This window comes from Lissotriton vulgaris, chromosome 10 (genome assembly GCF_964263255.1).
Source record: "Lissotriton vulgaris chromosome 10, aLisVul1.2, whole genome shotgun sequence".
Classification (NCBI taxonomy): domain Eukaryota; kingdom Metazoa; phylum Chordata; class Amphibia; order Caudata; family Salamandridae; genus Lissotriton; species Lissotriton vulgaris.
This window is the reverse complement of record NC_141698.1, coordinates 52,229,941-52,374,119: the sequence shown is the minus strand read 5'-3', so window position 1 is coordinate 52,374,119 and position 144,179 is coordinate 52,229,941.

Genomic DNA, 144,179 nt, shown 5'->3' with positions numbered 1-144,179 from the left:
CGTTCCCCTCCCCTAATGGACTTGCCTCCATACTTATATATTGTTTCCCGCTTTTCCTCCCCTCCCATGAACTTGCTACTGCTTTACCATGTGTTTGTTCTTGTTGTTTGTTAAACTTCGACAAAAATATAAAATTGAACCTTCAGTATCCTCTAATTGCTGTTTTATGCACTACACCATAATGATGTGCTAAGCGGCCTTTTCCGCAGTATAATGTGAGGTCCTTTTTGCTCTTTTTGTCATAGCGGCCGGCCCGACGGGGTTGTAGGCAGACGCTGTGTACTGTGCATTTGATTAATAAAGGTTTTAAAAAAAAAAAAGCATGTGATTGCATGTACAAATATCCAAAACTCATGTAGATCAAGTAACTGCTTAACCCCTTCCATGCTGATGACGGTCGGGAGCCGTCATGGCACACAGTGCTCGTGTGCTGATGACGACTATCGGCCGTCATGACCGCACCCGCGATCGGAATGTGCCGCACAGGCGCAGAATAGCAGCCGCGCCCAAGGGGTTAAGAGAGTGCTGGGTGTGGTTCCATCATATGTAGCAACCAAATCAATAGTGCTAATTTGACCTATTTCACAAGGGTGAAAGGTTCAATGAACGCTCTGGAATTTCTGAAGAGTTTGCATTTGTCCACTGAGCCACCAACCCAATCTTCAGAAGGGCCTGGTAACTATTGTTACGAGGCACATCCGAGATTGCGGGCAGCTCGTAATGAGGGCCCACATGTGCTCTCTGAGATGCTTTACTGATCATCTATTGTATGGTGTTCAACCCCAAATATTTTGCCTTCACTGCTCTATTTTAGCTGAACCCATTTTTGTTTGCATTAGGACTCTGTACACTTTACACCTGTTAACCGGTGGTAAAGTGCTTGTGCACTCCCTTTAGACCATGGAAAAATAAATATACACCTAATTGGCATATTCGATTTTCTCAAAAGTCCCTAGTAAATGGCACTGCTTGTACCAACGGCCTGTAATTTAAATGCCACATGTGGGTTGCACCTGCTAAAGTGGCCCTGTAAAACATGTCCCAGGCTGCCATTTACCAGGCCCAAAACCAGCTTCTTCATAATATTAAGTCACCCCTAAGGTAAACCTAACAACTCATAGGGCAGAGTGTATGGAATGTATGAAGTAGAACATGGCTTGATTACCATCTTTGTTGTAAATCATCTATTTATGATATCTGAAAAGGACTCTAACACACCGACCGCTTCTACAACATATTTGGATTGATTACCACTCTTAACTGCATACCATCCATTTATGCCCTGAAGAAGTCCATGTGAATGGACGAAACGCGTTGGTTGATCAAACACGTCAAGACTGTTGTTTTAACTCAGTTTGAATAAAAAAGATTGCTTGAAGAATACACTTTTGGAATTGGATTGATTTTGTGGTGCACCTATGCTTTTGTTTCAGTTAACCTGAAGGCTGTATCCAGCCCCTTTCTGGTTTTGAAGATGCCTGCTCTGTCACTAGCAGAAAAAGTAGCCCACACCAGGGCCTACCTATGGCCTACCTATTTTTTGTTTCCCTGGACAGAGTGCAGCTCAACCCAGAGAAAAAGGAAGAAATGACCACAACTAGTTTATGGTTAGACAACGGGGGCGTCCCCGACAAACAGGCTGACACTGGTTATAACAGTGTCACCCTCTGAAGTTCTCATCCGAATGTTTCTGGACCTCTGGTGACTCAGAAGAAGGAGTGCCTAACTCACTGTAGCCCGAAGAAAAACTGGATCAGCTTGCCTTGACCCAGGATCCCTGAAGTGACTTTTATGATCATTTGGCTGACCTCCTGTTTGAGCTAAAGGGATACAACATGCTTTCTGGGGACTTTCCTGCATCTGCCCTGCTGACCAGTACCAACTGGTCTTACCTGAGCCCTGTTGCTGGCCTCTGCTGGAGAGGTGTCCCTCCAGGTCAGGGACCATTGGTTGGTGTTAGAGCGTACTCCTCCAACTCTAAAAGTACAGTAACTGGACTCCTGGTGAAAAAGAAGAGACTCTGGGCTTTTCTTGCTAAAAAGAACTGACATTTCAGCAACTCTCTTTCAAAGAGCCCCTCTCCGGATCAAGATTGCAGCAAAGCCATCAATGACTTTGTCAACAAGTGTCTCTCAAGTGAAAACTTCACAAAGTTCAAAGGTAAACTTTACCAGTGGAGTAAACATGGCCCTGTATCTGAGCCACACTCCATTGCAGCCAACCTGAACTTTTGACTTAGACCAGATCCAGCGTGACCAGATGACCACCATAGGCACTTTGTGATTCTTGAAAAAGATGAATGGTGGCTACTGGCACTCCGTTTAGGTTTATCTTATGCACTTCTTCGTGTCAAGTTTTATTCAAAAATGTTCTACTATAGCGTGCTGTTCGGTATCAAAGGGATGCCTGTCCCTAAGTTGGTAATAGTTTTATGAGCATATGGTTAGTGATGATATATCACAACCCTACCGAGCGCACAGCAACACAATGTTTTGACTTGAGTTCTTGTTTGAAAAACCAACTTCTACAACTTTGGGGTATGGTTCAACGTGATTTACTCATTTGTTTCAAGTTATTCCATTTTAATTAATTTCAATTTGTATTCAATTTGAACTATAAATCATTACAGCCAATCATTGTTTTCCAAAATTACAATTGATCATACATTGTATTATAATTCATACAAGTATCATTTGCATTTTACGGCGATTGATGCGGTGGTTGGCCCGATGCATTTCGGGACCAGTGTCCCTTCTTCAGGGACCTCTGTAAAAAAATTGATGAACATTACTATGTTTGAACAACACATCATACTTGTATTTATGCTTATACTTATATGTGTGTAAGCCACTTTAAGGTTTTGAGTGCACCACCTTTGTTGCTTCATTTCTAAATGCACTACTACATACGTTCAATTCTACTGTGACTACAAATACAAAACAACTAAATGCGTTCAAATTTATCGTAGCTACAGGTTCGCATTTGCACTGTTTAATTTTTGTAACATGATTTGTTAGTATACAGTAAGCCTGTGCTCTGTCAAAAACTTTGTCTAGATGTCCTGACCGGGATGAACTAGGATAGCTGGGGATACACTGTAACTCACGATTTTGCAACATTAAACGAGAAAAAAATCATATTCACTTGTGCCTTATCTAAGGCTGTAAAAGTGGGCACATATTTTCCGAGGCTTTTTACTAGCCCTTCTTCGAATAACAAACCTTTGGCATCCTCGCTAAGTTCTTTCAGAGCCATGTCCCCTAACGTGGGACTCATTTTCATCAGGATTGCCTTCTTCCTATCCGCCATCAATTCAGCATTGGAATTTCCCAACATAACCACAGCTGTCTGACTCCATCCCCTGAGTAATTCCAAATACACTGGTGCCTCAGTAACATGAGCCTCTTCGGCCATATCTAAATCCTGGCCAAAGGACTCAAAACTCCTAACATTTATACTGACACATTTTTAGTGATTGTTTCAAATCTTTTGTTGGGTTTCTGCCCTAATGAAACAAAAAAAAATCAATTCCGGGTCTAAATTAGGTGTACTACACACCTTCTCATCAATGACTGGTCTGGAGCATTCTGCTCTCATCACTCATCTTACCCCCTTATCTAAAGGTTCACAAAACCATTGTTTTATCAATATACTCACGTTCTCCTTGGGCCCCCTATCACCACTTCTCAAATGTTTAATACTAAATGGAAAAACATCTCCTATACTAAAGGATCTCTGAGCACCCCTGTGGAACATACACCCTTAATATTCACACATCGGCCATTGAATTTTTGAGTCTGTTGCATGTCAAAAACATATTCATCATACCCCTTGCCATCCTCTGTCAGGAAGACTTGAACCATGTCTACTTCAAAGCATTCACCCTCCTGCATGCCACCAAGGACACCTTTTAATAGAATGTCGCTAAGACACCCTTTCTCTGTGTGCCGCTAATGACACATTTCCTTTAGATGGTATTCAACCCTTCCTTCCCTCTTTTTGACATAGATATGTTGTTCAAATGTTTAGTCTTTCTAACTTTTTTACCTCCTTTTTTATCTTGTCTTCCTTCCTCCTCTGACAAGGAATAAAACTCCGCTCCTGACTCCAAATCCTTTCTTTTTTTAATTTTTAAAATACTATCCAATTCTTCTTGTACTTGGTTTTTCATTTCATGCTGATTTAACACACTTCCAATCATTGCACCAGTCACCTCTAAACTACTTCCTTGCACTAATTCCATATCAACTACTGCTAAAATATACCAACCACTCTAACAATGCTAATTAATATACTATATCTAATCTATACTCTACTAAACAACTCTAACACATCTAAACTTAGAACCTGTTCCTATACCTTTGAAAATTGTCTGTCAAATTCTCTTTATAATAACCCAGATGCTTTTCTCCTTTTCCAACCACTTGTTGTTATTGTGAAATGTTCATTTCTTCTAAACGAACCAATACATTCCGTCCCTTCACGATTGTGCTTCATCAGTATTTTAATGTTGATGGACCCGATTCACAGAACTAACTTAAGACAAAATCCTAAACTTACTACTTTTGTTATTCACAGAAGTTAGGATTTTGTCTTAAGACAGACTTAACACAGACTTAAGACAGACTTAAGACACAATCCTAACTTAAGTCTGTCTTAAAACAAAATCCTCACTTCTGTGAATATCAAAAGTAGTAAGTTTAGGATTTTGTCTTACGTTAGTTCTGTGAATCGGGCCCGTATGCCCAACTGAAGATGGTGCCAAATACATGCAAGTTCACTTGCGAGATGTTATTCATTTCAACTTGTGTCACAAGCATGTGACACCTTACAGGGAGCTTGCATCTCTATGCTGAAAGTGCACAAGTGACGACGCAACCTACATGTTAACCCAGCGCGTGTCTCTCTTCCAATCGCTCATTCTGCGACTCATTTCACTCAAACGACGGCGACACAGGTGACACCTGGCAACACTCAATAAACTAACTGCCGACAACATAGCAATGCATTACATAATATTCTTTCCGCAGAGTAGTTCTCAAAAATAAAAATGATCCCTTTTACAAAATTCTTTAAAAGGCTCGTGTTTATAAATAATCCATTGTACTTAACATTACAAACTCTATTAACTAAAGTGAAAATTAATTAGAACGCTCTTCAATAAATTAGAAGCTTTGGTTCTATACACAAACAGCTAACAGGGCTTATTTAACTAGCTCAAGAACTTACAATGCGTGTACAATATTAGCTAACAATATAGCTGATTTATAAAGGTAATTATCTCTCCAAGAGCAGCATTGAAACGAGGATGAGTGTTCTGAGAAGAGACTACTTGTGGACTACAGTCTTCTAGTTCTAATTGATGTTATTGTTTGGAAGTTCTTTGAAGGTGCTGCAGGAGTGGCATTAAAAGATGTAATGCATAATGGTAGCCTCCGGTCTTGAAATGAAAGTCATCGGCAGAATGCCACATTCCATCCTACTGCCTCTGGCAGAGGAAATTCAGTCAGCAGAGTCATAAACCTGCCGATGAAGAACTACCGACTTCTCCCAAAATTTGGAGGATTTACTGTTACCACCCAAATCTAAAGGCTTGAGTTAGATGTGGGAGGAAATTTAGGGACTTTCAACCCCCACTATGATAACATAGGGGCTGATTCACAGAACTAACTTAAGACAAAATCCTAAACTTATTACTTTTGGTATTCACAGAAGTTAGGATTTTGTCTTAAGTTTGTCTTAAGACAGACTTAAGACAAAATTCGAACTTCAGTCTGTCTTAAGTCTGTCTTAAGTTTGTCTTAAGACAAAATCCTAACTTCGGTGCATATCAAAAGTAGTAAGTTTAGGATTTTGTCTTAAGTTAGTTCTGTGAATCGGGCCCACAGTAGGGATAGCATAGTAGAGTAATTTATATCAATGGGTTTTCTGGATTTAGTATTTCCTCTGGATATCGGAGGATTTTCCATTGCTAGCTATCTGGAAATGAAACACAAATCATAGAGTTTGGTGGAGCAGGAGTATCCCCATAAATCAGCGTTGTGCTCCTGCCTTAACAAAGCTGTGGTTCCCCCACTCTAGTTAGAGTTGGGGGAAGCACAGAGTTTACAGTGTTGGTGGCTCCACTGGCTCTGTTTGGAAATCATCCTCCAATGGCCATCAGGTCGCAGTGACAGCCACTCTGCCCTATTTAGGTTGCGGGGTCCATCACAGGCGTTTCCAACCTGGATCGACATACAAGGCATGGTTTTACCACACAGGGAAAGTGCCCAGAGGCCACCATTTTGTTTAATTATGTCTCAAGCATAAACACCCATTTTGTGACTGTTCGTGAAAAACAAATCAGCATTGCACCCACTCAGCAAATCCTAACTCCTTTCAATGGATCCTCTGCAAATCTGGCAGCTGTCAGACCATCCACCATTCTGTTAAAGTCCCCCTAAAAGAGGCCATGAGTCTCCACCAGACGTCTTAATCCATAGTTCTTTTTTTGTGTCATTTTACATTTTAAACAGATTATACATCCTGCCAATCACATCAGCTGTGGCAAAAACGAAACCCAGCACAACCCTGATCAGTCATGAACATAGCTTGAATAACAGGCACCTCTTTCTGGTAGTCAGCTGCTACAGGCACCACTGCAACCTTGTGAAGCAAAACTTTTTTTCTCCCCTCTGACTGAGATGTAACTGATATTACCATGTGACTGATCATCAACATTGTTATGAAAATGATTATTACACAGGAGATAGCTGACTACCCCTTGAAAATTAGACTAATTTATATGACCTGAAGAAGTTCTATTATTTGAAGGAATGAAACGTGTTGGCTGCTTATGCTTGAACTGGTGAATAGTTGATCAAATAAACAAGGACTTTTAAAAGGACATTTGAACTCTTGTCTGTTCCATGGTACTCGGAATGTGCTCACTTATAAATGCGGAAGTATATATTATGGATCCTTGCAAATTTACAATGTATTTGGTCTGAAATGAAAATGTATGAAATGGGACACTGAATGGAAGAGTAATTGCAAAGAGGTGTAGAATGGACAGTTTGGGAAGTGCCAGCATGAATCATGTAATACAGACTACCAGTTGGAGCGACAGAAGACCTTTGAGGATGGGCATGATGTAGATTAACAGTCATGCACTTCTGGGGCTGGATTATATAAAGTGCTCCAGGGGTGACACAAACATGTGCAGTCCCTTCTGTAATATGGATTGCACTGGCATAAAACAGGCACCAGCAAGATCTCAAGGGGCATTTGCTCATTTGGATGGATTTGGATTAACACAAGGTCATCCTTCCATTTACTCCTGTACCATGTTATAGATGCAGGTATCCAGGCAAAGAGGCAACCATCAGGCACACTGCCTGCATGCCACAAATAGGTGGGATATTCAAACACGAAAGAGGGGCGAGGGTCAAATCAGTTTATACTCTACCACCCCAGACCCCCAAGAACCTCAAATATACGCACATGAGGGGTGTATAGAGTGGGTAACATAAATGAAATATACAAACAGAGAGGGCCCCAATAGGGCAAATCACTCTATTTGAGGAAACTGCCCTCACTCACATACCAAGGTATGTGACATGCTTCATCATCTGGCCTGCTTACAATCCGCCCTGGTGTATCCCCACACAGGGCGGAGCATGAGGGAGGGGAAAAAAATAATACATTTCTCTTAACACGACATATAGTCAGGACAAGTGGACATAGACAACACGTAACACATACATTGGTGAAAGTCTTGCAAACACCAAGTGATCACAACCGAGAAGTGCGACGAAAGGTGCAGTATGAGGAGTGATTAAAACTGATTAAAGGTGTCAACCAGAACACAACCTTTATTAAACTTTTCTTGACAGGATTAAAAAATGAAAGAGGATGGGAAAAAGCCTCAAAGAGATAATTAGGAACCTCAAGGCTTCCCTCCTACCACTGCCAGAGTCAACATGTTTCGACCGCTCTGTGTGTGCCTGTAAGGTCACTCCGGTCTTCTTCAGGACCTTCGCATTCAGTGCCACTCTGGGTTTCTCCGTACTTCGGATAATGGTACCCCAAGGGGGAGGTAGGTCTAATCGATCCGTACCTCTCCTGTATTGTGTGTGGAGATTGTCCCCTCAAATGCGGGAGAACATTCACTATAGCAAGAAGAGAAGATAGTGCAGCCCCTTATTAGTATACGCATACTCTTTATTTCATTCTCTTCATGTCATATCTCTTCTATACCCATTAGAACTCATTGTCTAATGTTGAGCCAAAACCCCGGTGACATATTATGCCCAGAATCCTGCTCATGCTTTACTTGTCACTTGCCCATATATAACCAGATATATACAAGAGACAATTCCTTGCATTTCCTTATAATAGCGTAATCACTCGTACCTAGTACCTAGCCCCCCTCCATGTATGAGGGACCATCATTGTACTACAACCTACATCTCTTACTATCTAGGTGTCCCCGCTCAAGGTGGTATATATTGTGAAGTTCACTTACCGAGTTTATATATATTACAAACTCGAACTGGTGTCCGGTGAGAAGGACGCCAAAGAACACAATCTGAAATTAAATAAAATAAATGCGGGTGGAGATGTTACCTTGAAAGTCTCCGCCTCCCGATGTACACCTTCTGTTTAGAAATGTCGAGACTGCTTATAGCATTATGGTGCCTTCATCGGGTCTTTGCAATCACATGCGCTTAAAGCGCTCACCCCCTAGAGCCCTCTCCTTACCGTTCCGAAGGCACGTCCTGGCTTAATCACCTGCAAACCGTGACACCGCGCAGATGGTACGCGCCGTGTTACTCTGTCCTATGAATGTTAGAACCCGGCTAGAGCGTCCCACGTGACCGCGCCGGTGACGTCGTCACGTTGTGCGCTCTCCCTCCCACTTGTACTTGGACCCATGGGAAATGTAGTTTTGTTCAAGTGCACTGCTTCGCGTTCAGAGTTCAAGACTCCTGTGGCGCTGCATAATTTCAAAAAAACACATTTCACATTTTACCCGTAGCAAACCCTGATATAACAATGATGGTTAGTCCATGACACCAGAGCCCAATCCCGTATGAATTCCTCATCATCCAGGAAGATTAGAGGCTCATTGGTCACAAGTAAGCCCCTGGGGGTAGCATTTACCAGCAAGTATTTCGTGAGGATTGCCCAATGCAGGATGGTTTTGACTTGTTTTTTTTTTAGCTCCAATAGGGTGTCCCAACCCTCTCCTTGGGCTAACATTGCCGTAACTGTGCTATCACTCAAAAGAGATGGTCCTGCCAGTATATCGGAGACAATATCACCCCCAAAGGATAAACCGGGAATGAGAGCCATTATACACGTTTATCTGATAAGTCAGGGGGTGAGAGAAAGCCCAAGAGGGTATCTAACGGCCCGAGTCAATGAAAGATAACTTTCCCGTTGACGCATGAAAGGGGAGTGGAGATGGACAACTATGTGTAAGAGTAGGTGTAGGAAAGGAAAGATACTAAAGTGTCTACCCTAATAGACTAGAAATATGGGGTGACAAGCTAGTTACCCCTGCGGCTAGGCTGCCGCTCTCACAATATTCAAACACGAAAGAGGGGCGAGGGTCAAATCGGTTAATACTCTACCACCCCAGACCCCCAAGAACCTCAAATATACCCACATGAGGGGTGTATAGAGTGGGTAACATAAATGAAATATACAAACAGAGAGGGCCCCAATAGGGCAAATCACTCTATTTGAGGAAACTGCCCTCACTCACATACTAAGGTATGTGACATGCTTCATCATCGGGCCTGCTTACAATATGCCCTGGTGTATCCCCACACAGGGCCGAGCATGAGGGAGGGGAAAAAAATATTACATTTCTCTTAACACGACATATAGTTAGGACAAGTGGACATAGACAACACGTAACACATAAATTGGTGAAAGTCGTGCAAACACCATGTGATCACAACCGAGAAGTGCCAGTGAGGGCAGTTTTCTCAAATAGAGTGATTTGCACTTTGGGAGGGAGGACTGGATTCTAATGGACTCCAAGGCATCTCCCTAGATTCTGGTGCCGTCACTCAGTGCACCCGTCTGCAGAGGGATCCTTGCCCATCTTTAAAAGTGGGCCAGTTCTGCTCTGTGAGCTGAGAGGTGGACATACAATCTGCCTTAAATAATGAGCTTGCATTTGCTGTAATAGTGTGCATTGTCCCGTACTGTACCTGGCCCACTCACTATAGGGGGTGCCCACGCAGAGTGGCACAATGCACACCATCTGTAATGAAGCCCCCTGGTGAGTCGTGCTTCTGAGTGCCAGCCTCCTATCACAGATGACCCTGCGGTCTGTGATAGGTCCACCAGAACGTCATTGAACCGTGCAGCAAATTACTGATGCCTTACAACCAAATTCTTACACCCCTGCCAATCAGTTTTATTATCCCGTTGCTTTGAGTCTGACTCAGATACCTGCTCAATAAATTATTTTCAGCAGATTTGATTGATTCAAGTTTTATCAATAAATAAAATATAAAAGTGGAGTCCAGCACCACAATTGCAATTAGTGTGAGCCAGGAGGAGAACAGGGAAAAAGAAGAATGCAACGTAAATAAAGAGGCTTATCTAACAGATCAGTGTTTTGGTCTTCTCAGGCACCACACAAAAAAGCACCAGAATGCATTGCTGTAGTCTCTGGGTGCTGTCCATTCAGTTTGTGGACAATACAAGTGGGGAAAGTAGGCAGTGTCATGAAAACTGTGGCCAGCGGGCTCCTAAAAACACTTTGGCCACCTGTACTTAATATATATATATATTTCTTTTTACAAATTAAGCACTGCTAGCTACAGTGCAATGTGACATAGGAGGTAGCACGTTACATGTATGCCAACTGTTGTTGATCCCACCCTTTTAAAACATGAGTGGAGTAAAGAATTGCGTTAAGGGTAATGGGGATGCCAACAGTCAGTGGCAAAAATTCATCAGGCGCCCTGTACTGATCTTCCACACTTACTGGGGTTGAGGAAATTGGCCAAACATGACTTTGCATGATCACACAAAATGTTGGCACAGTTGCACGTAATTGCGCGAAATGGAAGTCCATCACTCTGCACTATCTTTTAGCATAACGCTAAATTCCCCAAAATTCGCAAATTACACCGGCGTGATTTTAATTTCGCTCAGGCCTAAAACTGACCACAGTTAGAGTAGAGAGCACAGCGCAGAGCAGCGAAAGGAGAAAAAAAAGGTATTGAGCCACTGTTATTGTCATTTTATATATTAATAAATACAAAAGGGCTTCTGTAGCAAAGTATTTCCCCATTGGTAGCAAATTGGTAAAAACTCTTTGGCCTAGATGTATCAAGATACCCTTTAGCGATTCTCAAATAGCGATTTTTAAGGAATCGCTATTTGAGAATTGCTAAATGGTATGTATCCAGAAATTCGCTATATTTTAGCGATTTCTTAAAATTCCTTAATTGCGATTAGCAAATTGCTAATCGCAATTAAGGAATAATTTCCCATTCATTTCAATGGGCCAGGAGGCCCATAAGAATGAATGGACAGTTATTCTCAATTTGCGATTTGCAATTTGCTAATCGCAAATTGAGAATAAATTCAAGGGTGCAAGGGTGTCTTCAGGACACCCTGCTGCACCCCTGAAATTGACATGTGTGCGTATATGGTGCACATACATGCCCTAAGGGCATGTATGAGCATCACATGGCACCTTTAGAAATTTCAAAAAGTGCTTTTTTAAAAGAATTCACAAATTACCGCCAACTACGAGTTGGTGGTAATTTGCGATTTCTTAGCCTAAATTCGCAAAGCTTAAATGCTACATACATAGCATTTAAGGAATCGCAATTTGCGATTCCTTAAATGCTGACACAAACTTAAGGAATCGCAAATTTTGCGATTCTTTACATTTGCGATGCGATTTTTTCATGCGTCGCATTTCCAGTTTTTTTTTGTCGCAAACGCTGCTCTTTTGCGATTCGCAGCGTTTGCGACAAAAAAAAGCTTGATACATCTAGCCCCTGATCTTTTAGGGCCAAAGTCTCTTGTTTATTGGTATGGCAAACTTCAGCATGAGCCGCCCCTCTAAAATTACGAGTTACAAGACAGAAGCATGCACTGCAACCAGATTTTTTTTGTTTTTGCAAACTGTAATGTGAATGCATTCCATCACCTTAAAGTGAATTCACATACAAAGCAACACAAAATGTGCCTTAAGATGGTCAATGATCTTATACTACACTTAGGGGCATATTCACAAGCCCCTATCGCCACCACAACGTCACTTTCAGCGATAGGGGCTTCGCCTTAGTCACAAGGCAGCGTTAAGTCAATTAACGGAGTTTAACGCTTCCTGGTGAATAGGCCCCAATTTACGCTGTGTTTAGCGTGAAAGTGGCATGCAGTGGGTGTTGTGGTGGGCGTTCCTATTGATATTTACACTGCCCCCTATTCACAAGGGCAGCGTAAATAGGATCCAACACCAAACCTAAGACCAGGAAAACCCTGGTCTTAAGTTGGCAATAGCGGGAGAAATGCTTTATTTCTCCTCGTTTTTGTACTTTTCATGTGTGCTGCCTTGTGCAGCACACATGGAAAATGCAAAATGCCATGGTTTGTTTATGTACAGGAAGGTGTCCCTTCCTGTATATAAACAAACCTTTTTTATAAAATGCTGTTTTGTAACACATGTAAGTTACAAACTGGCATTTTAGGTTTGTTTATGTGCAAGAAGGGACAACTTCCTGTACATAAACAAACCTCCACTGCACGCAGCCCCCTTTGCACTCTGGTGCAAGGGGGGCTGCGTTGGCGCTATGTTGTGAAACTTAGCACCATCTCAGGGGGAAAAGCAAGGCTGCACAAGTCCTTGTGAATATGGTGCAGCCTTGCTTTTCCGAAGTGGCCGAGAGAGGCGTTAAGCCAAGAAGGCTAACACCTCTCACCGCCACTTCCTTGTGAATATCCACCTGAGACTCTCATGATGGTTTTCTGCAAATTAATGCACAAATTATGCACCAGGTAAATATTGCTATCCTTGGGATGGTATTTACCTGGTGCATCTTTCGGATTTTGGAATAGAGGATATTGTAAAGTTGTAGCAGATTGAAACTATGTTTTGTAGAAAGTAAAAATTATAATATTTCTTAACATTAAACATTTGTGTTTATAGTGCCACACATAAAAAAGGTTATAGATTCATCTCTGAAAACAAACGTTTAAAAGAGGAACATTATAGATAAAATGAACCTGAATATTCTGTTTGGAACCTGGATAGAAGCAGTGTGATAATCTCACGAAAAGCGTCCCTTCCGTGATGTATGTACTAGGAAGTATGTAAGTCTATTAACTGTACGATTATTCAACATCTGTACATGCTTCCAGTTACCTATCACAAAGAATTAGGAGTGGGAACACACTAGAGCCAGCATTGTGTCTCCACAATGTCAGAACTCAACAAGCAATCATGTTAGATTACACTAATTGTCATCAGGACCTACACCATTAGCGTCACCATCCGCCACACTCAATGACCCAAGCAGGGGGACCAGCCTCCATGTGACGTGATGGAGGATGTGTCATCCATCGCGTTTACTCCCTGGTGCTCAGGGAACCCCCTCTATATCTAGCACGAAGAGTGAGCGTCTGATTTTCCATGGCTTGATTCATCAACACACTGACATCCTAAACAGAGCCATCCTTCTCCCCTATGCAATATATCATCTTAGCAGACAGTCGCGCGATAGCGCTGTGGGCATCGATCCCTGACAAGGAGATTGAGGAATCCCAAAAGGCGCTTCGTGATTGATAGATCAATCAAGGCATCCAATACCCTATTGGAAATGTCCACAATTGAATTAATCCATAAGGCAGAGCTCTCGTGTGCAGAGAGGCCACGCTAACTGCATCTCCTGGACATTTGTCATCGCTTCATCCGCTTTTGGGATTCAGCAGGAGATGAAGGGGCCCATTGGTCACGTGCAGCAGAGGCTTCTGAGCTATCCACACCTAGGCAGAATAAAGCAAGCATTTAGGCAACCTGTGCAGCTTGTGAGGCCAACAGAGAAGGACTGGTGTCTAAAGCTGTCGGAGAAGGTGTACCCTCTATAGGGAATCTAACCCACCAATGTACTATTACAAAGGTGCTGGTACTTCCAAATTGTCTATACAGAGAATACCATTAGTGCGAGGATCACTAATGAGAATACCATTATTGCAAGTAGTGCATATAGTTACTAATGAAAATCTAACCCACCAATGTTCTATAGCATAGATGCTGGTACTTCCTAATTGTATTTACTGAGAATACCATTAGTGCGAGGATCACTAATGAGAATCCCACTAGTGCAAATCGTGCATATAGTTACTACTGAGAATCTATTCCACCAATGTACTATAGGATAGATGCTGCTACATCCAAATTGTCTATACTGAGAATACCATTAGTGCGAGGATCACTAATGAGAATCCCACTAGTGCAAATCGTGCATATAGTTACTACTGAGAATCTATTCCACCAATGTACTATAGGATAGATGCTGCTACATCCAAATTGTCTATACTGAGAATACCATTAGTGCGAGGATTACTAATGAGAATACCACTAGTGCAAATAGTGCATATAATTACTACTGATAATCTAACCCACCAATGTACTATAACATAGATGATACTACGGCCAAATTGTCTATACTGAAAATACCATTATGCAAGGATCACTAATGAGAATACCGCTAGTGTGAATAGTGCATATAGTTACTACTGACAATCTAACCCACTAATGTCCTATTACATAGATGCTGCTATGTCCAAATTTTCTATACTGAGAATTACTGCTAATGTGAATAGTGCATATAGTTACTACTGAGAATACCACTAGTGCGAGGATCACTAATGAGAATACCACTAGTGCAAATAGTGCAGATAGTTACTACTGAGAATCTAACCCTCCTTACCTGCTATAACATAGATGCTGCTATGTCCATATTGTCAATACTGAGAATACCACTAGTGCAAGGATCACTAATGAGAATACTGCTAGTCAACTAGTGCATATAGTTACTACTGTGAATACCACTAGTGCAAATAGTGAATATAGTTACTACTGAGAATACCACTTGTGTGAGGATCCCTAATGTGAATACTAGTAGTACAAATAGTTTATATAATTACTACAGAGAACACCACTAGTGCAAAAATCACTACTGCAGATACTGCTAGTGCATGTATCACTACTGAGAATACCACTAGTGCCAATAATGGAAATATCACTATTAGGATTAGCACTACATCCAGTAGAGTAAATGCAAATGCACAGGTATTGGTTAGGGTAACAGTGACCGGTTTGGGGTTATGGGTGGGGTTACAACTTGGGTTACATTTGGGTAGAGGTTAGAGGTAGTCTGTGCTTTAGGATGAGGTTAGGATACAGAATGAGTTAGGGATAAGTGTAGGGTTTTTGCTTAGGCTTTGGGTATGGAATAGGTTTAGCCTCGTGCTCAAAATTAGGCTTGATGTTGCAGTAAGATGTAGGGTTAGGCATAGTGGTAAGGCTAGGGATAGCATAAAGTTTGGGTCAGTGATTAGACTTGGGATTCAATTTAGGGTTAGGGTAAGTTTAAATAGTAGGATACAGGAGTAAGTTTAGGAGTCGGACACTTGATTCAGCTTAATCAATGTAGTTGCATTCATAATGGTAATTTAAATGTAGATTTTTGTTGATGGGTACCTCAAGTTGTTCCATCCTACTTCGTGATTTACACCTTCCAGAGTAGCAGGATTTGCAAAAGACAAATTACTTGATGACACCACTCTGTTGGAAGCATTGCTCCTATAAACCACAAACTATCTTAATTCTAAAGACAAAAATAACTTTTAAATCATGCAACAAATACAATCATGCAAGGATGGCGGTTCCTGTCAATGCTTGTATTTGACATAGAGGTCCCCAAAACCATATTTTAAAATGTCCGTGCGGCCAGCAGGAATTTTAAAATTTGGTTGCTGTAACCTCTGCCAGGACAACAGAGTAATTTACTATGTCTTGCTAGTGGAGATTGACTTGACTGCCAAATTTTCAATCGGATCCTAAGGGGCTGATTATGATGTCGTTCGGAAAGCCTACGAATCAGATTTGGCTTTTCCGGATCCGATTTGTAGCCCTGGTTTCCAACTGAGTCGTACATAGGTCCCAACGACCAAGTATGATGCAAAGATCGCAAACGTGTCGACCGAATCGTTTCTGAACCCGATCCTCTCCGTACGACTCGTTCATAGCTGAATCGAACCGCGCAAAGGAGACGGATTCCGGCCGAGTGGGTAGGATGCACAATTCAGACAGCTGCATCGACTCATCTCTGTGAGACAAAACGGCTGTCGGAGGCGTACTTTGGGTGGGCCATACTAGGCCCCCTTCACCCAGGGCCCTACGAATCTGTCATTGGGGTGTGCCCATGGGCCCCCCAATACAGGCATGCACAGTGTGGCGGGCACCATGGGGTGCCCGCCACAGAGTGTACACTTTTCCCCACCCGTTTTTGGAAAAGGTGATGGACAGAGTTTCTGAATGATGCAGAATACTCCTACCCAGTCAAGAGATCAGGGCTTGATCCATCACCGTTTTTTAGCTCACTGCACCGTCCCAGCTCAGAACCTGGATATGTGCAAATTAGTCTGTTCCTGTCCCAGTGCATGATGGGAACAGGGCAAACCAAACTACCAAGCCAATTTTTATACTGGGAAGGAAACAAGCTTCCGAGGACCGGTTTCTGGCATTTCAGCCGTCGTCGGTCCGGCTTGCTTGAATCCTGATGGTGCAATGAGCAAGGGACTCACGTCTGAGTATACCCTCCCACACATAGTGTGGACAAAATCGATTATGGAAAAGGTGATGGACAGAGTTTCTGAATGATGCAGAATACTCCTACCCAGTAAAGAAATCAGGGCTTGATCCATCACCGTTTTATCATGCACTGGGACAGGAACAGACTAATTTGCATATAGCCAGGTTCTGAGCTGGGATGGTTCAGTGAGCTAAAAAACGGTGATGGATCAAGCCCTGATCTCTTGACTGGGTAAGAGTATTCTGCATCATTCAGAAACTCTGTCCATCACCACCCCCTTTTCCAAAATCGGTTTGTCCACACTATGTGTGGGAGGGTATACTCAGACGTGAGTCCCTTGCTCATTGCACCATCAGGATTCAAGCAAGCCGGGCCGACGACGGCTGAAATGCCAGAAACCGGTCCCCGGAAGCTTGTTTCCTTCCCAGTACAAGAATTGGCTTGGTAGTTTGGTTTGCCCTGTTCCCATCATGCACTGGGACAGGAACAGACTAATTTGCATATAGCCAGGTTCTGAGCTGGGATGGTGCAGTGAGCTAAAAAACGGTGATGGATCAAGCCCTGATCTCTTGACTGGGTTAGAGTATTCTGCATCATTCAGAAACTCTGTCCATCACCTCCCCCTTTTCCAAAATCGGTTTGTCCACACTATGTGTGGGAGGGTATACTCAGACGTGAGTCCCTTGCTCATTGCACCATCAGGATTCAAGCAAGCCGGGCCGACGATGGCTGAAATGCCAGAAACCGGTCCCCGGAAGCTTGTTTCCTTCCCAGTACAAGAATTGGCTTGGTAGTTTGGTTTGCCCTGTTCCCATCATGCACTAGGACAGGAACAGACTAATTTGCATATAGCCAGGTTCTGAGCTGGGATGGTGCAGTGAGCTAAAAACGGTGATGGATCAAGCCCTGATCTCTTGACTGGGTAAGAGTATTCTGCATCATTCAGAAACTCTGTCCCCCCCGCACTCTCCGGTCCTCCCATATGGCCCTCTTATCTGTCCCCAGATTCAAGCGGAAGAAACACGGTGGCCTTAGGTTCTCCTTCCTAGCCCCGTCCTTTTGGAATTCTTTACCTCTCCCGCTCAGGCTACTCTCCCTTTATTCTAGTTTCAGATCCTCCCTTAAAACTCACCTCTTCACTGAAGCCTACAATTAAATTCTTATCTATTGTTATGTTAGCTCTGTCTCTCTCTGCTCTCTCCAATCAGCGCCAAGGAACCTAACGGTGTTAGCGCGCTCTACAAATTAATTTAACATAACATAACATCTGTCCATCACCACCTCCTTTTCCAAAATCGGTTTGTCCACACTATGTGTGGGAGGGTATACTCAGACGTGAGTCCCTTGCTCATTGCACCATCAGGATTCAAGCAAGCCGGGCCGACGACGGCTGAAATGCCAGAAACCGGTCCCCGGAAGCTTGTTTCCTTCCCAGTACAAGAATTGGCTTGGTAGTTTGGTTTGCCCTGTTCCCATCATGCACTGGGGCAGGAACAGACTAATTTGCATATAGCCAGGTTCTGAGCTGGGATGGTGCAGTGAGCTAAAAAACGGTGATGGATCAAGCCCTGATCTCTTGACTGGGTAAGAGTATTCTGCATCATTCAGAAACTCTGTCCATCACCACCCCCTTTTCCAAAATCGGTTTGTCCACACTATGTGTGGGAGGGTATACTCAGACGTGAGTTCCTTGCTCATTGAACCATCAGGATTCAAGCAAGCCGGGCCGACGACGGCTGAAATGCCAGAAACCGGTCCCCGGAAGCTTGTTTCCTTCCCAGTACAAGAATTGGCTTGGTAGTTTGGTTTGCCCTGTTCCCATCATGCACTGGGACAGGAACAGACTAATTTGCATATAGCCAGGTTCTGAGCTGGGATGGTGCAGTGAGCTAAAAAACGGTGATGGATCAAGCCCTGATCTCTTGACTGGGTAAGAGTATTCTGCATCATTCAGAAACTCTGTCCATCACCACCCCCTTTTCCAAAATCACTTTTCCCCACCCACCACTTTTCTGCTATTTGAACCTGTGTACGCATCTCTACACGGGCTCCCATAGAGTTCAATGGGAGTCTGAGCAAACCGAGTCCATAAGCCTACGGCAGCATCGTACTCATTCGTCCAGACTCCCGGCGCAAGTTTCTATCGGAAAGCCCTCCGCATCTGAGTCGTACAGAGAGCTTTCCGAGGGAGCTCAGAATTGAGCCCTAAGTCTTTAGGTATCTAGGAGTTCTTAGGGGATTTCCACCATGTTCTTTTTAGCTAGAGTTCCCTATTTCTCCTATAAGTAACCTCTCGACGTTTTCATGTAGGCAGTTTTTATTTTTTTAAACAAATGCTTCTATCCCTGTAATGTAACATACAGCTGTTACCAAATCCGTAGAACTCTCATGTGAACTATCCAATTAAATTGCTTCTTGGAGGAAGTTAGGTTAATGGTTGAGGGAGGAGAAACCCTACTCAAGCAGCAACCACAATTCTTGTTGAGGTGAAACACAATGCAAAACCCAAATTAACCTGTGCTCAACTCTCTGATAGCTTGGCATAAAAGCACCCTGGCCTAAATTAGAGGCAATGTAAAAAGTATATTTTAATAAATTATTTGAGACCCAAACAACAAAAATCCAATTAGTAGAACCAGAGATATGCAAATTCAAAGATTTCAGTAGAAATAGTGCATAACAGCATAACCAGTTAACTGTGTTTAAACTGTCATGCCAGATGTCACAAGTTCAGGCTGACCGCAACAAAGTGATGGCCTGCAACAAGGACTCGGTATGGCCTGCTGAACAAAGTTCCTTAAACCGTTGTGTGAAGTCAGTGTGGCATTGCTTTGCAAGGCTTCACATTATCTGCGTCAGTTCTGACGGGATGCGAGGTCTGTTGTGCGAGATTCTGCGTTGAGTTGCATCGCACTGCATAGGTTCTGATAAAGCTATGGGGTGAGGCTTTGTAAGGCTTCATGTTGAGTCGCGTCAGTACTGAGGAAGCTCCCAGCTGAGCAGTGATGCATGGCGAGGCTTTGCGTCACTTTGAGTCTATTCCGATAAAGCTTGTAGCTATGCAGTGCTTTGCATGGCTACATGCCGGATTTAGTGAAGACCACAGTTGGGTTGGCAATCCATGTTCCGGCCCACTTCCAAGGGTAGAGGATTTGAGTGGCACCACTAAGAGGGAAGGACTCATAGCAGGCAGAGTCCAGTTGCAAACCTCTAGGTGTTGGAGCCTTTTCTGTCCCTGAGGCTCTGATCAGGAGGCCAGCCAACTAGTTCTTTGGAATCAGACTCTGGTGGTCCTGGGTTCAAGATGCAGGTCACTCAGGCAGCGGGGAAGCAGGGCAGCAGAGTAACAGGGCAGAAGATAAGCAGTCCTTCTTGCAGCAAAGCAGCACAGCAGTCCTTCTGAGTAGTCCACAGGTCCAGAGGTGTACTGAATACCTGGGTCTGAGAGTCCACTGTTTATCCTTGGTACCAACTTTGAAGTAGAATAATTTTCTAGAGGTTTCCACTCGGAGAGGTGTCTGGAATTTCCTGGTTCCCCCCTGACCCAAGCTTGTCTGGTGAAACAAAAGACTAATGTCAAATCTCTTGTGAGTGTGCTGTGGCAGAGGCTTTGTGATGTGCACATGTGGTAGGTGTTATCTCCACCCATATGAAGTCAGGAATAGCATATCCTGCCAACATCATTCCTTTTATGTCTAACTGTCTGGGAGCAATACACAAAGACGAATTACCAGCTACCTCTAGTCATTTGACCCGGGATACAGGCTTAAGGCACCAAATGGTTAGGACAAGAAAATGCACATTTTCCACAAGTGACTTAACATCCCACTTTCCAATTAAGAAGGCTTTTAAATTATAGTTCTTCAGGGTACCAAACTTGACTTTCTTACATGCTCCAAATTGAACGTTATTATTTAATAAATCTAAGAAGGTAACCCAATGTTGTCCTGTGGGAGGGGTAGGCTTTACAGTAGTGTAAAATGAATGTAAGATTGTTTTCACTAACAGGACATGTAAAACTTGCAAGTACATGTCCAACTTTATAAATGCACTACACCCTGCCCTCTGCGGGTGTTTAGGGCCTACCCTAGGGGTGACATATATATTATTGGGAAGGTTTAGGCCTGGCAAAAGGTACATGGCAGATACAAACTGCACACAGGCTGCAATGGTAGGTATGAGACATATTTAAAACAGCTAATTAAATGGGTTACAGAGTAAGTGCTGAAGGCCCGCTAGGAACATTTCATTTACTATCCTGGGTCAATTTTTTTTACTACTTTACTATGGACCTATAAGTAAATGAAATGTGCCAATTGAGTATAAGCCATTTTGCCGTGAATAAAGGAGACAGCACAAGCACTCACTTTTGCACTGGTTAGCAGTGGAAAATTGCACAGAGGCCAAAAAGCCTACAAAACCGTGTTTAGAAAAAAGAAGGGTAAAGGAAAAAAAATATGGGAATGACCCTGAAAAAAGGGCTAAGTTTAACACTTCAGAGTGTGCCATTGCATCCCATCTGCTCAGTGATATTGTCTTCAGAGTTCTGATTCGGCAATAACAAGTAACCTAGAACAACAGATATTCCCAACCAGTAAATATAACTTTGGTGTTCTTCAAAATGTCTTTAATGGCAATGTCCATACTTTCGGTGATAGGAGAGCCAGATGTTGTATTGACTGATTGCAAAATAATGGTCACATTTTGCAAACATTATTTTGGCAACCAGTAAATATGTTTTTGAGCTGCTCTTTGTTTCATTAGGTCAGTTCTTAAAAAAAAAGAATTGGACTGAGTTGCAAACTCACCTAAGTAATTAATATTCATCAGAGAGGTCACAAATTGCTATTCAATCTGATTGGCCATAATCACAGAGATGGTGGCCTGCAAAGGTCAGCATGCCACCATGTTGGTGGTTGGTTTTCCATAAATTATGCGTTTAAAAAAAAAAAAAAAGAAACAGGACTGCATTTACAAAAAGATGAATTTTGTTTATTTATTTATTTATTTATTTATTTAAACATTTATAGAGCGCGAACGACGGCCCTTAGGCATCTCGGCGCTGAAGTTACTGCATTGTTTTGGGCCTCAAAGAGCAAAAATTCATTGGTTGAAAAGCCAAGTTTTTAGTTGCTTGCGGAACATCCAGAGGGAAGGGCTGGTTCTAATCGATTCTGGTAAAGTATTCCACAGTTTAGGTGCGGCTACCATGAATCTTCTGTCCCCCCATGAGACAGATTTGGTACGGGGTACCACTAAATCATGCTGATAGGATGATCGTAGCGTTCTTGGAGGGCGGTAAGGGATAAGGTTTTGGACAAAGAAGGCGGGTCCAACATTTTTCAGAGCCTTGTAAACCAGGCAGAGGGATTTAAACATGATTCTTTTCCTCACTGGCAGCCAGTGCAGCTGTCTTATAGTGAGTGCGGCCGAATGGTGTTTAGGAATGCGCCCTAAGAGCCTGGCGGCAGCATTCTGAATGGCCTGCATTTTGCAAAGAACTCTCTCCTGGGCACCTAGAAACAGAGCGTTGCAATAATCTAGGGTCGACAGGACAAGGGAACTCACCAGTGTTTTGCCGGCACTCTCAGGTAGGAAAGGCAGGATTTTTCTAATAAGCCGCAGTTTATGGAAGGCTGAGGAAGCAATTTGATTGGCATGTGGCATGAAATTTAGATGGTCGTCAAAAATGACTCCCAAGTTCCTCACTTTGTTGGTTGGGTCCGGAGGTTGGCCCATCGACGATGGCCACCAGGTGGGGGACCATTGTGGGGATAGAGTGCCAAAAATTACCACCTCTGACTTATCAGAGTTAAGTTTTAGGCAATTTTGAGCCATCCAGCTTCCGATGGCGAACATGCCATGATTGAAGGTATTAGCTTTTTTGGGACCGTCATTTTTGACTGCTAGGACCAGTTGCGTGTCATCTGCATAGGACGTGAGGCTCATCCCGTATGCCCTGATGATATTGGCAAGGTCCGACACATAGATGTTGAATAGTGTCGGACTTAGGGATGAGCCTTGGGGAACTCCACATGGCAGAGACAGGGGAGAGGATTTAAAAGGTCCGACAGTAACAACCTGGGATCTATTTGCCAGGAAGGAGGCAAGGAGACTCCTAGCCTTGCCTTGGATGCCGATACTCTCGACACGGTCGACCAAGGTGGTATGGTCGACCGTGTCAAAGGCGGCCGATAGGTCCAGCAGGATGAGAACAGCTGTACCCCCGGCATCCCGGATAGATCTTATATCATCTGCCGCTTTAATTAGAGCGGTCTCTGTGCCGTGGAATTGACGGAACCCGAATTGAGATTCGTCCAAGAGTTTATGTTCCTCAATAAAGGACGAAAGTTGGGAGTTCATTATTTTCTCCACTATTTTGGCCATCAGGGGGAGACTGGCGATAGGACGGTAGTTTTTCAGCTCATCCTTATCGAGGGTGGGTTTCTTTAGGAGAGGTTTTATTAAGGTCTTTTTCAGTGTCTCTGGGAAGATGCCTGTGCCAAACATGGAGTTACAAATTTTAGTTATGGCGGGAGTGACTGTTTCCATAATTGGTCGTAGCACCTTCAGGGGACAAGGGTCCAGGGCTGATCCAGATTTGATGGATGACACTGTATTCTGTACCTGTAAACAGGTAACCTCATTGAACTGGGAAAACGTGTGGGCCTGGTGGTGGGTAGAGGGTACCGGTGTGGTAGAGGAGGTATTGGTGAAGATCTTATAAATGTCATCCACTTTACTAAAGAAAAAGTTTGACAGTGCATCACAAAGAGTTTGGGAAGGGGGAGGAGTAAGGTCGGTGGACAGACCGGCTAACTGTTTCGTTGTCTCGTAGAGAGTTTTGTTGGAATTTTTGGCTGTTTCTATCCTGTCACAGTAGTATTTTTTCTTTGCCTCGGCAATCATGATTTTATATGTGGCGACTGATTCCTTATAGCTAAGTTTGGCTTCATCAGTGTAGTTTTTTCGCCAAAGTCTCTCTTTATGCCTACTTAATTGCTTTTGAGTTCGGAGTGCTTCAGAGTACCATGGGGCAGATGGAGTTTGGCGGTTACGAGAACGTTGTTTCGTTTGGACCAGAGCTGTAGCTGCCGAGCTGACCCATTGATGGAATTGAAGAGTAGCAGAGTTTGGGTCGGTGGACAGATTGGGAGAGGTATTGTCCAACAGGATTTGTAACCTCGTTGCATCTATATCATCCCATGCCAAATAGGGTTGAGGAGATATGGTGCTAGTTTTGTTGAGCAATGAGTCCTGTGCTGACAGGGTGGCTAGAATAAAATGGTGATCGGACCAAGTAAGGGGAAGGATTTGGGTGATTTGAAGTCCCGGGGCATTAGAGAAAATGCCGTCTAGTATATGACCCCTGTCATGTGTAGAAGCATGTACCAGGGGGCTGAGGCCAAATGTAGACATGTCATCTAGGAGAGTGGTGGAATCAGGGTTATCTGTTTTATCGAAGTGAAAATTAAAATCACCCAATATGGTGATGGGGTTGTCAAGGGCGGAAGCTTCCAGCGTGGTCCTGAGATCCACAATAAATTCGTTCCTGGAGCCAGGAGGACGATATAAAAGAATCCCTTTAAAGGTGTAAGATGGGGATAGTTTAATTGCGAATTCTAAAGCCTCACAAGAGGTTAGAGGGATAATTTTTGTTCTTACCGCATAGGTATCACGGGCAATGATACCGATGCCGCCGCCTTTTTTCTTTAATTGCCTGTCAAGTCTATGTATACTAAACCCAGTGGGAACGGCAATAGCTACGTCTGGATCAGATGCCTGATCCAACCATGTTTCGGTCATAAATAGGAGATCTAGTTTATGGTCCATAATCAGCTCGTGAATATCTTGGCTGTGTTTGCCCAATGAGCGGACATTCGTGAGTCCGATGGCATAAGTTTTATTTATTAGAGGATTCTTGCCGGTTCGCGGTTGGAGGAAGGGTATCAGGGCCATGCACTCTGAGCAGTGCGCAATAGGGTTCGTAGGCAGGGAATGGGGGTTACATGTGAGGCAGGCCTGTTGGGTCGAGGGACGTAAAAGCTGGAGTTCAGCGGAGGTGTAGCATAGGCGTTGGGCTGGTGGAGATGCACCAGGGGGGATGGCCCTAGGCCCGGTCCCGGCGCGGACGGGCGCAGACGGGCCCGCCTTTGGCGCGCCCGCTGCGCCCGCCCGCTGCGCGGACGGGCAAGTCCCTTGTTAAAGTTTTAAAGTTTTTTAATGTGTTGGCAGTAGTCTCCTCCTACTCTTCAATAAACTTTTTTTTACATTCACATAAGAGAGTTGCCAAGGCCAGAGGAAAAAATATTTTAAGGGTTGCAAGCACCTAATTGGAGCATTGGCAACCGTTAAAATGTGTTTTTCCTCAGACCGATGGTCCTTCAGAATCTCGGGTATTTAGGGCCCCATTGGATGGCGGGCCGACCGACGTAAAACGGGACCGCCCGCCATAAGGGCGGTGATCCCGTGGAGGCCATTAGGATACGCCCAGCCATCCTGCATTTTTAACATTGCGGCGGGCGGTGCTGAATGCTAAAAATGCACAGTGCGCACTAAAATGCACAACGTGACAGGCACCGTCGGGTGCCTGCTACTTTTCACAGTGGAGTGCAGGGGGGTACCATAGGTACCCCCATGTGCACCCCCCACCTTCCGGAGTCCCTGGGGGCCCGCAACGGGCCCCCACAAGACATTCCCGCATGCCTTTCCAACGCCGCCACGTAAAAGCATGTTCCGGCCCCCACCCTAATATGGATGGCGATGTCTAACAGACACCGCCACCATATGAAACCCTTTTCTGCCCAGTCAACTCGTTGACCGGGCGGAAAAGCGGTGGACGGTCTTTCCGTGCGCCGCGGTCCCCCCCGCCATAGTAATATGCCGGGGGAAATGGGTGGCGGGCGGGGAAGGATGTCAGGCGGATCGCCACCGCCCGCATGGCGGTGGCGACCCGCCCGACATCCTAATGGGGCCCTTAGTGTCACTTTCCTCTCATGTAAGTCGCTAACTGACAAGCACTTGCACATTAACATTTTGGATTCATGTCTGGGATAACTTATTTTTCTTCTCAGATTCGGCAGATCTGCAAGCAATGCTGAACAAGACTCCTGGAAGCAGTCCAGTGCTGAAACTGTTCAGCTGCGAGCCAAAGACGGCTGGGAGCTAAAGAATACTGGGAGCTGTCCAGTGCTGAAACTGGTCAGCTGGGAGGCGATGACTGATGGGAGAAGTCCAGTGCTGAACCTGTTTATCTGTGAGGCGAAGGATGCTGGGAGTTGTCCAGTGCTAAATGGGTTCAACTGGGAGGCGAAGGCTGCTGGGAGCTGCCCGGTGCCGAACCTGTTAATCTGGCAAACGAAGACTGTTGGGAGATGTTCAGTGCTGAACCTGTTCTTCTGGGAGGCGAAGGCTGCTGGGAGCTGTCCAGTGCTAAACCGGTTCAACTGAGAGGCGAAGGCTGATGGCTGCTGCCCAGTGCCGAACCTGTTCAACTGGCAAACGAAGACTGCTGGGAGCTGTCCAGTGCTGAACGTGTTCAGCTGGGAAGCAAAGACAGCTGGGAGCTGTCCAGTGCTGAACCTGTTCATCTGGGAGACAAAGACTGCTGGGAGCTGTCCAGTGCTGAACGTGTTCAGCTGGGTCCATAAGGCTACTGGGTGCTGTCCATTGCTGAACGTGTTCAACTGGGAGGCAAAGACGGCTGGGTGCTGTCCAGTGCTGAACGTGTACAGCTGGGAGGCGAAGTCTGCTGGGAGGTGTCCAGTGGTAAACGTGTTCAGCTGAGAGGTATAACCTGCTGGGAGCTGTCCAGTGCTGAACCTGTTCTTGTTGGTGAAGTCCGCAAGGAGCTGTTTCAAAATGATTCTTCCTGTACTGTCCAGGAGACCTCAGATAAAAGACTGAAAAACAAGCACCTTCCACAGTGCGCGTGATTTAAATAGCATCCCACTGGTGCACGATGTAAATAAATATGCACATCATCCTAAAGGTTGGGCATGCTGGCTGCAACCATACTTTTCTATTTTCTCCTATATCCAAAGGTCTTGGGAGGCATACTACAATGGGAATGCACTCCTAAATGAACCCAACCTGAATGCTTAAATCTTGGGGAGAGAAGCTGGCCTATCGCTAGGGCAGTCGTCCTCAAATCTGGGGAACTGGGTTCGAGTCTCGGCAATGAGGCTGAAACATCCTGTGATTCTGGGCAAATCACTAATCTCTCCGTGCCTACCCAAAAATTAATAAGTCTCTGGGGAATTTCCAACGGCTGCCTAGTTTTGTTCCCTCTTTTTCCAACCACCTTCTCTTTCCTGCCTGACCTGGTCTGTGCTGTAGATGGCCTGAATAGAGACCCTCTTGAGCCTCGGAGTGAGACCCCTGTTACCTTTACTGTGAGTTTAGTTTGTTTGGGAGACGCTCTCTGGACAAAGTGTTATTAGATATGAGTTGGACCACAGGACCGTGGTTCACTGCATCACTTTGACTTCATGACACCAAAACTATCACTGAGGAAGCTATTGACCCGAATCTGATTATAAACAGCCTCGAGGATTTGAAGTTACATGCCTGTTACAGTGGATTTGCTCTTTTTGCTTTGCAGAAAACTTTTTGAGAATACCAGTGGATCGAGTTTATTGCGCGGTGGAGGCCTTTGTAAGGTGGAATGCGTTTGCTGCACTGTTTGTATTCTGGATGAGAAATTTAAATAAAGGAAAAACTGCACTTACAGCAAAGATCTATGAGCTTTGTCTTGTGCTGATTGTTAGTGCACACAAATGTGTTTGTGGCCTCTCTGTTTTATGAAAAAAAATGTTTATCTATAGCCAAAGAGCAGCTGGCCATTTGAGGTGGGCAATGGGGATATGTGGATACAGTGATCCTACAGATGGTGCAGCATTGGGTTCCCTGGGTGCCATTTGTTTGTCCAGACTTTAAATGTTGCCTTACCCTAACTTGAACTCCTGCAGTATTCATTCGGCTCATGCTGTCCATGACTTCACGTTGGGTCTATCTATGATGTATAAGGCCTTGTTTCCATTCTTGACATTTGAGGCAAGACATTTCTAATCAGCTTGTTCAACGGCAAGAGTTTTCATTTCTTTATTAAACGAACTCTTTAACTTTATATTGTGCTTTTGCTTGTGCAGCTTATGCTCATCTGGGATGCTTAGGGATGCCTCGCTTTCCATTTCTGTATTCACAGAACTTGGGACCGATTTTTCTTTTGCCAATAAATCTTTTCAGACTTTGCATTGCTGCTTGGACATATTTTCCTTCACACCTTTATTGTGTTTTTTAACAGTGCCCATGCACCTTTGTTCAAGGAGTTGCAAGACTTTTCTGTATTTTCTGCTCTCCTGCACTCCACGCCCCAGGTTTACTAAGGGCTGGCATGGTCCTTACGTCACGCAAGGTGACAGAATGCAACACAAGTCCATAAATCAGATTTACTAAGCCAAGCAACGCCACCTTGCATGGCTTGGTGTATTTACAGTAATGCAAGGCAATGGCAGTCACTGCCTTGCATCTCCCTGCATTGGAAAGAGGTTCCAAGGGTGCAGTAAGGGCTTTCCCCCTGCAGCCAGCCAAGGACTTCGGCACATACCCAGATTTACAAAGAATAGTAAACCTGGTAATGAGCCACAATTGTATGCCTTTCAACAGAGGGGTAACAAGGGTTAATTTCCTCTTTCGATGTGTACTGCATTTTGCAGCACACTTCGAAAAAGGAAAATGCCTCTTACGATTGTTGTAGTGCAGGAAGGTGTCCCCTCCTACACAGAAACAATCTGCCTGTAACACAGGCATCTTTGCACCAAGGTACAGGGGTGCACCAGCGCATTAGTAGATATGCCACATTCCTGCTCTTTCCCTGTCACGCAGCTCAGCCTTGCAAGTTGTCTTGCTGTGTTGCTTTACGTGACTTTTGTAACTCTTGGCCCAAGGGTAGATTGCCATGCATGCCTCATTATTGTCAACATCTGTCCAAGATTCCTGCTCACAAGGGAATTCTTTTGAAACATGAAAAAGAGCACAATATAGATTTTCTCACTGAGATTAGAGAACATTTAAATATCCAATGACAGATACAAGGAATTTTAACATGAAGTGAATATTATTATCTTAAGTAGCAAAGACGTTGTAAGAGCTTCTGTTCACTTTTCTGTGAGCCCCAGAGTACGAGGCGTCAGTATCTGTTGAAGGCTCATGGTTGCAAATGTCTTAACCTATTGTGTGTTGTGGATTCCTTTTTTTTTTTACTGTTGGCTTCTTTTGGGAAGGACTCTCTACATCCCTTGCAGAGTCAACCCATCTTCTCCTGCCTGCAGAGAGCATATCTGCCTGTAAAATGATGATGCATTTAGTAATGCCTAGTTGGATGTGTAGGGACAGACAGGTAACCACTACTTGTTGTGGTCAATGTTTGAGGTACAATCATTGTTCGGTCTCCAGCTTTCTTGTAGCTGCACCGACTTGTGGTAGATGGGTTTATGTGAAGGTACGTGTGTGTATGTGATCTGTCTTGTCCCATACACTTACAGCTTCGTGGCCTGTGTCACGTGCCCCCCCCCATATTCCTCTTTCCATGACACTCACCACACCCTGCTGAAAATGTATCGCCTCAGTTTTTGTGATGACCCCGCCTTTACCTTCTGCATTCTTGCATGTCCCAGCACCATTCTCCTTCATGTTTTTTTTGGCATAAGACAACTTTTCCACTTCCCTCGAGTTGCTCAAATTTTGTATGTCACTCGGAGCTGGGGACTAATTACCTAGTAGATCTGGTAAGGACTCACCCACTCTAGCTGTGGCACAAAATATGGACCTCAGAAAATATGGACTTAAATCGTGCCATAGTTAAATATTAAATATATTTAGGGCCTCATTTATGAGGCCGTGCGTCACTTTTACGCCACTGATGCGTCACTTTCCATAAATGAGGTCCTTAGTACATTTATAGGAGTATTTTCCGACCCATAGGGCAGGTGTGTAATAATCGCATTATCTTCACGCATTCTTCCAGGCACAGGTGCCCCTTTCAATATGATGAAGGAGGCCTCTCACTCCACCGAGCCATGTTTTCACTAATACTAAGTCTGTGTGTGCATTTTGTTACACTGTCTTAAGCTTGATAGTTTCACACCATGCGAAACCTGCACATTTTTCACCGTTTTACCTGTTCCCATTAGACATGAATTAAAATGTGTATTTTTTTCCTGTGGGAAACTGGTTCAAGTATAAAATGTTTCGCCGAAAGATATTTTCGCCTTAAATGAGTTATATTGTCAAACCAGTAGCCTACTGGTACCTCGAGTGACTTTTCTCTTCAAAGTGTACCGTCAAATAAAAAAAGTTAATAGCAACAAAAGGCAAATGCCCACATGCATCAAGCATTTTTGGAATCGCAAACGGTGCGATTCCTTAAATTCGGCCGTTTGCGATTCCAAAAATGCTTTTTGGGATGCATCATTGCTTTTTGAAGAAAATCGCTAATTTTGCGATTTTCAAAAATGCAATTGCATTTAAGGAATCGCAATTTTGCGATTCCTTAAATGCAATGCATCATTCTTTGAAAAAATTGCGATCTTGAAGATTGCAAGTGCAAATTACCACGAGGGTGAACCTCGTGGTAATTTGCGAAAAATGTTTAAAATGCTCAAATTAGCATTTTAAACACTTTCATGTTACAGACACACATGTCCTTAGGACATGTGTGTGTGAAACATCCTTTTTGAAATACATTTCAGGGGTGCAGGGGGGGTCCTTTGGACTCCCCCCCTGCACCCATGGAATGCATCAACATTTTTGCGAATTCGAATTTGCGAATTCGCAATTACCATTGATTCCTATGGGCCTTTTGGCCCATAGGAATCAATGGGAATTGCGAAATCGCACATTTGAATTCGCATAATATTTGCGATTCGGTAAAAATTGCGATTTTTACCGAATGGCAAATATTAACCACTTTCAATAATGCATCCCGTTTTGCGAATCCATATTTGCGATTCGGTAAAAATCGCAAATTTGGAATCGCAAAACGGGAGTTTGATGCATGTGGGGGAAAGTGCGTTTTGTGTAATTGCCACTGCACACCATTTTTGTAGAATTTATGGACGAAACAAACAACATTTTCAACAGAATACAAGAAAACAACTGTCAAAAGTGCAAATAAACGGAACAAGGTTTGGCACGTAACTTACAGCAGTGTGATTGGAGCCATGAAGCCGTGGGTGGGTATTATAAATTAAATTACAAGAAATTCATACCGAATACAGCGGTAGCCAGGGGATAATGGGCAGGAAAATTGGGTGAGAAGGGATCTCCCTATACAAGACCGTAGTGAAGGTATTGCAGGCAGTGTACTAACTCTGTGGAGGCACGTGCAAGGACCAAGCAGAGCAGGTGTTTCACGCTGTAGTCACCAAGCTGCAGAGGAAACTCTGTCCCCACTGATGACGTCAACAACACATGACCTCATATTCTACTGTCCTTCACTTGCCTTGTCCAGGAGTCAGTGCTCTGCAGGCTTGTCCTTCTCGAGCATAGGGAGGATGCTGCAGGGTGTGGTGTCATTGGGCTTAAGGCCTGGGGTAGAATCGGGTATTAATGGAAAAACAGCAATTTTCAGAAGTGCTAAATCCAGAAAACAATCCAAAAGTAAAACAAGGCCCTAATTTAGAGGTAGGTGGTAATATAAAATCCTCTGATTCCTGTAGGGCAGTGCTGAAGCCGGTAGGGTTATCAACCAGCTCAGGTATCTCCCCTTGCTACCCCTGGTGTGGGAGACATTTCAGGACATATTTAGAAGGGGTTATCGCCACCAGAGCTTCACTTTTTTTGATGTTCTGGTTGCATTAACCCCTTCGCCTTATTTACAAGTCTACGTTAAGCCACTTAACATGGCTTTGCACCGCCTTGTAAATAATGCCCCTTTTCACACAGCATTTAGCGTGGAAGGGGCGTGCAATGGGTGTTGCAGTGTGCGTTCTGCTGCAACACCCAATGCTTTTTGACCCTGCGCCCTATTAACAAGGCTGGCATAAATATGGGGCAGCCCCAAAAATAAGGCCAGGAAAACCTGGTCTTAAACTGGCACAACAAGTAGAAATGATTCATTTCTCCTTGTTTTTGCTGTTTTTGTGTGTGGCTGATTCTGCAGCAAACGTAGAGGTAACAAATCACCATTAGTGATTGTTCATGTGCAGGAAGGTGTCCCTTCCTGCACCTAAGCAGTCATTAAATAATGATGAGGTGCAACTTCTATATGTGCGGCATATTGAAGCACACGCAGGAATAACAAATCACTATTAGTGATTGTTTATGTGCAGGAAAGGACACCTTCCTGCACATGAACAATCATTCCCTGCAACGCGGGCACCCTTGCACTATGTTGCAACGGGGGCCTGCATTGGCCTGCATTAGCGCCAGCGCTAGGGGAAATGCAGGGGTGCACTGCTTTCTTGTGAATATGGGACATCCCTGCATTTTCAGAGTGGAGCGCAGCATTACCAATTTTGGCGTAACACATGCGCTCCTCCATTCTGGTATGAATATGCCCCTAAGTGACTAAACTTGGTTCACAAATATTAATTATATGGAGCATTTGTACCGTTCATGTAAAAAAACGTACTATACCTTGTGGTGCTGATTGAAGATGGGCTGTCTTGCAAACTAAACAACCTGTGTTAAACATTATGTACTTTCTATTTATATTTTAACCCCTTTCCTGCACCACGAATTCCGCCATGGGCAAGGGGGCTAGAGGGTGGGCGCGGCGCTTCGGCGCTCATGATGGTTTCACCCCATCATGAGTCATGGGCAGCGTGTGCTCATGACGGCGCGATGCCGTCATGACCCCGCCTGCTCATTAATTAACCCGCACAGGTAGGAAATTAGTGCCGCGTGGGAGAAGCAGCAGCAGCATGACGGCTCCCCTCCGTCATGAGCATACGCCTATCGTGACTCATGAGCCATCATGAGCATGGAAGGGGTTAAGAAAATGTGGAATCCCCCTATGTAAACTTTCCAAGATGCTTCTGTGAAAACATGTGGAAATAAAAATGATGATGAGAACAACAATGAGAAAAACAACAATGTAGTGTAATATCCACAGAAGTATTGTTATTATAAAAAGACACGGCCCGTGTAGGGAGTCCGTGGGGCAGAAAGGCGGGGTGATGGGTGCTAAACACCGGAATATGGATAATTGGAGGTAAGTAAGCAATTTAATTAATAGAACGAATTTCGTAGCGTGCCCTGCATCGCATAATGCGATGCAGGGCGTGCTCCCAAATTCATTTTATTTAATAACTCCCTTTACGGACCGCGGCTGATTACAAAGCAGTGCCGTCAAAGCCAGTGGTTTCAATGCTATCAATTACAGCGGGTAGGTTCAATTGACACTGGTATGATTCAAACCTGTTACATGCAGGTTGTTTTCACATCTCTGCAGCAACTGCATAACCAACTGAGCTATTTATCACTGAGGGTCACATATGTGGTAAATGAGGAACACCACTCCACAGCAATATACGTTTTAGCCCGATTCCTGATTTAGAAAACAGTAAATTAGTCAATTAAATTTGTGAATTTGCTGTAGCTATGCATTGTGAGTGATTTACACAGCCAAAGTAAATCAGCATAGTGTCATTCGCACATTACACAAAACTGTGTTGACTTTACTATATCTACAGCAAATTGTACAGTGGATGTCCTTCTTTTCATCTTTTACAACCATTGAATCCCATATTCCTTCACCTTTGAATGTGCGTTAAATAGTTTTTATTCCGAAGCAAATGTCGCCTGTTTCTGTCACTTGTACCCTTTGCTGAACACTTTACTGAAGGCCCTGGGGGTTCCTTCTTGTTCGGTTGATTGAGCGTTCCTAACATTGTTAATAAAGTGCTTAGAAGACCACCGATGGTTCATGTTTTATTAGCAAAAGGTGTTACTGCTTTCATCTCAAAATCCATAATATAGTCAGCGCAGTTGGGCTTTAAAATCGATGCCCATAATTATTACCCAAGATGCCGATGTTCCCATTTTCGTGGAAAGTGTTTCGGCCATTAATCACTCGAGGGTTTAGGGTCATCAATAAAGTTTGACAGGCAATTGGGGATGAGCTGGCAGTCCTGCGCTCTCTGGCAGGGAATGTGTTCCTTCAGTAAGTGTCAGACGGTGCCTTGCATTGGAAATCAGTGCAGAGACTCGACCAGGTGACAGTGAGAGCCTGGCTGGGAGCATCTTCGGTGCACAGTGTCGGAAGAGGCCTGGGCGGGGTCAGCAGGCCTCATATCTTTGCCCTTTGGCACCGTATTGCATTGCATCACAGGTTCGACCATTCATATGTCTGGCCCTGTTTTGTCAGTTCTTGCAGTGCTCTGCTGTCTATGCAAGACATTCGGGGGTATATTTACGAGGGCACTGTGCCACTGGTACGCCACTTTTTCCAGCATTCTGGTGGCGTAATGCCCTGCTCCATATTTACAAAGTGATGTAAAGCCACTTTACTTGGCTTAATGTCACTTTGTAAATACCACAGCCTTTCATGGTCTATGTGTGAAAGAGGCCTGCAATGGGTGTTGCTATGGGCGTTCCACCACAACAGCCATTGCTTTTTGATGCTGCTCCAGGTTTACAAGGATGTGTAAATCTGAACCAGTGCCCAAAACTAATGCCACTGATGAGTAGGATGCAATGAGGAGAAATACTTTTATTTCTCCTTGTTTTTGCTCTTTCTATGAGTGCTGCATTCTGCAGCACGCCTAGATGGAGCAAACTGCCTTTAAAGAGTGTTTATGTGCAGGAAGGTGTCTCTTACCGCACATAAACAATCATCCCTGCAACACAGACACCTTTGCACTTTGGCGCAAGGGTTAATGTGTTGGTGCTACAACACTTTTTTTTAGCACCAGCAAAGTGAAAACACAGGGATGTGCTGTATTCTTGTAAATATGGCACATCCCTGCATTTTTCAAAGGGCACGGTGCTGCTAAATTGCATGCAGCGATGTGATGTGCTGTGCCATTTCCTTGTAAATATCCCCCTCAGTGGGCCAGAACCAGCACGGGGCCAAGACCGGCAGCGGCAGTACTGACAACCTCTGGAGCAGGTCGGTAACTATGGGCACATGGTATTGCTCTTGTAGAACACTACACCTAACATTTAATTCAATTGCATTTTAATAGGGGCTCTATTGAAGGATTGACTCATATCCTTTATTCATTGCAGAAGGTGGTGAACATATGTCCGCACACAGGCAAATACTTCTATAGACTACTTTCTGCCTGTTCGCAATGGGCGAAGGCAGAGTTCACCCCTTGTACCTGTAATGATGCTTTGCTCTTAGACAGCACTGACCTCTCAAAGCACAGGTTTAATGGCATATATACAACAAACTGATGCAATTCAGCACTGCAAGCCAGCTTCCTATGACACGCTGTGCCATAAGAAAAGTGCAGGGATGCATCATATTTACAACAATATGATGCATTCTTGTCCTTTTGTTTATGCTAGCACACAATTGGCTGCCTGATGCCAAAGCAGGCACCCTTACACTTTGGTGCAAGTGTGTCTGCATTGAAGGAATGATTGTTTTTGTGCAGAATTGGACACCTGTCTGCACAAAAACAATGAATGGAGGGATTTTCCTCCTTCTATGTGTGCTGCATAGAATAAATATATTTCTCCTTGTTTCGCCTACCTTGGGTATGTGTATGCTTTTGTCTCATTCACAGGTTTGCAAGTCTCAGTATGCGTCAAAATCCATGGGTGTTGCGGCAGAACACCCTCTGCAAAGCCCATAAGATGCCTTTTTAATGCAAAGTGAGGCATCAGAGGAAACTCTGTTGATCTGCTGGATGAAAGATAAGTTGTTTTGTAAAAGTCAAGAACACCTGAGCTTTTTGTTGGTGCAACAAGGGAGGGTCATTTCTGAACTTGAGAGGCCTCCATTCATAGGAACAGATGTATAGTGAGCCTTCCACTATTATGACCTTCAGACAGTTGGACTGCATTCAAGAAGCGACTGCAGAAAACGGGTCGGATTTTTGTTTTCTTGGGCACACCTACACATGGGCACTCACAAACATCTTCCCAGGGGCCAAAAAGTTTGGTTTGTGATGTGCCTGAGGCCTGCATTGATGCCAGCAGGGTGGCAGTAGAGAGAGGGCGCTGGGGGATTGGTGGTAGAGTCGGTGTAGGCGAAGCAAAGAATATACATCTAGTGGCGGGAAACAACCTTTACAACACAACTTTTACAAAGCACTACCATTACAACGCAGTCATTACAACGCAACATCCCTTACAACGCATGCCATTACAACGCAACCATTACCACGCATGACACTACAATGCATACAATTACAACTCATGTCATTACAACGCACTCATTACAACGCATACCATTACAACGCATAGTACCCTGACACTATCCAACACTTACCCTATTATTGCACCCTCTGGAGTTGGAATAGTAATTTTTACCCCTACACAATCCAACACTTACCCTATTGTTGCACCCCCTGGAGTTAGAATAGTAATTTTTACCCCTACACTATCCAACACTTACCCTACTGTTGCACCCCCTGGAGTTAGAATAGTCATTTTTCCCCCTACACTATCCAATACTTACCATACAGGCAATGCAATGGTATGCGTTGTAATGGTATGCGTTGTAAAGGTAGTATACGTTGTAATGGAATGCGTTGTAAAGGTAGTTTTCAGAAAATTCGTTGTAATGGCATGCATTGTGATGGAATGCGTTGTAAAGGATGTTGCATTGTAAAAAATGTGTTGTAAAGGTATGCGTTGTAAAAGTATGCATTGTAACGTCATACATCCCTAATGGCTGAATTGAACAATGTGAAACCAGAATGCCCATTATTAATCCATGCTTCCCCACTTTACCAAATTGTGTGAACCTAGGCAATCATTTAATTTCACATTCTCTCCTTTTTCTTTTTTATCACATATAAGAGGACCTCGAAATAAATGAATTGAGGGTGTACGCTGTACACAATGTTCTCTTGTGTTTGATTTAATAAACTATAATGTTGTTCATGTATAATAGGAACACAGGCCACCCAAAGAGTGCTCATGACAACTCACTTGCCGCTTTAGTCCACTATTGGCATCGTTGTCAGGGTGGGGGAAGAAATAATATTTCTAAATTCATGTTTGAAAACTTTCACTTTTAAATTAATATTTCTCAATGCACTTTTATAAAGTATTGTACTTTTTTAATTTAGAAGAGACTGTCATGTTTTTACACTTTTGCTGCAAGATGTGTTTAAAAATGATGGCGTTCCTAAAGTTAAGAGACGCAGGACTCCTTAGTTACATCCTTTTTTTAACACCCAGTAACCTTGAAATAAATTCTTACCTGTCTATTTAACATCTTTTTATTCTTAGTGCTAAGTCCAGTACACAGCAGCCCAGGTCTCCTGTTGACAAAGGAACCACATGTAAAGGTCAAGGGGTCAATATGCAGCCTCCGGGCCGTACTTTGCATATCAACAACCTATATTATCTATAAAATATGGTATGATCTGGCTGTAATTGGCATAAGAGGAAGCCAGAATGAAAAGGCAAGCCTCTAATAAAGGCGGCCAAAGGGTAATATAGTTGATAGGACCAAGTTTTGAACAGATTAGTTGGTAAAATTGAGTTGTGATAGAGCATTGTAGAAGTACTTAACGCCATCTGTCTACTCAGTGCGAACATTGATTGGCTGTTGAGACTGATAGGTATTTTCCATCAGATTTATTTAGAAAATCCATTGAAACCCTTACACTATATTTGGTCAAGTCCTAAACAGATCTGACATCACTCATGGATTATTTTGACCAAATCAGGGTTTTGCTATTAATCAAACGATTCTTGGAGTGTGACACCTCGGGAGATAAGGATTCATGTTTAGTTTATTGCGTATGTCTAAACTGTAGATGTGCAACTGATCAGAATGAGTCGGCTTTCATGGAATGACTGTATTCGATTAAGATGGCAGCGCCTGCCAATTTGCTCTCCTTGCCCTGACCTCATCATTTATGGTACAGCTTGGCAAGTGATTGGTATATTTACAAGCTGAAATGGCTATGGGTTTGGGGTTTGGTGTCATTAAGTGCCTGGGTGTTGCCAATTTTAAACAAGCTGCAATTCAGCAGCATAATGAATGTTATAGTGATGTGCCGTTTGCTCTATTTTCTATTGTAGTTGTAAATTGCTTCATTTTGGCAACTAAAAACAATGTTCATATTTTGTCAACATGAAGTTGCAGTTTAAGACATTGGGTTACTGATTGAGGCGGGGTGAAATCCTACTCAAGCAGCTACCACAATCCTTGTCAGGGTGAAGTCACAAGCAAACCCCCAAATAACCTGTGATCAATACTGCTTGGCCCAGAGAAGTCAGGCTTAACTTAGAGGCAATTTGTAAAGTATTTGTACAACACTTCAAACAGTTGTAGAGTGAAAGCACAACACAAGAAAAAGCCTAACACCAATTTAGACAAATACATTAAATGGCAATGAATAAATCTAGACCAAATCAACAAAATTCCAATCAGTAGAACCTGAGTTAAGCAAGTTAAAAACTTTTAGTGACAATAGCAGCAAAAAGCAGAAAGTGCTTACTGTGGTTACCTGTTTACACTGTACGAGGACAAAGTCACATGTTCAGGCCAACTGCGATGGAGTGTAAGATGACTAGAGGGTCACACTTAGGCCACTGAACATAGCACCTTTATCTTGGCTGTGAATGGATGTGGAATCCTGCTTTGAGGATGCATTGCACAGTAGAAGCAATGTTAGGTGCGAGCGAGAGATGCGTCGCACAGAATTGATTCCAGAGATCTACGAACTGCGATGCGATGTCCATGCTTGGGAATGTGTTGTGTACCAGCAGTTCTGGTGGGCTTCATTGGGCAAGGGGATGTCCTTGCGTGGAGATGCGGCATACAGCAATGGTTCCAATGGACTGTGATAGGCAAGGTGATGTCCTTCCAAGGAAGAAGTTCACACAGCTGAGGTGATGCATCAGTTCCCGAGGGCGATGCGTCGAGCAGCAAAGGTGATGCACCAGTTCCGCAGGAGATGCACTGCGGGGGGGATGTGTCGGTTCTGCTGAATCCCCAGATGGGCTGTCACAGCACCTTCAAGCCCACCTACAAAGGTCCAGGGCTAGGATGGCACCACTTGGGAAGGCAGCACTCACAGATGGTAGAGTCCAGGTGCTGGTTACATGTCTGTTGGAGCCTGTTCTACCCTTGAGGCCCCTGCAAGCACTCTGTAGGCCTGGTTTCAGAGATGCATGTCCGGTCCTTCTCACCCAATCAAGAGCACAGCAGAGCAGCAAGGCAGCTCTCCAGCAGAATGGCAGTTCTTTCAGCAACACAGCAGTCCTTCTTTCTGGCAGTGTCCACAGGTCCAGAAGGGACCGAAGAGTTGATTCTAAAGGCCCAATATGTATGCTTCTAAAGGTTTCCACCCCCGGAGGTGTCGGGCATCCCCTTCCTCCCAATCCTGGCCCGAGCATCTCTGTGGTCACAAGGGACTAGTGACAAACCCTTTGTGAGAGTGCTCAGGCAGAGCCTTTGTGATGTGTAAGTGTGGTAGGTGGCAGCTCCTCCCCCTCGTTAACTTAGAGTGGCCCATACTCCCACACCAATCTTTCCATTGTCTTACTGTCTGCGAGCAATACACAAAGACCAACTGACAGATATACCTAGTTATGTGACCCAGGATGAGACAGCAGAAACCAAATGGTTAGGACAAGAAAAAGACAACTTAAAGTGGAATTTTAGGAATTGTGTCTGAAACTCCGACTATACCATCAAAGAGGGTTTTTCATTTCAATGCTATAGACACCAAACTCCATCTATCTACCTGCTCCAATTGAATGTTACAGCTTATTGAACGTAATAGGGTAACCACAATACTATCCTATGGGAGAGGTAGTCCTTGTAGTGAAAAAATGAATTTAAGAGTTTTTCACTACCAGAACATGTTGAACTTAAAAGTACATGCCCAACTTTTTAAATACACTAAAGAGCAAGTTTGGAGTTTTGTCTCCGAAAACAGAAAAGCATGTCAACCGACCCACCATGCTGCCATGGCATAGTGGACAGGCTGGTAGTGTTTTCTTTCTTGCCTGTTCAGAGTTGTCGGGGATGCCATGGCTGGTATTAAAAGGAAAAGGGGAATCCGCCCACTGGCCTTGTCAATAGATGGAATGAAGAAGAAACCAGACCACTGCTAGCTACATTTTACATTGGTAAATTGCGTCAAGTTATGGCAATGTCAAGAACCGTTGAGTTGAACCACATTTGCACCATAACTTTTAACAAATAAAATCACTCCATTTTGTTCAAAAGTGTGCAAAATTCGCATAATTTGCTTTCGTGTACTTATAGGAAAATTTAGGATAACTATATGAAACTACGTCTAGTTAGGCGTAATTACTCAAAATGTGAATCCATCATTTAGCACTATATTACAGTGCAAATTACGCCCTCATCTCACACTTCAAGCTAAAAAAAAGCACATTTCATGCTGCAAACAACAGCCATTGCATTCTGGTTGTTCGCATTATTCCAATGCTACAGTTTTGCCATGAACAGCAGCATAATGCATGATGTGACATAATGAGATAATTATTGGAATTTGACACAAGAAGTTTAACACTAAATTCCACAAATTACGCTGACACAATTTAAATTTCGGCCGAGGCTTGTGAAAACTCTTCTTTGTAGCAGCCGCAGCCAGTCCAATAGGTCTGAGGGTCCATGCCCCCCCCCCACCCTTTGCTCCTCATGAACAGTGCCTGTCAGGCTGAACAAAGGTCAGCCTGACAGGCACTGTTCATTTTCAGGTCATGCAGCCAGGAGCCAGACATAAGCTAAAGGTGCAGGCTCTTGGCTGCCTGAGCTAAACATTGCTGGGCTGAGGAAGTCCCAGCTCCTGTGGGTGTGACCTCCCCAGCTCAGCAAAGGTTCCTGAGGCCCTCCCCTAAGTGACATGCGGTAAGGTCACTGATTGCCTCGCGCCTAGGCGGTTCATTTTTAAGCCCTGAAGTGCCCAGGGTCGAGTGTCAATCAGTGACACTCCATCACAGAGTGGGGTGGGTTCAGCAGTCTCAGTGACCCCATCCCACTCTTCAGGAGTGAAGGATTGTTGCCTTCCCTCACTGGCTGACTTAAGGTCATCCAGTGAGTGAAGGTAGCACTCTCAACCCTCCTGCAACCTCTTTGGCAGAACTGCAGGTAAGTGTGTGTGTTATTTTCAAATTAATGTTTGGTGCATGTGTGAATGTATGAATGTTTGGTAATGAGTGTTGTGAATGGATGTGTTTGTTTGTGTGTGCGCATGTGTGAATGCATGGCTGTGAATATGTATGTGTGCATGTGTGTCCCGTCCGCCCCTTCTCTCCTTATCTTACTCGCCGCCACTGCTCTGCAGTAGGGAGATTGAAGGGTCTTTCATCTATTACTTTAATGAAACAGACATGACCAGGCACCATGATCTTTGCATGGATTTTGCAGTCTTTGTTGATGATCAGTAGCCCCTGCAGGGGGCTGGAGACCTGTCCATCTTCAAGAACAAATAAATGGGCGAATTTTTAACAGGTTGTAATGTTTACCACCTAGCTACAAATCTTTAAGAACAATTTCAAATGGAAGGATTGCTTTGACCTTGACCCACCCTCTGACCACAGTCTCCTGCCTTATTCTCCCACATCCGGTCATCATCTTCCTCATGGAATTCGGTGATATAATGTGGGCGCGTGTATATGAGTGTCAGAGAGACACCAGTGTATGGATGACAAAAGAGAAAGCTGCAACTTTCAGCGACTCCTTACGAAACTTTAAAACTCCACAACCCTCTTAATATTCTTTCCAGTGGAAGTTTTTTTTTGTCTTTTCATACTTTTTAATGAATATGCCACTCACGACGTGTTAATGAAACAGTGTCACCTCCACAGCTGCAGTTACAGATGTGATTTTTGCTTTTTCAGCATCTGTGCCTTAGAAACATCTGTGGCTTAGAAACAATACCCATCTCCCTTTTAATTGTGACATTTATTCTTGAAGTTACATAAATGGCATGCTTTGATAGTTTTTATTATCAGATGGCATGTCACACATATTCTGTCTTTTACTTATGCATACTAGAAATAAAGTGATATTTTTTGTAAACAAAGATCTTTTAACTATGTTTTAAGGATTATTTCTGTGACTGTCACTTGGCTTATACTCTGTTTGACAAACACAATTCTTTCTATCAAAACACCTAAACACGTGTTACCACCCACACATCCGGATGAGGAATAAAAGGAAACGTATAAATACACATGTTTTTGCAGGTTTGACACAAAGAAAACATGTTGCTAATTGCTCAAAATATCAGCTCTAACGTTGATTATTGGTCATGCACCGTGAAGTAGAAGAATTAAACAGATCCTTTATTTGCATATTAAACAAAACGTCTGCTGAAGTTATAAGAAGAAGAACATTTTTTCGTTTGTTTAAATATTTTTCACATATTCATTGTAACGTCAAATGTTGAGCAAACTAAAAATTGTGACATTTTGGAAATCATAATTATTTGTTAATTCCAGAAGGATGTCAAAGGACGTCAACATTTAAGTGCCCCAAAATGACAAACACTCAGGGGCAGATTTACAAGCCCCCTGCGCCTCTTTTACGCCGCCGTTGCGTCACTTTTGTGGCGCAAAAGATGCGCCATGGTGCGGGGTATTTACAACGTGACGCATCTCCCAGATGCGTCACATTGTAAAGCCATGCGCCAGAAGGAGGCGTTCCTGCGCAGGGGGAGGGGGGGGGGGGGCGTTCCGGCGCAGGAACGCCTCCCAAAAGTGGCTGACTGAAATCTACAAGATTTCACTCAGTCACTTTTGGGCCCATGCTGCGTCAAACCCTGCGCCTGCTTGAAGAAGGCGTAAGGATTGACGCGGAATTGTGGAGATAGGCCCACCAGAGCATTGCTGGAGCTGCGTCGCGCTTCCGCCGCAACTCCAGCAATGCGCCACTTTTACGGCACAGATGCCTGACGCATCTGTGCCGTTTTTGCCCCATGGTGCGCTGCATTGTAAATGCGATGTATCCAGGGTGGCGGAGCTGTGGCGCACAATAGCTGGCGCATCCCTGCTGATATGCAGGGATGCGCCAGTTATTGTAAATCTGCCTCTTATTATTTACCAAGTCAGCAATGAAACATCTGACATATCACAACCTAAACTTTAAAGAGAGGACTAACTCATGCAAGGGAGGAAAGGGAGCAAAGGACACACGAACTCCATTGTGGCTGGACGGCAACCAATTAGGGATATGACTAAAGCTAAATGTCATACATAAACAAAGTAACTAAAGGCTGTCTGTAAACTCACAGCTCAAATTTAGAGACTTTTCTGCTTTTCCAAAAAGTTTGAAACGATGGGGCACATGTACTAGCCCTATCGCCACTGGAGTGCCACTTTTTTTACCCTCCGGTGGCCCTGTGTGCTGGCCCATATTTACAAGCCCACACAAAGCCACTCTGCATGGCTTTTCATGGCCTTTTAAATATGGCCTCTTTTCATGCATCACTTTGCATGAAAGGGGCGTGCAATGGGTGTTGTTGCGGGCGTTCCACCCCAACACCCATTACTTTTTTATGCTGATTGAGATTTACAAGTATTTGTAAATCTGAGGAAGCCCCAAAAGCTAACACCATTGTAAAGCAGGTGTTAGAGTGGCACCACGAGGAGAAACACCTTTATTTCTCCTCATTTCTTGCTTTTTCTATGTGTGCTGCATTCTGCACCACACACAGAGTGAGTAAATCCCCTTTAATGATTGTTTGTGTGCAGGAAGGTGTCCCTTCCTGCACATAAACAATCATCCCTGCAATGCAGGCACCCTTGCACCATGGAGCAAGAGTGTCTACATTGGTGCAAGGCAGCTTTTTTAACACCTGTTCAAGGGAAAACCAGGAGTGTTCTGTATTCATGTGAATACAGTGCATCCCTGTGTTTTTGAAAGGGTGCAGTGCTGCGCTGCTAAATTGATTGCAGCACTGCACTGTCATTTCTATGTAACTATGCCCCAGAGTGTGGAACACAAAAATATAAAGCCCACATCTTGCTAGGAGGACTTTAAGGTTCACGTGCTAGAAGGAGAATAACATCTGTAAATATGAGTAACCTTAACCAAGTGCTGTGGTCAGTAGAGATTATTTCTTAGAGGAGTATAACCTATTCAGTTACACAATAAGATAATGTCCTGAGTAGTAAATCATCCATCTTTTTCAGAAGCCTGATTGTGGAAATTATCATTGAATTTTTCCAGGTGTCTTACTAAATTACATACCAAACATTCACGTTTTTCGAAAATAGTTCCCACTAGATTTCCTCTGAGGCAAGTCCTGAAAGACATTGACATCCAAGTTACAGCACCCGCAAATGGTACAAATGATGTGTTTGGCCCAGAGAACAAAGATCTTTCAGACATACACCTTGATTAAGCATTGAGTGGGAATAAAAAATTTAAATTTGAGTGGTGTAAGAAAATGCCTCTTTCTCCATGATCACCTGAAGGAATTATTTTGGATTGATGCTATTAGTTTTTGGACTTTGTACACAGTTACCTTTCTAACCATGCCCGATGCATGTGCTCTACCCCACAATCTTGTCAAGTTCCTTAAAATCCCCGATTAGCACATTTAACGTACCTCTAAGTCCCTAACTAATAGTATCCCATGAGCCAGGGTCTGTAAGTTAAAGTTAAATTACAGTACAGGATAGCACCTAAGTATTGGCAGGTGCATAATATGTCAAAGTAGGATATCTGTATTTAAAGTTTTTTACATGTCTTTATAGTGAAAAAGGTCCCTAGACCGTCTTTCACTGTAGCAAGGCTTAATTGTGCCATACAAACACTCGCTTGTATTATTACACTTATTGATTGGAGCTAATTTCAGATTGGCACTAGCTAGAAAAATACTTCAAACATTCGTTTTCATAGCTAAATAATATCCAACTTATTAGTAAAGTCTGATTTTGTCTAACTATTTCAGAAACAGTGAATTTAGAAAGTCGCCATAATCTGCCTAAAGCTTCTAGTAGCCTTTTCAGAGTTAATCCTGAGCGGCCACCTGAAAGTCTGCTTGATCCCTGCAAGGAGATGTGAATGGCTCCCAGGAAAGGGAACAAAAAGGCCCTTGGAAGGGAGAAGGTATGACCTCCTCATGACAGAATGGCTTGGTGGATGTATCGTCCAATTGTACAAGCTTCAAAGGGGTATCCTCTGCCACAGGCAGATGTAGCTGACGCATCGGCCTGCCCCTTCCATTGTCCAGGTAGTCAGGAGGGCATCAATCCCAGTGGGAGTAAAACCTGTTTCAGAACAGTTTTGCAAGTAGAGTTTCTCATTTCCAGAGACCCAACACAGAGGTGTGCCTCAAGCTCTGCCCAGTGGAACAAAGGATCTGCCATGTTGGACATTGGCAGAACAGTGCAGTGTGTGATTGTTTAGGAACAGACCCCCAGGAAATTATGCCAAATGGGTAGGGTTGCCCCTAAGAACTTTTTTCCTATTGGTGATGGAGTCTTCCCCACTTACATCCTAGTAACAGACCATATGTGGCATCCCTGGATACCTTCTTCAGAACACATCTGGAGCTGTGAAAGACAGAAGAAGGACAGCACTTCCTGTTGGACATGCAGAAAGAGACACAATGGGCTTGGTGTGCTCCCACTTGTTCTCAGGACAAAGAAGTGAAGTCCGAGGGTAGGTTGGCTGACCTCCTGTTAAGATGCGGGGCCACAAAAACAGCTGGAAGCCTTCTTTTTCCAATAGCCCAGTTGACCAGTTCCAACTGGATTTGTCCTGGACCCTGATGGTGGCTTCTGGGAGAGTGAATCCTAGCCCCCTAAGTCAATGCCGTCGCTGTCTCATGCTTTCATATCCTGAAGATACTGAGGTAGATCTTCAAATGGCTCCCAATCAGCTCCAGGAAAACAATCGAGCATGTCCTGGTCACAAGCAAGCTGGACTAGGGGAACACCCTCTGTGCTTGGATCAAAAACTCTCCAGAAGCCTATTGATCATTTAGATCTCAGAAACCACAAACACTCTCAAACTCCCACACTACACCCACATCACCTCACACCTCAAGGAGTTCCACCTGCTCACTGCTCACAAACAAGTACAATACAAACTCCTCACCGACACTTTCAAGGCACTACATTACACTTGCCCAGCATACCTCAACAATCGCTTTTGTTTTCACAAACCTTCTGGACACATCCACGTATTCAGTTTCCTACTTGCATAAATACCACACATATGGAAACCCGATCTGGTGGTCTAGCCTTCTCCTGAATTGGTCCTAAAATGTGGAACGACCTGCCACTCAACGTAAGAGCCCCCTGTTCACTACTTTGAATTCCTAAGAAGCTGAAAACTTGGCTTTTCGAGTAGTGCCACTAGTCCTTGGGTGTCCCTAGACTCACACCTGCTCAGCGCCAGGAAACCCTCCCATGTGATTGTGCTCTCTACAAACCTGCATAACATGACATAACATAACATAGCATAACATAACAGGAGCCAATGCACTGCATGGGTAATGCATGGATACAGAAACTGGGCAGACATACCTTTTCTCAAAATCTTTGAGTATCAGACCTCAAGAAAAGCCTGAGACTCATCGGTATTCTAAGCGTGGACTATATACCCTTTATACCCAACTCAGACTATGGTAGTATGAATAAACTACACACAAGTGTCTTGTTGGATTCCATTGGAGGCTAACATTTAATGTGATAGGAAGACAAACACGATAACCATTTGGAGAGTTACAATCAGAATATATTACATTCCAATGAATTTCACAAAATATTGAAAAAGATGCTAGCTCTCATTCGTACTCAGATTCCATCTTAAGATTCTAAATATGGGCTTCAACCCTCTGCTTGACCAAAGAGTTATAACACTGCACACACACTCAGCACAGGACACACAGGGCCCTAGGCAGATACTGGCATGTTTTTTGCGATACCAACAGGTGAGAAATATTATTATGGAATCTAGGTGCTTGGCTCTTACTAGTATGGAGGTCAGAAGATTTACACTTCGGCGAACGTCTACTTAGGTGAGACGCTACACCCAACGAATGTACCAGGTGCATAGCTGTAACTACTCAGGTGTATACAATAATGGAAGGTTGTTCCTGGATGAAATGTGTTGTTTGTTGGTATTATTGGAGAATGGCAAGAAGGAGGTACTGAAGGGAGGGAAACTTACTTGTCCAGGAGATTATATTGATTATAGTTTGGCTGTTTCTGTGACTGCAGAGTCGTATGGGAAAAGGAAAACTGGTTAAGTTCCCTATATCTTACTTTTTGATACTGATGTAATTGCTATGAGAACTGTATAGAAAACAGTCCGCATTCTATTATCATGCTTCACTTGAATAGAAAATGACCTGGAAAATAAAATGGTAGGGACGAGGTCCCTAATCTTCTGGGAAATGTCCTTGATTATGAACAGAACAGCAAACGCAAGGACCCACAATGTCCCTCCTCACTGTAGACATATACATGGGGGAAACTGACTTTGCAGGAGATTCACTGGTGAATGTGCGCAGCTCTCAAGTACAACCTCAAGATCTGGTGAGGTTCCCGTCTCTAGCAGAGTGGTGTTGACAAATGCGGTGATGGTCATAGATTTGCCGCCAGCCAAACTCTGAATGAGACCCTAAGGCCCTCATTAAGAGTTCGGGGCTAAATTCCTATCACTGTACAAGCGCGGCTCATCACGCAGCACGGTGGCGCTGTGCTCATGACAAGCTGATAAATTCTGGCAGGTCAAACCTGTCAAAATGTAATGTTGGAAAAGGCCCAAAATAAAAAAGGCAAAACGCAAAGAATTTAAAGTACTGATTCCACACATTTGCAAGTAAAAAGGTCGAAATAGGAGGCATTGAACAGATGTGGTCAATATCTCACTCTAGGATAATTTTCTTTACTTAGTGTGGTTTATACCTCATCTATTCTGCCTATATTGTAAAGAGGGCCTGTATGTGTTCTTTATAAGGCTTAAAAAGTTTTAAAGAACTTTGCAGTCGTTGTTATACTCTCCTCTGTTTGCCAGCGTTCACCATGTTCACATGAAGTTTCGATTCAGATAACTAGAAATACTGACTATCTCTACAACTTAAGGATCACAAGCTAACAAGAAGAGTAGATTATGTACATAATTAGAAAATGCAGTTGAATGTATACTTTGCCTGTGCCCCGGTTTACATTACATCGGACGCTCATATTAGAAAAATGCTACCAGATTCAATATTATAAATGCAGTCACAAAAACCATCAAATGTTATAATTTAGTTAACTGTAATCAATATCAGTTCAAACCAATATTTAGATATTGTTAATATTTCGCAACACGGTTTGTATTTACTGAATTTAAATCTGTAAGTTGATTTGTAGTGTTATTAGTAGTTGTAATAGTATTGAATATTATCCAATTTGCTTTTATTACATATATTCATATATATAATATTTATGTATATTTAGTCTAAATGTTCTTTTATGGTTATTGGTACTCCAAGTAGTTGTTTACATAAATTGCAATAGAGAGGAGCTGAAAGCTAAGTATATATTGGTAAGTTCAGATAAACTATTCTGAACTCCATATCTTCCTACCGTGATCATATTTGTATTGTCAAGATACATATGTGTGGACTTATGTATAGTCAACCTATAGTTATCTACATATGCTTGTAGTGTAGCAATCATTTGATAATATGGCGGCTTTATATTATCATGGTACCATAGCTTTGTGTATTCTGTCTGATTTTAGTGAAATCTATGTGAAACTTCCCAAAAAATACCACTACATACATCTGGATCTGAAGCCACCTCAAGTTTGAATTGCTGTTCATTCGTAAATACCTCTTTCTTCATCTCCTCTTTTCTCACTTCTGAGTGTACATTTTAATACACACCCTCAATATCTTTATCTTTGTAATGTTTCATGTATCATCTCCCTATGAAAAGCGCGGACAGCTTTTTACGGTCCGGTTCAGATTTTTAGAGCTATTCACAGACAGAAAACATTTATTATCCTGTCTGTATTTATTTTTAAATGTGGGAGAAAACGGAAAATGGGTTCTTTTTTAAGTGATTCTAAATACTGTGTGTCATGACTGTGAGGCCAATACCTGTGCAGACCGACAGGCAAGGAGGTTAAAAGCAATAGTTATAAAGAACAGTAGATATGCATACGGTTCGGGGCCGGACTGTCCATAGCTGGCACCGGGTGTTTTCCCTATGGGCCAGAAGGGTGGGTGCCGGTTTTGAGCAGGTGGAGGCCGTTGTTGGTATAGGGGGCCAGATTTGCAGCAGTGCTGAAATATCAGCCCCTGTACCAAAAGCAGCATCAATCTTACACCCCCCCCCCATTCCGCTGCAGATCCAACCTAATTTCCAGGGCTGGTTTAAGTTCCAGTCCAGCCCTGATACGGTTGATACTAGAGTGTTCATATTTTCATATGTGTATAGATTTTTTATCTGTGGGTTTTCCTATCATTGAAACCTGTCAGGTATTCAAATAAGCACTATTTGACGCTGTTGCGGTTGGGTTCGTTCCCCACAAAGGATTTAACCCCGAAATGGAAGTCAATATGGCCTACTAAAGAATGTCGCCTCTGTGAACAAGGAGAAGAGTCGTTATTACACCTTTTATGCATCTGCCCCGTGCTATTGGAACCTTGAAAAATAGGTCTTCGGGAGATTTTTAGGAAGCACCAATTGAGATCGCGCAGAGCTGCAGTGATACAATGCCTTGGTGGACTGTCAATTCAGCTGTCATGTCGAGCCGTCACCTTTTGGGAAAATAGCAGCCAAAGAACTGGACAAAAAAGACAATAGTCCACCCGGCAAAGGTATATGACTGACTGGTCACTCCCTTTCTGCACAGACATCAAATATTGCTATTTTCATATCAAACTGCAATGAACTTCTTACAATGTTATCGTTTTAACTGTTGTTGCAACCAAAGCTTACGAAAGGATAATGGTTTTTACTTGTCTACATTTTCATAGATTTTAACTTCAGGTAATTATTATGTAATATGTGTTTTTCTCATGCTTTTATGATTTTTAACGAAATCAAATAAAAGTAATACTTACTTACTTAGGTATTCAAATAGGAATGTACACATCAGATAAGAAAATGTGGAAATATACTAGTTCCAGCTTCATTTTCCACAAAACCCAAAATAAATACTGAAAAGTACAGATAAAATTAGTTAAAAAATATATATATAAGAAATACAGAGGGAAATGTAAAAAAAAGAGCGGGCCCAGCGTATAAATAAATTAATGATCAATAAATACATATGTTAAAAACAGCACACTGGTAACTACTGACTCACACAGATTTATGGCTGGTCATCTTTACTCTCCAAGTGACAGTGCATGTTAATGTATAGCTTTTAGATACAAACACGTCACATGGCGTCATGCTTCAGAACAAGGGTGTGTCTTGTAATGCAGCATCACCCTTCCCTGCATCATCTTCCTCTTTCTGTCTCACAATTGTGCTGACTCAGCACAAGGCATGAACTTGATTGATGGCATTGGAAGCCCCCGGTGAAATATGGCGGGATACTGTGAGGAGCACCATCCTTAATAAGGCTATATATCACAAACACCCCACTGCACCACCAGCATCGGAGAGACGTCTATGTAAGGCAATTTGAGCCTGTCTTTTTGTCTCCCTAAAAAGAACGAATTCAAGTGACACCTGCAGCCACGTGGAAAATAGGGTCCAAAAATTGGATAAACAGATGCACTATTCTCCACCAGAGCATCCCTCATCCATCCTCGCAGCAGAGGGGAAAAGGCCTAATTGCTGAAATGATGGAAGAGATAATTATTAGGAAATATGGATCCCTTTCCCAGAATTCTTTAGTTATCTCTAAATAAAGCCATTCGTTATAAACAGTCCACACCCCGGCACACTCCTCGCGCTTCTCAGTATTGCGTTGTAGGTAGTATTGACCTCAGGGAGGGAGGCTTCCTTTGCTGAAGCTGACGTTGGAATGAATTAGGGGAGGCAGAAGAAGACATTGGTGGAGAAAAGTAGAGTGAGTGAGGCATGAGGTAGAGACATGAAGAGAAGGCATGGACAATTCAAACATGCCAGGGAGGAGAGAGAAGCAAAAAAAAAGAGAACATGATAAAGACGGAATGCTGAACAAATAAAACATTCATCCCCAGTCACAGATCTGGGTTTAATTCATAATTGTTGCTTTCTGAGTTATAATGAATTTTGGCCCTGATCTCTGTACTGGGGTGAATGTTTGACATTGTTCAACATTCTGTCCATCAATTGTTCTTTTTGCATTTGTCACCCCGAGTGGGACGGGTATGCCCAGATGTGAGTCCCATGCTAACCATGCCACTGGAGCCAAGCTATCCTGGCTGATGAGGGGTGAAACCCCAAAACCGATCACTGGAGCCAAGCTATCCTGGCTGATGAGGGGTGAAACCCCAAAACCGATCCTAGGATGCTTGTTTCCCGTCCAGGGGGGATTGTTCCCATTGGGCGCAGGGTCTAGGCTGATTTGTATATGGCTGGGTTCAAACTGGAATGGCATGGGGAGCAAAAAAACAATGGAATTAAGCCCAGAGCTCTGTACTGGGGTGAATGTATGACACTGTTCATCCTTCTGTCCATCAATTAATCTTTTTGCAGAGAGGCGAGAGATGCAAGGAAAGAGAGAATGAAGGCAGAGAGTGGGGAGTAGCCTACAAAGGTGAGAGAGGGGGATAAAACAGAATGAGCAAGGGAGTGAGAGAAAGGGGAATGACAGAGAGAGAGAGAGAGAGAGAGAGAGAGAGAGAGAGATAGAGAGAGAGAGAGAGAGAGAGAGAGAGAGAGAGAGAAACACAGGTTTATAGTCACACAGATTAATAATTACTGCCAATAAAAGGCGCCAGCTGTTGTCACAGAGGCATTGCATTTAGCAGGCTTGCAGGAGCTGGGGTACCCAATTTAAAGAAGTCTACCATTGCTACTAATACCCAACCCCACCTCAGCGTGGCTTATTGGCACTCTGTGGAAGAGAAAGTTTGTGGGGGGCAAATAATCTATGGTGGTGGCTCTGTCATGCCTAAATTTAAAGTAGTGAAATTAAGGGTGGTGAGATGCACTCCATTTTTCTCTCATTACTTGTCCTTGTTTAATTTGATTCCACTTTGCTAGCGTGCAAATTTGTTCTGCGCTTCGCCTCCTGAGCTGCAGTCAAAACAAATCTAGTGGAAGCTTTTTTACAAGTTCCATCAAGTTGCACAACCATGAACACAGTATAAATCCAATGGATTAAATTCACCTGTGTTTATCTTCCTTTTATCCATTTTTAATTGTTTATCCATTTTGATCTTCATCCTTTATTTTACTGTTACTTCAATTCATTTTATCCATACACTTTCTGCTACGAAGATATTCAAACAAACTCCAAGGCACAGGTAGGTTCCACATATCATGATGTTGATCTAAAAAGAACCCAATGCATTTCGGGATAAGAAAATCCCTTCATCAGGGGAATCTAAAACGTAATACAAACAAAGTGATTATGTTTAACCCAACATCATCTATGCTGCGCAGTTGAATAACCAACATCTATATATTGTTGCTCCAAAATATTCAAGAGGATAAACAGTACATACCACATCTTATACTTCTCAATTTGATTGGAAAAAAATACACTTAGTGATCATCAATTGAGCTCCCCTATCTACAACTAGATGTTATGAGATATACTATGTAGCACCGTCCTTTCTATGTAAGGCAATATTCCCTTAACTAACACCCAACAGTTTTGATGGCATTCGCGCTTACCATGACATGCGTCCTTCATCCATCGGACCATGTCGAAAATATGAATTGTGTGAACAAGCTCCTTCCCCAGTTATGACTTGTTCCTTTTCAAGGTTGCCCCAGCACGAATACTGCATTTAAATGTGCGCTTCATCTGTCGGTGAAAACCTGTTTTACCAAGCTTCCCACCCTTCTTAATTACCATCAGGTGTTGAACTCTCCTTCGCCTCAACCCAACCAACGGTCTAGTGCATATGCCGCTTCCATAATCCTACTCCTGATACTTAAGCAACTACATATCCCATCATGCATCTTGTCATAGTTAACCAAACAATGGATCATCGTTGTTATACATTCCCACTCCAAAATGCTTCAACATAACCGTGTCACCCAACAACGAAATCACTCAGACCACCAGTTCCTCTCACTAATAATTGAAATGTAATTCTCAATAAATTGAAACAATATATTTCCACGGCAGTTTATATAGATGTTCCTTTTTCCATCTTTCTCATTTCTTCCTTTTTTCCTTTTTCATATTTATTATTAGCTGCCTGTGCACTCCTCATGCACATGTTTTTTCTGAAATCAGGAACACAGTTCCTGTGCTGATCGCTCTTGGTTGGTTGCTCATGTCTCCAATTCTTTTTAATGTTTAACTATATTATAAACCAAATTCTTCATTCTTTACTTCATAATTTATTGTTGGTGCAATCTCATCAACTTTGAGACGAAAGATTCATGAATATTTCAATTTATTGAGATTTCCATTGCATTTATTAATGAGAAGAACTGGAGATCTGAGTGACTTCGTTTTTGGTGTGACGCGGTTATGTTGTTCTGTGTATGTGTGTTTATGTGAATACAGAGATAGTCTTCCTATAAAATCACCACAATGATGAGAGATACAGCGTTTTTATGTTTGCATGTTTGAATGAGTGTGAATGACACGGATGTTTCATTAATGCTGATCACACACTAATGAGTGAAAGGTGACAGGATGCGGCAACTTGCCGCCACAGTAACGGGCATTACAGAAATTTGTGTGTGTGATAAGACAATGCGAATATATCACAGGCATTTTCTGTGTTTGTCACCGTCATAACATTATAACACGGGGATAAAAACACAAACACATGAATATGTGAACAACTCTGAACAGAAATACAACGATGGCTGTGTGTTGTCTCTTTCTTTTCCTCCGCAGATGGAGTGATTATACGAGATGCATAAGTCCAAGATAACTAAGGAGCAGCTATCTGCCCTTATTCAAAGTAATATAGGGAAATTCTCTTACTATTCCTTGTCCCAGGGGGTTACCAATTCCGCGCTGAAGAAAATCCAGCACCCTTCATGGGGCAGCAGCGGACTGAAACATGTTGGCAATAGGGTCTTAGGACCATAATATCCCTACTGACCCATTTCTTTGTTTTTATTGTCCCTGGCAGATCCAAGAATAAATTGAAACTGGGATCTGATAGTGGATCTCTTTCCCCCTGGCCAAAGATATTTCATTAAGTGCTCCCTAAAAGATGGCCGAGCCCACTCTGACTTCTAGGTGTCAGGGTGTGCCGATGATGAAGCATGACACCACTAGGGTGTGTGAGGGAACATAAAACAAAAGGACGTGCCTCCTTTCCCACTCTATAGTGGTGCTATATTCACTGCTTCACTTAGGATTTTCCACCTGGTGGTAGTTCAGGGATTGTTCAAGGAAACTTAACCACTTCATAGTGGTTAGGCAATCAGGGGAGTACATTTTTGTTGAAATAGTGTTACGACACGGGAGGGTGCACTCCCCTCTTGAGTTCCTCTCAGGCCCATACCAAGCGAGTAACCTTTCCCGCTTGATTTGTGTATCATGCTTCTGTCATGCTGCCTGTGCAGTATGAGAGCAGCTCCTTGATTGGAAGAGGGGGATTGGAGCCACTGACGAGGAGACAGAGAAGGAGCTGTGGGCACCGAGGGCAGAGGTTTATTGAATCTTTTATTTATTTTAAGCTAGCCTCAAATGTTCGCCCCTCCAGTTTAATTGATCAGAAGCTGCTACTGCTCCAATGGCAGCACAACCACCATCTCTTAAAATGGTGGCATGTTCTCTTTGACAACAGCTTGGCCTTAAATATGCTGATAGCACACCTCAGCTCTGCTAATGGGATGGTCCAGGTGTGTGGCATAATCTTTGTCTTTATTTAAAAACAGCAACACAGGATATAAATAATATTGACAAGATTCCTTTCGTAATTCATCACGGAGACCGCAGAAGAACACCCACAAAACAACCATGCACACATTGAAGCAGTTAGTTTCATGGGTATTTCCTTGTTTCAATTTGCAACTCTGGTTCATGATTGTCAACTTTTTTCCAGTGTCTAGATCAATACCATAAATTTTCTACAAAATATATAGTTGTTAGACATCATGGCAGTTTATACCTAGAAATGGATGAAGGACTTTGCCAGACTTAATGCACACTCCTTGGAAACTTGAACACTTCAACGCACTACTGTGGAACTAATCTCTGAGCTTGACAACTAAATCCGGATCTTTTGAAGCCACTAGTGAAAGCCGCAGCACTGGCTTCTGGGAACATATCCTCCTAGCGATGGGACACCTCAAATAAGGTAGCTATGCTCTGTAGAAATTACTCAAGACATTATAATATTATTATATGGCTTTCAATTCAAGTTGCTAACTTTGCTCCATATAGCGCTTCACTATAAGGCTTTTAAACAAAGAGCAGATAGCATGTCTGTCCACTTGGATGAGAGACCCCCATGCTGTCTGCGAACAGTCAATCCTCCAGTGTAAATTGTTTCCCAATAGTAAGAGGAGGTTTGCAGTTCAAGGGCCAATACTGTCAACTGAGATACAACATGAACAAAGGTGATATCATCTGGTTGCTGGTGGCTGCAGCTGAATTGAAAACACTAGGAACTACTGGAAAGGAAACAGTCTTGGATCAGTGGAAGGTTTCTCTTCCACCTTACAATCCATGCGCATGCACTTGTTCACACCAAATTGGAAGTGGATCACTTCCAATTTGGGAACCTGTCTGAAATAAAAAGGGAACACTGATGTGCTAATCATTAACAAGAACAGTCACATCATTAACTGTTACTTGAAATCAGAGATGGCAATAGATAGTTGTTTGCATTTACTAACCTTGCCTTAAAGCACTAGTTTGATGCTGCTGAGTTACCCTGAACTGCAATGACGCAAACATTAAAAGAGCCTCGTGTAATTTTTTTTAAGGATTCCCAGAGACATGGTGAATGCACTGGGGCCACAGTACTGAGACACTTGACTACTGATAGTTCAGCTGACAGATGAGAAGGAACTCTAATGCGTATTGATAAACATCTGTTTCATTGCCCCAACATCCATTGTCAGATGAACACTTTATTCCCCCTACTTATTCAAAGGCCCAAGGACTGACTTTCTTTGGAGCATATACCTTTCTCCAAACCTATCCTTCACTTCCATTTCACATTCCATTTCACATTCCAATCAGTTACTCTTTTACCCCACTCTTCAGTTTCTTCCTTCTTGCTTCTGTGCTTTAAATGTGAACCGTGTCAGTTAATTCTATGTAAATGTACTGTAAAACATTGGGTTACTTGGACCACAGGTAGGCTGGCAGAGCACCTCCCAGCCTGCTTCCAAGCATCCAGGACTGGGGTGACACCACTTGGGGACTAGGACTCACAGCCTGCTGAGTACAGGTACTGGGTTCAAGGTGGTTGTAGCCTGTTCTGTACCTGAGGCTCTGGCCAGCTAACTAGCTTTTAGAGTCACTCTGGTTGACCTGGGTTCAAGATGCAGGTTCGGGCCCTCTCACTCAGGCAGCAGGGCAGCAGAACAGCAAGGTAGGAGAGCAGCAGTCCTTCTTGAAGAGCAGCACAGCAGTCCTTTTTAGTCTTCCATAGGTCCAGAGGTGTACTGAATATTTATGCCTGGTGCCCACTTTGAAGTAGGAGAAAGTTATGCAGATGTTCACCCCCATGAGTGATTGGAATTTGCTGCTCTGGCCCCAGCTTGTCCAGGGTCACAAAATACTAATGTAAAACCCTATGTGAGTATCTTTAGGTAGAGGCTTTGTGATGTGCAAGTGTGGTAGGTGACAGCCCCTCCCTCTCATTAGCTCAGAGATGGCCCCTCCTGCCAACACTTATTACCCCTTTGTCTCATTGTCTCGGAGCAACACAGAAAGACAAACTAAGCAAACACAAGGAGATGATGGACGGAGAGCTTTTCAGACACCCCTAGTCACAAATCTGAGTTTAATCCATCGTCGTTCTTTAGTTAACTTTGCCACCCCAATTCAGACCCAGCCATATGCAAATCAGTCTTGACCCTGTCCCTCAAGGGAACAGTCCAGCCTGAACTGATAAGCCAGGTCTTCCCTGGACCAGAAACAAGCATCCAGGGATGAACTGTCAGCTATACCTAGTCATGAGACCCAGGATACAGGCACCAAATGGTTAGGGCAAGAAAATGCTGACTTTCTAAAAGTGTAATTTTCAGAATTGTGACTTAAATTATGACTTTACCAATAAATAGTGTTTTGAATTACAATTCCATAGACCTCTAGTTCGACATTCCTACCTTCTTCCGAACTGATTTTTACCACTTTTTAAATGAAACAAGGGAACACAATGTTATCCTATGGAAGAAGTAGGCCTTGAGGTAGTGAAAAAGAAATGTAAGAGTTTTTCACTAACAGGATACGTAACATTTTAAAGTGCATATCCAACTTTTTAAATACATTGCACCATACCCTCTGGACTGTTTAAGGCCTACCATAAGTGTGACTTATATGTATTAAAAAGGACGGGTTAGGCCTGTCAAAATGTTTATATTACACTGAGCAGTGGAGCCCACTCCCAATGACATTAATGGGCAGGGCTACTCTATACAAAAGGATAGTACTCCCTACGCTCCTCCACCTACTCCAAAATACACTCTTTGAAGTTGCTAATGACTTTTTCAGGGCAGTAGAGGGGGTGACCAGATGCCTGCGGTGGGATGAGATGTCCAGCGCATTGCCCTACCAAGGGTGACTAGGAACCCCTATTGTGGCCTTCCTGGCCTTCGCTTACACTATTGGGTGTGCAGCTACTGGTCATCATCGACTGGGTATTCGCCGCTCAGCAAGACCCATTTTTGAAGGTGGACAGACAGTAGATGCACCCCCATGGGTAACCGAGGTTGATCTACGATGAGCGCTGTTCGCCCCATCAACCCTCCCTGACGAAACTAGTAATATAAATCTGGAAAAGGGCCACAGACAAAATATGTTGGAACGGGCGCCTGCCTGGAGACCCCATTGTGGGACTCTGGTGCCCTAGGGAAAATCTCGAAGCTGGAGTGCAGAACACAATGGGACATGATAGGATAAAAAAAACTGGAGGACATCTGGGGGCCACAAGGACTTTCCCTTTTTGTGGAACAACAACACCAGTATGAACTGGTGGCCTCACAACACTTGTGCTACACACAGATCAGCCATGCACTACAGAGGTATCAGGAGCTGCAGTGAGAGGTCACAGACAAAACACAGCTGGATTGCCAACTCCTCTCGGTCCCCAGAAAAATCAAGCCATCTTTCTCAAGTATCGGACGTTGGCACCGAATTGTCAACCCACCCTCAAAGAACTACGAAACCGTTGGGAGGCAGACCTGCAAGTTCTAACACATGAGGATTGGGAAGGGGCATGATGCCATCCAAGGGAGGTCACTATCAAAGCAAGCTAACCTTTGAAACAACAAAAAATCCTGCACCGTGCCTATTACACCAGAACCAGGCTGGCCCATATGGGTAGGGTGGATGATGACACATATTTAAGAGAGGGTGGGTACTGGGGAACGTTGAGATTGGTCTTTGATAGCTGAGAAGGTCCTTCTCCTACCTGGCCGCCAAGACCTGGAACTCCCTCCCGACCGACCTGCGCCTGACCCAAGACCACCTCTCCTTCAGGAAGAAGCTGAAGACCTGGCTGTTCGAGCAGTAGCGGCACCCCCCCCCCCCCCCCCCAGCGCCTTGAGACCCTACGGGTATGTAGCGCGCTTTATAAGTGTCACTGATTGATTGATTGATACAGGCTTTCTGGTCGGGGCTTGGAAGCTGCCTTTCATCAGTCTATGAGAAACCGGTAGATCTGGCTCACACACTATGTAACCTGGGTATGGGGGACCAGACCCCACCTTAATATATCTTACTGTTTTGAAATATAGCCCTTATGGTGGCCAGAAGTGAGACAGCATGAAAGTGGGGATGTGTGTGGTTCCCACGGTCTCCCAGTGGGGAGCCGGGATGGATTGGTGTATGCAAGTCGAGTGTACACTATATAAGAGCAGGGGCTGTCCATGATTATTGATCAAGATCTGTAGCACATGGAAGAAATATAGAGACTTTGATTAACTACATGCATTGTCAGCCACCAGATCATTATCCTTCTGTACAATGTTTTGATGTATGATGTGTGTGTCATACCAGTGTCAGAAAGTTCTATTGTTTATGGTACAAAAGCGATATAAAACAATTATTTTTTCAAATCAACGCTCATTCAGCTCTTGAGTAGAAAACTAGTGCTTCTGAATAATTTAATGAGAATACATGGTTATTAAGCCTCTGAGTAACTCACCCAGCTTTAGAAAACCTGGACACCTCCTTAATTAGCTAGGAACAATTATCCAGGCGCATGACTATATAGGAGCATGCTACACGTTACATGGTAAACCACTAGCCCCCATGGACCAGAAGTACATAATGGCTAACACTGTAACTTTTGAGGGAGTTAAGTCATCAAGATTTTCTCTATGAGATATCCTACGAATTGAAAAACATTTGTTAATAAAATCAAATACATAACAATTCTGCTTTGATTGAAAGACCTTTGTGAATTGCAGCGCATTGATACTTGTCCCTGTCGGTAAGACCCCTGTAATTGTAGATATACAGTACCCCATTAATGCAATGTTAAACTATTGAATTAACTGTTAAATATGTTGTAGCCTCTGGAAACATATATAGGTGTATGGCCATTCCCAGAAGTCTTTTTTCTGTTTATTGTATTTTCAAAGCACATGTCAGCTAGGAGAGGAACCTTTGAGCCAATAGTAGCAGGCCACTTATAAAATGACCACTGGAAGGGTGGAATAAAGCATTACAACCATGCAATTCAGATGCGTGTAGGTGCAAGTAGAGCAGTATATCCGTACAACACAGATCAGGAAGTGAAATTCAGTGCATTTAGGATTTCATCAAACATAGGAGACAATATTGATAGTGTTGATGAGCAGGGGATGTAATGAGAGGCGAGTGAAAGACGCGGTGGGCACCTAGTGGCACTGTTAATGGTCCAAAGGGATCCAAGGTATTTTGAAGAAGGAAAACAAATTTCAAGACAAATTACTCAATGTAACAATGGCACAGAAACATAGCCAAGATGTTACCAGCGGAACTATTTACCTTGAAGGGTTAACTTAAAACCCAATATTGATTAATTAGATATCAACTTAAGAATCATCACATGATGTTCCAGGTAGTAAATGGATGGCTGTTCTAAAGTAGCTAAGATTGGTGGTTTTGATGGTGAATTACAGGATAGAATTTAGAGGCTAGTTTTTGGGGCGGAGGCAATAATCATGTCTTAGCATCTGTATCAGCAGTTTTATTTTAGGATTGGGAGATGGCAATTACCTTGTACCAAACACCAAAAGTTTTTTATTGCTCTAGTTACGTGAAATAATCATCTTCTAAACTGTGCAAGTTTAAGTTTTAGAAATCTAGTTACATGCAAAAGCTAATGTAGCTATATTTTTTACTACAGTCAGCAAAACTGATATATATATATATATATATATATATATATATATATATATATACATATACATATATACATACATATCTATATATCTATATCTATGTATATGTCTATCTCTCTCTCTCTCTCTCTCTCTCTCTCTCTCTCTCTCTCTCTCTCTCTCTCTCTCTCTATATATATATATATATATATATATATATATATATATATATATATATATATATATATATGTGTAATTAGACTCATTATTTACAATTAAATCTTATAAAAATACATATTTTGTCTGGACATATAAAAAGAACAAAGGAGGACAAGATACAATAGCACTAAAGTTATAAAAGAATATTATTCAGCCACAATCTAGGTGAATTTGAACAAAACGTGCCTGGTTAAACATAAAATAGTAACCAATTCTGCCGTTTATAAGATAAAGTGGTTGACATGTTTTGTGATTTCCTCTTGTATTGAGAAAGTCTCTTCATCAGGAGAAGAGGAAACTTCAGAAAAAGATTATGTTTTTGCAACTAGAAACAAATATAGATGGTTCTGGGCCTGACATCCTTGGTGTGGTTTCCCCCCAACTTTTTGCCTTCAATCCTCCTGTTTTTGCTGGCTTACTATTTGCTGGCTTTAGGACTCTGCACTCTTAACCACTGCTAAACAGTGCTAAGGTTCTGATGCTCTCTTCTTTAAAATTATAACATTGGCTTACACCCAATTGGCACACTTATAGGTCCCTAGTAAACTGGTCCAACCTTTTCCCAGGTCCTCTAAATTAAATGCTACTAGTGGGCCTGCAGCACCGATTGTGCCACCCAATTAAGTAGCCCTTTAAACATGGATCAGGTCATCAACTGCACCATGTATGTGTGCAGTTTCAAAACTGCAATTTTGGCCTGGCAAAAAACATCATTTTACCAGGCCCAAACCTTCCTTTTCAATACATACAAGTCACCCATCGGGTAGGCCCTGGACAGCCCTGAGAGAAAGGTGCAGTGTATTTAAAGAGTTGGGCTTGCACTTTTTAGTTTTACATGTCCTGGGATTGAAAAAAACTATTGTATTTGTTTTTCACTACTTTAATGCTACCTCTGCCATTGGATAACATTGGAGTTACCTTATTACATTTAATAAGGGGTAGCTTCCAAATGGGAACAGGTAACTAGTTCATATTCGGTGGCTTTGGAAATCTAATGAAAAATCCTCTATTATGGTGAAGTTGGATCTTAAATTACAATTTTGAAAATGGCACTTTCAGAAAGTTGAACAGCAATAGAATTGCCAATGCTGACGATCCTTTAATACATTCACTTGTTTTGTAGGCGCACAAATTAATTACTTTCAGAAAGTTTCCATTTTCCTGACTTAGCCATTTAGTGCCTGCAGCCTGTCTCTGGGGAATATGTGATGTTACAACGCCACATATTTCATCGCGGTAGGTAACAGCGCGGACGTTACATCGTCTGCGTTGTTACCACACATGGCATTACAGCGACTTGCACTAGATGGGCGCTGGACTTAGGAATAGTATAAATTACTATTCCTACTCCAGTTAGCGCAACAGCAGGGAATGTGTCGGACTTAAAATCCAACACACTCCCTGGTGTTGCGCGACATCTAGCGCAAGTCGTAAAAATGACTTGCGTTGTAATGCCATGCGTGGTAACAACGTGGACGATGTAACGTCTGCATTTTTACCAACATGCGTGGTAGTCATATTGATGTAAACACTGTCTCCCGTCTCTGGGTCATATGACTGGGTGGAGCTGGCAGTTCGGCTTTGTGTATTCCTCCTAGAGAGCCACTCACTGTAGAGAGCTTAGGAGTGCTTGTATGGGCCTTTACTGGCAGAATGGAAGGTGTCACTTACTGCACAAAAACAAACCTGTCTGTAACTTAGGCACCCTTGTTCCATGGGGCAAGGGTGCCTGCATTGTCTCTAGGCAGCATATTTTGCACCAGTGCAGGCAGAGAGCAGTAATGCCTCATATATTGGAAAATATGGTGCATTCCTCCCCTCTCCACTTCATGCAGGACAGTGCAACAAGTTGTCTTGTTGCATGGCTTTTTGTGAAATAATGATGAATCTGGCCTTTTATGTCTCAGAAAGCACTACCCAATGGCATCCAAGAACAATACTGCATTTCCCACAACTCATTGAATTTCTATATTGTTTGGAGATGGTCACAGACATTTTGAATCTTTCAGAACTAATTTCTACAGGTTACACTGCATCCTTGCTAATCAATTGTGATAGTATGCTGCTGCAGCCAAGACCGAGTTACTTGGATTCATTAATTGTTTGGCGAACAGTTGACTTTTCCCTGGGAGCTCTCTGGAGAACAGTTTGAAAATACAGAGAAATAATGAGGTTATTAAATTATCTTTGGGAAAAAAGAGCTTTGAACTATTTGAACATTGACTTTAATATAACTGAAGAGGTTTGATATTACTTTCATATGCACTAGGCTGTCTCACTGCAAGGTGTTCTATTGCTTGAATCACAGGTATAGATTAATATGAAGAGGAAACTCAAAGCTTTTTATGTGTTACAAGTGGATGATCATAACTTGAGGACAACATAGAAGATTTAGATATAAATTAAAATGAAAAATAAGCTTTAATCTTTCTAAGAGTCAGAAGTGGATGATCAAAACTTGAAGGCAAAACAAAAGATTAAGATTGAAGTGGTTTTCGGTAATGAAATATAGCAATTGGCATAAATGAGACTGTGGACAGCATATCTTGTGCTGCCCAGATGTCTTGAAAAAGTGGGTTTAGGGGGGTCCATTAAACACGTCAACTGACTGTGAAGATGATTTGATGGCAATTTGAGAAGAATAAACATTGTGAAGATACATTGATCAAAACATAATTTCTCTCTGTTTTATCAGAAATGGATGGACTATGATTTAAAATAAATTATTGGAAGTTTATAAGGAAGTATTTTTTTGGCATCCTATCACCTCCAAATTGCATCTAATTTGCATTGATCATGATTTGTATGTTTATGTGCTAAGGTGCATGTGCAATTGTAGAAAGTATTGTATTACTCATAGCAAGAACTACAGATTATGGATGATTGTTTACCATAGTTCACTTGCACAAAAGACAGCCTATAAATTATGCCAACTTCACACAAGACCACAGAGAGTTTGTTAAGGTTAAGGTATATCATTTCTGCCATTAAAGTTAGAGAGTCACTACTTTAATGACAGAAATTAGGATGTCTTACTTTGAATAACTACTTTGACCTGTAGACATCAGTGCTCCGCAGAGTAATGAGTCTAAATGCTTATATCCGGTGTCTCCATTTTATCTCATATCCTGTTCCTCCTTCTCAATTTCCATTGCTGGTCAATAGATTCTTATAGTGTGTGGTTGATGGTGGATGCAGGGAGGCATTGAGGGGTGCTTCACTCCTTTTGGATGAAAAGTATAAATTTAGTGCTTTCTGAAATTTCACCTTGAAATGCATTGCACGTGTTATCTTTGTTAGAATTCCATTAGCTGGTTTAAGCCTCCACAAACCTGTTTTTACCTTGACTCCATTGTCTACAGCAGGGTTTTCCAAAGTCAGTCCTGGAGGGCCGGATCCATGCCAAATTCTTAGCATATCCCTATTTAGATAAATGTTTCAACAGCATTAAATACTGCTGTTGACTCTTTATTTTACTGGCATGGACTCTAGTCATCGCCACCTTTGGTTCTCTCTTTTTGATATTCTTTAAGTGGCTAGACTCTGGGTGTTCCATTTTTCAGATCTCCAGATGTCTTCAATGATGTCATATGGAAAAGTATGTTTGTCACATTTCCAAGGACGAAATATCGATGTACAAAAATGTTGCATCTGCAAGGTAAGTCTGTATGTACTAAAGTATAGACTCAATATTCTTAAATTTCCCTTTACCTACTTTGACAATATAGTATTAGTCAATAGCTGTGGATTCATATTTTTAAGTAAATATTTTGATCACAATATAGTAACCGCAGACACCCTTCCCCAGCCCAGAGCAAAGGCCGCCCTTCTTCAGCACCCCATTAACATTAATCCTCATCCTGCGAACCTGACATCTGTCTCTTCCTCTTCTCCCTTCATTTAAAATAAATGTTCTGCAGTGTCCTCTGTTGCTACTCCCACTACTTGAACTACAAGATCTAATATCTACCCACATTGTTCTATTCTGACCAAACCTCCCTATATGTTTCCTTGGCATCAGAAAACAACATTTTTTTAAAAAGAAATCTGCAGATTATGCGGCATATGAAGGATTATGTGGCAAATGAGGCAAATCTATAATTATGCACAAATCGTCATGACCACACAATCACATAATTCCAGAGGCCCTGCCAATGGCATATGATACTATTTGGTTGAAATGTAAAGGTCATTTGCAAAGAATTGTGGTATCAGTGAGTTAAACATCCTAGAGCATTGCAGTGACTTCTTCAAACCTGCACATCCTCCCAGTCAGTCTATGCATCTCCCAGTAGATAGTCTGCGAAAAAAGTGTTTGTGCCTCCTTACATTCTGTTACATTTCATCTATTTCATCAGTTTTGAACAACGAGACTTTCATTACCAATAAAGCAACAGTGTGTCCAAAAGGCTGCTTGCCCAGGCTTAGGAGAGAGTGCAGTATTGATTCTTACGGATGCCTTGCTCCAGCGAGTAACCTATTGAGCAAAACACGTTGACACCAGGAGACTTCTCTGTTTAATTCCTGACTCTGGCAGCAGTGAGGCTCAGGGAGAGGCTACAGCTGAGATGGAAACAGACTGTTTCATAGACACGTGTGTATTCGCCGGCTCAGTGCCGGCTTTAGCAATGGTGGCGCCTGGTGCGGTAATCATTTTTGGCACCCCCATGCCCTATGACGGGAAACAACACTTACAGCGCAACTTTTACAACGCACTACCTTTACAACTAAACTTTTACAACGCAACATCTATTACAACGCATACCTTTACAACACAACCATTACAACGCATGTCACTACAACGCATACCACTACAACGCATGTCATTACAACGCATACCATTACAACGCATACCACACTATCCAACACTTGCCCTACTGTTGCACCCCCTGGAGTTAGAATAGTAAGTTTTTACCCCTATACTCTCCAATACTTACCCTACTGTTGCACCCCCTGGAGTTAGAATAGCAATTTTTACCCCTACACTATCCAACACTTACCCTACTGCTGCACCCCCTGGAGTTAGAATAGTAATTTTTACCCCTACACTATCCAATACTTACCATACTGTTGCACCCCCTGGAGTTAGAGTAGTAATTTTTACCCCTACACTATCCAATACTTACCATACATGCAATGTAATGGTATTCGTTGTAATGTTATGCGTTGTAAATGTAGTATGCGTTGAAGTGGAATGCATTGTAAAGGTAGTTTCAAAGAATATGTTGTAATGGCATGCGTTGTAATGGAATGCCTTGTAATGGATGTTGCGGTGTAAAAAATGTGTTGTAAAAGTATGCATGGTAAAAGTATGCGTTGTAACAACATACATCCCCTATGACCGCCTCCTCGTATTCTCTCACTTCCACCAGGCAAAAGTGCCCCTCATCTCTCCAATCATAAGTTATTGCTAAACACAGCGACCCCCTCTGAGGTCAGTGCCTCCTTCACAGGTCAGCGCCCAGTGCAGCTGCACCGATCGCACAGCCCTAAAGCCGGCGCTGCGCTGGCTGTTTGCAGAACTGACGGACTCGGGCTCTGCAAAGAATGCAGCACGTCTAATTAGGAAAAGGGGAGCTCAGTGTCAGGCAGCAAGGTGCTTGATAAATACACTGAGCTATCAAAGACTGGTCACTTTCAGTTTCATTAAATGACCGATGGCACAAAATCTGAGGCCAGATTTCAGAAGGAACGTGAGAATAAATACCATTTGATTTCATTTAATGTTTTTCCAATATAATAGTCAGCAAAATAATCTCCTGACTCCAGTAGGCCCCACAGCTCTGATGTCTCAAGGGGTTGAGTTAACTTTGTTGGAATGATCAAATTCCATGCCTGGAAATGTGAGAGTAGTTCCCCTTTATTAAAGTCAGAATACATCCTTTCTAAAATCATGACAGTAAATGACTTCCAAGGCAAAAGAATACGTGGATTATTAGTTGAGGAGGCTGATGGAATCCTCTTTGCCTCTTTTTCTAATACTCTGAAAGCAGAACGGAAGGGTGAGCAGCCAATCAGATTCATAAGGGTCCAGGAGGGAGGAGGTCAGCACTCAAAGTCATTGTGGTCCTGTCACTTCTGGTGGAGGACCACCTGCCATATTCAAAGACCTCCATCCCCCTGCAAGGGCTCTCTCTACCTAGGGTACATCTGCCAGTGTGGCAGATGCATCATAGGGCAAGCTAGGCCAATTCGGGCTAGGTTTCTATGATACAGCTCGTTGTATTTAAACAAAGTGTAAGTGTGGAAGTCCTTCTAGTGGCCTTTCCTGATTGGTTAGTCTTAACAGGCTTAGCCAAGCTGCTTTGATGAGGTGAAAATTTGATTCAAAAGGCAGGGGCTATCTGAGGGAGAGAGCTCTGCAGCTACAGAGGACCGCTCATAAAAGGGAGCTGGGTAAATCATGTTGGGCATCAAAGAGAGATCAGAACAGAAAGGAGTGCCAGGCCTTCCTACCTCACATCCTGTACGCTCAGCCAGATGGCAGGGCCTGGAAAGGAATTTGAGGAAGTGCAGATTGAGTGCTAATGTAAATGAGCCACACCAGAAGGTTGGTTTAGCCAGGCCTTACTCTAATTGAGAGGATTCGACCATCTTGAATTTTAAAGTGTGGTGCTTTATGGGACAAAAATGCCACACTTTGGAGGAAGCTGTAATGCTTTTGGGTGGCCCCCTGCACCCCATTGGACAGGGTTGCCCACCTGCTCTTTGCCACAGATCATGGAATAAATGTGTGGGAGCTGCAAAGCAGCTCAGTTCTGAATTTGAATTAGCTGGCTGAAACTACAAGAAGAAGGTTTGTCCTGCTGGAACCCTGGTTTGAACCATAAACCATTGCTCCCTGAAGGACTGCTCCTGTTTGCACACTTGGAACTACAGCCCTGAGGACTTTGCCTTGCTTCAAAAAGGATTAGGGAGTGAACTCCCTGAAAGAAAGAGGTTAGAAAAGCTTGCCTGCACCATCTCCTCTTAAACGTCTCTAGTCTGGAGTGTGTCGAGTGAACTTTTAGGAGTTTGGCTAGGTACATTGTGGGAACTGTAGTCCAAACTTCCAAGGACTATCTCAGAGCTTCTAGACCATTGAATTTGTGTTTTGGACACTTTAGACTTATTAGAAATGGGGGTCGATAATTGGCATAGTAGGGACCCTTCTTCCTTGTCTAGTTAAGGGGATACACTTCTAAAATAAACCCTGCTCACCCCCTCGGTAGCTTGGCACAAGCAGACAGGCTTATCTCAGAGGCAGTGTGTAAAGCATGTGTGCACACATACAGTACAGTAATACAGTGAAAACACTACAAATGGACACCACATCACTTTAGAAAAAGAAGTAATATTTATATAAACCAAACAAGACCAAATACAACAAAAATCCACAATACAAGACTGTAAAAATAGTTATTTTGCAAGATAACCTTTAAATTGCAGAAATAGCTGAACAACACAGTTCTTCCAAGTCGGTAGCTCCATTCGGGACAACCACGATGCTGAAACAACAAAGTCTAACAGTTCCAGTCGACGGCGTCCGTACGTGCCAGCTAATGCATTGACAGACTTGTGAACAGTACCTTTCTTGTTGCGGCCAACACGCTGGTGCGAGTCAGTCGAGGGCAACCATCGGGGTTGCGTTGCAAATAAATGGAAGCGGTGTAGGGTGTACTGACCTCACGATGTGGTGTAGGCAGCAGCTCGGTGACGGTCATCCAGATGGCGTCGGTGAGCCCAAGGCTTATAATGCAGGGTGAGGCGGTGCTCGATGCGGTGCTGGCTGGTTGCGGGGCAGGCGGCAGAGCCGGTCAATGTACCAGTCGGGCAGTGATGGTGCTGATGACGTCCAGGCAGGTGAGATGAGGCGGTGCGGAGTGTGGTGGCCACAGGACATGGTGCAAGCAATGGCTCAGTGACAATCGTCCAGACGGCGCCGGTGAAACCAAGGATTCGGTGCGAAGTGCTGCGATGCTTTCTGTGGGCCTTCAGGACATGGAATCCTGTGAAGGAGTTGGTTGCCCTTTTCTTCTGCGGCGACTGAAACCAGCGGTTCTAGAGATGGTGCTCAGAAGGATGGCGTGGTCTTTGCTGTTCCTGAGACGTCTTGAACAGGGTGCAAGCTCCACGTCCAAGCCTTTGGAGACACTTCTCAAGCAGGATACACACACAGTTACTCTCCTTGGCAGAAACAGCTACTGGAGGCCAACCCCAGACAACACGCAGCAAAGGGGCAGTCCTCCTCCTCCAGTTTCTTTCAGCTCTTCTCCTTGGCAGAAGTTCCTCTTGAAGTTCAAAGTAATCTAAAGCTCTGGGGTCTAGGACCCAATATTTATACAGCAAAATCCTTTGTTCTCTGGTGGCAAAGAAGCCCTGTGCTAAGTCAAAGCCAGTTTTGTCCTCTCTTTTGTGGCTTCCAGGCAGGAGGTGGAGACAGCATTGTGTGAGGCAGAACAAGCCTATTCAAGTGAAAGGAAATCTCCTCCCCCTACTCTAAATGCAGCCCAGGTCTATTCAGCCCAGCCCTGACTCACCCTAGAAAGGCAGGGCACACCTAACCTCCCCACAAGTGGCGGTCTGAACAGAATGCACATCCCAAGCCATTGGCATTCGAAAATCAGACAGTCGATACACAACCGAGCAGAGACACACTGGATGGCTAAGCAAGTAAATACCTACTTTCTAAGAGTGGTATTTTCAAACACAGAATGTAAAAGTTATCCTCACTAATAGATGCATCTTTACATTCTGAGGTCAGAAATACTAACCTTTACTATACTATTTTGTCCCAATGGTAAGTTATATTTATTACATGTTATAAATAAACTCCCATTCTGTCCTATGGGGCAGTTAGCCTTTCAATAGTGAAAAACGAAATTGGCAATATTTCACTATCAGGACATGCCACACACATCAGGGCATGTTCTACCTTTCACATACACTGCACCCTGCCCACAGGGGTACCTTTGGCCTACATTAGGGGTGACTCACATGTAAGAAAAGGGAAGGTTAGGGCCTGGCAAGTGGGTGCTCTTGCAAGGTGACATGGCAGTACCAAACTGCGCACAGACACTGCAGTGGCAGGTCTGAGTTACCTTTACAGGCTGCTTAACTGGGTGGCACAATCAGTGCTGACGGCCCACTAGCAGCATTTGATTTACAGGCCCTGGGCATTCACAGTGGACTGTACTAGGGAATGATTAGTAATTCAGAAAAGCCAATCATGGAATCACTAATCCATAACAACTATTTACACAGAGCATTTGCTCTTTGGCACTGAACAGCAGTGGCAATGTGCCCAAAGCATCCAGACCAGCAAAAACGAAGTCCAACACAGAGCAAAAATACAGGAGGCAAAGGCAAAACTATAGGTAAAACCCATGCCAATGATTCCTGGTCTAACAGGAACCTTAAGAAGAATACAGGAAGAAGTTCCAGAATTTTGGAGACGTTTAGAGAAACCTTTGGAAAAAGCTCCATAGCTGGACTGGCACGTCTTCGAGAGTCAAGTCAGCTACCTTCAAACGCAATCCCATTTTAGAGATGTCTTGCAGGTGAGAAGTTGTGCCACTGAACACAATGAGGTTTATTTAGAGTTCGGTCAACAGTGTACTCTTCCAAAAATAAGTCAATCTATAAACATTGGTCATTGACGTAAGCAACTCAGACCATCGCCTTTATTTAGGGCAGATATTCGAATATCCTATTTTTTCCTGTTCAGAACCATAAGGGAAAGCCTAGTTGTCAAGAATAGGAAAATAGACAGCTGACCCCACAACATGGGAAAAAACTGCCAGCATATATGGTTTTTAGTTTTTACACTGTGGGCGTTTGTTTCTGAAAAGCATAAAACGTTTGCTCAGTTGCTGCATGAAACATGGCAGAAGTGCTCGTACCTTACAGTGCCTTCAGAGGCCCGGCCATCGCAGAGGCTCCTTGGAAGATCAAAGATCTCCTCCAGGAAAGTGTAGATCTGTAAACTTGCTTACACTGCCCTGCTGAGATGGAGAACAGCCCACCAAACTTTAATTAACCCTGAAGTCTCTACAACTCACCGGAGTCCAACTGCAGGTGCAATAAATGGACAAGTAAAGTTGTTATTTACCCACCTGACGTTTGGGGTGCCCAAGAGATCTCCTACACTGGGGCATACCATACACTCATTTTCCCACAATGCTGTGGGTGGTCTGTTTGTTCAGAATTGCAGTCATTGTGCAATTTACAATCAAGGAGGTATGGTGACCCAATATATGTGGTGTGAGCAGTATTTGTTCTGTAGTTGGAGTCAGTATTTCACTCATGAGATGGGGCTGAGCAAGAGGCTTTCCCCTCTTTATTGATCCTACTGCATTTCAGTTCTGCCTCCCAAACACCATTCTTCTCACTGATTTGTGATTATTCATTGTCCACTCCGAATTTGCCGCTGCAGCTGCTCCCCAGGTGATTCACCATCTGGACTCTTAATCCAGGGAGTGCTCTTCACCAAAACACCCCAACTGCGTACACCAAAGAAAAGTGAATTATGGACATTAGAAGTGAACACCCAGAGACAGAACCTGCACAGCACCAACAGCAGAGGCCTAGACCATGCTTGTATACAGTAGCACCTTCCCTCACAAGACTCATCCCTCCTCTTTCTTGAAGGAACACATTGCATTTTTGAATTCTTCTAATGTGTTGGCTTTTTTTATAGTCATAAATGGGTTTCTTGTGATAAGCGGTAGCCCCCCAGTGGCCAGGTACTCCCTTTTGTCAACAGCATCTCCTATCATTTTACAGGGTTTCTATCTTGTCAAGTTAAGTAGGCTTACTCCATACAATTCACACCAATGTGGAAAAATTAACAAAAATGCAACAGAGATGCTCCACATTTTAGTCAACTTTTCAAAGTGTTCTGAAGAAGCTGATCTCTTGTAGGGCCTTACAATTCACCGAGGAAGAAGACGGGGCAGGGGCTCCTGTTAAACCAAATAGCAACCCATGCAACATACCAACTACAGACATTGTTGGGAAAAATATTACAAATGAAAATTTGAATTTTGGCTTTGTGTACCAATGTTGTGTACCTCCCAAAAGAGTATGAAAGCAGCCCTGATATTAAAATATGTAGAAACCCTTCCTAAGTACTTCTAGAGAGTAAGGGGCATATTACCAAGGGCCTTATTGCCGCTTTAGCGGGAATTTTTCCCGCTAAAGCGGCGATAATTTTATCGCTCTATTACCTAGCTGTCGCTAACACCAGTTAGCGACAGCTAGTAGGAGATAGCGATCATCTGGGGGCCCACTTTGCATGTCAGCGATATTTATCGCTAATGACATGCAAAGTGGGCGTGCCAAGATGTTAGCAACTATAAACAGTCGCTAACATCGCTATCTCCTATTACCTACAAAGGCGTACTTTTGGAAATATTCGCGCTAAGCGCCGGGACGCCCCTTTGCTGGGGCAGCTGTGCGCTCCAGAAATCTTTTAACATAACATAACATATCTCCACATATGCCCAGAGCAGTTCTTAGCCATGTTATACAATGGTAGGTGGATAACATGGCTAAGAGCATTAGCTCGGTAATGCATGAATATCGCTGACTTTTCAGCGATATTCATGCATTTCGGACGATTTTTATAGCTTTTGAGATAAACCTTGATAATAGCAAGGTTTACCTGCGATAAAAATCGGTGGAGCTCGGCGATAATAATATTGCCGCTAACCGTGTTAAGTGATAATTATCGCTTACTCTTGGTAATATGCCCCTAAATCACACAATAGGTGGAGGGCATTCTCTGCTTACCTACACAAGGGACCACTTGAACTGCACACCTGTAATAAAAATATATCATACACTATGTACTGGCAGCCCAGACACGAGCCACGCCGCACTCCTTCTATCAATGCAAATGCATCTGGGATGAAAATGCTGCCCAATATCATAAATGCATTTACTGGCCTCAGACTTCACCAGAGTTTGAAAAACAGAAGGGTAGTTCAGTAAACAATCTGAGGGTTTGCGTTAGGTATGTGGGATTCTTCAAATGTACTTTCTTAAAAACAAGGGAGGATAATATTGAATAAGTTTCACAACTGCAGTTGCCCATGCTGACCTTGACAAGGCAAAGGCTGCTGCCCTCAGCAAGGCTCCACTCTCTTCAGAGACCAGATGGGACTCAGACTTACTCTAAAACAATGCTTAATTTGAGCCGGTGGTTTACAGGGCTTGGTCCCACAACATAATTGCCAACATCAGCACTTATACCATTCCAACAGATGGTGGCACTGTTTGTCTAATTTTTACTGCGCACCACAACAGTTCTTTAATAATTTAATATACATTAAAAATGACTAATACCTACTACCCAGGAAATTCTTATAGCTGTGGGTGGCATAGGATAGTTTGAATTGTAATTTGTACCAGTGTGATGGTCAGTGGTTGTATTGGTACAGTCACTACCTCCTTTTTCTTACATTTGTCTCTCTTCCTGGAAAAGTTACATAGCATGCCTTTTACCAGGTCAATCAATCAATCAATCATTTGTAAAGCGCACTACATACCCGGGAGGGTCTCAAGGCGCTGGGGGGGGGGGCCTTACTGATCGAACAGCCAGGTCTTGAGTATCCTCCTGAAGGTCAGCAGGTCTTGGGTCTGTCGTAGACTCAGTGGGAGGGTGTTCCATGTCTTGGCGGCGAGGTGGGAGAAGGATCTCCCACCGGTGGTTGTTCTTTGGATGCGCGGGACAGTGGCTAGTCTGGTGCTGAACAAAGAACAAACCTTCTGTAATTAGCAATTCCTAATACACCCTTCCATGACCATCCTGGGTAGGTAAGCCTGCATTAGGATAACGCAAGTGCTGCTGGGAAATCTGTTCACATCCCAAACCACTCGTCCCCACCACTCCCCCGCCCTCAAGGGAGTCCCATGATAATTCATTTTGCCTGAATTGCATTGAATCAATACAGTTTACTTCGAAGGTGATTCGATTTGAATAAGCAGATTTTGCAATAAAAGACTTGTGCGCATTCGCTGCTCGACATCTCTTCCATTGGTCCCTCTGGGAATACGCTGACAGAGAAAGCGCAGCCAGTGCAAATTCAGAATGATATAACAAAGTCGCATATCATTTTGACCCTCAATAGATTATCTTGCGAAAGAATTGTGATTAAGGCAAAGCTTTTAGAGCGCCGAGGCTGCAGTTAAATGGCTGACAATCATGTGTCTTTAGAGTTATCAGGGATGCATCGCTCGAGAGGCGGTGTGCTTGAGTGCTGCGATTACCGGCACTGATTGCCCGATTCGCGCCAAGAAAGGGCGAGAGCAGAGTTCTGCCTTTCCTCTTAAGGGCTCTTAGCATATCCATGCTCCGTATTATCACAAGAAATGCTCCTCTGTAAACTATTCTTCCACACTCCAGTTTAGAAGAAAAAAGGCCTTATCTTATCAATTTCTGTAAATATGAATCTGTTTTAACTATAAAGAAAGATGTGGAGAGGGGCGGAGAGAGGGAGAAAGGGGGGTGGAAGTGGCCCAATGAGAGAGAGGGAAACGGGAAACCGCATAAGAGCGTAAGGGCCCGAATACGAGTTTGGTGATAATGGTACGGGCCGTCACACCCCGCTTTAGGACTACAAAACATGGTTGCTTCCTGCCCGCCAGATTTTGAATTTTTCATTGTCTGGCGGGTGACGTGGCTATCCTGCAGCTGTGCTATGTATGCCTTAGAAAGGCACCGCCGCAGGACCACCATAGCACATTACATCATGGCATTTACTATAAAGTCCATGCCGTGCTGGAACTGGGAGTGCATGCAAACAGGGGGGCACGACATGTGCCTCCCCTGCATGAACCCCATGCATGGGGCATAAGGGGCCTGTAGGAGGACCCCCTTTATTTCATGATCACCAGCAGTTTTATGGAGGAAAAACCTCCATGACACCACTGTCCTGAAACTCATAATATGTATAGCTGGGACGGAGCTGCACCGCCAGCATATTTTGAACCCCTGACCGCCGTAGGACTGCCTGCGAACATGCCTCCCTGGCGGTTGCGATGTGCAATTGAGGTCTGACCGCCTAAGTTGTAATACGGTGGTCAGACCACTGGTGCAGCGGTTGCTGGACTGCCACGCCCCCTAGTCTGGCGTTCCTCGGACCGCCAGACTCGTAATCTGGACCTAAAAGGGCAGGGTGGTGTGAGAATGAATATTGAGCATGAGAGGGAGGGAGGAAATTGTCCCTCCAAGAGGATGTGAGGTGGCAGAGAGTGAGAAGAGATGGTGTAGAGGAAAGAAAAGGAGCAGAACAATCAGTACCATGAATTGGCAAAGTCAATAGGTCTAGTGATCACCACCACCTTTTTAGTTTTTGACAATTCTTGTTTTGCTCTTTCATAATTATTGTAAAACTTTCTTGCTAGGAAAGCTGTCAGGCCTTCATCAATCTAAACAAAGTAATTGACTGAAGGTGGAAATATTTTTTTCGGTCTTCAAAATGCGCACATTAGCTTATTGGTTCCTGGCACCAAAACAAATTACTTTTCGAGTGTACAGTGCTCCTTATGACAGGGCTGCATGCAGTAAATCCCACTGAAGTGAACCATTGGCTGAAGTGAGCTGACCCATGGCCGGATGATGCATAATGGAGTAGGTGTACGACAAATGTGAATTGCACAACAGACTAATGGAGGAAGTCAGCCTGAAAAACATTATAACTAACAATGTTATACACATAATTTTAGTGAAATCAAAAGGTTTTGGTTATAACCAGACCTAAAAAAAAAACAATTGGTCAGACATTGGCTGACAGCATTATGCCTTTCCTAATGCTTTTTTGCAATGTTTTTTGTAAATCTGTATTACAAATAAAGATGTTTGAAAACATAGACAAATAGAAAGGTTTGCAATAACAGAGAGAGGTGGTTTTATAGACAGTGTTGCATAGCTGGATAGATGGACAAATAAAACTATAGACGGACAGACAGACAGACAGACAGACAGACAGACAGACAGACAGACAGACAGACAGACAGACAGACAGACAGACAGACAGACAGACAGACAGACAGACAGACAGACAGACAGACAGACAGACAGACAGACAGACAGACAGACAGACAGACAGATAGATAGATAGATAGATAGATAGATAGATAGATAGATAGATAGATAGATAGATAGATAGATAGATAGATAGATAGATAGATAGATAAAATATATATATATAAAATTTACCCTGGTCCCTGTGGGTTTATAGGGTTGTCCTTGTTATATTTACAGCACCAGCATTTTAATCACCAACACCGGCGCGTATATAGCTAAATCGACCCATTCATTCTTGGGAGGCACAGGGAGATTAATTGATTTGCCCAGAATCACAGGATGTTGAGTGGGTGCTGAGACTCGAACTTGGTTCCCCAGCTCTGAAGTGGGCAGCTCTTTTCATTATGCCACAACCTCTCCCTACTTGTAGGGTTTCATGGTTAGTAGTTGGTTCTGTTTTATGTGGTGCTAACAGGAGAAATGGGCTGGTGCCTCCTGACGAGAGCCCCAGCACTTATGTTTTTTTTTTTTTACAAATTAACCACTGGGCTGACCCATTGCACCATGGTGTATGCTGCGGTGGGTGGAAACAAAATATGAATGACACAACAACAAACCAATGGATGATGAGAGCTGTCTGAAAGCCCCTTTAAGTAAGTATGCTAACATATAACTTTAGTCAAATCAAAATGTTTTAGGTAGCGCCAGATCTCACAAAAAGGGATGTGTTAAAAAGGGGTTCTGTATGAAAAGAGGGCACAGAGTGGAGAGGGCAGGGAGAAGGCAGAGGGCCCTCAGAGACAGAGTGAGAAGAAGATGTACAGTTTTGAGGGGAGAGGCGGGTGTGAGGGATAGAGTGCGGTGAGGCAAGGACACAGAGTGGAAAGAGTGAGAAGAGATCTGATGAGGACAGGCTGCCCAGCAACCAGGGGAAGATGAGGGAGAGGGCAATTAGAGAGACAAATTAGAGAAACATTAGTGAGAAAGCGAGTAGATGAACGTCAGTGTAGAGTCGAGACGAGGATGAGTAGAATACAGTGAAGTGAGGACACAGAGTGAGGAGAGATGTGGTGAGGGAAGGACGCCCAGCAAACAGGGGAGGAAAGGTAGATGGCCATTAGAGAGGGAGTACTTAGAGAGAGAGTGCAGAAAAGCTATACCATGTAGAGGCCAGAGAAGGTTGAGAGGGATCGAGTGAGGAGAAAAGCAAGACAGGTGAGCTCATGGAAAAGAGAGAGAGGGACTCGCACTGAGTCTTGAGAAAGCAAGAGAGAGAAAGAAAGACGTGTAACAAATTGAGAGGGAAGAAGACTCAGAGAAATGAAAGACGTGTAGGTAGAAGATTTAAAGAAAGGGCCCAAAGAGAAACGAGAAGGTGTGGGCAGATATGGTAAAAGCTAGTCGGGTACACTCATTGTATGATGGAAAGACAGGGATACTATTATTATTGCGTTCTACAAATCTCTGGACTACTCTTGGGGGGTTTCCTGGCACGAGACACAGATAAAGTGAGTACAGAACCTTGTGTAGAACAGCCATATCTTCAATCCCTTGTGAAACACAGTTTTGCAGAGATTCCGGGAGGTCTTTCCTGAGCTTTGGAGCAAGGTATGAAAATGACCAGTCCCCCATGCGTACTAAAGAAATTCTTGGCACTGTACACAAGAACTGGTTAGATGACCGAAGCATGTCTACAGGCGGATAAGGCGCAGTTCCAAATCTAAATGTGTGCATATAGAACAAGGGGGCATATTATCGAGGGGGTTTATCTCCGCTTTTTTAGCTTTAAAAGCCAAGAAAGCGGAGATAAAATGATCTCCCTATTACCTAGCTGTCGCTAACACCAGTTAGCGACAGCTAGTAGGAGATAGCGACCATCTAGGGCCCCACTTTGCATGTTAGTGATATTTATCACTAATGACATGCAAAGTGGGCGTGCCAAGATGTTAGCGACTGGAAACAGTTGCTAACATCGCTATCTCCTATTACCAACTTTTGGAGATATTCGCGCTAAGCGCAAATATCTCCAAAAGCTAATACCTGCCCTGAGCAGTTCTTAGCCATGTTATCCAATAGGAGGTGGATAACATGGCTAAGAGCATTAGCTCGGTAATGCATGAATATCGCTGACTTTTCAGCCGATTTTTATTGCATTTGCGATAAACCTTGGTAATACCAAGGTTTGTCTGCGATAAAAATCGCCGCAACCCAGCTGTAAATTTTTGTCTCTAACCAAGCAATAGCGATAATTATCGCTATTGCTTGGTAATATGCCACAAGGTTTTGAACTGTATGCGTTGGTCTGTGGTCAGTCAGTGAAGCTTGCGGATAAGATGCGAGGGCGACTCATGCCTAGGAAGGCAGAAGAGCAAAAGAGCAGCCCGGCCACTGCATGTTGAACTACGTGCAAGCATCGGATGACTGCCTTCTTGGCCCCAAGTAGAGGATGTTTCCATAGTCCATCCTGGACATGATTAACGCTTGAATCACAGTTTTCTGGGCAGGGAGTGATATTATACTCAGGCGTGGCCCGTTAAGGTAAGAGCGGTGGGGTGGAGGTGCGGGGTGAGTGAAGGAGTCGACATACAATGACGAGGCAAGTAAATAGAAAAATATAAAAGCACGGTTTTCTTTTTCTTATTTTATTTACGTTTCCTCTTCGACGTATTTCGACTCCCCCCTCACCCTGCCCCACTGACCCTCCGATCTTACCTGCACGGGCCTCGCCTGATTATACCTATGAGCTTTATTACACCCATCAGAACCGAGAAGCAGGTAGAGGCTACCTTGACTACCTGTGGCTTCATAGTAAGGGTCTTGTCCAACCAGAGATACAAGGACAGGGAGAAGTAACAGGCTTGCTGGGCACAAAGACTGAAGATGGATAATATTATGCACTAAAAAGACAGGAAAGGGTATAAAATGGTATGATGGTGAGAAATCTGAAGATGTTTTGTTTAGACATAATTGTGTCAGGAATAGCAGTGACATGAGTCCGTCTAAGGTCATCCGAGTTACACACTAAAGGGGCAAGTGTGCATCACAGAAACTGACAGTCCAGTCTCTGCAGGAAAGAAGCCTGAACTTGTGAACACAGGACTGCACTAATTAACTGGTCCAAACAGAGACGAGTCAAATCTCTACAAGACCTATGCAGCAGAATTCCCGACCAGTTGGGTCTTGTTCTAGAGACGACTTGATTGCCCAACATTGGTCCATAGACATCTAATCTAAACCAGATTTCCCAGGATAAGGACATAACCAGCATATTTGCAGAAGGCACTTTCCTCGACTAGACAATATCTTGGTAGCTATGGAGCTCAGTTATACTCACTTTGTCAACCTCAGAAGGATGAAAGGCTGAGTGAACTAGCTAGGATTTTAACCTGAGAGTCAGAGGTCAACAGCAAATCCTGCCTTAGTTCCGCGAGCCACTGTGCCTCCTATAAACAGCGACTCCATTTTGAACTTCCTGAAAACCCGCCATTTTGTTTGTGTACCTCTGACATTGTGCAGTGAAACGACAGCGACGTCGGGGAAGTGCTACATGTTTCATCCACAGGCCTCAGTGTTATACGGCCTTATGAGAGGTAAAAACAAGGCAATCATGTTTCAGGCCGCCCTGGCATCGCCGTAAGTGTCTGCTGCTTCTGGAGATTAGAAGTGAAGAGAGATGAGTCCGCGCCGCAGCCCCCGTCTCCCCGCAGCCTTCCGCGGGAATAGGCCCCGCTGTCCATCACCCGCACTGACATCAAAATGAACTCTGAAGTGACACCTCAGCAAACGGGGAAAAATGAAACTCCCGTGGCCAGAAGAGGTTTTTAAATCAGAAACGGTACAAACACATCCATCACCCGCTGCACGGAAGCAAAGTGGCCTCGCGCGGTCCCTGCATTAGAATCTACCTCATGCTGGCGCGCCATTGGTCGCCGGGTGGGGTTCTCTTTTTCATTTGATTAGCCGACTGTCTGAAGTACTAGAGTGGAAAGTGTCTGTCTGCAGACCAAGCAGTGGCAACTGGAAGAAAAAACAAGCATTTGCAATGCAATAGGTCTCACCTTTGCGAAACTTTGAGCTATTGGCATTGTATGCCTTTTATGTATTTTTTGAAAACCTGCAAGCAGTGCGTAAACACGCACTTTGTACTTATAGTCGTTGCTTACAAGAAGCAAGGCTGGCTGTAACTGCGAATCTTGTACTGCCAGACTTGCTTCTCGTAAGCAAAGACTATAAGTGCAAAGTGTGTGTTTACGCACCGCTTACAGATTTCCAAAACACATAAATGAAAGGCACTGTCATTTACAATGCCAATAGCTCAAACTCTCACAAAGGCGAGACCTATTGCATTGCAAATGCTTGTTTGTTTCTAGGACATAACTCCTAGCAAGCCTACTAGATGACCAAGTCATTGGTTGGAAATAAGTACCGTAGCCTGCACGATGAAAGTAAAACGACCGTAAACTGCTATTCCATGCGTAGAAAAGAATCCCTTTGCGGCATGGGGAAAATAATTCCTCCTCTGGTCTCTTGAGTGTACTCTGCCAGCAAAGTCAGACCCTTACTGAATCCCAAACACAAGCCCGAGCAGTACCCTCCCGGTCTTCTTCGCGCCACTGCAACATGCACACCCTGTCCCTCAGACCAGTGTTTATAGGTACGCATTGACCCGGCCACCAAAATACCCTCCCGAAATGTGTTTTTACTTGCAATTCAACTTGTTCACCTTTCAGTAATTTAGCAGTCAATTACGAGCTGTGTTGGAAAAAATCTCTTGGCAGACATGTTTCAAAGTTATTTTTATTCTTCAGAGAATTCCTTCCACCTGGGGATGCTAACATGCTGCTTATATTTTATTGCATTAAGATATCAAATGAAGCACAAGGATAGGGGATGAAGGTATTGAACACATATGCAGTCGCAGCGGGCATGAGGGGCTGGTGGGGGCAGGGGTGGAAATGCGGTTGTCGCGGTGGGGGAGGCGGGTAAGGGTTTATTTAAATAAAATAAAACTCACTGTACCGCGCCACCTCAGATCCTGGCTCCGACTCCTTTAGTCCCACTGTAGGAAGGGGGAGTCTCTAGTTGGCGCAGTGCAACACTAGCGACAAGCAGGGACTCTCTCTTCCTCGTCAGGGCTGAGGGTTACCTTCAAGACAACCTCTGCTTACCCTCTAGGTAGTGTGGCTTAAGCAGTCTTAGGCTAATCTCTGGGGCACATAGGGTAAAACATTTGCAATATTACACCATCACAACCAACCCACCACACAATGACACCAAACTGTATTTGTAAAAATATATATTCTTTATATAAATTTCAAGCAGGCTTGTAAATACAGTCTTGGTTCATGTAAAACGGTTCCAGTATACTTTCAATTAAGTTGCCACAGTTCTTCCTTTAGCAATAATCAGTTCTTGGGGTTAGCGTCTCACTAACAGTTCTTATTCAGCGTGAATCCCCCGCATAGGGATTCAGGGCTCCTCACGGTACTTTCCTCGGCCTCGGTGATCTACCGGGCTTCCTCCAGCGGTCCGCTGGTCTCTCTGTGCTGCGGGGCGCGGTTGATGATGGGAGAGAGAGCGGGGGCCCTGGGAGTGCTCCGCACGCAGCTCCGAGGGCTGGGCGAGGCAGCGGGAAGGACACAGTACCTATGTGGGAGAGTTGGCGGGGCGCAGGTCAATGCGGCAGTCCGCGTTGCGTTGTCTTCCGTCCGGTGCTTGGAGCGAGCGGCGGCTCGGCTCTGGCTCGTGGGTCAACGTTGCTGTGCGGGCCGGGTTGCACGGGGCCAGCGCCTCTGGGTTCCTGAGCAGGAGGGCACACTCAGGGGTCAGCGCTCCTCGGCGCAGGCCTCTATCAATCCAGGCGACGTTCAGGCACCCCACGCAACAGCTGTTTCTCGGACAGCGGCGGCGCGTTCAGGGGCACAAGACACGCAGGGGGCAAGCAGGCACCGGGCGCCACCTCTCTTCACGTTGCAAGCTGCAGCTCGGGGTCAGTCACTGTGCTCGGATCAGCTGGGCTGATCTTTACGATGCTTCTTGGCCAGGCAGGCGGCAGTCACTTTGTTTAGAGGGAGGGCAGCTCCCAGAGCGTTGCTGAAGAGCGCGATGGTCACAGCGCGCTCCGCTTTTCCTGGGGAGGCTTGCAGAGGGGAGACAGCATCTCGCAGTGGTTTCTCTGTCAGGGGGTAGCGCCCACTGGTCCTGGGGCGCTGGTCAGGGGGCAAGTTCACAAGCAAGCCCTTGGAGATCTCTCAGCAAAGTTTGGCACAAAGTTTTACAAAGCAAAAAGTCCTCTTGTAGTCTTTTTCTTTTCCTCTCCTTCTGCAGCAAGGCACCAGACACAGGCAAGAGTCAACACTCCTCCTCGTCCTTCCAGGTCCTTCTCGTCGGGCAGAGTTCCTTCTGTAGCCCAAACAGGATCTAATTTACAAGGAGCAAGGCTCCTTCTTTTATACTGCATTTCTTTTGTTCTTACAGGCCAGGGGGGCCTTTGCATAGCCACTTTCAGTCCTTGAGTACTTCGTTGGGTGCAATCTGGCTTCTGCTTTCAGTGTGAGGGGCAGGCACATCAGACGCCCCACAGGAGGTGGAGCCAGCATTGTGCGGACAGGGGCAGCCAGAAGTACCTTGTTGATGGGGCTTCGCCCTTCCTGGGCCAGGTGCCGGCTGAGTCATCAGTCGCACCCCAGGAGGGTGGAGCCAGCATTGTGGTGGCAGAGCACTGCTAGATTTCGAGTCAAGGGGCACTCCTACCTCCCACTAAGGTGTAATCTTCGCATTCACCACTTGTCATCCCCCAGCCCTGTCACTCACACATCCCAGACAGTCGGATACACATACCAGCAGAGGCGGGCTGAAATGGTTAGGCAAGCAAATGCTAACTTTCTAAAAGTAGCATTTGCAAACACAGGATATTAAAATAAACTTTACTAAAAGAAATATTTTATTATTCTGAGTTCAGGCATACTAAACATGACTCCCTACCATGCTCCCTGAGCCTGCTGGGATTATAGAGTGTAATAATTCCAGCAGCCCATTCTGGCCTAAAGGAAGCAGGTAGCCTTACAATAGTGAAATACGAATTTAGTTGTAATTCACTACTAGGACATGCCACACACATCAGGGCTTGTCCTACCTTACACTTACAATGCACCCTGCCCTCAGGCCTACCATAGGGGTGACTGATATGAAGTTAAGGGAAGGTTTTAGAGGCTGGCAAGTGGGTACACTTGCCCAGCCAGCATGACAGTACGAGACTGCACACGGGTTCTGCGGTGGCAGACCCCAGACACATCTTAAGGCTGCTTCGGTGGGTGGCGCAACCAGCGCTGCAGGCCCACTAGCAGTATTGGCATTCACAAGCCCTGGCACTCCCAGTGCACTTTACTAGGGACTAACAGTAAATCCAATGAACCAATCATGGACATCAATCACATGTACAATTTACAGTAGGGAGCACTTGCACTGCGGCACGGGTTGGCCGTGGCGCAGTGCCCTGAGTAGCGGAAAACCATCAAAACATCGGAGGCACACCAGCAAAAAGTGGAAGGAAACTCACGCCAAGGTGCCAGGTCTAACACGTGTCCCCTCCAGCTGAAATGTGGGGGGGAACTACCCTTCCCCAGGGAGTTCCACATCACTAAGGCGGAAAAATCTGGACAGACCATCAGCGTTGGCGTGATCTGTGCCAGGGCGGTGTTCCACCGTAAAGTCCATACTCTGTAGAGAAATGGACCACCTCAACAGTTTCGGGTTCTCACCCCTCATCTGCATCAACCATCTGAGGGGCCTGTGGTCCGTCTGAACTCGGAAGTGAGACCCAAACAAGTAGGGTCTTAGCTTCTTCAGCGCCCAGACCACAGCAAATGCTTCTCGCTCTATTGCACTCCACCTACTTTCCCGTGGAAGTAACCTCCTACTGATGAAGGCTACGGGTTGGTCAAAGCCCTCCTCAGTCATCTGTGAGAGAACAGCCCCTACACCATGCTCTGAAGCGTCTGTTTGCACTATGAATTCCTTGGAGAAATCAGGGGCCAGGAGCACGGGCGCCGTGCACATGGCAGTCTTCAGGGTGTCAAAAGCCTTCTGACAGGTGTCAGTCCAAATCACATTCCTGGGCTGCTTCTTCGAAGTCAGCTCTGTCAAGGGGGTCACAATCGTGCAATAGCCCTTGACAAACCTCCTGTAATACCCATTGAGCCCCAGGAAGGCTTTCACTGCAGTCTGGGTCTTGGGGGGTTCCCAAGCCAGGATGGTCTCAATTTTGGGTTGCAAGGGTGCCACCTTGCCACTCCCCACTTGATGTCCCAAGCACACCACTGAACCCTGCCCAATCTGGCACTTACTTGCCTTGATTGTGAGGCCTGCTCTGCGCAGGGCCATCAACACTTCCCAGAGGTGTCGCAGGTGTTCTGGCCAGGTGCCACTGAACACCCCGATGTCATCCAGGTAGGCGGCACTGAACTCGCCCAGCCAGCACCTGGTTGACCAATCTCTGAAAGGTGGCAGGGGCATTCTTCATTCCAAATGGCATAACCCGGAACTGGAAATGCCCATCTGGTGTAGAGAATGCCGACCTCTCCTTTGCCCCATCGGTCAAGGCGATCTGCCAGTACCCAGACGTTAAATCAAACGTGCTGAGGAACTTGGCAGCCCCTAGCCGATCAATGAGCTCATCAGCTCTGGGGATGGGGTGCGCGTCAGTCTTGGTGACTGAATTGAGTCCTCTGTAGTCCACACAGAACCGGAGTTCAGGTGTGGCTCCCGGCGCAGCAGCCTTCGGGACCAAGACCACGGGGCTGGACCAAGGACTGCTGGAAGACTCAACCACCCCAAGGGCAAGCATCTTGGAGACCTCCTCCTTGATGCAGGCCCGGACCCTGTCAGTCACTCTGTAAGCCTTATGCTTCACAGGTAAGCTGTCTCCTGTGTCCACATCATGGACGCACCAATCTGTGACACTAGGAACCAGGGAGAACAGATCTGGAAACTGCCCCAGCAACTGGCGGCAGTCTTCTTGTTGTTCAGGAGTCAGGGTGGGTGAGAGGTTAACTCCATCCACTGACCCGTATTTCTCACAGGCCACTAAGAGGTCAGGAAGAGGCTCCGACTCCTCCTCCATTCCATCATCAGTTGCCAACAACATGCCCACTTCGGACCTTCTTAAGTGGGGCTTGAGGCGGTTGACATGTAGGACCCTCAAAGGGTTCCTGGGCGTCTTCATGTCCACCAAGTATGTCACGGGGCTCTTGCGCTCCACAACCTCAAATGGACCTGTCCACTTATCCTGAAGGGCACAGGGTTCCCCTGGGGCCAGGACATACACCTCTTGTCCAGGCTGAAGCTCGACCAGAGTGGCATTCTGGTCGTACCACCGCTTCATCTCCTCCTGGCTGGCTTCCAGATTTGCCTCGGCAAGTTGTCTGAAGCGCCTGGTTTGGTTTCTGAAGGCCAGCATGTAGCTATATACATTCTGGGGAGGTTTCCTGGGAGATTGCTCCCAGCCTTCCTTTACCAAACTCAGTGGTCCTCTCACGGGGTGACCGTACAGCAGTTCAAAGGGGCTGAACCCTAGGGACTTCTGTGGTACCTCGCGATATGCAAAGAGCAGGCATGGTAAGAGGACGTCCCACTTACGCCTCATTGGACCTTCCAGGCCCATGATCATGCCTTTCAGGGTTCGGTTGAATCTCTCAACCAACCCGTTTCCTTGGGGATGGTAAGGCGTGGTGAACTTGTAGGTTACACCACACTCTTGCCAAAGGGACTTCATATACTTGGATATGAAGTTGGTCCCCCTGTCGCTCACCACCTCTAGAGGGAATCCTACTCGTGAGAAAATTCCCATCAGTGCACGTCCCACCACGGGGGCCGTCACTGTCCTCAGAGGGATGGCTTCAGGGTACCGGGTGGCATGATCCACCAAGACCAGGATGAACCTGTTGCCCATGGCTGTCTTGGGGTCCAGAGGCCCAACAATGTCAATACCCACTCGCTGGAATGGCGTACCGACCACAGGGAAGGGTTGGAGGGGAGCCTTGTTCTTCCCTCCGCTCTTCCCACTTGCCTGGCAAGTCGGACAGGTCCTACAATGAGCGTCTGAGCTCTTGTGCATTTGGGGCCAGTAAAAGTGGGTGACAAGCCTGTCATAGGTCTTGTCCATCCCCAAATGTCCTGCTAAAGGCACATCGTGAGCCAGCCCCAGTAGGAAGGCTCTGAACTTCTGGGGTACCACCAGCACACGGGCTGACCCAGGTTCAGCAGCCTTAGGCTCTGAATACAGGAGGTCGTTCTCCCAGTACACATAATGTGTTTTGGCCTGAACACCATCGGCCTGGTCTGCAGCCTGCTGCCACATACCCACGAGAGAAGGGCATTCTTTCTGCTCCCTGCAGAATTCCTCCCTGGAGGGTCCTCCTTCTTGCTGCCAATGGGTCAGCTCAGGCAGGTCCCCCAGTTCAGCAATCTGTTCCCCTGTAGGCTCCAGGGCATCCCCCTCAAGGTTTGCTTCCTCCTGGACCGTGGGAACTTCAGGGGCCGGTTTCCCGCGCCCCCTGCGCCTTCTCCCTAAGGCCGGTTCCTGGGCCTCTTCTTCAGGCCCCAGGACCTCTTGATCACCCTTACTGGCTGCCATCGACCGGGTGGTCACGCACGCCCAGTCAGGTAGACCCACCATCCTCAGGTGAGTCGTCTTCTCCACCTTTTCCCAAGGGGAGTGCTCCAAGTCATTCCCTAGCAAACAGTCAACAGGCATGGTTTTCCTCACACAGACCTGCAGAGTACCAGAGACCCCTCCCCACTCGAAGGGAACTTGAGCCATCGGACACTGACTCTCTGAATTATCAGCATTGATAACCCTACAGTAGGCATGGGGTACAACCTGCTCTTGAGACACCAGGTGCTGCCTCACTGCAGTCACACTGGCTCCTGTATCTCTAAGAGCCTCAGCTTCCCTACCATTGATGATCACCACCTGCCCATATTTCTTAGTGTTAGAGGGCAGGTAGTTTGTAGGGACCATCTCACTGTCTCCTAGAGAGACTAGGGTCATCTGAACGGGATCTCCACCCCTCGGGACCATCACTTCCTCTCCTAAGTGAACACTAGTCACTTGACGGGGCGGAGCACCAGTGGGTGCGGGTTTTCCAAACAGGCGACACTTGGGGTCACTGGATATGTGCCCCAGCTCACCACATTTGAAACAATTGAAGGGCCCCTTTGGAACAGGTCTACCTGTCGGGGCCCCATTCTGCTTTGGGGGTGGGGGAGGCTGAGAACCTTTCTGCTGGTCCCCTTGGGGATTACTTTGGGGGCCTTTTTGGAACCCTTTCTGTTTTCCCTTGTCCCCCCCACTCTTCTGCTGGGGACCCTGCCCACCCTTGGCGGAGTCTCCCACTGGACCCTTGTGGACCCTGGTGCTGAGCCAGCGGTCCGCCTCCTCAGCAAGCTTCCTCGGGTTGGACAGCTTACTATCGATCAGGTGTTGGCGTAACTCAGGAAAACAGTGATCAGACAAGTGCTCCCATGCAATTAAATCAAAGAGACCTTGAAAATCATTCACTTTGCTACCCTTCACCCAACCATCCAGTGCTCTGCAAAAAAAAGTCACATACTCCACATATGTATTCCCAGGCCGCTTAGTACATCCCCTAAACTTCTGTCTATACATTTCAGGGGTAAGCCCATACCTGTTCAATAAAGCTTCTTTCATGTGGGAATAGGATCTCTGGTTTTCAACGGGCAAATCTAGCAGGGTGTCTCGCCCTTCGCTAAGGAACCTTCCCCACAACCCCGCTCCCCAATCCTTGTCAGGGACCCGGTGGGAGGACATGGCTACCTCGTATGCCCTAAACCACTGTCTATGTCATCCCCCTTAAAGAACTCTTTAACTACATCTTTGGGGATGTGCACTCTTGACTCTACCTGCACCGGCGTTGTGCTGCCACCAGAGGGAGGATGATCCAAGTTTCTCTCCTTTAGACTCATCTCCCTCATTTTTAATTCGTAATCCATTTGGTGCTTTCGCTCTTCCAGCGCCATTCTTTTGGTTTCAAGCTCCAGTTGGATTTTTAATTCTGCCAGCTTCCTTTCATGATCCCTCGTTTCCTTCCTGTCTGCCAGCTCCTCCGGCGACAGGCCTCTACCAAAGCTGTGCACGCTGTCTTGCTTTTCGAGATCCACCAGATCCACAGGTGCACCCTGCTCCTCAGTTGCATCTTGATCCTCAGGTGCATCTTGATCCTCAGGGGACTTTCTGGACTCTATCCAGGCTTTCAGGGCTTTGTAGAGTTCTGGTTTGTTCCTACACCCTGCATGTGGAACCTTGAGCTTTTTGCAAAAAAACTTCAGTTCAGGTCTGGTGTAATTATCCAGCTTTGCTGCATCCCATTCCACCTCCAACATCTCAGAGGTCGTGGACTCCGCTCCATCCAGGCTCTTCGTGCCCGGCATGGTTTCTTCGCTAGGGATCTTCTCTCGGCAAAATTACAACAAAACCTGTGGCCAAGTAACTGGACTGAAATCACTGTGCAATGGTCAGAAGTTAAGGTATAAACACTGCAAATGTAAATTCGAAAATCCCACCGCTGCCACCAATGTAGGAAGGGGGGAGTCTCTAGTTGGCGCAGTGCAACACTAGCGACAAGCAGGGACTCTCTCTTCCTCGTCAGGGCTGAGGGTTACCTTCAAGACAACCTCTGCTTACCCTCTAGGTAGTGTGGCTTAAGCAGTCTTAGGCTAATCTCTGGGGCACATAGGGTTAAACATTTACAATATTACACCATCACAACCAACCCACCACACAATGACACCAAACTGTATTTGTAAAAATATATATTCTTTATATAAATTTCAAGCAGGCTTGTAAATACAGTCTTGGTTCATGTAAAACGGTTCCAGTATACTTTCAATTAAGTTGCCACAGTTCTTCCTTTAGCAATAATCAGTTCTTGGGGTTAGCGTCTCACTAACAGTTCTTATTCAGCGTGAATCCCCCGCATGGGGATTCAGGGCTCCTCACGGTACTTTCCTCGGCCTCGGTGATCTACCGGGCTTCCTCCAGCGGTCCGCTGGTCTCTCTGTGCTGCGGGGCGCGGTTGATGATGGGAGAGAGAGCGGGGGCCCTGGGAGTGCTCCGCACGCAGCTCCGAGGGCTGGGCGAGGCAGCGGGAAGGACACAGTACCTTTGTGGGAGAGTTGGCGGGGCGCAGGTCAATGCGGCAGTCCGCGTTGCGTTGTCTTCCGTCCGGTGCTTGGAGCGAGCGGCGGCTCGGCTCTGGCTCGTGGGTCAACGTTGCTGTGCGGGCCGGGTTGCACGGGGCCAGCGCCTCGGGGTTCCTGAGCAGGAGGGCACACTCAGGGGTCAGCGCTCCTCGGCGCAGGCCTCTATCAATCCAGGCGACGTTCAGGCACCCCACGCAACAGCTGTTTCTCGGACAGCGGCGGCGCGTTCAGGGGCACAAGACACGAAGGGGGCAAGCAGGCACCGGGCGCCACCTCTCTTCACGTTGCAAGCTGCAGCTCGGGGTCAGTCACTGTGCTCGGATCAGCTGGGCTGATCTTTACGATGCTTCTTGGCCAGGCAGGCGGCAGTCACTTTGTTTAGAGGAAGGGCAGCTCCCAGAGCGTTGCTGAAGAGCGCGATGGTCACAGCGCGCTCCGCTTTTCCTGGGGAGGCTTGCAGAGGGGAGACAGCGTCTCGCAGTGGTTTCTCTGTCAGGGGGTAGCGCCCACTGGTCCTGGGGCGCTGGTCAGGGGGCAAGTTTATTTATTTATTTATTTATTTATAAAATTTCTAAAGCGCACAAATACCTTCCGGTGTCTCGGCGCTAGAGTTCGTTAAGATTGCAGAGAGCTCCTACATAGCTTATTGTTTGAAAAGCCATGTTTTGATGTGCTTCCGAAATATGAGTAGGGAGGAGCTTGATCTGATATTAAGAGGGAGCTCATTCCACAATTTAGAAGCAGCAATTGTGAAGCGCTTATCGCCCCATGTTGCTTTCTTAGTGCGTGGAATATGGAGTAGCTGGGATGCCTCAGAGCGTAGAGAGCGCTTAGGTTTGTATGGAGTAATGGATTTTTTTTTTAAAAACGGTCCGGTGTTGTTCAGTGTTTTATAAATGATGCACAAGGCCTTGAACTTTGTACGGCTTCTCACTGGTAGCCACACAAGTTCACAAGCAAGCCCTTGGAGATCTCTCAGCAAAGTTTGGCACAAAGTTTTACAAAGCAAAAAGTCCTCTTGTAGTCTTTTTCTTTTCCTCTCCTTCTGCAGCAAGGCACCAGACACAGGCAAGAGTCAACACTCCTCCTCGTCCTTCCAGGTCCTTCTCGTCGGGCAGAGTTCCTTCTGTAGCCCAAACAGGATCTAATTTACAAGGAGCAAGGCTCCTTCTTTTATACTGCATTTCTTTTGTTCTTACAGGCCAGGGGGGCCTTTGCATAGCCACTTTCAGTCCTTGAGTATTTCGTTGGGTGCAATCTGGCTTCTGCTTTCAGTGTGAGGGGCAGGCACATCAGACGCCCCACAGGAGGTGGAGCCTGCATTGTGCGGACAGGGGCAGCCAGAAGTACCTTGTTGATGGGGCTTCGCCCTTCCTGGGCCAGGTGCCGGCGGAGTCATCAGTCGCTCCCCAGGAGGGTGGAGCCAGCATTGTGGTGGCAGAGCACAGCTAGATTTCGAGTCAAGGGGCACTCCTACCTCCCACTAAGGTGTAATCTTCGCATTCACCACCTGTCATACCCCAGCCCTGTCACTCACACATCCCAGACAGTCGGATACACATACCAGCAGAGGCGGGCTGAAATGGTTAGGCAAGCAAATGCTAACTTTCTAAAAGTAGCATTTGCAAACACAGGATATTAAAATAAACTTTACTAAAAGAAATATTTTATTATTCTGAGTTCAGGCATACTAAACATGACTCCCTACCATGCTCCCTGAGCCTGCTGGGATTATAGAGTGTAATAATTCCAGCAGCCCATTCTGGCATAAAGGAAGCAGGTAGCCTTACAATAGTGAAATACGAATTTAGTTGTAATTCACTACTAGGACATGCCACCCACATCAGGGCTTGTCCTACCTTACACTTACAATGCACCCTGCCCTCAGGCCTACCATAGGGGTGACTGGTATGAAGTTAAGGGAAGGTTTTAGAGGCTGGCAAGTGGGTGCACTTGCCCAGCCAGCATGACAGTACGAGACTGCACGCGGGTTCTGCGGTGGCAGACCCCAGACACATCTTAAGGCTGCTTCGGTGGGTGGCGCAACCAGCGCTGCAGGCCCACTAGCAGTATTGGCATTCACAAGCCCTGGCACTCCCAGTGCACTTTACTAGGGACTAACAGTAATTTCAATGAACCAATCATGGACATCAATCACATGTACAATTTACAGTAGGGAGCACTTGCACTGCGGCACGGGTTGGCCGTGGCGCAGTGCCCTGAGTAGCGGAAAACCAGCAAAACATCGGAGGCACACCAGCAAAAAGTGGAAGGGAAACTCACGCCAAGGTGCCAGGTCTAACACCCACGTTTCCACTCTCAACAGGAAAGCCACCCACTGGCAGCCTCCCTCCTCTCCACCAATCAAAATGCTGCAAAGGCAGCGTTGCGATTGGTGAGGCGCTGCAGAGAGAACCCCAGCCGGGCCATTTTCTCTATATAGGCTGCATGCAGCAGCCTACATAGAGAAAAAGGGGGAGTGCGCATTACTGGGTTGGTCGGCCCTGGGGTCGACCAAACAGTGAGAAACCACAACAGTGGGCAAGCCACTCCCCCCTACCCTCGAGCAGGACCGCCCACCTATAACCGGGCACTCCAGGCACTTCTGCTTTCTCGCAGTGCGAGAAGCAGTAACATAAAATGGAAGTTTCACAATTTTACGTTTCTGCCTTCTCGCACTGCGAGAAAGCAGTAGGGCGACGCTCCCATGGTGGAGTCGCCACTGCCCACGACGATTGGCTGCAATTAAAGCATGGTGGCTTGCTGTGGTCAGCAGACCCCCTCGTGTGTCATTGCTTTTAAATAAAGCAATCTTTTTTTCTTAAATGCAGACAGTTTTCCTAAAAGGAAAACGGGGTGCGCTTAAAAAAAGAAAATTAAAATGTTACATGTCCATGCGACCACTGCCTACTCTTTATTAAAAGGTTCATTTTACGATTCTATATTGAGTTACTGGTACAATAATTAATGCTTTGTAGCTTGTCGGTCGCAAAACATTAATGCATACCTTAAGGAACTGGTATTTGGAAGGAATGCCCTTAAAATAACGAGTCCTAAATGTTTCCCAGCCCCGTTTAAAGATTCAGAAAAACATTTCAGAATTGTTAAATGGGATTAGTACATTTTAAAAAAAATGTGTTAGCTGTTGCATACTTTAGATTTATCAAATCTGAGGGTCTGCGACACGTTGTATACGAGGCCCCAGTTCAGGTGTCCCACGACAATCTAGGGTTACTTGGCTTGAACTGTAAGAATGTGAGTCCTTTGCCTCTAGTGTACTGGCGCCTCCTAATTACTGGCCTCTAACTGACTGCCAAGTACACACCTCCAGCCTTGACCCTCGGGGCAACAAGGCAGAGAAGTACAAGACTTACTCAGGGTGATGAGGAGGCTTAGACAATAAATTAACCACATAACCGCAAAAGCCCTTTGTAGGTGAATGTTCAGGCAGTGATTTACTTTTAGAAAAAACACCCAAAACGAAATACCATAAATAACATGAAGATACCAGTGAATCCCTGAACTGCTTAGCGTCTTCCTAGCTGGCGTTAGTGAACAGAGCTGCTGGAGCTCTGAGTGTTTATAGACACATCTTCTGGAAATCTTAAACACATGTGAAGGCTTTCATGTTGAGCGTGCGAGTACATCCGTGAATCCCAACACTCTGTTGCGTTAGTGTATGCACGCAGTTTTCTTTAGACGAGGCTCAGTAGCCACACTATACAGTTGAAGTTCAACCACACGGAGCATGAAATGACTTTGAGATAGAGAAATTAATCCCCAATAAGCCAGATTGCCTAGGTTTCTCGTGTTTTCATATTTCAGTAACAACGAGCAGTAGAGGGAATAAAGGGTGGAGTTCTTTCCCCATTAGCACAAGAACCCTGTGAACTTATTTCCAGGGTATGGAGTCTTTAGAACATGGTCTTCTCGGGACATTACCACACAGGTATATACCATGCACGTAAGTATCAGGGAACCCTTTTTTTTTCAGTACTTCACCCCGCTGTAATTTACCACATAGGTAAGTATATATTTGTTTGTTAATGTGATCATTATGTCGTTAAAAAGGGATTTAAGGGTGAAGGGATGACTATGGCGTCAGGATGGTAAGGAAGAACGAATATAAAGGGACATAGGGGATTTTTCGGGTTGAGGGGCAGGTAGCGGTGAAGGGGGTAAGGTGTTTTAAGGGTTCACGGGTGGGTAGAGGTAAAGAGAATGAAGGGTGCTTTTAGAGTTCAGGGGCAGGTAGAGATAAAAGGAGGTAAGGGGGTTTTAGAGTTCAGGGTTGGAAAGCGAAGTGGAGGGTGTTCAGGGGAGGGTAGTAAGAAAAGGAGAGAAGGGTTATTTTGGGAGCAGGTAGAGGGAAGTAAGGGTTTCTAATGGTTCAGGGTAGGGTAGACATAAAGGAAGGTAAGGGGTTTAGGGATGGGTAGAGGTACAGGGAGGTAAGGTTTAGGGTACAGGGGTGGGTAGAGGTACAGTGGTTTAGGGGTCGTAGGTAAAGGGAAGTAAGGTGTTTTTAAGTTTCAGGGAGGGTACAAGTAAAAGGAGCCTAGAGGTTTTTATGGTTGAGGGGCTGATAAAGATGAAGAGAAATAAGAGTTATTTTACGGTTCAGGGGCGGGTAAAGGTATAGGGAGACAAGGGGTAGTAAGGGTTCCGGGACTGATGGAAGTAAAGGGTGTTTAATGCAAGGGGGAGGTATAAGGAGTTACATGTTTTTTAGGGGGAGTAGAGATAAAAGGAAGTAAGGGGTTTTTAGGGTTAAGAAGGTGGTAGAGGGTAGGGGTTTACGGTTCAGGGGCGGGAAACAGTAAAGAAAGGCAAGTCCTTTTTCAGGCTCTGCAGAGGGTAGAACTAAGTGGAGGTAAAGTGTCTTTAGGGTTGATGTGAGGGTAGACGTAAAGGGAGATAAGGGGCTTTTAGGGCTCAGGGATAGGTAGGTATAAAGTGAGGTAAGGTACTTTTAAGGTTCAAGGGTGTGTAGAGGTAAAGAGAGGTGGGGTGTTTTAGGGAACAGGTAAAGAGAGCTAACGGGTTTTTAGAGTTCAGGGGCGGGTAGAGATATACAGTTTTTTTAGATTCCCGGAAGGCAGGGGTAAAATGAGGTAAGGAGTTTCTAGGGTTCAGAGGCAGGAAGAGTTAAAGTGAGATTTTGGTTTCGGACCGGAAAGAGGTAAGGATTTAAAGAAAGAAGGGGTGTGGGCTCACTGCTTATTAATGTCTCCCCAATACAACACAATGGGGTGGTGATTTTATTTCTGTATTAGATCCTAATATGGACAGGTCTGGGTACCCAATTCAAACCTGTCAGCCTGCGGCAGTTGCTCAGAGTTCGCTAAAGTAGGAATGTAATATATAGGGGGGACAGGAATCACATGACTAGAGACGGTACTCATGTCTTCGCAGCACATGGCATATGGTCAAGAATGTACTATTGGGTAGGTACTTCAGGATCCAAGTGCTTGGACAACTAAGGTGGAACACTAAAGTGGAACACTTACTCACTTTCAGATCATTGCCCACAACACCTGGTGATCACCTTGCCTGCTCTCCAGCAGAGAACATTCTCCTAGCGACTGTCCACATTAGCACAGCAGGATACTGAGTTAAAAGGGGAAGTTAGGGAGTAGATAAATAATTTGCACTCAGTGAGTACCACCTCTCTGGTAGGCTTCCAAGGGCTATATCAAGTGTGTGTGCATGGCCAAGCAGCACTGAACCAGGAAAACACTAAACAGGCTCCTAGACTGGTGGGAAGCAGGGAGACGTGTGGCTCACTGGTTAGAAGCGGCAGACCCTGAAGCAGAGGTCGGCCCGGGACCCGGGTTTAATTCCCGACGCGGCAGGGTCTTGGGTCAATGTCGGCGGACTCGATAATTCTCGCCTAGGTGCCTACGCTAACCATGGGTCCCACTCTGCAACTCTGGGCAATAGCTTGCTTAATCTCCACAACGGCCCCAGCAGCGCCGGGGATGCCTGGCTTCACCTTGGGGGTGCCCTCTCACAGGGAAAGCCAGGACGGGTTCGCCAGCGGTATACAGCGCCAGGACCCCACGTAACGAGGTAACAGTGCGCTTTACAAGTATACATACATTACATTACATTACATTACATCCACTGGAATTGCAATATGACTACCATAAAGATATGAAGACATTAGAAGATATTAAAATGAAACAATTAATTTCATGAGGTAGCAATTAGAGGGACAAAACACATAAGTCAATATGGCAGGGCAGAGAATAAGGAGAGGGTGAAAAACTAAAAAGGACTCTAGAAGCACTGTTACGAGCTCCTGGTCCTTTCAGGATATCATATCAATCCAAAATAAAAGAGGTGACATGCTGTGTGAAGCTGACCATATACTAGCAGAATTCTATGCATACTTCACAGGCCTGTACACATCGCATGAGTCACTGTTACCTATAAAAATTAACGATTCCTTTGATACATTTGTTATGGTCTGGTTGAATCAGAAGACAATTCATTGATGTTCCCTTAACAATGGAGTTGATACAATTAGTCATGTATTCAGCGTTAAAATAACAAATTCATACCACATTATAGTTGGCAAAAAATACATGATTCACCTCGAAGGACCTAACAAGGATTATTACATTGAGAATCTTCTACCGCCAGGGTTTGTTTGGGGAGGTGACCAATGCCAAAACCCTTAACTACAATAGCAATCTGTGGGATTTCTTGTTAAAAAAAAAGTGCCTGTCTACAATAAGTAATACTGTTAAATGCCTACTGGCGTTAAAAATTATTTTCCAGGCCCACAACTGTTGTCATAAATTGTCATTATAAACAGATCAGACCTATGGCATTGGACGTAAGTTTTCCCAGTAAACCAATCACGCCTCATGCAGTATTCATTGGATTGCCACCATAACAAGCAGTCCAATTATATGGATAATAAGTCTTCCTACAAAGCAACCACATGGAATACGGTCAAATTCCAAATGCATACGTAATTATAGTAGGCTAAAGTAAACACGATCTCTTCTAAGTGAACCAAACAAGGGCTGTCACTATGAAATCTGCCATCCTTATGGTTGCTAGAGGTGGTAAACAAATATCAAAACCTGGTTGCTTTGCCTGTAGGGCTTCCTTGAACACAGGACCTAGTTATCTCTGCAACATTAGAAGGCCCAAAGCTCCAGTGAAATTCCTTCGATCATGTGAATCTCTTACAATTATGATAATCTGTGAGATTCCATGCAACAAAGTATGTCTAGGCTTTAACAGAATAATGGCAATCGAACCTAAAATGCCTATTAACTTTAACAATAAAGGTGTCAACCTACTGCCTTCATAATAAACAGATCAGGCCTATAGTCTTGATCATTGGCGCGCCATCATAACCAACAATCCTGTAATACTGAGCCTTAGCTTTCCCGCACGAAAAAAGTCCAATATCAGCATTTTGCTTTTTAAGTGGAAGCACACAACTTCTGCCCTATCAAGAAAACAACTTGTGGGCAGACCCAAGCCCGTCTCTCAGTAGTACTTCAGAAAGTTATTTTTCTGTTGATCACATAACACAACAGCTGCTCTATCCAGCCAGGCCGAAAAAAGGATGTGCAGATAAGTAACAGGATCAGGGATCACAAGTCCATCTTGCTGTGAGAACATAAAACATCTGTGCAATGTGTCGGGAGAAATATTAGCCAGTGTAAACAAATGGAGGACAATTCACGAGCAAAAATAGCACCAGAGAGAAAATATATGTTGCACTTTGGTATTGTTCCAATTTAACTAGGTGGATTGTGAAACCCAGACAAGGAATACCAGTTTCACCAGGTCATGTAGGCTGCAATGGTAAAAAAACCAATGACGTATGAAAACCCCATACACATGTTGCAATAGGTAAACTACATTCTTTCTTACCAAGCACTAATATCAAAGTCAACAATTTCATTCGAGTCCCCAACGCATTTCTTCTTATGTGAAACAGATGTGCTACATTGGTACTAAAGCCCCCAAACAACAAAGTTATACTTGTATAAGCAGTTGAGTGTTGTTCCCACAATGAATTAGCTTCATATTAATCTGGGCTGCAAATGTATAGTTTCCTATCTCCACAATAGATAGGATTCTGCAGTGAATGTCTTAAAGGCGAAGGAAGTAGAAAGCAAGGTTGCATCAAGACTGCTCACTTACCTGGCTAATATGGACACACTTATAAATAACTTGATGACTTCCATGACGCAGACGGCTGTGGAGGAAAAGTAGAGCTCGGTTTCCACTGTCCTTGTGTATCGTAGAGCCACAATATATGCTGAAGCCACCAGGGTCATCACAGTTAGACAGTACAGCTTGAAGAGCAAAGTGACACTCTCTAAAATAAGAAAATTAGAAAGATTAGAAAGAAATTATAAAACACATCTTAAATAACGAAGCTTTAGAGCATATATAGTGGCGTTCTTTCAGCTGCTACCTAATTGGATAACTAGCTGTATGCAAGTTCAACTTGTAGACTCCAATTTGTCATAATCTGAAGCTTTGTCACTCAGCAAGGAATAGAACAAAGTCAACCCAGTTGAGGTATAAATATCCTAACAGATCATTAATCCATATGTAAGGAACTCTGGGGGAACTAGGCAAGGGACTTTTTGGTTAGTTTTCTTCCAATGACATAGCTGGCACAAGAGAAAGGACCAAGGGCCAGATGTAGGTAATTCCCATTTACCGATTCCTAAACACCGAATTTTACCGATTTGGTATTTAAGAATCGGTAAATGGGATGTAGCTAATTATTCTGTAAATTTCACCGAATCGGTAGGATTCGGTAATTAAGAATCGGTATTTACCGATTCGGAAATTCCCATTCATTCCTATGGGCCTTGAGGCCCATAGGAATGAATGGGAATTACCGATTTGGTAAAATGGGGAAAACATTCAAGGGTGGCAGGGTGTCACATTGACACCCTGTTGCACCCCATAGTGCATGGGTGCATATGTGGCACACATACATGCCCTAAGGGCATGTATGTCTGACACATCGCACTGTTGGAAAAGCAAAAAATTGCTTTTTCAAAAGGTTTTCATTATTTAGCACCAACTTGTAGTTGGTGGTAAATAACGAATCCTTAACTGAGGAATGCACTCACTTGAGTGCTTCTCTACATTACGGATTCGGTAATTTACCGAATCGGTGTGTTAAGAATTCGGTAAGTTACCGATTCCTTAAGTTACAATTTCGGTAAAATACCGAATCCTACAATCATACCACCTACATTCCAAATACCGGTCGGTAACGGCCGAAATTCGGTCATTTCGGCCGTTACCGACCGGTATTGGTCGACCTACATCTGGCCCCAGGGGACCTAAACATTGCTCCAGTTAGCGAATCATTACAGATTTTTATTACAATTAATATGAAGGGTGAGAATTGCTGGAACCTGTACGGACCCTCTTCACACGCAAAAAATACATTACTATATTTCCTCAATCATCATAACAAAAATACGGTTATAGGCCTGATCACAGGACTCCAAAGAACTTATCTGTGTGCCCTAAGAAAGTGTGACCATTCCACAGGTGAGCGGTCGAATTGAAGCACATGATACAAGGTCACTGTTAGTACCGTAACTAGGTGATAAAACCTTTGCCTTGATTAGTGGGTTGGGATTGCTTAAACTGTTCTGCAATTAATGTTTTCGAAACTAACGATTGATGTGTAATATGCACAGATTTACACAGCGTAACTGAACCCCTTTTTGTTTCCTCATATTTGTATTCCTTGAATAACCCATGACACAGGTCGTTCAAATATGTTTGCACTCATATCTGACATAGCACTTCACTTTCTTATTACCGAAACCCAAGGGCATTCCATCCTGAAACCTACATTCTACCGGTGTTTTCACCCTGGACATTCTATATCCAAGCACAGGATACAAAACATTTCCCCCATTTAGATTAGGCGCACAACGTCTTTACCAAATATTCAATAGGTTTGATAAACTATACTTGTTTCTCCTGAGTCACTACTATGGCAGGTTCCAAGCAGTAAAGTCTGACACATATCAGCAAACTGGGTGATTACCAAACATGGCTTTCTGTAATTTCCATGCCTTAGTAGCAGACTTCACCCCTCGAATCACAGCACTGCCTTCCTCCAACTCTCAAAGGTTTGCTTATTTTTAGTACTTCCCACACGATCTTCACTCCCTTCAGATCCTTGGCTATGTCACATACATCAGTACACAATATTATGCACCCCAAAGAACAAAAATATCCATCAATTTCACACCAACTTCATCACAAAAACGAAATGTGCCTTAGATCCTCTCCACCATCTAACACCTTCCACCTTTCATTAGAACATTATAGCTACTTCGCTGTGACCACACTGCTGGCTCTGAAATTTCATACAACAACTCGCTTAATAGTGTCGCAATACCAGAGTTCCCCTTGAATCTTTCCTTTAACATTCAGTTTGAAGCAAGCCCAACACTGGTTCTTCCAAAACCATTACAGACCTACGGTCCTAAAAAGTCCCTTGCAACTCAATCATTTGCAGGAGAACATCCGATGGGTGCATGTGGTGCTATCCTACAAGTTCACAAAGTGTCCTACAAAGTCTTCTTCTGAGGAAACCCACTTGTATAACTGGCTGAAAACAGTCCTTCACAACCATATGTAATCTTATCTTGACCATTACAGGATGTACGATACAATGGCTTACAACTAACACTTGTAATAAAGCCTTAACTCCTTCAACCACTGCTGTTTAACCTGTCTCTACTTTAAAAAACATATGTTGCAGTCTTTTCAAGAAATTGTTGTTAATAAGCAGGTCCTTGATTTTCTAAGTACCAAACCAGATCAGTCCTTGAGGTCCACTGCGAGCTTTGTGCCCTAATCTTTAGGAAATGGCACAATGTCCTAGGGAGAAAATACATTCACAAAATGCTGGTATCAAAATAAACCCTCTTAAAATGCTCTTCATTTACACATTTTCTAGATCACTAAACCTCAGATGTTAATAACCTCTTTGTGTGGATGTAAGAGATGTCTGAATGGTCTACTTTATCTCTTCATGAGATACAAAAAAAAAAATCCTCTCTCAATTGCTTTTCCTTCTATGGTCCATTCCTCTGCTATTAGCCTTTACAGATATATGCTGCAGTCAACAGACCAATGTATGTATTTGTTCGTATCTGTAGAGCGCAAAAGAAAGTTTGAAAGCAATGAAGCGCTGCCAGTGTGCATGGCCCCCGTGAAGATTCAATTATTGGCGAAAGGCCATGTGTTTGGGGGTACAAGAATATCGTATGACATAAATATCATGTCTTAAATATGGTCTACAAAATATCACCCCAATGGAGTTAATAGAAAATCTTCCTCAATGGGATGATATTTGTGGTAATGATATTTAGAACCCAGTATTTATGTCAATACTAATGTCCAAGTGACAGCCATCATTATCTTATGTATTTACTGCTTTCTGCCAACACCACACTTGTATTCACAGTACCAGTTCACTCTTTCTCAGACACAACAGCATCAATTAGCACATACCACACAGTGGTCAGATACAATTATCTGCACCCAGTACTTCAGCCTACCCATCGCATGCCATCCAAAGGGTCAGGAATCAGTCCACAATAACAGTTTTGGTGCAGATATATAAATATCTAAGTAGTTTTCATTGAAAGCATGAAGTAGCTTTCAGCTAGATTCATCATTGTCCCGTTTTGCGAGTCCTTAATAGCGATTATTAAGGAATCGCTATTAAGGACTTGCAAAACGTGATTCATGTAGGAATCGCTAAATAAATTGCGATTCCTACACATTCCTTATTTGCGATTAGCAAGTTGCTATTCGCAAATAAGGAATAACTCCCCATTCATTCCTATGGGCCAAAGGCCCAAAGGAATGAATGGGGAGTTATTCCTTATTTGCGATTAGCAATTTGCTAATCGCAAATAAGGATGCGATTTCAAGGGTGCCAGGGATGTCCAAAGGACACCCTTAGCACCCCTGAAATGTAATCTACATTGGTGTTGCGCACACACATGTCCTAAGGACATGTGTGTGTGTAACATGCAACTTAGAAAAATACTTTAAAATGCATTTTTCTAAGTTTTCGCTATTTACCACGAGGTTTGACTTCGTGGTAAATAGCGGTCCTAAATTGCGAATTCGCAATTTCTAAATGTTTCATGAATAGCATTTAAGGAATCTCTAATAGAGATTCCTTAAATGCTAATCTGCGCAAATTTGCGAATTCTTTATTAGCGATTTTTGCATTTGGGATGATGAATCCCAAATACAAAAATTGCACTCGCAAAGAACCAGATTCTCAGAATCTGGCCCTTTTGCGAGCGCATTTCGCTTGATGAATCTAGCTGTTAGTGTGGAGAAAGTATGAAAATTAGCAATTTGTGATTAAGTCTGAAATATCTCATAAATATGGTCTAGGGCCTTCTATACTCAGGAATATGACTTTGCGTCTCGTTTGACAGCAGGAAAGTTGAGTTCTGACAACTGTGGCAAAGATTTAGACACAAATATAATATGGCATTCCTTCTGTACCCAAACTGTACACACTTAAATCCATGACTACTGTACTTTTTGTTGATAAAAACAAAGGTTTTAAAAGGGGTGGTTAAACTAAGACTTTAAGACTGAACTAGTTGGGTGATAATTTAGGACCTCTGTGGAGAGTGTGCAGCGATTGGAATTCCAAGTTGTGATAATTATTACACCCCATAGTTTTTACACTGACAGATTTCGACTTGACAAATCTGCCTAAATGTATCAGAAAACATGGTCTAGAAAAAGGCAAATCATGAGCAATTTTATGGTTAAATATAAACTCCACGTGGTAGTTCTCATGCACATGAAAAACCTGGGATGTGTAGGGTGCCTGGTCAACTTCACCCCGGGGTAATGGTATTTACCGTGTGGTAGAAACACTTCAACATCCTTCAGTCCAGCAGTAATCAAACAAACCCGAAGCTACCTTGGACACCTCAGTCTAACTAGTCACCTCAGAAATTCTGCCGCATTCTTCAACGGCTCCCATACGCATTTCGTTCAACTGGGTACATGACCACCAAATGCAAAATAGTATTTTCACAATTCAACACAAGCATTTACAATGCAATAGGTCTCGCAGTTGTTAGAGTTTGAGCTATTGGCAATGTCTTTCATTTATGTGTTGGTTTTTAAAACATAAATAAAAGGCATTGTCATTTACAATGCCAATAGGGTAAACTCTCGCAAATGCGAGATCTATTGCATTGCAAATGCTTTTTTTTCTGTAGTTGTCTGTGAACTTCCACTTGCAAGTCATGGAGCACGCCCAGGTCAAGCAGAATCTGTGGTGTTTCTAGACAACTGAAACAGCCAATTGTTTTATGGCCATTTCTTGCAGGGGCTTCACAAAAAACAACCACGAGGACTGACAGGGGAGACACCTCAGCAATCCTGCATATTAATGTTTTAGGAGAAAAGATAGTTGCAAAAAAATACTAGGCGTGACCGTCTGGACAAGATTGGACAAAACCAAAGAAAAACAGCAGTCTTTTCCACGTTTGGGGTGTCTTAAAAGCCCTAGCCTAGCAACATTTTAACTGCACTCTGCATCTGCACTCTAAATCTGCACTCTGAATCTTGAATCTGCACTCTGCACTCTGAATCTTGAATCTGCACTCTGCACTCTGAATCTGCACTCTGAATCTGCACTCTGAATCTGCACTCTGACTCTGCACTCTGCACTTTGAATCTGCACTTTGAATCTGCACTTTGAATCTGCACTCTGAATCTGCACTCTGAATCTGCACTCTGAATCTGCACTCTGAATCTGCACTCTGAATCTGCACTCTGAATCTGCACTCTGCACTCTGAATCTGCACTCTGAATCTGCACTCTGCACTCTGAATCTGCACTCTGCACTCTGAATCTGCACTCTGCACTCTGAATCTGCACTCTGCACTCTGAATCTGCACTCTGCACTCTGAATCTGCACTCTGCACTCTGAATCTGCACTCTGCACTCTGAATCTGCACTCTGAATCTGCACTCTGAATCTGCACTCTGCACTCTGAATCTGCACTCTGCACTCTGAATCTGCACTCTAAATCTACACTCTGCACTCTGAATCTGCACTCTAAATCTGCACTCTAAATCTGCACTCTAAATTTGCACTCGCAATCTGCACTCTAAATCTGCACTCTAAATCTGCACTCGCAATCTGCACTCGCAATCTGCACTCGCAATCTGCACTCGCAATCTGCACTCGCAATCTGCACTCGCAATCTGCACTCGCAATCTGCACTCTGAATCTGCACTCGCACTCTGCACTCTGAATCTTGAATCTGCACTCTGCACTCTGAATCTTGAATCTGCACTCTGCACTCTGAATCTTGAATCTGCACTCTGCACTCTGAATCTTGAATCTGCACTCTGCATCTTGAATCTGCACTCTGAATCTGCACTCTGAATCTGCACTCTGCACTTTGAATCTGCACTCTGAATCTGCACTCTGAATCTGCACTCTGAATCTGCACTCTGAATCTGCACTCTGAATCTGCACTCTGAATCTGCACTCTGAATCTGCACTCTGCACTCTGAATCTGCACTCTGAATCTGCACTCTGAATCTGCACTCTGAATCTGCACTCTGCACTCTAAATCTACACTCTGCACTCTAAATCTGCACTCTGAACTCTGAATCTGCACTCTGCACTCTGAATCTGCACTCTGCACTCTAAATCTGCACTCTGAACTCTGAATCTGCACTCTGCACTCTGAATCTGCACTCTGCACTCTGAATCTGCACTCTGCACTCTGAATCTGCACTCTGCACTCTGAATCTGCACTCTGCACTCTGAATCTGCACTCTGCACTCTGAATCTGCACTCTGCACTCTGAATCTGCACTCTGAATCTGCACTCTGAATCTGCACTCTGAATCTGCACTCTGAATCTGCACTCTGCACTCGCAATCTGCACTCTGCACTCGCAATCTGCACTCTGCACTCGCAATCTGCACTCTGCACTCGCAATCTGCACTCGCAATCTGCACTCACAATCTGCACTCTGCACTCACAATCTGCACTCACAATCTGCACTCACAATCTGCACTCACAATCTGCACTCTGCACTCACAATCTGCACTCACAATCTGCACTCTGCACTCACACTCTGCACTCACAATCTGCACTCACAATCTGCACTCACAATCTGCACTCACAATCTGCACTCACAATCTGCACTCACAATCTGCACTCTGAATCTGCACTCTGAATCTGCACTCTGAATCTGCACTCTGAATCTGCACTCACAATCTGCACTCACAATCTGCACTCTGAATCTGCACTCTGAATCTGCACTCTGCATCTGCACTCTGAATCTGCACTCTGCACTCTGAATCTGCACTCTGAATCTGCACTCTGCAGTCACAATCTGCACTCTGCACTCGCAATCTGCACTCTGCACTCTGAATCTGCACTCTGAATCTGCACTCTGCACTCACTACTCTGCACTCTGCACTCACAATCTGCACTCTGCACTCACAATCTGCACTCTGAATCTGCACTCACAATCTGCACTCTGAATCAAGCCCACATATACCACCAGAAGCACTGTCAAACACACCCCTGCTTGCCTTTACACCAGCAAACTCCTTCCTCACGCCCTCTCACAACAAACCTTAAAGTCATACACAAGCACAGTATGAAAAAACACAACATTGCACATTAGGCTAAAAGTTTGCCCTGGTACCGTCTGCGCTTTTACGTTTGTGTTTATTCATTGGATGTACTCATTCTGAGTAAACTTTTAAGTTTGCCTTGTATATTTTTCATTATGAATCACAAACTCACATGTCGCCGAATGCAGTAAAACACCCACGCTGGTAACTACCACGCAGGCTGGTGGAAGCCACGCTCGGTCTGGGGTGAGACACGACCAGTACTGAGAGCCAGGTGTTCAGGTCTTCATTCTTTCTTCACCAGGGATAAGCACCGAGATAAAGCGGCAAACTCTGACCCATGCTGGTCGATACGTCTACTGGGAAAAGTACCGAAGATTGCTTGCCTCATCGGCGTAAATCAATTGCTGGGGCTGACATAGCTGCCAAGGTTTCAGATTGCTTATGTGTGTCATTTTCATAATTTCATCGTAATTATGAGTGACATTCAATGACTATGAGTGACATTTTCTCGCGAGCAAAATCAAGAAATGAAGAGAAGGGAAACATAAATATCAACTATCGCAACCATTTGAGCAACGAAAAACTCTAACGAGATCCTAAAACTGCTCAAAGCACCAGAAATGAATGGACACTAACTTAGTAAAAAGCAGTAATTGACAGCTAATCCACATTAAATACAGTTTTGATAATATGCGTGGTTCATGTTCTTTCGTGAAAACTCACTAAACAAAACGTTATTCTTGCTCCAGTCAGAACTCCATTATTCACAAGAGTGATTTTGTCATTTTCATTGGTGCATGACAACTCTTGGACACACAAAGAATTCAGCCCCAGAATTGTCACACTTTGAGTGTGATGGTCAGTAGTTGCGTTGCTACTCATTGGCAGTATGGCAGGGGAACGTGTAGTGCAAGATGCTGTTGTCGCCTGACGAGAGCTCTGACGCATTTTTTTTTTTACAGCAACATAAAGTCACTTTTATGGAATAGGGGTTGTATACAGCCGTTCAGATGGTTCATGTGAAGGGGGGTTTGGGGCGGGGGTTCACACGGTGCTGGGCGAGCGGTCACTCTTGCAGAGACCCATCATGCCAACTAAACATCACTCACTTACGCCGGCCTAGTTTTTCCTAGAAGGCAAGACGCACTCATTTGCTGCCATAATTAACGGAGGACAAGATGAAACCAAAAGAAACTTACAGATGCTATGCATTTAATATGCAACATTTATCTGACGTGGGTAAAAATATCAGTTTCCTGCTGACATCCATTCATGCAAAACAATGCATTTTCATGAAAAGCTAAAGTTGTATCCACATTATAAAGGTAGGGGAGCTCTTTACAGGAGCGGCAGGTCTAGGGTTTTTATATTTTATAGACTTGCATGGGTGCTTGTCGTTGTGTCGCTGATATGTCGGACTGGCAGAGGTGCCGTCCCCGGTGCCTGCTGCCTGCCACTAGAGAACAGTTGCAGTAACTTTAGAAGTCAGTGGCCCAAAGACAAGGACACACACACTGATCTCTTACCGCAGTCTTGATCTGGCAGGACGTACTTCAAGGGTCAGCTGCTGTGCCCTCCATGGCTGCGCTCTCTTCTCCTTGCGTCTCTTCTGCCCCGTACCTTGCACTTCCTATAGGCAGGGATGACTCGGCTGATTCTCCCGTAGTTCTTTCACAGAGAAGAGAGCTAGCAGAGGCCGGACTCCTCCATGAGGATCCCAGCTGCAGGGTTCTGAGTCCGCACTCAGCAGATGAGTTGCTGAACCCTGACGGTACACGGAGCCGGCTCACTGTACCAGAGTGAGAGGCACGCCCAGCCTATAATAACAATTCCATGGAGCAATTTTTGACAGCCCCAGCCGGCAAAGCAGAAGCGCTCAGCGCCATAATTACAGCGCCGGCTCCGGCGATAAACAGTCCCATGCTGCTTCCTTCCAAAACAAACTCCCCGCCGTTGGCAGCAGGATGTGACGTCACCCCACGGCGCCAGCCTTTAATTGTAATCGCCGCACGCAGCACTTGCTCTTCACACGGGGGCCGCGCGGCACTGACGGCAGCCTTTATAATTAATTTTATTATAGAATTTGCGTGTCCTGAACTAAATTATAAAGGCCGCCGCGGCCCCCGAGCACCTTGTAAATGCCACCGCCCCCAATATTCTGCCGCCTGGGGCGGACCGCCCCACCCGCCCCCCCTAGCTACGCCAGTGCCCGGCGCCAAAGCTTAGTGTGGCATCTGAAGTCCCGGGTCCCAGGAGGGGGCCCGGGTGAAGACCAGCGCTGCGGAGGGGGATCGAGACTGACCCCCTGGCTGACGAGAGACAGACACGCTAAAAGAGCCCGGTGAGTTGGGGGGGGGGATGTGTGTGCGTGCGTCTGTCTGTGTGCCTGCCTGTGTCTGCGTGTGTGCCTGCCTGTGTGTGTGCCTGCCTGCGTGTGCATGTGTGCATGTGTTGTGAACAGCCGGCCGGGATCGGAGCGCGTGACCTGATCCGATTCCGGCCGGCTGCGTGCGCGTGACAGTCTGTTGTCTCCTCTGCCTACTCCTTGAAAGGGAAATGTCTGAAATGATCACAATAGATCGCTTTGCGACAGCAGGGGCTTTCGCCCCTGCATTCGCAGGCGCGACCTAAAAAGGGGCAAACATATATCTCAGGAATCTATAGAGTTGAAAAACTCAGAGATTCTCATGGGGTCATTTAAGTGACCTCTAACTTAAAGAAACCTCGTCGAGGTCCATGGGGTGTTCTTTCAAATTAAAATGTTCATTAACATACAATAAAGGAAAACAAAAATATGGTCCTCAAATATTTGTATATATAATGGACATATTGGTTCATTTGCGGTGACATGTAAATAAGAGGTGATGCATAAACATAGATGGGTGGAGGTATAGGGGCACATGCATCAACCTATTTAGGAAGTGCAAACGGTGCGAATCGGTAAATTCGGGCGTTTGCACTTCCAAAATACGTTTTTGGGATGCATGAAACAATTTTTCAAAATTCGCTTTTTTTTGCATTTCCTAAAAATGCAAATGCATTTAAGGAATCGCATTTGTGCGATTCCTTAAATGCAATGCATCAATTTAAAAAAAAATGCGAATTTTGAAATAGGAAGTGCAAATTAACACGAGGTTGACCCTCGTGTTAATTTGCGAAATTCTTTAAAAAACCACAAAAATGCATTTTGGAAAGTGTCATGTTACAGACACACATGTCCTTAGGACATGTGTGTGTGAAAAATGCACTTTAAAATACATTTCAGGGGTGCAGGGGGGGTCCTTTGGACCCCCCTCTGCACCCTTGCAATGCATCAACAAATTGCAAATTCCAAAAAAAGGAAATGCAAAACTACATTGATTCCTATGGGCCTCTAGGCCCATAGGAATCAATGTAATGCCATTTCTTAATTGCGATTCGCAATTAAGGAATCGCAAATTCCGAAAATTAAGAAATGCTAAAAAAAATTAGGATTTCTTGATGCATAGGATTTTGCAATTCCTAAATTGCTATTCCTTAATTTTCGCAATTTAGGAAATGCAAATTCCTACAATGATGCATGTGCCCCATAGTGAAGTGTGGCAAACGTGCATATGTGGTAAACAAAAGCACATAAAAGAAATGGTCGTATTGGCTAAGTTGGGTAATTGTAAATTGTAAATTGTAAATTGTGTCTTGTAAAGCGCACTGCTACCCGCACCGCAGGCCTCGCAGCGCTATAGACCGCTGGGGAACCCGTCCTGGCTTTCCCTGTGAGATAGTCCCTCCTGGGGGTCTCCAAGGTGAAACCAGGCATCCCCGGCGTTTGTGTGGGGCCGTTGTGGAGATGAGGCAAGTTAATGCCCAGAGTTGCCGAATGTGATCCCTGGTCGGAGTAGGCACCGATGCGAGAATTATCAGTCCGCTGATCCTGGTCCAAGACCCTGCCGCGTCGGGAATCGAACCCTGGTCCCGGGCCGTTCTCTGCCCTCGGGGCTGCCGCCTCTAACCAGTGAGCCACACCTCTCCACTAATTGGGACCAGTACTGAATTAAGAGTTATACCTCCAGGGATACTTTTATTGTGGCAGGACAGTTGAAAAGATGAGATGTGTGGATGTTTCAACCTAGAGAGTGATTTGACTGGGTCTTCATACGGACCTGTACAAAGACATTTGGGTCCAGATTTGCTGACACTTTGTGCAATCGCAAAGCGATACAACGTCGTACAAGCAATGCAAACCAATGTATTGGTACATACTTTCCAGCACAAAAGATGAGTTGCGCTGGAAAGGGCTCCTATTTTCAGTGCAAAAAGCAATTAGCGCTTCCTTGGTTGCTTAGGATTGACAGGCATTAAGTGCAAACACCCATAGTTTTTTAGGCAAAAGCCCTCTGAAATCCTAAAATTGCAAGGCACAGTTAGTCATTGGTCTTGCATAGTTTACCTGTGGTTTACTTTGTCTCTGGGCTACTAACTTTAGAAGGGCTTGCCCATCATGGTGTACCACACCCTCATTACTGCCAAGGCCACTTTTCCAGCTCTTGGGCTAGTAAATTGATAGATAAATAAATAAATGAGCACATATTGTGCTAAAATCTGTCAAGAATCAGGCGAGTAGGGGCGTGGTATTGAGTGAGGGAGAGAGAAAATGAAACTTTGCCTGCAAATGCGAGCAAAGGCAGGAAACTTCACCTTCCAGGAAGGCAAGCAAAGTTTTTTGACTTTGGTTGAAGAAACATTTAAGCGCCTGGCCAGCAGGATAACCAGTGGGTGGGACAACCTTCTGCAGGAAGTTATGGCTATAACCCTTTCTGTACTCTTCCAAGGTCCATAAAAGGACCCTTTTGAGTGTGATTATTTGAGGGATGTGACTACTGGCGGGGTGTTCACCAGGGGTGGGGATTCATAAGTGGGACTGTTGCCTAGCAGCGACAGACAGCTCATAGCCTGAGCAGCACCGTAAATGGTTTCACACTACCACAAAGTGTTGCTAAAGCATTCCCTTTATTTATATTCAAACTTTCCAACCTTCACTATACCCCAACCTTGGAAATTATGCTTACTCACGGGTCAGTCAACTTCGCAAATTTTAAACAGTTTAAACCACTTAGGTCAAAATACAAATGAGTAAAGACTTAGAATAAGGAAATATGAATAATGTGTTCAGGCCCACATGCATCATTGTTACATTTTGCGATTTCTTAATTGCGAAAATTAAGGAATCGCAATTAAGAAATCGCAAAATGCTATGCATTAAAAAATCGCAATATTTTTTGCGATTCGGTATTTTTCCTTAATTGCGATTCACAATTTGCAAATCGCAATTAAAGAACACCCTTCCCATTGATACCTATGGGCCAAAATGGCCCATAGGAATGAATGGTAAGGCATTCACAATATCCGAATTTCAAATTGCGATTCGCAAAATGTGAATGCAATTTCAAGGGTGCAGGGGAGAGTCCAAAGAACCCCTCCCTGCACCCCATAAATTTAACTTTGAATGCAATTTACACACACACAAGCCCCAAGGGCATGTGTGTGTGTAAATTAAAAGTTTCAAAAATGCAATTTGTGCATATTTGAAAGTTTTCGGTAAAATAGCATGAAGTTCAACTTCATGCTAATTTACCCCTTCCAAAGTGCGAATTCCCAATTTAAAAATAATCATGCATTGCTTTTAAGAAATCTGAAATTGCGATTTCTTAAATGCAATCGCAATTTTAGAAATCGCAACATGGTTGCGATTCCTAAAATTGCGAAATGCATGATGCATTCCAAATTAGTCAATTGCATTCGCAAACGGACGAAAATTGCGATACGCACCGTTTGCGAATGCAATTGACGTTGATGCATGCGGGCAAGAGATTCCTAAAATAACAGTAAATGCAAGGCATGAAGCAAGCATATTTCAGCTGGAGGAACCCCGAGAGTTGGAAATTACAACATGAGACTTGTAGGAGGAAGTACAGTAAAAACAGCAGGAGTCTTAAGGCCTCCTTTGGAGGTGGGTGGTAATTTAAAATCTGGCACAAAATTGGCGCTAATGTATTTTGACACCAGAGTGAAATTTACATCGATTCAGAGTTCTAGGAATCGGAGCGACGTGAGTGTTGCAAACTCCACTGGGTCTGATACAATGTCTAACAATAAGCAATGGTAAATGCACCAAATAAAGTTAATACACAATCCTCCATTTTAAGAGAGGAAAACCTGTCAAGAAGTTGATGGATTTTGCATACACATGTAATTCATGAGATATAAACCATTCAAACTTTTTTTTTCGGTTCAATTCATGTTTCAGATGTCTAAATGAACAAAAATAAATTTTTGGAGAAGATGGTGGCAGTGGCGGCACGCACAAGTAACGTTGTGGGGTGTTGAGGTGGGGCTGGCTGGGTGGGGGGTAGTGGAGTGTGACATACGACAGGAAAGTTATGAGTAAAGAAATAATTAAATAAAGCACTTACTTTGCGCTCGTAGCATTGCCGAGTCCATGATGCTGGGAGTGCAAAGGGCTTTTATTTATTTATGTATTTACTTTCCACTTTCCCGTCGTATGCCACACTCCACTACATCCCCACGTAGCCCCCCCACCCCGCCTCACCCCCCCCCACACACACAGCGTTACCTGTGTGAGCCGCCACTGGATGGTGGGCATGCCATATGTTGACCTTACCACAGATCTTTAGTCATGCTATAGAGTGTATAATATCGCCTCCATCGTTGTCAAAAGCCATAGTAAACAGCATATACATGTCACTCTTGCATCTATAAAATGCAAACTTAGCAGGGTAGCTTCCTTGGCATGGTTTACCTTGACCTTTTGCCTTCTGACCTCATGTTTTTGCTGACTTGATTTTTGCTGGCTTAGGACTCTGGACACCTTGCCACTGCTAACCAGTGCTAAAGTGCATGTCATCTCTGCTTAAAACATGGTAATATTGGTTTTCCCACAATTGGCATATTTCATTTACTTACAAGTCACCAGTAAAGTGCACTACATGTGCCCAGGACCGGTAAATTAAATGCAGATAAAGGGTCTGAAGCCCTGATTGTGCCACTCACTTAAACGGCCTTTTAAACATGGCAAGTTAACCCTCTAGCCAAGCCCAAACCTTCCTTTTTAATACATATAAGACACCCCTAAGTAGGGCCTGGACAGCCCCAGGGCAGGGTGCTGTGAATTTAAAAAGTAGGACATACACTTTTACGTTTTACATGTCATGATATTGAAAATCTCTCAAATTCATTTTTCACTACTGCGGGGCCTATCTCTCCCATTGGTTAACACTGGGATTTCCAAGGGTAGGAAGGGCAGGGACAATGTTCACATCAAAGGCCTCTCTTTGAAGTCTCCCCCACTTCAAAGGCACAACGTGGTATAAATACTGGGCTCCCAACACCACCAACTCACCACACTTCTGGACCTGTGGATACTCTGCTAGAAAGAAGCACTGCAGTGCTGCTGAAAGGACTGTCACTTTGATGGACTCTGCTGCACTTTGCTGTATTTCTGCTCTGCTGTGCCTGCACTGCCCCTGCTGCCCTTCTTGCCTGGGAGTGAGAAGAACTGGACCTGCATCGCCATCGTTGTGCTGGTCAGAACAGACACATCTCCTTCCTCGGCGACGCATCACCTGCTTTGAGGACTTTGCATTGCACGCTGCACAGCTTAATGACGAATCATCTACATCAGAAGAAGCCACATCTGACGCATCTCGATTTGCATGGCTCAGAACGGACACATCACCTACATCCAAAGGGATCAACGATGACGCATTGCCTCCTCTGCTCAATGCATCAGGCCCCTACGACGGCGCAACAAGGTACTTTTTCAGTGGGACAAGGGAGGGCCCCGTATCTGACCCGCACTCGGTCATGGTTAGCCTTAATTACTGGATTTGACACAGTCAATTGTAAACAGATAGCCCAGGTTGGCGCTTTATGTGTTTAAGCACTATATTTACAGATATATTTATAAAATACATAACTATGGATCTACGTATTGGATTCTTGTGGTTTTGGTCTTGTTTTGTTAAATACATTTAGCTCTATTCTTCCAACAAGGTGTGTTGTATACTTGGGTGGTGTTTTCACTGGTTTACTGTAATATGTGTTGCACAAATAATTTACACATTGCCTCTTAAGTTAAGCCTGCCTACTCTGTGCCAAGCTACCAGAGCATAAGCACAGGTTGATCTAGGGTGTGTATCTGACGTACCCTAACCAGCATGATGCATACCTCTGCCAACTAGTGACCCAGTTTTCTAACAGTGTGCCATGTGTTGTCATTACCACAGACCTTTAGTCATGCTATGGAGTGTATAATATCGCCTTCATCATTGTCAAGAGCCATAGTAAACAATATATGCATGTCACACTTCCATCTATAAAGTGGATACCTAGCATGGTAGCAAGAGAGTACTGTACAACATTAATTAAGGGTACATACAGTTGAAATACAATTACATCATATTTCACAAATATACAACTGCACTAAATTTTAACTAAACCTAGAACTTTAAGACCAGAGGGATTAAATCATTTGCCCTGAATCATACAATTTTCATTCATTCATTCATTCAAGTGTCTGATCTGACCCACATTCCAGGTTTCAATGTCAGCAGTTTAAACTCTAGATGGCATTTCATCCCACTAAAAACACAATCCAAAAGGTTCCAGCCCTCCTCACTATTGTTTGGAGGGAAATATCTGGATTAAACCCCGTCATTTCTTTACATACACAGTATTTGACAGATCCAGCTACAAGAAGCAGAAAGCACAATGTTACATCTGTGCAAAGAACTTACCAGAAATGTTAAGTGTACAGGGGAAGACTATGCACTTCCCATATGTTCAAGCAGCTTGCTGCTTGATGCTGTGGTCATCACATGCTTAGAGGTCATGCATGACCACCTAGACTGCACTGGTGTTTCAGCACTGACAGTCACCCAGAGAGATGTGTCCTGTGAGCTGCCCAGAGAACCAAGGGATAGGGGCAGTGGTGGAGCTGCGGTTTCAGTGCTGGGCAAAAATGTCCACCTTGGGCTTCTTCCTCAAGTGTCAAACCAACACCATCAGTTTCTGGAAAGGGATGTGGAAAAGCCATATAACCTTCACTTTCCAAGATGTTGGCCTGTTCATAGAACTCTATATGAGCTTCCTAATCCAAGATGAAGTAGAGTCATTTCCTCTAATGTCAGTAATAGTTTGAAATATGTATTACAAGTCATTTTCAAGTGATGGATGCATCCCAACACATTTGTTTTCTTATGTTTTGTTGCTTTCTTCAGCACTCGGCTACTATTTTTGCCCTGATTTTTGTTTTAGCTGTAGGAACATCTAAATTATCTACTTCGGGATATTGTTGCTTGGCTCTATTCCCTTCCCTGATTTCAGTGAGGGGTCGTTGCCTTGCTAATAACATCTGTGTTAATTGTCACATTCAATCAGACCCCTCAAGTGTGATTATGCTATGTATCCTTAACAGGATGTAGTACAAGATTTACAACAATTACACCTCAAGAATCTGGTTTTAAAGTGCACTTTGCTGTTATGATCTACAGATGTCTCAGTAGTCCCTTAAAGTGCTTCATGTTTTTCTGGGATCCAGGGAAAATGATGTTTTGGGTTCTCTTACGTTGCAGTCTGCTGTTGCCATGTGCAGTTTATTCAACTTACGGTGGATGAGTTCATTGGTAGCCTTACTGGATCTGCATTAGTTTGGGAAATGCCTATAGTAATGAATTGAGATGCTTATTTGGGTCATATGATATTGTTCCTACTAGCATTTAAGAAGACGTTTAAGGGCCTGATTCACAGAACTAACTTAAGACAAGATCCTAAACTTACTACTTTTGGTATTTACAGAAGTTAGGATTTTGTCTTAAGTTTGTCTTAAGACACACTTAAGACAGACTTAAGACAAAATCCTAACTTAAGTCTGTCTTAAGACAAACTGAAGACAAAATCCTAACTTCTGTGAATACCAAAAGTAGTAAGTTTAGGATTTTGTCTTAAGTTAGTTCTGTGAATCAAGCCCGAAGTGCCCAGACTTGGAGTATTCTGCTAAGGAAACATTTCATGATGTTCAGAGAAGAGAAATGGATGTATTCATGTGTGTGACTCGTTTTTGTCAATTGGCAGCTGAAATGACCTGTTTGTTGCTAAGATGACTCTTCTTTAACAATGTATGTAAAATGGAATTAAGGATAAGTTGGCCCATTCGCAACACCCCCTTTCATTTCCTGAATTTATCACTTTGCTGCAAGAGAGATAAATGAAAAGAAGGACGTCTTGAGGAATCTATTCCTATTTTTAGAGAGTTTTTCAATAGTGACCAGAAATTTCGGAGCCTTTGCAAGTAGCGGCAGGTAGGGGCAATTTAAGATGAGTTGAAAAGTACCACCTGTGCTTGTCTGTACTGCAGTGATATTGGGCATATGATTCAAGTTTGTGCAAAGCAGCCTTAGAAGAATGTAGCAAGAATACAATCATCTCCCAAGAGAGAGAATAAAGCAGGATTGTGTTGCCTTTCTTATATTGGATCATCTATGAAAAAAACTGATAATCACGTGTTCCTTCTACAGACTGCTATGAGAAGAGAAGACAGAAAAGCTGTTAACAGCTCTGCATTGTTGAAAGTGTTGCCTACAGAATATTCATTCATAAGAGCTGATGAGGGTTTCACCACTAAGAGAGGGCCCGATTCACAGAACTAACTTAAGACAAAATCCTAAACTTACTACTTTTGCTATTCACAGAAGTTAGGATTTTGTCTTAAGTTTGTCTTAAGACAGACTTAAGACAGACTTAAGACAAAATCCTAACTTAAGTCTGTCTTAAGTCTGTCTTAAGTCTGTTTTAAGACACAATCCTAACTTCTGTGAATACCAAAAGTAGTAAGTTTAGGATTTTGTCTTAAGTTAGTTCTGTGAACCGGGCCCAAGATTCCTAAAATAGTTTAGAAGACTCCTTAAATGCTTTAACTGCTGGTGGCTTCCCATTAACATGAGGTCTGATACAAGAGGCCTCTTTTCCACTGCAAGTCATGTGGTGATCTCACTGATGTGTTATCTTTTGACATTATCCCTCCAAAAAATCCTTTCATTTTTAGAATCACTTGGTTAAAGAGGTGATATTCTTATGGTAATTAATCTACTCGAACAATCTCAGAATTTTGTCATGATCATATTTACATTTCAGTAAGTTAAAGGAACCAAATCCACCTTAATATTTGTTTATCTTTCCTCAGTGCCACTACAGTGCCATGTTTTTTTCCAGTTGTTTTGTTAAGCCTAAAGTCTGGTCACATATCTCACTAAGAGACTACTAATAAACACTGGTGTTATTGTTCTTTTTGGATGGATGTATTCCTTACCTTAAAATGAGATGAAGATACTGAAAACGTATTTTGTAGGAGAATTTCCAAAAGGTTCATTTCTACCAACATTATCACCTATTGGTGCGCCTTTGGTTTTTCATTCCAGAGTAAGATCAGGAGCAATTGTATTGTAATTGAAATTCTTGCATTGTTTGTAAAGTTTTAAATAAGATCAAGATCAAAATTATATATCATTTACTGCTTATAAATGGTACCTTAAAGTAATTTAATGAAGAACAAACCTGTCCTAAACTTGATTTAGGGGGTGCTTTTCAACTGTTGCATGTCCATGAAGATGACAAAATGAATAATGGTTTTCTGCACCCAATTTGGACTTTTTGAATAGTGTGTAATGTCATGTTGATTGTGCTCTGTCTTGCCATTTTTCATCATTTCATTCATTCAAAATTTGTTTGATGGTTTTAATCAGTTTGCATTGCTCTATTTGGGTTGTAATATAGGTTTTTGTCAAAGACTCTTGCAGAACATCAAGAACATATCAAGACGTCGGCAACATCATTTGTCTTGCAAACCCAAGAAATGTGAGCTTGAGGAGGAACAAGTTGAGTATCTTGGGTTTAGAGTGAATGTTTCTGGCCTTTCCAAGGATCCAAAGGACAGTTCTACTATTTTGGATTGACCATCACCCACTACTGACAAAAGTCTCAAAGTTTCCTTAGATTTTTATAATTCATTTATCAAGAAGTTTGCAGAGATATGCAGAACTATGCAATGATATTGTGTTTTTTTAAAAAGGATAGCGTGATCAGGGGCTTTTTCTGGGGTAATCAAGATGAAAGCCCTTTTATTACTATCAAACAAATGTTCACTTGAGCGCAAGAAGCCTTGCAGGCTGCACGGGGAAGGGCAGAGTGCATGGAGAAGGGTTGACTGGGCCAACCAAACAGTCTTTGCACACTCAGGAGCAGGCCCAACACTCCTCCCTTGCTCGCAGAGCAGCCCCACCCACCCGCAACCAAATATAAAATGGTAATAACTGAAAGTTATTACCATTTTCTGTTTCTGCTTCTTGAACTGCGAGAAAGCAGTGAGGCTACGCGCCTCCACCCTTGTGGAGGAGCCGCCCCTGCCTCGTACACATTTAGCCAAGTTGGGAAATTGTGAGAGCCAAGCCATTAGGAAGGTGAGAGGAGACGGCACTTCTTTGTGTGTTGTATATCCGCAGTATTTCCACATATTACTGTATTTTAATTTATGTTTTTATTGGGAGGATTTAAATAATGCCATCCTATCCGCTGCAGTGCAAGCACTTTAGCCGTTGACAAATTTGAGCTCCTGAAACACTGCATTAATATAGCAAAGCATTCATTAGAACACTGAAAAGTATGGTGAAGGAGGAGAATTGGGGTGTCTCAGATTATTGGTGACCCATTTAGCAATATATTCTGTTCAGATTGACTAATCTGCCCTTTTGAGCAGTTCAAAGAGTGGAGTGATAGATGTGGAAAAGGAGGGTCTTAAGACCTGATTACGTAGCTGACCTCATGGCTGTATGCCACAGCTGGAGAAATGTCTAAGGCGGCCACTTGGACCATTTGCACGCTGATCCGGTCCGCCATGGGAATGAAGGCCAATGTGCCCACCGGCTTTGCAGATGACTTTCTGCCCTATCAAAAGATTGCTACCTGCTGGAGGCTGTGAAGTGATTTTCTGATGCTGTGAGTCATAGTATTGCAGGTTCGCAGACTGAGTGCCATGTTAAAAGTAATACTTTGCAAGCTTTTTCAAATAATGATAACAAGCTAGAGAATTTTTTTCTGGACAAAAAACAAATTGCCCTGACGTGCAAGGAAGTTTTCTTCCTGTCCTTCAATGCCATTGTCCGTTTCCCCTGCCTGTGTCTGCCATGCCTTAATTGGGGGACACAGCAAGGAAAATCAGTGAGGCTGCTCTGCCATCAACAGCACCGGCCAACTATGGCTATGACTTGGTGGTCCTGTGGCAGACGGACGTCTGGGTCAGATGTTACCTTGATGGATCCACTGAGGCTCCCTTGATGGTTACCCAGCCATATCCCTACCTCGAGATGGGGTGGCGGAATCTCAGGTTGGGCTGGGCGGCAGCTCCACCACTTTAAGGCATTCCTCCTGCTCTGCCAAACCCGAAGTGAGACTCAATATGATGGATTTTGCGCTGTACGCAGAGATAGAATTTCTTGGCTGTGCAGACGGAATTTCCGCTGGCCAAACTGAACCAGATCGTAAGCTGAATGTACGCAGTAGGAATGTTAAAGAAAGACTAGGGGCCTGATTCACAAACGGCCTCCGTGACGGAGGCCCCGGAGTGGTGGTAGGACCTCCGTACTGCCGTTACCCATTGTGGGGCCCCCGCCATGACTGCGGGCCTCTGCCACGCGTATGGGCCCTCCTGCCATGACTGCTGGCAGGGCTGGTTCTAGGATTTTCGGGGCCCTGGGCACAAAGGGAATGTGTGCAGTGCCTCTAATTTGCAAAGGAGGTGACACATGCAGGGCTGTTTGCACCTCAGTAGATGCCCCTGCCCATGAAGCTGCTTTATGCATCCCCCCACCTGGGCTGCAACCCTCCCTCTCAGCCACTGACAAGCACCTCTTAATAGCTCCTAAGGGGCTGAAGATGTGGGGGTTGCTTATCACCAGAGAAAGTTAATACTGCCAGGGAGTTTAACAGCAGGGCAGTAGTCATCCCACAGTACCTCTTTGTGGGTGGGGGATGGAGGCATAATTGCAGGACAAACCTGCAGAATATGCCTCCTTGCAACTTCAGATCTGCCAACTCCCACGGCGACTTACGATATCGGCTCATATCAAACGGTCACCCGTTGAGGAGCCGATATCACATGGTGGCAGGGGAAATGAGCTAAAAACCACTGTAAATAGTGGATTTCCAGCTCATTCTCTAAGACTTTGAACTCCCGACGTCCAATAAGGGGTGGTAAAATGCCCAAGGATATTGGCACAAACCGTAGCAAGCATTTTTGTTTGTTTTTGGAGGAGGGGCTTGGAAGCAGGCTAGGCCAAAATTTCCTCTGAAGTACTTCTTGCACGAGGTCCGCCCACTCCAAGTAGATGGGTCTCCTCCTCACACTGTGACATTTTGGTTCAAGTTGGCAGGTATGCAACTGGGTCCAGCCCCCTACCCTGATGGCAGCAAGGCCGGGGGAGGGGCCCCTTCCTGTGGGCACAGTGCAAGGTTACACCTTTCGTGCCATGGCCTGGATGGGTCGCACTGGTGCAGGAACCCGCGTTGATGGGTTGAATGCAGGGCCCTGGGCTGCTGCTCAGCCCCTGCCACAAGTGCGGATGCCCTTTGTGAATCAGCCCCTTAGTGTGATATCAGCAGTGGCGGCTGGTGTCATTGAAGAGTGGTGGGAGGGGGAAGGGGGAAGGGGTCGTGGGATGACAGGCAACAAATAATACACAAAAAATGACACAAAAAAAGTATTACCGGCAGCCAGCTGCATCGCACGGAGTCCACTGCAGACACAGACTTCCAGACTCCCCTGTGGCCAAACCTGACAGTGCTCTCTTGCATGACAGCAGCGTCAGGATTGGCCTGATCCACCTGAATTTGCACACCCGGTGAGTCTGGGAGCCTGTGCCTGCCGTCTCCAACCCGACAGCTTCAGAGCGCATGTGGGTTTGCCCGTCCTGAGACTGCCAGCCAAACCCACATGCGCACTGATAACAGTGCATACCACACCCTCTCCAATGGCGTTCATCCCCCTGGCCCCGCCCCCAAAGACTCAGCCAGAAAAGGAAAAATAAAACAAAAATAAACCTTTTTTATATCACAGCGGAGGAGCTGCCGCTGGATCAGTATCTAAGTGTGTCTATCTCCACACCCATAGAAGCAGTGGCTGCTCGTCCCTTCCTTCCATCCTTGACTGCACAACCCCCCCCACCCCCTTCCCAGCACCCCGCATGTCTGGCGCACTTGCAACACTTTGAAGGTTTTACTTCTTGGGTTGCGGATCACAGGCAGGAAGACACTGGAGGCAGCAGATGAAAAATCGAAGCTTCTGAGAATTACAACCCTGGCAGTAATTAATTTAAAGGGTCACTTGGGCAAGCCAGCGAAAGCGACCCGCGAAAATCCATCTCCCTTCGAGGGAAGGGGACGTCAGCTCGGTGAAGGGGAGAGAGAAAGAAGCCCTGGAGAATGAAGAGAACAGCTGCGTGGATATCGCCAGCCATGAGACATGATGCAGGCAAAGTGGAGCAGCACACAAGAAAAAGAGTGAGAGCCACATGTGAGGGACAGTGAACGTTTATGAAATCTAGCCACAAACAGGGCGGGCTGGGAACAGAAACCGGCCCTGGCAAACTGCTCAGCTCCCCCCCACGGGGTGAGGGGGAGTGCAGCCGAGCAGTTTCCGATTGTATTATCGGTTGCCAATATTGTGACCCTCGGTATCAAAAACGGCCCTCCAGAGGCCCAAAACCGGCCCCCACCCTAGCGGCCTACCTGGGAAACGTCCAGTGCCCGCAATGGCCAGTCCGTCCCTGGCCACAAACACGTGGACAACGGCATTACACATGCAGAACACTTCATTATTAATGTAGAACAACGCAGTGCACTCTGACAGTACCAAAGATGCCAAACAGTGCAACATGGAGGCAGTACAAGACACATCACTTAGCGCCTAGGGGGAGTACCATGGGTGATGCATCGGTGTTCCCACGCAACCATCCAAAGTTTCTGATGCTAAACCCTATTTACTAAATAAAGTGGACATGGTTTAGAGTCAGAAAACTATAAGGGGGTTTATCTCCGCTTTTTTCGCTTTAAAAGCCAGGAGATAGCAACCATCTTGGGCCCCGCTTTGCATGTCTGTGAAATTTATCACTAATGACATGCAAAGTGGGCGTGCCAAGATGTTAGCGACTGTAAAGATGCCCCTGAGTTCCTTCTCCTTGACCTGAATCCTGGTAGGACCAAGGGTAGTTACAGTTCTACTGAGTCAGTAAGAGATAAGCTTTGAACACCCCTTTTTTTATCAATGTATTGTGAATTTAATCACGTGTGTGCTGCCAAAAGTTCTAACAATCTTTGTCCTGTATTTGTTTTTGTCAAGATTCCCAAGCTTTGCTTCTTTGGCGATCTAAGGCTGCTGTTGGTGTCATTTCGGAGCCATTGTTTCCGGTGTCTTACCCTCTTCCCTAGTTCCCATATTGCTAATTAATATCAGTATTCAGAATTTTAATTGGAATGGGTGTTTAACAGAAACTGCCAGTTATGTCCATGGGGGCATTTCATCTTTCAAATAAAATTTGACCAGAATGAACTAGCATGAGAGACCGATGCATGTGGTCTTCTCATGTGCTTACTTTCTATGGAGCCGATTACGATGAGCCTAATTACAATCTAGGCAGTCGGAATTGAAACCAGACGGTCATATCCGCTGGATTCTGATGAGCTGATGGAGCCCATCGGCTGATCAGAGACCGGTCCATATTCCCAATTGACATAATTTCTGCCTTTGGGGTTTATGATGCTCGGTTTCCGTGTTGGGGTTTCCGACATGGAAGGCCTGTCGGAAAGTGAGTTTGGGGGCCCTCGCTGGGCCCCCTTCTCTTTGCAGCCTCCCGTTGGGGGCCAAGGGGGCACTTATGGTTCCCACCTGTTGATCCCTGCATTGTTGGCAGGCACCTTGAGGTGCCTGCCACGCTGTGCAGGGATGCTCATATGGCAGGCACCTGAGGGGTGAACACAGTCTCCTATTTCTCCATAGGAGCTTGTGCTACGGCCAGTTTATGGCCGTAGCACAATCTCCCATTGAGAAATGGGAGTATGCGACCGCACCATGTTTGGTCGCATTGTAATTGTGGTGTCGGGACCGCTGACTGGAGGTTGGTCAGTCTCAAGACCGTGATGGTGTTCATTAGAGACAACTCCGCCCGACATCGTAATAAGGCCCAGTGTCAATGTTGCGTCTTTTTAGTGATGAGTGAGATCCTGCATAATCTGTTTAGAAGTGCTGTTCCTTTACATGATCCTTGAATTCCAAGTCATCTTGGGTATGTTGCTGGGATTGAATTTCACAGTTTTGGTGATTCTAAGGAGAATGGGATTTCACAGATGTATTTCTTGCAGGTTAGCTGATTACCCAATGTGCTAGTCTACAGTGGAGAGCTCTGTTCTGTGAGTATCTCTGGAATTTTTCTTGGTTGAAGCATGACCCTGGCCCTCTGGGCAATGCAGAGTGTCTTGAACGTGCAACATCTTGCGGCCAGAGTGTGAGACAATCCCGTTACTGAAGGTGTAGGTGCTGGTTTGCTGCTGTGTTCTGTATCTTTTTCAGTCTTTAGAGTATTAATAGGGGTCCTCCTAGGTAGAGCCTATAGGATAGAAAATTCTAATCCTTAAGAATCCCCAGGTATTTTTGCCTTAGGACCTCAGATGTTGGGCTTCTGGTGTGATGTAGTCTCCTTAATGGAATCTCGCCCTCTATACCACTGTAAACCTCTATAAAACAATTTTAAGCTCTGACATCCAGAGTCCACCCTTTAAAATAAACCCTGGGAAAGATCAGTGGGGGAGAGAGCAGTGGTGGCTGGTCTCAGGGTAGGGAGAGGGGTTTACGGCGGACAACGGTGGACGACCAAAATAAAAAAAGATATAAATGCAAATTAGAATGTACCTGCCACACTGTCGCTCTTCTGCTCTTCAGGCTCCACTGCAGGAGGCAAGGGCTCTCAGACTACCGTGTGGCCAATCCTGATGCTGCTCTCATGTCATTAAAGCAGCATCAGGATTGGCCTGAGCGCTCTCGATTTGCACTCCCAGCGAGATTGGGAGCCTGTGCCTGCTGTCTCCAACCCAGCAACGCAGCTCGGGTTGGAGTCAGCTTTAGTGCACATGATGCTTTGGCCAGCCTGAGATGTCCAGCCAAACCATCATGGCACTGATAACAGTGCCCGCCACTCCCACTGTGACTGCCCCCCACAATGGCTATGCCCCCAAATCTCGGCTCCGAGAGCAAAAATAAATTGGTTTATTAATGTTTTATTTTTACCTTTTTGGGGCTGCTGACATGGGGGGGTGGGGGGGCGGGGCTATGCTCCTTTGGTATAGCCCCGAGGAGCAACCGCTGGGTGAGAGACTCTGGATGGTTACACATGAACATGTGTACTTGCATGTATATACACATGTATAGGCTGGCATACTACTATGAGGGGAAAAAAAAATAAACACTTACCTTGCACTGGCCACATAACCCAGTCGCAAATGTTTTTTAAATTTTGTTTTCCCTCGTCATCGTATCACCCCCCCCTGTCTGGTTGTTAAAATACTGGTCACAAATTGTGACCAGTATTTTGCAACTAGTTCTATGTACTAGCTCTATATACATTTGGCTCTAAGGGGCATATGTATCATCCGTTTTTATAGTAGCAAATGCTGCGATTCGCAAAAAAGCAGCGTTTGCGACAAAAAAAATCTAAAAATGCGATGTATGATTGAAATCGCATCGCAATATTAAGGAATCGCTAAATTGGCGATTCCTTAACTTTGCGTCAGCATTCAAGGAATCGCAAATTGAGATTCCCTAAATGTTATGGATGAAGCACCCAAGTTGTGCGATTTCTAATTAAGAAATCGCAAATTACCACCACCTTGAAGTGGGTGGTAACTTGCGACTTCTTTCACAAATGCACTTTTTGCCATTTGATTTGTGAAGGTGCCATGTGGCGCACGGTAAACAGTCAAAATATCGAGTTCTTAATTTCGACCTACACTTATATCGAGTTGCTAATATCGATGGGACAGAATATCGATGGCCAGAATATCGATGGCCAGAATATCGACCCTAAGGTAAGTAATATCGAAATTACTAATATCGATAGCATATATATCGATGTAAGTAATTTCGATTTACTAATATGTGTTAGAAATATTAGTTAAGTATTTAAATTAATTGTTATAATATGTGTTTAATATGTTTTTATAATTTAAAAATATATAAAAGTAAATAATATGTTTTACTACCACAGCGGGTTGTGGGTTTATAGGGGAATAGGGTGGGAAGTAATTTATTTGTAATTAAATAATTATTTTTCAATGATTAATTTATTTTGCAATTAAATATTGATTGGCAATGATTTATTTTAATCGATTAATTGATTAATTAATTGATAATTTATGTATATTTTTAACTAAATTATATGTTTTACTACCACAGTGGGTTGTGGGTTTATAGGGGAATAGGGTGGGAAGTAATTTATTTGTAATTAAATAATTATTTTTCAATGATTAATTTTTTTTGCAATTAAATATTAATTGGCAATGATTTATTTTAATTGATTAATTAATTGATAATTTATGTATATTTTTAACTAAATTATATGTTTTACTACTGGAGCGGGTTGTGGGTTTATAGGGGAATAGGGTGGGAAGTAATTTATTTATAATATTAATTAATTTTGGGGTAAAGGGGTATTTTTAGGGTTCAGGGTCAGTTTTCAGTTTTTGGGTAAAGGGGTTTTTTTAGGGTTCAGGGTCAGTTTTCAGTTTTTGGGTAAAGGGGTATTTTTAGGGTTCAGGGTCAGTTTTCAGTTCTTGGGTAAAGGGGTATTTTAGGGTTCAGGGTCAGTTTTCAGTTTTTGGGTAAAGGGGTATTTTTAGGGTTCAGGGTCAGTTTTCAGTTTTTGGGTAAAGGGGTATTTTTAGGGTTCAGGGTCAGTTTTCAGTTTTTGGGTAAAGGGGTATTTTTAGGGTTCAGGGTCAGTTTTCAGTTCTTTGGTAAAGGGGTATTTTTAGGGTTCAGGGTCAGTTTTCAGTTTTTGGGTAAAGGGGTATTTTTAGGGTTCAGGGTCAGTTTTCAGTTTTTGGGTAAAGGGGTATTTTTAGGGTTCAGGGTCAGTTTTCAGTTTTTGGGTAAAGGGGTATTTTTTGGGTTCAGGGTCAGTTTTCAGTTCTTTGGTAAAGGGGTATTTTTAGGGTTCAGGGTCAGTTTTCAGTTCTTTGGTAAAGGGGTATTTTTAGGGTTCAGGGTCAGTTTTCAGTTTATGGGTAAAGGGGTATTTTTAGGGTTCAGGGTCAGTTTTAGGTTTTTGGGTAAAGGGGTATTTTTAGTGTTCAGGGTCAGTTTTCCCTACTGTTGCACCCACTGGAGTGGGAATAGTAATTATTGTTAAGTAATTATATATTATATATGATTTATCATTTTATTTTTTTATTAAATATGTATTATTATATTTTTTAACAATTATTACATATATTTAAATATGTTTAAGTACTTAATAAGTATTATTTACAGTTTTTTTATGTTATTTAAAATTTTTAAAAAATCGATATATTTAACAACGATATTTTTAACATCGATATTAATTTTTCGATATTTTGGTACTTACCATGTTGTACATAGGGCGTCGATATTTTTGCTATCGATATAATTACGCCGATATTTGTGTAGGTCGAAATTCTGTCTGTCGAAATTCTGTCATAGATCCGTGGCGCACATACATGCCCTTTGGGCATGTATGTGCGACATATGCGCACACATGTAAATTTCAAGGGTGCATCAGGGTGTCCTTATGACACCCTTGCACCCTTGAAATTATTCTCAATTTGCGAATCGCAAATTGCGAATCGCAAATTGAGAATGAGTTCACATTCATTCCTATGGTCCTCCTGGCCCATAGAAATGAATAGGACAGTATTCTTTAATTGAGATTGCGCAATTTGCAAATCGCAATTAAGGAAAACGAAGAAATCGCTAAGAAATTGCGATTTTTTACATAGGTCCCATTTTGCAATTCTCAAATAGCAATTCTCAAAAAAATCACTATTTGAGAATCGCAAAAAAGGGATGTTGATACATCTGCCCCTAAGGGCCAGATGTATCAAGGCTTTTGCGACTCGCAACCGGCTTTTAGCATGATTTGGTATGTATTAAAAAATCGCAATTTAAGGAATCGCAGAAAATTGCGATTCCTTATTTTGCCATAGCATTTAACCCCTTCCACGCTCATGACGAGCTGGGCTCGTCATGGCGTAGCCTCCTCGCATGCTGATGACGAGCCCAGCTCGTCACGTAAAGTGCGTTTTTGAAATAGTCAGCGCAGGAGCAGAATTCTGCCAGCGCGGATGCGGTTAAGGAATCTCAATTTTTGCGATTTGTTAAATGATATGTATGTAACATTTTGAAATTGCGATTTTTGTGTTAAGAAATCGCAAATTACCACCAACTTGTAGTTGGTGGTAATTTGCGATTTCTTTTAAAAATGCCCTATTTGGCATTTGTGAGGGTGGCATGTGACACACATACATGCCCATAGGGCATGTATGTGTGCCACATGCACACACATGTAAATTTCAAGGGTGCAGCAGGGTGTGTTTGAGACACCCCAGCACCCTTGAAATAAGTCACAAATACTTTTTTGCGATTTTGAATCGTTTCTGAAAGGATTTTGGTGCATTGAAAATGGCAATTTTTCAGTCACAACCCCTGTGACTTTCGGAATCGTTGGGTTTGCAACAGCACACTCATCAGGCCCAAAGTCCCATTTAATCGCCTCTTCCTTATCAGCCAAGAGCCATGTCAAAATTATAGTCAGGGCTTTTTGAAAGAAAATGGTGCTGGGAAAATGCGGTTTCATGTTGCTCCTCGCAAATTCTCAGCGGCGTTAAGGTGCAATGGATGCCGGGGTCACGTGATCGGACAGGGCTGGTCCTCTGCGGATGGGAGGGGGTTTTGATTACAGTAGATGTGATCCCGCCTGGTGAAACCTCCTGGAAACCACAGCTGAAGGATCCCTAATCGCGTGCTGCCTGCTCTCAGGTGCGCATCCATCACAGGGCCTGGGTGTCGGTAAGCCAAGCTCCCTCATTGCATTACACTAATAAAAACAATATTTCACTCTAATGGCTTTACGGCCGAGTGAAATGTTAAGCCCGGCATTATGTGTGAGGCGCGCACTCAAAAACTGCTGAGCCACAGCCCGGGCTTGGATGGGGATTCTGAGCTGCTACCGGGGACATGGCTGGCCCCGCTCCACAGCAGGGGAAGAAGTGACACTTTTACTATTCAATTGCTTCTTATGGATTTTAAATAAAAATAAATTGGCTGCTTTTAAAGCGCGAGCTGGAGAACGGCCTATGTAAGCACAAGTGAGAAGCGGTGGGGTAGGTGGCAAGGGGGGTCAGTGAGAGAGCTTTAAAGCCGCCCCCCTTCGCTGAGGGTGCAGAGGCAGGAGACAGAAGCTGCAGTGTCAGTCAGTCAGTCAGTCAAAAATTAACTTTATTTGGTTTATCACAACCATAAAGTATACATATACAAATTACAATTTAATAGGAAAAGGATAAAATTCATTTTCTTAAGATATATTTTCTGATTCTTTAAAAAGTAAAACATTATTTTCCAGTCCCCATTTTTAGGTTGTTTCAGCTTTTCAAAACAAACAGCCTGATTCATCAAGCTGAATTGCGCTCGCAAAGGGCCATATTCTGAGAATCTGGCCCTTTGCGAGTGCGATTTTTGCATTTGGGATTCATCATCCCAAATGCAAAAATCGGTAATAGCGATTTCGCTATTTTGCGAGGAATTACATTTAAGGAATCTCTATTTGAGATTCCTTAAATGCAATTCATCATCTGTTTTAAAATTGCGAATTCGCAATTTCGGCCCGCTATTTACCGCGAGGTCAAACCTCGTGGTAAATAGCGAAAACTTATAAAAATGCTTTTAAAAGCATTTTTCTAAGTTGCATGTTACACACACACATGTCCTTTGGACATGTGTGTGCACAACACCTGTTCAAATTTGCATTTAAGGGGTGCTACAGGGTGTCCTTTGGACACCCCTGGCACCCTTAGACAGCCTGATTCATCAAGCCGGAATCGGCTCGCAAAGGGCCAGATTCTGAGAATCTGGCCCTTTGCGAGCACTATTTTTGCATTTGGGATTCATCATCCCAAATACAAAAATCGGTAATAGCGAATTCGCAAATTTGCGAGGAATTACATTTAAGGAATCTCTATTTGAGATTCCTTAAATGCAATTCATCATCCATTTTAAAATTGCGAATTCGCAATTTCGGCCCGCTATTTACCGCAAGGTCATACCTCGTGGTAAATAGCCAAAACTTAGAAAAATGCTTTTAAAAGCATTTTTCTAAGTTGCATGTTACACACACATGTAATTTGGACATGTGTGAGCGCAACACCTGTTTAAATTTGCATTTAAGGGGTGCTACAGGGTGTCCTTTGGACACCCCTGGCACCCTTTAAATCGCTATCTTATTTGTGATTAGCTAATTGCTAATCGCAAATAAGGAATACTCCTCATTCATTCCTATGGGCCTTTTGGCCCATAGGAATGAATGGGGAGGTATTCCTTATTTGGGATTAGCAATTTGCTAATCGCAAATCAGGAATATGTAGGAATCGCATTTTTTTTTTGCGATTCCTACATGAATCCCGTTTTGCGAGCCTGTAATAGCGATTCCTTATGAATCACTATTAAAGACTCGCAAAACAGGTCTTTCATGAATCAGGCTGTAAATCGCTATCTTATTTGCGATTAGCTAATTGCTAATCGCAAATAAGGAATACTCCCCATTCATTCCTATGGGCCTTTTTTGCCCATAGGAATGAATGGGGAGCTATTCCTTATTTGCGATTAGCAATTTGCTAATCGCAAATAAGGAATATGTAGGAATCGCATTTTATTTTGCGATTCCTACATGAATCCCGTTTTGCGAGTCTGTAATAGCGATTCCTTATGAATCGCTAGTAAAGACTCGCAAAACGTGTCTTTGATGAATCATGCTGAAAGTCTCTACTATTTTCATAAATTTTACCCCGCGACATATTAAAATGTTTGAACCAGCTCCCATCCAGCTGATAACAGCCTGCCTGCAGGTGCGGATCTGAAACATTTTTAGGACTGGTTTCAACAAAGTTCTTCTCTCGTCTTTTATTGACTCGCACGTACACAGTAGGTGACACAATGTTTCCGTATGGTACCCGCATAGTCTACATCTTGGTCCCTGGTGTGTATCTTTTCATGACGGAATCAAGTCTTTGAAAAAGTGGTCGCCCAGTCTAAAAGCCATGAATTTCATTTTTAAAGATAGCCGAAAGTGTGCCACGAGGTAAGGTTGCGGTTTTAATCGTTTATATGAATTTAATACAGTCCATGCATGTCGACGTTTGGCCAGAGTCTTTTTGTCTTCTATCAGCGATAGAGCTTTTGCATTTAGTTTGCAAATCTTTTTAAAGGATGCTTCTTCCAGTTGGCTGTTCCAGATCTCCTCTAATTTGAGGATTTCTAACGATGTGCGCAAGTCGCCACCCCAAGAATTGGGTTCTTGTTGATCATATTGTTTTCTGATTTCCAGCCAACATAGGTTATTTAGTGATCCTAATTCAGCTGATCTGAGTTTCCAGCACCATTTCGCTAAGACTGCTTTCCTTTGATATATTTGATTTTGCAAGCCAAATTCCAATCTTATTTGTGCTGGAGCTGATCCTTTGTAAAGATTAAACACTGATTTATATATTTTTGTCTGGAGTGTGTTTAAAATGTCAATTTCTTTCCTGTGCCATATTTCTAGCCCATAGGAAAGAGATGGTAATACTTGGGCTGCCATTACTTTTAGGAGATGGTCATGTGACGGGCATTGCAATTTCTTTTGAAGTGTTCTGTAGGCGAAACTCAGTGACTGTGCTTTTGCAACGATGTTTCTTTTTTGATGTAAAAAGGACATATTTTTGCTCATTGTAACCCCCAAGTATTTATATGATGTTATTTCTTCAATATGTTTGTCCTTGGTATACCACTTGAATGATCGTCTACTTGAGCCCTCCAATCTCACCACTTTCGTTTTTTTGATGTTTAATTCCAGACCTTCACAGTCAAAATAGTACGTTAATTTGGATATTATTCTTTGGAGACCTATCGGTGTTTGACTTCAAACCACAATGTCGTCTGCATATTGTAAAAACTGGATGCATTCGTTGGCCAATTTTGGTGGGTGTCCGTTCACGTTCTGCAGATGACTTTCCAAACGGAAGCTGCAGTGCATAATTTGTAAAAATATAAGTGACAGGACCCGAGGTATTAACAAGTCACCTCACGCTGTAGGGATAGTTTACCCCCAGTTGTTTTATTACTTTCTTAAGTATATTGAACACCTTTTATTAGATAGGAGCTGTGCTCCCTATTAGACAGCTCCACTATGCGGTGGACTGTCGTAAATAAGTGCTGGTGTTGAGAAACAAGTGCTAAGCACCAGCAAACACTGGCACAAATTAAGCACTGAGGTGTAGCAGGGCAGGCCACAGGACAGAGAGGCACAGAGATTCTGCCCTACTGTTTACACCCGAGTGGGTCAGCACCCGACTCTTTCTGTGTTGTTTAAAGGTATCAGGCAAGAAAGAAGCAAAATGTCCATACACGTCTTTGGCATCATTATATGCATTAAATGACGACAGAGTAACACGGTAAAACAGCAAGGCCCAGATTATTAACCTAGACGGCAGACCCATTGTTGACTTAGTTCCACACATATCCTTTAATATGTCACGGTCGTGGTGTAGAACAGAAAATACCAATATCCGATATCAAAGTCATTCAACCTAGGGGTTACAAAGAACATCATGTTAGAGCTCCCCTGGGACTTATTTAATTCACCAGCCAGGATGGAGGGCCCAGGGTTCCACCCACTCTTATGCATAATGCTCCCTCTAGCAACCCGGCCGGCAAAAGCTGCCCACGAGGACCAGCCCCATTCCATTTGCGCAATGCCTAACTTGAACAATACATTGACCCAATCGGGTTGCTCTGTAGCCTTTATCAAGTTTTTGAAGTTGTCAAAAATCTGAACCAGCATGAGGTTTGGAGGATTTAAGGACTCTATAACCACAGGCCTATAAGTTCTTATTCCTAGGGAGAGGAATTCGTTGTGTAGCAGGCCCCTCCGATGAAGAAGTAAGCACTGGTAAAGGCAGAGCTCATGTAACAAGGTTTATAGCAGGCACCTCTTATTCTCCAGTTGGCCTCTTCCTGCCACTTAGGGATAGAATCAAGGGTGACCTGACATGGGAGTGATCCGTTCCTTTGTTTTTTGTCAGACGCTCTGCGATGCTAGTGGATCAAAGGTGGTGAAAAGAAGATCAGAGGTTGGAGTTGGGCATGGGATGTAACACAGTATATGGCCAGAAAAGAAAATAAACCAAACCAACCACAGAACAAATAAATAATCATGAACTGCCCCATATCACAAAGATGTCTTTGTACCTGGCAGCCATGGGGTGAGTTAATAAGAAAGATCAGCCTCCATAAGAAGGATAGGTGTGAGGAATGTAAAACTGAATTATCTTTAATAGAGGTAAAAATATAAGAGTCCAGTCATTCTAAAATTATATAGTGGAAAATACACCTAGAGTTCTCTGCTACAAAAACTGAGGAATGACACAACACTGTCATACAAGACAGCATGGCGAAGGCAGGGAGACAAGAAGGGCAACTCCTGTAGGGCAGAGTTTGCAGGTAAATTTGCCTTGTTTTCATTTCTGATTTGGAGAAGCCACTGTCAGCCATTTCTGGATAATGCACATAGACTAAAAGTGAACTTTATATCTTAATTGTTCCTGTGCCCATATTAATGGCATCTTGCCTTAAAATGAAAAATGTCCATATCTCCAGTTCCTCACTTCTTGGAGTTCCAGACAAATACACTGAAAAAGTATGCACTGACCCAGTCTCTACCCATGATTTCTGAGTACAAATACTCTATTAGCGGGGGTAATCTGCACGTTAGGGTGCTGATTTTGAGTTTGGCAGGTGGAGCGTACACCGTCTGGATGACATTGATTGCCACACCATGGAAATGTTCTCCCATGATGTGGGAGGAGGATTTTTTTTTACTGTCCCTCATTGTTTTACCTGCCAGTCATAGCAAAAAAAAACTCTATCCACTCTGATAGGGTGGATGGTGTTATGTGTTAACCTCCGTCAAAGGAGTTGTCTATCGACGGAGCCGTCGTCAACCCACCTAAGGTCCGCCCACCACTAAATCGGGCAGGTGTACCTTGAGTTTGGAGAAGAGGGTACACCTCTAGGACAGTGTCCTCTTCCCCAAACTCGAAATTAGCTCCTAGGTTTGCTGCTCTCTTATATTTCCATCCCTTGGCTTTCATGATGCATATTATTATCAAGTGCACAAGTCCAATTAGTTCAATGAAAAGAAATCATGGCTGCATAATCAGAATGCATTGGGCTGTCAAATGGAAGCCCAGGATTGAACACATTGTTCTCTAGGGAGATGGTGCTGGGTGTCACCATATTTGGGATGTTAGCAGAAGCCCAATCAGAGCTCGAGGCCTGGAAAGCGTTTTGCACCATTCACCGAGCAAGCAAGAACTGATAAAGAAAATGTATGTTCATGAAAAGAAATGAAAAAGAACTCCAGCTTGCTTTATCACTTTGACACAAGTAATAACACTCCATAATTACTTCATTGCCTCAGTGATGAGGGAGATGCAGCTGAAAGAGTTCTGGGAATCTAAGCGTAAAACACAGACTTCAAAAGAACTTTATTTGGGTTTTCTCCGAGGAAGAAAAAAGAAAAACTCTGGAGGTTACAAGCCAAGGAGCAGTCTCGCCTCTTTCATCACAGATATTGGATTTTTAGTACTTGAAGGAAGAAATAAAAATGCCTTGAAAGGGACGGATGACAGATGGAGTGTTGAGTTCAGTAAAGTTTCCAAAAATGTGACATGTCTTGGCTATGTCGGAAAGGGAAAGTGTTCATCTCAGTGGATGTGCTACCCGGGGTCACCATGTTGTGCGGGAGGGCTGAGACAAGCCTTTGACTGAAAGTTACAATAGTGCTTTCTGAAAAAATTATAACGTGACCCTAATTTAGTTCTGTAAACAGGCTTGAATGAAATGAAAAATACAAGGAAAGTTGAGCAATAGTAAAGCAGCATCTTACAAAGCCCCCAAAGTCGGAAATGATCCTGCATTGTGAGGAACACGTCTGATGGATGCACTTGGTATGACCACAATAGTTCGCGCAGGTTTTCACCAAAATGTGCAAAAACTGATGACAGAAAATGGCATTTAACCAGTGCAAACATTAATGATTCTTTTGGTCGGGTGGTGAAAATGTAATTGTTGCACGCGTTGGTCTGTGTATATTGTGTATTTTCATTGGCTGCTGAGCTGAAATGTTAGTGCAAAATTGCACTGTACCTTTGCAAAGTTTGTTCAAGACCAACACGAGATCTATTTGTTGCATATGAAACAAGATCAATACACCAGAAAAAGAGATTCATGAAAGGAGTTTACGAAAAGGTAAGCCACTGGAACCTTATTTATGAAGGCCTTGTAACACTTTTACGCCGCTGTTGTGTCACTTTCGTGAGGCCGGGGCTGCGTAAACAATGTGCCACATTGCGCCGTATTTACAAGGTGATGCATCTAGGCAGATGCATCAACTTGTAAAGCCCTGTGCCACAATATACCTGGCCAGATATAATCTATGCAGGGTGGGCGTTCCCACACAACAAAGCCTCGTAGGAGTGGCTCAGGGAAATCTATAACATTTTACTGCGCCACTTCTAGGGCGCCACTACGTCAAAACCTTACGCCTGCCTCATAGCAGGTATAAGAGTGACGCAGTGCTATGAGTATAGGCCTGCCTCATACATTGCTGGAGTTGCGTAATGCTTGCGATACAACTCCAGCAATGCATGACTTTTGCTCCAACAGATACGTCAGGGTTCCTGGCTTATCTGTCATTCCTTGCGACATGGAGTGCCGTGCATTAAATATGGTGCATCCATCGTGTCACAGGGACTGGGCTGTGAAAACTGTTGCATCACTGTTTTGTTGCAGCAATGCGACAGTTTTCATAAGTGATGCCCTCGGTTTTAACACCTTAGCAGCTATGGAACGTCTAGCTCCAGTGCTGGACGTTCCATTGCGCAGGTGTAGTTGGAACGTTCAGCGGCCGACGGCAGCACTCCCGAGGTAATGGTGCCGTCGGCCGCCGAACGTTCGAAGCACTTAAGGGGTTAAAGTAGAAGCTCCCTCCAAAGGCAACTATGTCCAATACAAAAGATGTTCACTCACTTTATATCAGCACTGACCCATAAACTCTGGAGTGCCTTTTTATTTTTGATTTCATCAAAATTTGATCACGTAATATCTGTTCTTAATTAATGAGGTCATAATCACAAGTAGAGATCTCAGAAAATATACATCAATGGATTCATCCACACCCTATTTACTAGAAGTTTTGTTTCCCCATATTGCAAGTCCATTTGTTTAGAAGCATATTTATATACATCATTGTTACCAAGTCTTTCTAAACCAGGTAAACTTTTGAACTCTTTCAGACCAGACCGGCCAAAACAATGTTTATGCAGAGAAAATTTCCTTTCCGGTGAGCATGAATCTCCTTGTAGAACTTACATTTATAATAAAAATACAGGATTCACAGAACTAACTTAAGACGAAATCCTAAACTTACAACTTATGTTATTCACAGAAGTTAGGATTTTGTCTTAAGTTTGTCTTAAGACAGACTTAAGACAGACTTAAGACAAAATCCTAGCTTAAGTCTGTCTTAAGTCTGTCTTAAGACAAACTTAAGACAAAATCCTAACTTAAGTTCTGTGAATCGGGCCCACAGCCTCCATGTTTCGTAATCCACAGGTGGTTCACCTGGTCATTGTAGAAATGAAGGTGGAGGACTAATCCTGGACATATTGAAAAATAAAACAATAAACTGATATCATTGGATTAGTCACGACGTCTATAAAAGTGTGGAAAAACAAATTAGTTGCAATAATCTTGTGAAGAATTGTATGAGATAAGCGATGGTCCAGAAAATAGATCCACTTAATTCGCAAATAGTTTCAAAATATGTCTATGAAGTAGTTTTAAAATGTATGGTGTTATTTATCACACCCAATAAATAACGTACCCCCTGGAATCGGCATTTATCAGGAGAAATAAATATTGCCTTAGCTTGTAATCACACCCTATCTGTCATCACTTACAGCCTGTTACATAATCATGCCTCTCTACCAACATTCCAACAATTGTGGCAACCGGCGTGAGACAAATCTTATGCTGCAAAGCGGGACACCATTCATACCTTTTACACATTCAAAGACTTTTTGTTATTTATTCAATATATTATTTATTTTATTTATATTTCTTTATATTTATTAAGATATATTGATTTTATTTTATATTTATTTTATTTATATATTAATCTATATATTTATATATTTATAGTTTATGTTAAAAGAAGATGGAGGTTGCAACACATATTAAGACTTGAACTGCTCTCACAATTCTTTTTATAAATCTTGGTGTCTCTCCCAACACTGTCTCTAGTATTAGATTCTGAACTTGCCTGTGCTTTTTTAGTCCTCATACATGGCACTGGCCCAAGATCTGAAGCTGTGTAGAATGTCACTAGGGTAGGCAAACCGGGTAGCTTCGTCTATGAGATCCGTATGACCTTTTGTCCAACTATATACCTGGAGATATACGAGATCTCACCATTCTCCAACATAGTTTAGATATGCCTTAATCATCGGACATGTTAGGTGGCATCTCAATTATAATCACCGGGCATGACTCTCCCCTTGAATGTTTTCTGTCAAAGTCACCCATATTGGGCACCACATTGTTTATTTTTTGACGGACCTCCTTATGCAGTCGGCCCTGCAGGTGTTTCTTACATATACAATCCACTCTCTTAGTGATGGTGCAACCTGGACTACCCATTCGTACAAATTTCTCTGTGTGCCATAATTATCAATACAAATAACAGATGTGCCAAGGATTTGTTCACCACATCATTTTTATCACCTCTAAGTGTGATTAATTCCAAATATAACTAGTTCAAGGCTTGCCTCTATTTTGGCCCCCAGTGTTCTAGAGGCAACACACCCACCTCGCGCCAGAAGATTTGGATTACTGGACATTGCCATAGCAGGTAAACATCGTCCGTGTTTTCCAGCATGCATTTAGGGCATTGTCTCCTCTTACTTCCACCCATCTGAGATAACATCTTCGGAGACCAATAGGCTCTGTATAGAGTAAAAAGATGATTTCTTCTCAAAGGTGCAGGTTTGACAGTTGACCAAAGTGTAGCATCAAAGGGTTTTTGTTCCACCACTGAAGTTTGACAATCGAGGTCTGGAGTGGTACTATACCTGGTAATATTTGGCAGCCACCTGCAACCCCAGAATTCCTGACATATCCAGTATAAAAGTTGAATAATTCTCAAAACATCTCTGGGGCCAAACTGGAAATCCAATGGATACAGTTCCCTGGTTTTTAGGATGTTGCTATCGAACAGAGAGCTGAGGGTAAGAATTGACCTCCAAACTAGCCCTCGTACCCCTTATCAGCCATATAGTTCCAGACAACAGGGTTCAGAGGGAATGAATAGCTTGTGACTTGATGTGTTTCGACTGTCCTATTCCAAATTGCTGACGTGACCTTATGAAGTGCCCAACAAGCCCCTGTATTCCATGAGTTTGTGGGGCTGCATTAGAAGGTGTTCCATAGATATCCTATACATCTCCTGTCTTGTTCCAACTGACTCAAGGGTTTATCCTTATTTGAGGAGAACAATATGAGAGCCAATGCCAAGTACATAACAAGTATATACCTGCTGATGTCAGGAGCTCCCAGCCCACTCACAGAAGAGGACCTGCAGAGTATCCGCCTAGCGGCTCAAATGGCTTTATTATTATTCCAAATAAAGTTCTGGGCCTATACATTGGTTGTGCTGATTCAGTGCAGAGAAGATTGCCTGATGTTATGCACCTGCACTGCCTACAGTCAATTCATTTTACCAAATATTTCTCCAAATTGGAGCATTACTTTAGACAGCAGAGCTCAGAAAAAAGAAAGAAGCAAACGTTACTCACTGTCTCCATGCTGTACTTCTAATTAAGCTCTAACTCAGAGAAATATTGGGTTAAATAAATGTTCTGTACACACTGCAGGTGTATAAAATCAGACACTCTGCTCTGTGCTGCCAAACTGGGATACAGATGCTCGGCTCTGCACTGAGGCAGCGAAGCCTATTATGATACAACCCCCATGACATCCATTGGGAGGGATATGAGTAATGCTCGGTTATGTCATGTTTATGTTATGTTATTTTATGTTTTGTTATCTTATGTTATCGTATCTTATCTTATGTACAATTCTAGTGTGCATCTGTGATGTAAAAGGTACCGGCCGTCAAGATAAGAGACAAATTGCAGTATCACAATAGCAGTAGGCAGCTCTGGCCACATAAAATAGTCTGGGCATAAAGTTCATCTTAACACAATGTATTCCACCTATTAATGTGATGTTGAGTTTCCCCAATCTATACAGATCTCTGTATACTCTCTCAAGTAGGGGTGGGACACTGCTGCTCTAAACCTCGTGCACAGTAGGAGGGAGAACAATGCCTAAATAATCGTTACTCAATAGGCCCATTCAGAAAAATAGGTAATCTGTATCTCCCTACTGGCATAAAGAGCTTGTAGTTAACCTTTAAGTCAGATACTGCATGAGAAGCTTGTAATTCTGATAATAAAGCTAGGAGTAATGTCAATGGATTCATCAGAAAGCATAGTGTGTCATCCGCAAATAATATATATATATATATATATATATATATATATATATATATATATATATATATATATATATATATATATATATATATATATATATATATATTACCTACTGGCGTTCGCCAGTAGGTATATATAGTTAGGATTTTTTCTCTATGGGATTTTTGAAAATTCTATGTCTAATAACTTTGGCGTTTGTGGACGGAATCGGCTGAAATTTTCAGGAAAATGGCACATTTTGTTTCTGAGCAGCTCCTGGAAATTTGGGGGGGTTCGTCAAGGGGGGGCCGAGAAAAAAGGGGGGTCCCAAAACGCGTTTTTCCCATGTTAATTTCCATAGGGCGGTTGGCCTCACTTTTAGCTCGAACGGCTGAATGGATTTGCACGAAACTTGGCAAAATTGTAGGGACTGTTAGCCCGATGTGCCTTTGCTAGGTGTCAATATATGTGCTCCAGTGGATTTTGAGAAATTAATGTTCAAAACAAGATATATATCTGTAACAGCGCTCCGGGCTGCGCTCCGGTCCGCTTACTTTTCGCGAAACGGAACTTTGCGATGCGAAGCTGATTGGCTCCCCGGTGTCTGTCAACATTCTAAACAGTCCGGAGCGGCCGCCATCTTATCTCTCGGTAGGATCGAGAGAGAAGAAGAGGTGAAAAACGAAGGGGGAATTTAATGAAAGGGGGCAAGGTATACCCCTCTTGACCCCCTAGGAATGTTGTTGGGGTTATTAAAGGGTCCCGTGGGGAAAATAAAAAAATATATATTTTTCACGGTAGAAGCGCTTCCCGGGCCGCGAACTGGGCCGCAAACTGGTAGCGAAACGGGAATTCGCCATTTTGTGCTTCGTTTTAATTAAATTACTAGGTATAAGGGGGTGCGGGAGACGTATCCTAATCCCTTATGTTTTCTGAGGGTGGCTGAGGAGGCTCTTATATGTTGATACATGTCTTCCAGCGGCTGTGCGTGAGCTTTTTTTTTTTTTTGCTGCGTGACGTCTGTTAACGTTCGATTCGATGGAAATCAGGAAGTGTTGACCGCCAATTTGTCAGTGCGATAAAATATTTTGTTATAAATGAATCCTTATTGATAAACATTGTCTGCGCCATCTTGCCTTTTTTCCAATGCCACAATTTTGTCGTGCACGGCAGCCATTTTAGATGCCAGGCCGGTCCCAGGCTATCACCTAGCCCTGCGGATGTAGTTTATGGCCCCAGCTGTAGAGAATCCAGACATGCCAACCCTCCAGATTCAGGCGTGAGACTGCTGATTTCAGTGCTAGTCTCCCGCCTCCTGATTTCTGCAAGCAAAAACCCGGGGGCCTATTACCAACAACTAGCGATAATTTTTGTCTCTAACTTGTTTAGAGACAAAAATTATCGCCGCACATCGGCGATTTTTATCGCAGATAAACCTTGCTATTAGCAAGGTTTATCGCAAATGCGATAAAAAACGGCCGCAATGCATGAATATCGCTGAAAAGTCAGCGATATTCATGCATTATCGAGCAAATGCTCTTAGCCATGTTATCCACCTCCCATTGGATAACATGGCTAAGAACTGCTCAGGGCAGGTGTTAGCTTTTGGAGATATTCGCGCTTAGCGCGAATATCTCCAAAAGTTGGTAATAGGAGATAGCGATGTTAGGGACTGTTTCCAGTCGCTAACATCTTGGCACGCCCACTTTGCATGTCATTAGTGATAAATATCACTGACATGCAAAGCGGGGCCCAAGATGGTCGCTATCTCCTTTTAGCTGTCACTAACTGGTGTTAGCGACAGCTTGGTAATAGGGAGATAATTTTATCTCCGCTTTCTTGGCTTTTAAAGCCAAAAAAGCGGAGATAAACCCCCTTGATAATATGCCCCACGATTCCTGAGGGGTTTCAGCTGACAAGGCTTGGTATTGTGTTACGTGGTAATTTTTCCAGGAAACGTCAGAGGGTCGATGCAGGGGTTCTAGAAGGGGTGATAAACCATTTAAGCCTCATGAACAAGCGCATGGTCTTTTAAAGATCTGTGAAGTACTCGGGGCGGCGGTGTGTGTGTGTCCTCTTTCAGGAGCGGGCGGGGGGGGGGCACTGCCAGCAACTTGCCAGGTCAGGCAGTGTTCAACACTTGCATCACCCTTTCTCTGCCTGCTATTGCGCTCCATGCTTTGGAAAGGTAAGAAAAAGAACGTGCATTTGAGTTTGAAATGTCCGATCCTGTAGCAGTACACTTGCAAAGCCCACACATGACAATAACCCGATTCAAGGCCCCATTCACCCGATTTTTTAAAAATATATAGCACTCCAACAAAGTAGGATTATAAAACTTTATTAACTTTTAAATATAACGAACGGAACAAAAACTGTAAAAACATTTAAACATTTTTGACAAAAAAAAGCAACAATGGTCAGAAGCTGTCTTTTGTGCGAATAGTCCCAAGGCAGCACAACGTGCTGAGTTCTGGACGGCACCCAGGTGATATCACCTGGGTGCCGCACTGGTTTTTGGGATCCTACAATGCAGCTCAGAAAAACAGCGTGGGGCGTCCCGGGTGGTGCGGAGGGAGGCCTCGTCAGTAGCGGTCTGTTGTGCGAATAGTCCCAAGGCAGCAGAACGCGCTGAGATGTGGATGGCACCCAGGTGATGTCCAGTAAACTGCCGCACTGGTTTTGGTATCCTACAATGCTGCTCCGAAAATTGGCGTGGGGCGGCCCGGGGGGGGCGTGGGGGAGGCGGCGTGAATGGGCCTCCCCAGGTGGCGGCCATCCAGCTGAGTTGCGCCCGCTCTTGCAGCTACAGCGTCTCGCTCACCATGTTGTTGAGTTGCTCCCACTCTTGCAGTGCAGCGATAGGCGGCTGCCACAGGACTCTTAAAATGGCGGACGGCTCTTCGGTTTTGGGCCTGGTCCACTAAAATGGCCTTGGGACACCTTGGAACTCGGACGCTTGCCTGCTAGGGCTTGGGCTCCATTCTCGAAAGCGTCCCCTCAGCCGTGAAGATTCTACAAAAGTCTTGGGGGCCCTCGACTCCTGCAGGCTTCCGGTGGGGAGCAGCTGCCATGATTGCTCGCGGAATGACCACGACGGAGCCACGAGATGGTGGTGCTCTCATGCTGACGCCAGCTTCAGTCTGAATCATCCAGAAACAAGGTGGGGCTTTCATCGTTTGGGAAAAAAAATGTTCTAAACCAATGAAAAGTGTTATTTTTAGGTCATATGACCAAGCCTTCCATCTTTAGGAAACCAAAAGTAAAATGAACCAATGAAAAGTTTTATAAACAAGTCACATGACCTGTTATGCGGCATAGGGCTACAAAAAGCGTAGAAAATCCGTTGGCACGTGAGGCGCGTCAGTAGCGGACCGATGTGCGAATAGGCCGAAGGCAGCACAACGCGCCGAGATCCGGATGGCACCGAGTTAGTGTCCAGCAAGTTGCTGCACTGGTGTGGCTATCCTACAATGCTGCGCCGAAAGTCGGCGTGGGGCGCCCCATTGGCCTGTTTGGTCGCGTCAGTCAGTGGGGGCTGTGCGTCTCCCCCAAGATGGAGGCTCCTCGGCTGCAGTGGAGCGCCCCTTAGCGTTTCACTCGCCGTCCAACTGAGTTGCGTCCGCACTTGCGGCTACAGTAGGCCGAAGGCAGCACAACGCGCCGAGATCCGGATGGCACCGAGGTGGTGTCCAGCAAATTGCCGCACTGGTGTGGCCATCCTACAATGCTGCGCCGAAAGTCGGCGTGGGGTGCCTCGTTGGCTTATGAGGTGATGTCAGTAGTGGACCGATGTGTGAATAGGTCGGAACCAGCACAAGGCGCCCTGCACTGTTGAGCCTTTTTCAATGCCTGTTTTTTGTTGTTTCCCCTCCATCAAAAACAAAAAAAATATATAAAACTGTGCAAAAATACAAAAAAATCAAAAAATGTTTAGAAAAGCAGTGCTTGTAAGACTGTCTGAAGCTTATTTGCACCTGCTGCAGCTTCACTATTGCCCTGGTGTGGCCAAAGATCGCCCATGACATAGGCGGCCGGCTCCTGAGGTCCGGCTGAACTTTTTTCCTTTTCCTTTCTGCTTCTTGTCCCACAATCCATTTCACCTGAAGACACGACCAGGTCCCTGAATGTGTGCAGGGGGACGCTATTGATTGAATGAAAATGGCGGCTTGACACAAAGCTGACTCAAGCGTTGCTGTTGATGCTATACAGACAAAAATTGGTTTTCAGTTTGTACATTCTTCAGGATTTTTTTTTCCATCCAAGGCTGATTGAGAGTTTGTAGAAAAATGGCTTCAGATTTTCCACATATTACTCTTCAACATTCTTCCTAAATGTAACAATGTGAGACTCACTCGGAGAACGGCTGTTTATCTTTCCTTTCAAAATGCTGCCAACAATATTTTCTGAATGGAAAACACCATCTTGTAGCATAAAGGGCCGAAAGGGGTTCTGGTCTGGCCGATGGTTGGTGGAGACATTTTGACTATATCTTGGACCTGCCCGGCCTCGCCCAAAATGGCGCCGGTATAAATGGGACTCGTAACTCGATGTTGTGTACTGGTTGAACAACCTTGATATCACGAGATATGAATGCAGTTTTGATGCTCATGGCGGGCGGGGACGAGAATTGATTGAATATTTCGACATCCCTATTGATATTAAGTTCTGATGTGTTATTGATTACTGTACTATTGAAAATTCGAATTAACGTCACCCATGGTACTTGCACGCAAATGTAAATCTAGATAACTTTTTTGTAAGTGGCCCTGTCGTATTTTAATTACAAAATGTACGTCCACCGATTCCGCAACTGTTAGACACCTTAGTTCTTGCAACCTAATGGCTCGCTCGTTACGTTCCTCTATAATGTAAATGTCTCCTCATCATATACGATTTCAGTTTGCTCCGTGGCCGGCCCACGTGGTTATAGGCCCGTATTTGTATACTGACATTTTTACAATAAAGGTTTTTAAAACAAAACATGGTAGTAGTATTTACATTGGTAAAGTTTTTACTTTTAGTCACTGTTTTCGAATCAGTAAAAGGCAAGTGAAATAAAGCAGTCCAATTACATGACGGATAAAAGGTATAATATGTAGGAACGCAGTAAAGATAAATGGTCAAGGGCAGTTGTGTTTTCCACTCCTGCAACATAAAGTGATCGATAAGAATCTGATAATCAGGCGTATCGGCGACTAAGACAGCAGGCCGAGTCTCTTTTACTCAACGGCTCCGTCATGGAACGAAGAAACGCCCTTTTTCTCGAAAAAGGAATATATTTTACTTGCAGGACAGTTGTAAATTTTCCGGGAAAGTACATTAGCCTGGAATATTATAACATATATGTTTTTTTTAAAAAAGTTCGAAATCAATAAAAAGCGTATTTTTTAGGTCATATGACCAAGCTTTTCATTATTAAAATAACAAAAGTAAAATGAACCAATAAAAAGTTTTATTAACAAGTCACATGACCTGTTATGCTTACGTTGCGCGCTGCGCGCCGCGCCCCGGATCACTTCCGGGTGCGCTAACGCGGCGTGTCATATAACGCATTACGCGACAACGTAGGTCAAGAATATAGTCAAAATGTCTCCACCAACCAGCGTTCGGAACACAACCCCTTTCAGCAGTCCAAAAAGTTCTGTTAAATGACAACAGAGGGGACAGGCAACAAGAACCATCAGTCAAAGAGGGGAGGGCAAGTTCTTCTCTACCGGGTCATGTTGGGGCGCTACCGGAACTGATCGAATTGGTAGTCTACAGTGTTTCTGGATGTTTCAGACTAAAGCTGGCGTCAGCATGAGAGCACTACCATCTCGTAGCTCCGTCGTGGCCATTCCACGAGCAGACATGGCAGCCGCTCCCCACCAGAAGCCTGCGGGAGTCGGGGGCCCCCAAGACTTTTGTAGAATCTTCACGGCTGAGGGGACGCTTTCGAGAATGGGACCCAAGCCCTATCAGGGAAGCGTCCGAGTTCCAAGGTGTCCCAGGGCCATTTTAGTGGACCACGCCCAAATCTGAAGAGCCGGCCACCATTTTGAGAGTCCTGTGGCAGTCGCCTATCGCTGCACCGCAAGAGTGGGCGCAACTCAACTACATGGTGAGCGAGACGCTGTAGTCGCAAGAGCGGGCGGTAAACAGCTGAATGGCGGAAGAGGCACAGTGTAGCAAAAGCGGGCGGAATGGCAACTAAAACGGTAAAGGGGCGCCCCACTACAGCGTGTCTTCAGGTCAAATGGATTGTGGGACAAAGTCCAGAATAGAAGAGTCATCAAAAGGCAAAAAGTTCCGCCGGACCCCGGGAGCCGGCCGCCTATGTCGGGGGCGATCTCAGGCTACACCAGTGCTATAAGACTTGGGGAGGGGGTCGGAGCCAAGCGTCTTCTCCGAGTCCGTGGCATCACACCGCCCCTCGGGGGCCTCCGTCAAGCGGTTTAGGGAGGTACCATGTAACATTGTTTTCAAATGCAGTCAGGTCCACAAACGACCCTCACTTACTTTGAGAATAGTGAAGCTGCAGTAGGTGGAAATAAGCTTCAGACAGTGTTACAAG